This window comes from Moschus berezovskii, chromosome 18 (assembly GCF_049115385.1).
Source record: "Moschus berezovskii isolate FMDL1 chromosome 18, NW_MosBer_1.0, whole genome shotgun sequence".
NCBI classification, from domain to species: domain Eukaryota; kingdom Metazoa; phylum Chordata; class Mammalia; order Artiodactyla; family Moschidae; genus Moschus; species Moschus berezovskii.
In genome coordinates, this window is record NC_142477.1 from 1026225 (window position 1) to 1166855 (window position 140631).

A 140631-nucleotide genomic window follows, 5' to 3' on the forward strand; every position below is an offset into this window, starting at 1 on the left:
AGCTCTCCAGAGGAGCAAAGACATGTGGGGTGTGTTTGGCCTTTCCCTGTGAGGGTGGTGCCCTTGCGGCAGCCCCAGGCACAGGAGCAACGGCCCCAGAGGAAAGACCGTTCCCACTGAGATTCGCTCAGGCTGAGAAGCAGATTTCGCAGGAAGCGCGAGGAGAGAGCTTCCTTCGCCAATGCAGAGGCAGCCTAGCGGCCTGCGTCTGCAAAGCTGGATTTGGCAGAGAGGTGTTCGCTTTGCCCCTGGGAGACGCTGAGATTGGCTCCAAGCACCGAGATTTCCGGGTGCGCGGCCTGCATCTCTCTTGCACTCTCCGAGCTTGAGAAGGCTTTCCTAGCTCCCAGCGTTGCTTCCCTGAAAGGAGCAGGCTGAGGAAGTGTGTCCCACATGACTCAGCCCCTTCCTAGGCTTCCCCGTGCTATTGCCTTTCAGTGCAATGGAAGGCGCAGGACTCCTTGGAAAGGAGGCTGGGCTCGGTTGTCTCCCCACTTCAGAGGTCTAGAGCAGAGCACTGAGACGTCTGTCAGGCGGAAGGGAAGCGCTGTTGTGCCCATGGTGAAGATGTTGCTTGGCCGCACTGTGGAAGCAACGCCCAGAGAGAAACAGGCACCGTGGGCCTCCAGGCAGGGGCTGCGGGATCACAGCCAGAATGCCCCTGCATCTCCGCTGAGAAGCGACCTCCCAGTTGGAGGCTCCATGCCGCCCTCCAGAGGAGCAAAGACGTGTGGAGTGTGTCTGGCCTTTCCTTGGGAGTGTGGTGCCCTTCCCTCTTCCCCAGGCACAGGAGCAACTGCCCCTGAGCAAAGACCTCTCCAAGGGCTTTTCCCTCAGGCTGAAGCAGATTTCGCAGGAAGCGGGCCTAGAGAGCTTCCTTCGTGGATGCAGAGGCAGCAGAGCGGCCTGCGTGTGCAAAGCTGCATTTGGCAGAGAGGAGCTCGCTTTGGCACTGGGAGGCTGTGAGACCTGCTCCAAGCACCGGGATTGCTGGGTTGGGGCCTGCATCTCGCTGCCACTTGCTGAGCTTCCAAAGACTTTCCTAGCTCACAGCCTCGCTAGCCATGAAGGAGCAGGCTGAGGGAGTGTGTCAGACATGACTCAGCACTTTCCTGGGCTTGCCTGTGGTTTTGCCTTTCCACGCCAACTGGGCCCCGGGACTCCTTGCACAGGAGGAGGAGCCCGGTTGTCTCCAAACTTCCTAGGGCTAGAGTAGAGCAGGGAGAACTCTGTCAGCTGGAAGGGAAGAGCAGAAGGGTAGATGGGGCAGATGTTGCCTGGCCGCTCTGGTGAAGCAACGCCCAGGGAGAAACAGGCACTATGGGCCTCCAGGCAGGGGATGCGAGACCCCAGCCAGAGTGCTTCTGCGTCTCAGCCGAGAAGCTTCCTGAGAGTTTGAGGTTGCCTGCAGCTCTCCAGAGGAGCAAAGACATGTGGGGTGTGTTTGGCCTTTCCCTGTGAGGGTGGTGCCCTTGCATCAGCCCCAGGCACAGTAGCAACGGCCCCAGAGGAAAGACCGTTCCCACTGAGATTCACTCAGGCTGAGAAGCAGATTTCGCAGGAAGCGCGAGGAGAGAGCTTCCTTCGCCAATGCAGAGGCAGCCTAGAGGCCTGCGTCTGCAAAGCTGGATTTGGCAGAGAGGCGTTCGCTTTGCCCCTGGGAGACGCTGAGATTGGCTCCAAGCACCGAGATTTCCGGGTGCGCGGCCTGCATCTCTCTTGCACTCCTCGAGCTTGAGAAGGCTTTCCTAGCTCCCAGCGTTGCTTCCCTGAAAGGAGCAGGCTGAGGAAGTGTGTCCGACATGACTCAGCCCCTTCCTAGGCTTCCCTGTGCTATTGCCTTTCAGTGCAATGGAAGGCGCAGGACTCCTTGGAAAGGAGGCTGGGCTCGGTTGTCTCCCCACTTCAGAGGTCTAGAGCAGAGCACTGAGACGTCTGTCAGGCGGAAGGGAAGCGCTGTTGTGCCCATGGTGAAGATGTTGCTTGGCCGCACTGTGGAAGCAACGCCCAGAGAGAAACAGGCACCGTGGGCCTCCAGGCAGGGTCTGCGGGATCACAGCCAGAATGCCCCTGCGTCTCCGCTGAGACGGGACCTCCCAGTTGGAGGCTCCATGCCGCCCTCCAGAGGAGCAAAGACGTGTGGAGTGTGTCTGGCCTTTCCTTGGGAGTGTGGTGCCCTTCCCTCTTCCCCAGGCACAGGAGCAACTGCCCCTGAGCAAAGACCTCTCCAAGGGCTTTTCCCTCAGGCTGAAGCAGATTTCGCAGGAAGCGGGCCTAGAGAGCTTCCTTCGTGGATGCAGAGGCAGCAGAGCGGCCTGCGTGTGCAAAGCTGCATTTGGCAGAGAGGAGCTCGCTTTGGCACTGGGAGGCTGTGAGACCTGCTCCAAGCACCGGGATTGCTGGGTTGGGGCCTGCATCTCGCTGCCACTTGCTGAGCTTCCAAAGACTTTCCTAGCTCACAGCCTCGCTAGCCATGAAGGAGCAGGCTGAGGGAGTGTGTCAGACATGACTCAGCACTTTCCTGGGCTTGCCTGTGGTTTTGCCTTTCCACTCCAACTGGGCCCCGGGACTCCTTGCACAGGAGGAGGAGCCCGGTTGTCTCCAAACTTCCTAGGGCTAGAGTAGAGCAGGGAGAACTCTGTCAGCTGGAAGGGAAGAGCAGAAGGGTAGATGGGGCAGATGTTGCCTGGCCGCTCTGGTGAAGCAACGCCCAGGGAGAAACAGGCACCATGGGCCTCCTGGCAGGGGATGCGAGACCCCAGCCAGAGTGCTTCTGCGTCTCAGCCGAGAAGCTTCCTGAGATTTTGAGGTTGCCTGCAGCTCTCCAGAAGAGGAAAGTCATGTGGGGTGTGTTTGGCCTTTCCCTGTGAGGGTGGTGCCCTTGAGGCAGCCCCAGGCACAGGAGCAACGGCCCCAGAGGAAAGACCGTTCCCACTGAGATTCACTCAGGCTGAGAAGCAGATTTCGCAGGAAGCGGGAGGAGAGAGCTTCCTTCGCCAATGCAGAGGCAGCCTAGCGGCCTGCGTCTGCAAAGCTGGATTTGGCAGAGAGGCATACGCTTTGCCACTGGGAGACGCTGAGATTGGCTCCAAGCACCGAGATTTCCGGGTGCGCGGACTGCATCTCTCTTGCACTCTCCGAGCTTGAGAAGGCTTTCCTAGCTCCCAGCATTGCTTCCCTGAAAGGAGCAGGCTGAGGTAGTGTGTCCCACATGACTCAGCCCCTTCCTAGGCTTCCCCGTGCTATTGCCTTTCAGTGCAATGGAAGGCGCAGGACTCCTTGGAAAGGAGGCTGGGCTCGGTTGTCTCCCCACTTCAGAGGTCTAGAGCAGAGCACTGAGACGTCTGTCAGGCGGAAGGGAAGCGGTGTTGTTCCCATGGTGAAGATGTTGCTTGGCCGCACTGTGGAAGCAACGCCCAGAGAGAAACAGGCACCGTGGGCCTCCAGGCAGGGGCTGCGGGATCACAGCCAGAATGCCCCTGTGTCTCTGCTGAGAAGCGACCTCCCAGTTGGAGGCTCCATGCCGCCCTCCAGAGGAGCAAAGACGTGTGGAGTGTGTCTGGCCTTTCCTTGGGAGTGTGGTGCCCTTCCCTCTTCCCCAGGCACAGGAGCAACTGCCCCTGAGCCAAGACCTCTCCAAGGGCTTTTCCCTCAGGCTGAAGCAGATTTCGCAGGAAGCGGGCCTAGAGAGCTTCCTTCGTGGATGCAGAGGCAGCAGAGCGGCCTGCGTGTGCAAAGCTGCATTTGGCAGAGAGGAGCTCGCTTTGGCACTGGGAGGCTGTGAGACCTGCTCCAAGCACCGGGATTGATGGGTTGGGGCCTGCATCTCGCTGCCACTTGCTGAGCTTCCAAAGACTTTCCTAGCTCACAGCCTCGCTAGCCATGAAGGAGCAGGCTGAGGGAGTGTGTCAGACATGACTCAGCACTTTCCTGGGCTTGCCTGTGGTTTTGCCTTTCCACGCCAACTGGGCCCCGGGACTCCTTGCACAGGAGGAGGAGCCCGGTTGTCTCAAAACTTCCTAGGGCTAGAGTAGAGCAGGGAGAACTCTGTCAGCTGGAAGGGAAGAGCAGAAGGGTAGATGGGGCAGATGTTGCCTGGCCGCTCTGGTGAAGCAACGCCCAGGGAGAAACAGGCACCATGGGCCTCCAGGCAGGGGATGCGAGACCCCAGCCAGAGTGCTTCTGCGTCTCAGCCGAGAAGCTTCCTGAGAGTTTGAGGTTGCCTGCAGCTCTCCAGAGGATCAAAGACATGTGGGGTGTGTTTGGCCTTTCCCTGTGAGGGTGGTGCCCTTGCGGCAGCCCCAGGCACAGGAGCAACGGCCCCAGAGGAAAGACCGTTCCCACTGAGATTCACTCAGGCTGAGAAGCAGATTTCGCAGGAAGCGCGAGGAGAGAGCTTCCTTCGCCAATGCAAAGGCAGCCTAGAGGCCTGCGTCTGCAAAGCTGGATTTGGCAGAGAGGCGTTCGCTTTGCCCCTGGGAGACGCTGAGATTGGCTCCAAGCACCGAGATTTCCGGGTGCGCGGCCTGCATCTCTCTTGCACTCTCCGAGCTGGAGAAGACTTTCCTAGCTCCCAGCGTTGCTTCCCTGAAAGGAGCAGGCTGAGGATGTGTGTCCGACATGACTCAGCTCCTTCCTAGGCTTCCCCGTGCTATTGCCTTTCAGTGCAATGGAAGGCGCAGGACTCCTTGGAAAGAAGGCTGGGATAGGTTGTCTCCCCACTTCAGAGGTCTAGAGCAGAGCACTGAGACGTCTGTCAGGCGGAAGGGAAGCGCTGTTGTGCCCATGGTGAAGATGTTGCTTGGCCGCACTGTGGAAGCAACGCCCAGAGAGAAACAGGCACCGTGGGCCTCCAGGCAGGGGCTGCGGGATCACAGCCAGAATGCCCCTGCGTCTCTGCTGAGAAGCGACCTCCCAGTTGGAGGCTCCATGCCGCCCTCCAGAGGAGCAAAGACGTGTGGAGTGTGTCTGGCCTTTCCTTGGGAGTGTGGTGCCCTTCCCTCTTCCCCAGGCACAGGAGCAACTGCCCCTGAGCCAAGACCTCTCCAAGGGCTTTTCCCTCAGGCTGAAGCAGATTTCGCAGGAAGCGGGCCTAGAGAGCTTCCTTCGTGGATGCAGAGGCAGCAGAGCGGCCTGCGTGTGCAAAGCTGCATTTGGCAGAGAGGAGCTCGCTTTGGCACTGGGAGGCTGTGAGACCTGCTCCAAGCACCGGGATTGCTGGGTTGGGGCCTGCATCTCGCTGCCACTTGCTGAGCTTCCAAAGACTTTCCTAGCTCACAGCCTCGCTAGCCATGAAGGAGCAGGCTGAGGGAGTGTGTCAGACATGACTCAGCACTTTCCTGGGCTTGCCTGTGGTTTTGCCTTTCCACGCCAACTGGGCCCCGGGACTCCTTGCACAGGAGGAGGAGCCCGGTTGTCTCCAAACTTCCTAGGGCTAGAGTAGAGCAGGGAGAACTCTGTCAGCTGGAAGGGAAGAGCAGAAGGGTAGATGGGGCAGATGTTGCCTGGCCGCTCTGGTGAAGCAACGCCCAGGGAGAAACAGGCACCATGGGCCTCCAGGCAGGGGATGCGAGACCCCAGCCAGAGTGCTTCTGCGTCTCAGCCGAGAAGCTTCCTGAGAGTTTGAGGTTGCCTGCAGCTCTCCAGAGGAGCAAAGTCATGTGGGGTGTGTTTGGCATTTCCCTGGGAGGGTGGTGCCCTTGCGGCAGCCCCAGGCACAGGAGCAACGGCCCCAGAGGAAAGACCGTTCCCACTGAGATTCGCTCAGGCTGAGAAGCAGATTTCGCAGGAAGCGGGAGGAGAGAGCTTCCTTCGCCAATGCAGAGGCAGCCTAGCGGCCTGCGTCTGCAAAGCTGGATTTGGCAGAGAGGCGTTCGCTTTGCCCCTGGGAGACGCTGAGATTGGCTCCAAGCACCGAGATTTCCGGGTGCGCGGCCTGCATCTCTCTTGCACTCTCCGAGCTTGAGAAGGCTTTCCTAGCTCCCAGCGTTGCTTCCCTGAAAGGAGCAGGCTGAGGAAGTGTGTCCGACATGACTCAGCCCCTTCCTAGGCTTCCCCGTGCTATTGCCTTTCAGTGCAATGGAAGGCGCAGGACTCCTTGGAAAGGAGGCTGGGCTCGGTTGTCTCCCCACTTCAGAGGTCTAGAGCAGAGCACTGAGACGTCTGTCAGGCGGAAGGGAAACGCTGTTGTGCCCATGGTGAAGATGTTGCTTGGCCGCACTGTGGAAGCAACGCCCAGAGAGAAACAGGCACCGTGGGCCTCCAGGCAGGGGCTGCGGGATCACAGCCAGAATGCCCCTGAGTCTCCGCTGAGAAGCGACCTCCCAGTTGGAGGCTCCATACCGCCCTCCAGAGGAGCAAAGACGTGTGGAGTGTGTCTGGCCTTTCCTTGGGAGTGTGGTGCCCTTCCCTCTTCCCCAGGCACAGGAGCAACTGCCCCTGAGCCAAGACCTCTCCAAGGGCTTTTCCCTCAGGCTGAAGCAGATTTCGCAGGAAGCGGGCCTAGAGAGCTTCCTTCGTGGATGCAGAGGCAGCAGAGCGGCCTGCGTGTGCAAAGCTGCATTTGGCAGAGAGGAGCTCGCTTTGGCACTGGGAGGCTGTGAGACCTGCTCCAAGCACCGGGATTGCTGGGTTGGGGCCTGCATCTCGCTGCCACTTGCTGAGCTTCCAAAGACTTTCCTAGCTCACAGCCTCGCTAGCCATGAAGGAGCAGGCTGAGGGAGTGTGTCAGACATGACTCAGCACTTTCCTGGGCTTGCCTGTGGTTTTGCCTTTCCACGCCAACTGGGCCCCGGGACTCCTTGCACAGGAGGAGGAGCCCGGTTGTCTCCAAACTTCCTAGGGCTAGAGTAGAGCAGGGAGAACTCTGTCAGCTGGAAGGGAAGAGCAGAAGGGTAGATGGGGCAGATGTTGCCTGGCCGCTCTGGTGAAGCAACGCCCAGGGAGAAACAGGCACCATGGGCCTCCAGGCAGGGGATGCGAGACCCCAGCCAGAGTGCTTCTGCGTCTCAGCCGAGAAGCTTCCTGAGAGTTTGAGGTTGCCTGCAGCTCTCCAGAGGAGCAAAGACATGTGGGGTGTGTTTGGCCTTTCCCTGTGAGGGTGGTGCCCTTGCGGCAGCCCCAGGCACAGGAGCAACGGCCCCAGAGGAAAGACCGTTCCCACTGAGATTCGCTCAGGCTGAGAAGCAGATTTCGCAGGAAGCGCGAGGAGAGAGCTTCCTTCGCCAATGCAGAGGCAGCCTAGCGGCCTGCGTCTGCAAAGCTGGATTTGGCAGAGAGGTGTTCGCTTTGCCCCTGGGAGACGCTGAGATTGGCTCCAAGCACCGAGATTTCCGGGTGCGCGGCCTGCATCTCTCTTGCACTCTCCGAGCTTGAGAAGGCTTTCCTAGCTCCCAGCGTTGCTTCCCTGAAAGGAGCAGGCTGAGGAAGTGTGTCCCACATGACTCAGCCCCTTCCTAGGCTTCCCCGTGCTATTGCCTTTCAGTGCAATGGAAGGCGCAGGACTCCTTGGAAAGGAGGCTGGGCTCGGTTGTCTCCCCACTTCAGAGGTCTAGAGCAGAGCACTGAGACGTCTGTCAGGCGGAAGGGAAGCGCTGTTGTGCCCATGGTGAAGATGTTGCTTGGCCGCACTGTGGAAGCAACGCCCAGAGAGAAACAGGCACCGTGGGCCTCCAGGCAGGGGCTGCGGGATCACAGCCAGAATGCCCCTGCGTCTCCGCTGAGAAGCGACCTCCCAGTTGGAGGCTCCATGCCGCCCTCCAGAGGAGCAAAGACTTGTGGAGTGTGTCTGGCCTTTCCTTGGGAGTGTGGTGCCCTTCCCTCTTCCCCAGGCACAGGAGCAACTGCCCCTGAGCCAAGACCTCTCCAAGGGCTTTTCCCTCAGGCTGAAGCAGATTTCGAAGGAAGCGGGCCTAGAGAGCTTCCTTCGTGGATGCAGAGGCAGCAGAGCGGCCTGCGTGTGCAAAGCTGCATTTGGCAGAGAGGAGCTCGCTTTGGCACTGGGAGGCTGTGAGACCTGCTCCAAGCACCGGGATTGCTGGGTTGGGGCCTGCATCTTGCTGCCACTTGCTGAGCTTCCAAAGACTTTCCTAGCTCACAGCCTCACTAGCCATGAAGGAGCCGGCTGAGGGAGTGTGTCAGACATGACTCAGCACTTTCCTGGGCTTGCCTGTGGTTTTGCCTTTCCACTCCAACTGGGCCCCGGGACTCCTTGCACAGGAGGAGGAGCCCGGTTGTCTCCAAACTTCCTAGGGCTAGAGTAGAGCAGGGAGAACTCTGTCAGCTGGAAGGGAAGAGCAGAAGGGTAGATGGGGCAGATGTTGCCTGGCCGCTCTGGTGAAGCAACGCCCAGGGAGAAACAGGCACCATGGGCCTCCAGGCAGGGGATGCGAGACCCCAGCCAGAGTGCTTCTGCGTCTCAGCCGAGAAGCTTCCTGAGAGTTTGAGGTTGCCTGCAGCTCTCCAGAGGAGCAAAGTCATGTGGGGTGTGTTTGGCCTTTCCCTGTGAGGGTGGTGCCCTTGCAGCAGCCCCAGGCACAGGAGCAACGGCCCCAGAGGAAAGACCGTTCCCACTGAGATTCGCTCAGGCTGAGAAGCAGATTTCGCAGGAAGCGGGAGGAGAGAGCTTCCTTCGCCAATGCAGAGGCAGCCTAGCGGCCTGAGTCTGCAAAGCTGGATTTGGCAGAGAGGCGTTCGCTTTGCCCCTGGGAGACGCTGAGATTGGCTCCAAGCACCGAGATTTCCGGGTGCGCGGCCTGCATCTCTCTTGCACTCTCCGAGCTTGAGAAGGCTTTCCTAGCTCCCAGCGTTGCTTCCCTGAAAGGAGCAGGCTGAGGAAGTGTGTCCGACATGACTCAGCCCCTTCCTAGGCTTCCCCGTGCTATTGCCTTTCAGTGCAATGGAAGGCGCAGGACTCCTTGGAAAGGAGGCTGGGCTCGGTTGTCTCCCCACTTCAGAGGTCTAGAGCAGAGCACTGAGACGTCTGTCAGGCGGAAGGGAAGCGCTGTTGTGCCCATGGTGAAGATGTTGCTTGGCCGCACTGTGGAAGCAACGCCCAGAGAGAAACAGGCACCGTGGGCCTCCAGGCAGGGGCTGCGGGATCACAGCCAGAATGCCCCTGAGTCTCCGCTGAGAAGCGACCTCCCAGTTGGAGGCTCCATGCCGCCCTCCAGAGGAGCAAAGACGTGTGGAGTGTGTCTGGCCTTTCCTTGGGAGTGTGGTGCCCTTCCCTCTTCCCCAGGCACAGGAGCAACTGCCCCTGAGCCAAGACCTCTCCAAGGGCTTTTCCCTCAGGCTGAAGCAGATTTCGCAGGAAGCGGGCCTAGAGAGCTTCCTTCGTGGATGCAGAGGCAGCAGAGCGGCCTGCGTGTGCAAAGCTGCATTTGGCAGAGAGGAGCTCGCTTTGGCACTGGGAGGCTGTGAGACCTGCTCCAAGCACCGGGATTGCTGGGTTGGGGCCTGCATCTCGCTGCCACTTGCTGAGCTTCCAAAGACTTTCCTAGCTCACAGCCTCGCTAGCCATGAAGGAGCAGGCTGAGGGAGTGTGTCAGACATGACTCAGCACTTTCCTGGGCTTGCCTGTGGTTTTGCCTTTCCACGCCAACTGGGCCCCGGGACTCCTTGCACAGGAGGAGGAGCCCGGTTGTCTCCAAACTTCCTAGGGCTAGAGTAGAGCAGGGAGAACTCTGTCAGCTGGAAGGGAAGAGCAGAAGGGTAGATGGGGCAGATGTTGCCTGGCCGCTCTGGTGAAGCAACGCCCAGGGAGAAACAGGCACCATGGGCCTCCAGGCAGGGGATGCGAGACCCCAGCCAGAGTGCTTCTGCGTCTCAGCCGAGAAGCTTCCTGAGAGTTTGAGGTTGCCTGCAGCTCTCCAGAGGAGCAAAGACATGTGGGGTGTGTTTGGCCTTTCCCTGTGAGGGTGGTGCCCTTGCGGCAGCCCCAGGCACAGGAGCAACGGCCCCAGAGGAAAGACCGTTCCCACTGAGATTCGCTCAGGCTGAGAAGCAGATTTTGCAGGAAGCGCGAGGAGAGAGCTTCCTTCGCCAATGCAGAGGCAGCCTAGAGGCCTGCGTCTGCAAAGCTGGATTTGGCAGAGAGGCGTTCGCTTTGCCCCTGGGAGACGCTGAGATTGGCTCCAAGCACCGAGATTTCCGGGTGCGCGGCCTGCATCTCTCTTGCACTCTCCGAGCTGGAGAAGACTTTCCTAGCTCCCAGCGTTGCTTCCCTGAAAGGAGCAGGCTGAGGATGTGTGTCCGACGTGACTCAGCCCCTTCCTAGGCTTCCCCGTGCTATTGCCTTTCAGTGCAATGGAAGGCGCAGGACTCCTTGGAAAGGAGGCTGGGCTAGGTTATCTCCCCACTTCAGAGGTCTAGAGCAGAGCACTGAGACGTCTGTCAGGCGGAAGGGAAGCGCTGTTGTGCCCATGGTGAAGATGTTGCTTGGCCGCACTGTGGAAGCAACGCCCAGAGAGAAACAGGCACCGTGGGCCTCCAGGCAGGGGCTGCGGGATCACAGCCAGAATGCCCCTGCGTCTCCGCTGAGAAGCGACCTCCCAGTTGGAGGCTCCATGCCGCCCTCCAGAGGAGCAAAGACGTGTGGAGTGTGTCTGGCCTTTCCTTGGGAGTGTGGTGCCCTTCCCTCTTCCCCAGGCACAGGAGCAACTGCCCCTGAGCCAAGACCTCTCCAAGGGCTTTTCCCTCAGGCTGAAGCAGATTTCGCAGGAAGCGGGCCTAGAGAGCTTCTATCGTGGATGCAGAGGCAGCAGAGCGGCCTGCGTGTGCAAAGCTGCATTTGGCAGAGAGGAGCTCGCTTTGGCACTGGGAGGCTGTGAGACCTGCTCCAAGCACCGGGATTGCTGGGTTGGGGCCTGCATCTCGCTGCCACTTGCTGAGCTTCCAAAGACTTTCCTAGCTCACAGCCTCGCTAGCCATGAAGGAGCAGGCTGAGGGAGTGTGTCAGACATGACTCAGCACTTTCCTGGGCTTGCCTGTGGTTTTGCCTTTCCACTCCAACTGGGCCCCGGGACTCCTTGCACAGGAGGAGGAGCCCGGTTGTCTCCAAACTTCCTAGGGCTAGAATAGAGCAGGGAGAACTCTGTCAGCTGGAAGGGAAGAGCAGAAGGGTAGATGGGGCAGATGTTGCCTGGCCGCTCTGGTGAAGCAATGCCCAGGGAGAAACAGGCACCATGGGCCTCCAGGCAGGGGATGCGAGACCCCAGCCAGAGTGCTTCTGTGTCTCAGCCGAGAAGCTTCCTGAGAGTTTGAGGTTGCCTGCAGCTCTCCAGAGGAGCAAAGTCATGTGGGGTGTGTTTGGCCTTTCCCTGTGAGGGTGGTGCCCTTGCGGCAGCCCCAGGCACAGGAGCAACGGCCCCAGAGGAAAGACCGTTCCCACTGAGATTCGCTCAGGCTGAGAAGCAGATTTTGCAGGAAGCGCGAGGAGAGAGCTTCCTTCGCCAATGCAGAGGCAGCCTAGAGGCCTGCGTCTGCAAAGCTGGATTTGGCAGAGAGGCATTCGCTTTGCCCCTGGGAGACGCTGAGATTGGCTCCATGCACCGAGATTTCCGGGTGCGCGGCCTGCATCTCTCTTGCACTCTCCGAGCTGGAGAAGACTTTCCTAGCTCCCAGCGTTGCTTCCCTGAAAGGAGCAGGCTGAGGATGTGTGTCCGACGTGACTCAGCCCCTTCCTAGGCTTCCCCGTGCTATTGCCTTTCAGTGCAATGGAAGGCGCAGGACTCCTTGGAAAGGAGGCTGGGCTAGGTTATCTCCCCACTTCAGAGGTCTAGAGCAGAGCACTGAGACGTCTGTCAGGCGGAAGGGAAGCGCTGTTGTGCCCATGGTGAAGATGTTGCTTGGCCGCACTGTGGAAGCAACGCCCAGAGAGAAACAGGCACCGTGGGCCTCCAGGCAGGGGCTGCGGGATCACAGCCAGAATGCCCCTGCGTCTCCGCTGAGAAGTGACCTCCCAGTTGGAGGCTCCATGCCGCCCTCCAGAGGAGCAAAGACGTGTGGAGTGTGTCTGGCCTTTCCTTGGGAGTGTGGTGCCCTTCCCTCTTCCCCAGGCACAGGAGCAACTGCCCCTGAGCCAAGACCTCTCCAAGGGCTTTTCCCTCAGGCTGAAGCAGATTTCGCAGGAAGCGGGCCTAGAGAGCTTCTATCGTGGATGCAGAGGCAGCAGAGCGGCCTGCGTGTGTAAAGCTGCATTTGGCAGAGAGGAGCTCGCTTTGGCACTGGGAGGCTGTGAGACCTGCTCCAAGCACCGGGATTGCTGGGTTGGGGCCTGCATCTCGCTGCCACTTGCTGAGCTTCCAAAGACTTTCCTAGCTCACAGCCTCGCTAGCCATGAAGGAGCAGGCTGAGGGAGTGTGTCAGACATGACTCAGCACTTTCCTGGGCTTGCCTGTGGTTTTGCCTTTCCACGCCAACTGGGCCCCGGGACTCCTTGCACAGGAGGAGGAGCCCGGTTGTCTCCAAACTTCCTAGGGCTAGAGTAGAGCAGGGAGAACTCTGTCAGCTGGAAGGGAAGAGCAGAAGGGTAGATGGGGCAGATGTTGCCTGGCCGCTCTGGTGAAGCAACGCCCAGGGAGAAACAGGCACCATGGGCCTCCAGGCAGGGGATGCGAGACCCCAGCCAGAGTGCTTCTGCGTCTCAGCCGAGAAGCTTCCTGAGAGTTTGAGGTTGCCTGCAGCTCTCCAGAGGAGCAAAGTCATGTGGGGTGTGTTTGGCCTTTCCCTGTGAATGTGGTGCCCTTGCGGCAGCCCCAGGCACAGGAGCAACGGCCCCAGAGGAAAGACCGTTCCCACTGAGATTCGCTCAGGCTGAGAAGCAGATTTCGCAGGAAGCGGGAGGAGAGAGCTTCCTTCGCCAATGCAGAGGCAGCCTAGTGGCCTGCGTCTGCAAAGCTGGATTTGGCAGAGAGGCGTTCGCTTTGCCCCTGGGAGACGCTGAGATTTGCTCCAAGCACCGAGATTTCCGGGTGCGCGGCCTGCATCTCTCTTGCACTCTCCGAGCTTGAGAAGGCTTTCCTAGCTCCCAGCGTTGCTTCCCTGAAAGGAGCAGGCTGAGGAAGTGTGTCCGACATGACTCAGCCCCTTCCTAGGCTTCCCCGTGCTATTGCCTTTCAGTGCAATGGAAGGCGCAGGACTCCTTGGAAAGGAGGCTGGGCTCGGTTGTCTCCCCACTTCAGAGGTCTAGAGCAGAGCACTGAGACGTCTGTCAGGCGGAAGGGAAGCGCTGTTGTGCCCATGGTGAAGATGTTGCTTGGCCGCACTGTGGAAGCAACGCCCAGAGAGAAACAGGCACCGTGGGCCTCCAGGCAGGGGCTGCGGGATCACAGCCAGAATGCCCCTGCGTCTCCGCTGAGAAGCGACCTCCCAGTTGGAGGCTCCATGCCGCCCTCCAGAGGAGCAAAGACGTGTGGAGTGTGTCTGGCCTTTCCTTGGGAGTGTGGTGCCCTTCCCTCTTCCCCAGGCACAGGAGCAACTGCCCCTGAGCCAAGACCTCTCCAAGGGCTTTTCCCTCAGGCTGAAGCAGATTTCGCAGGAAGCGGGCCTAGAGAGCTTCCTTCGTGGATGCAGAGGCAGCAGAGCGGCCTGCGTGTGCAAAGCTGCATTTGGCAGAGAGGAGCTCGCTTTGGCACTGGGAGGCTGTGAGACCTGCTCCAAGCACCGGGATTGCTGGGTTGGGGCCTGCATCTCGCTGCCACTTGCTGAGCTTCCAAAGACTTTCCTAGCTCACAGCCTCGCTAGCCATGAAGGAGCAGGCTGAGGGAGTGTGTCAGACATGACTCAGCACTTTCCTGGGCTTGCCTGTGGTTTTGCCTTTCCACTCCAACTGGGCCCCGGGACTCCTTGCACAGGAGGAGGAGCCCGGTTGTCTCCAAACTTCCTAGGGCTAGAGTAGAGCAGGGAGAACTCTGTCAGCTGGAAGGGAAGAGCAGAAGGGTAGATGGGGCAGATGTTGGCTGGCCGCTCTGGTGAAGCAACGCCCAGGGAGAAACAGGAACCATGGGCCTCCAGGCAGGGGATGCGAGACCCCAGCCAGAGTGCTTCTGCGTCTCAGCCGAGAAGCTTCCTGAGAGTTTGAGGTTGCCTGCAGCTCTCCAGAGGAGCAAAGTCATGTGGGGTGTGTTTGGCCTTTCCCTGTGTATGTGGTGCCCTTGCGGCAGCCCCAGGCACAGGAGCAACAGCCCAAGAGGAAAGACCGTTCCCACTGAGATTCGCTCAGGCTGAGAAGCAGATTTCGCAGGAAGCGGGAGGAGAGAGCTTCCTTCGCCAATGCAGAGGCAGCCTAGCGGCCTGCGTCTGCAAAGCTGGATTTGGCAGAGAGGCGTTCGCTTTGCCCCTGGGAGACGCTGAGATTGGCTCCAAGCACCGAGATTTCCGGGTGCGCGGCCTGCATCTCTCTTGCACTCTCCGAGCTTGAGAAGGCTTTCCTAGCTCCCAGCGTTGCTTCCCTGAAAGGAGCAGGCTGAGGAAGTGTGTCCCACATGACTCAGCCCCTTCCTAGGCTTCCCCGTGCTATTGCCTTTCAGTGCAATCTAAGGCGCAGGACTCCTTGGAAAGGAGGCTGGGCTCGGTTGTCTCCCCACTTCAGAGGTCTAGAGCAGAGCACTGAGACGTCTGTCAGGCGGAAGGGAAGCGCTGTTGTGCCCATGGTGAAGATGTTGCTTGGCCGCACTGTGGAAGCAACGCCCAGAGAGAAACAGGCACCGTGGGCCTCCAGGCAGGGGCTGCGGGTTCACAGCCAGAATGCCCCTGCGTCTCCGCTGAGAAGCGACCTCCCAGTTGGAGGCTCCATGCCGCCCTCCAGAGGAGCAAAGACGTGTGGAGTGTGTCTGGCCTTTCCTTGGGAGTGTGGTGCCCTTCCCTCTTCCCCAGGCACAGGAGCAACTGCCCCTGAGCCAAGACCTCTCCAAGGGCTTTTCCCTCAGGCTGAAGCAGATTTCGCAGGAAGCGGGCCTAGAGAGCTTCCTTCGTGGATGCAGAGGCAGCAGAGCGGCCTGCGTGTGCAAAGCTGCATTTGGCAGAGAGGAGCTCGCTTTGGCACTGGGAGGCTGTGAGACCTGCTCCAAGCACCGGGATTGCTGGGTTGGGGCCTGCATCTCGCTGCCACTTGCTGAGCTTCCAAAGACTTTCCTAGCTCACAGCCTCATGAAGGAGCAGGCTGAGGGAGTGTGTCAGACATGACTCAGCACTTTCCTGGGCTTGCCTGTGGTTTTGCCTTTCCACTCCAACTGGGCCCCGGGACTCCTTGCACAGGAGGAGGAGCCCGGTTGTCTCCAAACTTCCTAGGGCTAGAGTAGAGCAGGGAGAACTCTCTCAGCTGGAAGGGAAGAGCAGAAGGGTAGATGGGGCAGATGTTGCCTGGCCGCTCTGGTGAAGCAACGCCCAGGGAGAAACAGGCACCATGGGCCTCCAGGCAGGGGATGCGAGACCCCAGCCAGTTTGCTTCTGCGTCTCAGCCGAGAAGCTTCCTGAGAGTTTGAGGTTGCCTGCAGCTCTCCAGAAGAGCAAAGTCATGAGGGGTGTGTTTGGCCTTTCCCTGTGAGGGTGGTGCCCTTGCGGCAGCCCCAGGCACAGGAGCAACGGCCCCAGAGGAAAGACCGTTCCCACTGAGATTCGCTCAGGCTGAGAAGCAGATTTCGCAGGAAGCGGGAGGAGAGAGCTTCCTTCGCCAATGCAGAGGCAGCCTAGCGGCCTGCGTCTGCAAAGCTGGATTTGGCAGAGAGGTGTTCGCTTTGCCCCTGGGAGACGCTGAGATTGGCTCCAAGCACCGAGATTTCCGGGTGCGCGGCCTGCATCTCTCTTGCACTCTCCGAGCTTGAGAAGGCTTTCCTAGCTCCCAGCGTTGCTTCCCTGAAAGGAGCAGGCTGAGGAAGTGTGTCCGACATGACTCAGCCCCTTCCTAGGCTTCCCCGTGCTATTGCCTTTCAGTGCAATGGAAGGCGCAGGACTCCTTGGAAAGGAGGCTGGGCTCGGTTGTCTCCCCACTTCAGAGGTCTAGAGCAGAGCACTGAGACGTCTGTCAGGCGGAAGGGAAGCGCTGTTGTGCCCATGGTGAAGATGTTGCTTGGCCGCACTGTGGAAGCAACGCCCAGAGAGAAACAGGCACCGTGGGCCTCCAGGCAGGGGCTGCGGGATCACAGCCAGAATGCCCCTGCGTCTCCGCTGAGAAGCGACCTCCCAGTTGGAGGCTCCATGCCGCCCTCCAGAGGAGCAAAGACGTGTGGAGTGTGTCTGGCCTTTCCTTGGGAGTGTGGTGCCCTTCCCTCTTCCCCAGGCACATTAGCAACTGCCCCTGAGCCAAGACCTCTCCAAGGGCTTTTCCCTCAGGCTGAAGCAGATTTCGCAGGAAGCGGGCCTAGAGAGCTTCCTTCGTGGATGCAGAGGCAGCAGAGCGGCCTGCGTGTGCAAAGCTGCATTTGGCAGAGAGGAGCTCGCTTTGGCACTGGGAGGCTGTGAGACCTGCTCCAAGCACCGGGATTGCTGGGTTGGGGCCTGCATCTCGCTGCCACTTGCTGAGCTTCCAAAGACTTTCCTAGCTCACAGCCTCGCTAGCCATGAAGGAGCAGGCTGAGGGAGTGTGTCAGACATGACTCAGCACTTTCCTGGGCTTGCCTGTGGTTTTGCCTTTCCACTCCAACTGGGCCCCGGGACTCCTTGCACAGGAGGAGGAGCCCGGTTGTCTCCAAACTTCCTAGGGCTAGAGTAGAGCAGGGAGAACTCTGTCAGCTGGAAGGGAAGAGCAGAAGGGTAGATGGGGCAGATGTTGCCTGGCCGCTCTGGTGAAGCAACGCCCAGGGAGAAACAGGCACCATGGGCCTCCAGGCAGGGGATGCGAGACCCCAGCCAGAGTGCTTCTGCGTCTCAGCCGAGAAGCTTCCTGAGAGTTTGAGGTTGCCTGCAGCTCTCCAGAGGAGCAAAGTCATGTGGGGTGTGTTTGGCCTTTCCCTGTGAGGGTGGTGCCCTTGCGGCAGCCCCAGGCACAGGAGCAACGGCCCCAGAGGAAAGACCGTTCCCACTGAGATTCGCTCAGGCTGAGAAGCAGATTTCGCAGGAAGCGGGAGGAGAGAGCTTCCTTCGCCAATGCAGAGGCAGCCTAGCGGCCTTCGTCTGCAAAGCTGGATTTGGCAGAGAGGCGTTCGCTTTGCCCCTGGGAGACGCTGAGATTGGCTCCAAGCACCGAGATTTCCGGGTGCGCGGCCTGCATTTCTCTTGCACTCTCCGAGCTGGAGAAGGCTTTCCTAGCTCCCAGCGTTGCTTCCCTGAAAGGAGCAGGCTGAGGAAGTGTGTCCCACATGACTCAGCCCCTTCCTAGGCTTCCCCGTGCTATTGCCTTTCAGTGCAATGGAAGGCGCAGGACTCCTTGGAAAGGAGGCTGGGCTCGGTTGTCTCCCCACTTCAGAGGTCTAGAGCAGAGCACTGAGACGTCTGTCAGGCGGAAGGGAAGCGCTGTTGTGCCCATGGTGAAGATGTTGCTTGGCCGCACTGTGGAAGCAACGCCCAGAGAGAAACAGGCACCGTGGGCCTCCAGGCAGGGGCTGCGGGTTCACAGCCAGAATGCCCCTGCATCTCCGCTGAGAAGCGACCTCCCAGTTGGAGGCTCCATGCCGCCCTCCAGAGGAGCAAAGACGTGTGGAGTGTGTCTGGCCTTTCCTTGGGAGTGTGGTGCCCTTCCCTCTTCCCCAGGCACAGGAGCAACTGCCCCTGAGCCAAGACCTCTCCAAGGGCTTTTCCCTCAGGCTGAAGCAGATTTCGCAGGAAGCGGGCCTAGAGAGCTTCCTTCGTGGATGCAGAGGCAGCAGAGCGGCCTGCGTGTGCAAAGCTGCATTTGGCAGAGAGGAGCTCGCTTTGGCACTGGGAGGCTGTGAGACCTGCTCCAAGCACCGGGATTGCTGGGTTGGGGCCTGCATCTCGCTGCCACTTGCTGAGCTTCCAAAGACTTTCCTAGCTCACAGCCTCGCTAGCCATGAAGGAGCAGGCTGAGGGAGTGTGTCAGACATGACTCAGCACTTTCCTGGGCTTGCCTGTGGTTTTGCCTTTCCACTCCAACTGGGCCCCGGGTCTCCTTGCACAGGAGGAGGAGCCCGGTTGTCTCCAAACTTCCTAGGGCTAGAGTAGAGCAGGGAGAACTCTGTCAGCTGGAAGGGAAGAGCAGAAGGGTAGATGGGGCAGATGTTGCCTGGCCGCTCTGGTGAAGCAACGCCCAGGGAGAAACAGGCACCATGGGCCTCCAGGCAGGGGATGCGAGACCCCAGCCAGAGTGCTTCTGCGTCTCAGCCGAGAAGCTTCCTGAGAGTTTGAGGTTGCCTGCAGCTCTCCAGAGGAGCAAAGTCATGAGGGGTGTGTTTGGCCTTTCCCTGGGAGGGTGGTGCCCTTGCGGCAGCCCCAGGCACAGGAGCAACGGCCCCAGAGGAAAGACCGTTCCCACTGAGATTCGCTCAGGCTGAGAAGCAGATTTCGCAGGAAGCGGGAGGAGAGAGCTTCCTTCGCCAATGCAGAGGCAGCCTAGCGGCCTGCGTCTGCAAAGCTGGATTTGGCAGAGAGGCGTTCGCTTTGCCCCTGGGAGACGCTGAGATTGGCTCCAAGCACCGAGATTTCCGGGTGCGCGGCCTGCATCTCTCTTGCACTCTCCGAGCTTGAGAAGTCTTTCCTAGCTCCCAGCGTTGCTTCCCTGAAAGGAGCAGGCTGAGGAAGTGTGTCCCACATGACTCAGCCCCTTCCTAGGCTTCCCCGTGCTATTGCCTTTCAGTGCAATGGAAGGCGCAGGACTCCTTGGAAAGGAGGCTGGGCTCGGTTGTGTCCCCACTTCAGAGGTCTAGAGCAGAGCACTGAGACGTCTGTCAGGCGGAAGGGAAGCGCTGTTGTGCCCATGGTGAAGATGTTGCTTGGCCGCACTGTGGAAGCAACGCCCAGAGAGAAACAGGCACCGTGGGCCTCCAGGCAGGGGCTGCGGGATCACAGCCAGAATGCCCCTGAGTCTCCGCTGAGAAGCGACCTCCCAGTTGGAGGCTCCATGCCGCCCTCCAGAGGAGCAAAGACGTGTGGAGTGTGTCTGGCCTTTCCTTGGGAGTGTGGTGCCCTTCCCTCTTCCCCAGGCACAGGAGCAACTGCCCCTGAGCCAAGACCTCTCCAAGGGCTTTTCCCTCAGGCTGAAGCAGATTTCGCAGGAAGCGGGCCTAGAGAGCTTCCTTCGTGGATGCAGAGGCAGCAGAGCGGCCTGCGTGTGCAAAGCTGCATTTGGCAGAGAGGAGCTCGCTTTGGCACTGGGAGGCTGTGAGACCTGCTCCAAGCACCGGGATTGCTGGGTTGGGGCCTGCATCTCGCTGCCACTTGCTGAGCTTCCAAAGACTTTCCTAGCTCACAGCCTCGCTAGCCATGAAGGAGCAGGCTGAGGGAGTGTGTCAGACATGACTCAGCACTTTCCTGGGCTTGCCTGTGGTTTTGCCTTTCCACGCCAACTGGGCCCCGCGACTCCTTGCACAGGAGGAGGAGCCCGGTTGTCTCCAAACTTCCTAGGGCTAGAGTAGAGCAGGGAGAACTCTGTCAGCTGGAAGGGAAGAGCAGAAGGGTAGATGGGGCAGATGTTGCCTGGCCGCTCTGGTGAAGCAACGCCCAGGGAGAAACAGGCACCATGGGCCTCCAGGCAGGGGATGCGAGACCCCAGCCAGAGTGCTTCTGCGTCTCAGCCGAGAAGCTTCCTGAGAGTTTGAGGTTGCCTGCAGCTCTCCAGAGGAGCAAAGACATGTGGGGTGTGTTTGGCCTTTCCCTGTGAGGGTGGTGCCCTTGCGGCAGCCCCAGGCACAGGAGCAACGGCCCCAGAGGAAAGACCGTTCCCACTGAGATTCGCTCAGGCTGAGAAGCAGATTTCGCAGGAAGCGGGAGGAGAGAGCTTCCTTCGCCAATGCAGAGGCAGCCTAGCGGCCTGCGTCTGCAAAGCTGGATTTGGCAGAGAGGCGTTCGCTTTGCCCCTGGGAGACGCTGAGATTGGCTCCAAGCACCGAGATTTCCGGGTGCGCGGCCTGCATCTCTCTTGCACTCTCCGAGCTTGAGAAGTCTTTCCTAGCTCCCAGCGTTGCTTCCCTGAAAGGAGCAGGCTGAGGAAGTGTGTCCCACATGACTCAGCCCCTTCCTAGGCTTCCCCGTGCTATTGCCTTTCAGTGCAATGGAAGGCGCAGGACTCCTTGGAAAGGAGGCTGGGCTCGGTTGTGTCCCCACTTCAGAGGTCTAGAGCAGAGCACTGAGACGTCTGTCAGGCGGAAGGGAAGCGCTGTTGTGCCCATGGTGAAGATGTTGCTTGGCCGCACTGTGGAAGCAACGCCCAGAGAGAAACAGGCACCGTGGGCCTCCAGGCAGGGGCTGCGGGATCACAGCCAGAATGCCCCTGAGTCTCCGCTGAGAAGCGACCTCCCAGTTGGAGGCTCCATGCCGCCCTCCAGAGGAGCAAAGACGTGTGGAGTGTGTCTGGCCTTTCCTTGGGAGTGTGGTGCCCTTCCCTCTTCCCCAGGCACAGGAGCAACTGCCCCTGAGCCAAGACCTCTCCAAGGGCTTTTCCCTCAGGCTGAAGCAGATTTCGCAGGAAGCGGGCCTAGAGAGCTTCCTTCGTGGATGCAGAGGCAGCAGAGCGGCCTGCGTGTGCAAAGCTGCATTTGGCAGAGAGGAGCTCGCTTTGGCACTGGGAGGCTGTGAGACCTGCTCCAAGCACCGGGATTGCTGGGTTGGGGCCTGCATCTCGCTGCCACTTGCTGAGCTTCCAAAGACTTTCCTAGCTCACAGCCTCGCTAGCCATGAAGGAGCAGGCTGAGGGAGTGTGTCAGACATGACTCAGCACTTTCCTGGGCTTGCCTGTGGTTTTGCCTTTCCACGCCAACTGGGCCCCGCGACTCCTTGCACAGGAGGAGGAGCCCGGTTGTCTCCAAACTTCCTAGGGCTAGAGTAGAGCAGGGAGAACTCTGTCAGCTGGAAGGGAAGAGCAGAAGGGTAGATGGGGCAGATGTTGCCTGGCCGCTCTGGTGAAGCAACGCCCAGGGAGAAACAGGCACCATGGGCCTCCAGGCAGGGGATGCGAGACCCCAGCCAGAGTGCTTCTGCGTCTCAGCCGAGAAGCTTCCTGAGAGTTTGAGGTTGCCTGCAGCTCTCCAGAGGAGCAAAGACATGTGGGGTGTGTTTGGCCTTTCCCTGTGAGGGTGGTGCCCTTGCGGCAGCCCCAGGCACAGGAGCAACGGCCCCAGAGGAAAGACCGTTCCCACTGAGATTCGCTCAGGCTGAGAAGCAGATTTCGCAGGAAGCGGGAGGAGAGAGCTTCCTTCGCCAATGCCGAGGCAGCCTAGCGGCCTGCATCTGCAAAGCTGGATTTGGCAGAGAGGCGTTCGCTTTGCCCCTGGGAGACGCTGAGATTGGCTCCAAGCACCGAGATTTCCGGGTGCGCGACCTGCATCTCTCTTGCACTCTCCGAGCTTGAGAAGGCTTTCCTAGCTCCCAGCGTTGCTTCCCTGAAAGGAGCAGGCTGAGGAAGTGTGTCCCACATGACTCAGCCCCTTCCTAGGCTTCCCCGTGCTATTGCCTTTCAGTGCAATCTAAGGCGCAGGACTCCTTGGAAAGGAGGCTGGGCTCGGTTGTCTCCCCACTTCAGAGGTCTAGAGCAGAGCACTGAGACGTCTGTCAGGCGGAAGGGAAGCGCTGTTGTGCCCATGGTGAAGATGTTGTTTGGCCGCACTGTGGAAGCAACGCCCAGAGAGAAACAGGCACCGTGGGCCTCCAGGCAGGGGCTGCGGGTTCACAGACAGAATGCCCCTGCGTCTCCGCTGAGAAGCGACCTCCCAGTTGGAGGCTCCATGCCGCCCTCCAGAGGAGCAAAGACGTGTGGAGTGTGTCTGGCCTTTCCTTGGGAGTGTGGTGCCCTTCCCTCTTCCCCAGGCACAGGAGCAACTGCCCCTGAGCCAAGACCTCTCCAAGGGCTTTTCCCTCAGGCTGAAGCAGATTTCGCAGGAAGCGGGCCTAGAGAGCTTCCTTCGTGGATGCAGAGGCAGCAGAGCGGCCTGCGTGTGCAAAGCTGCATTTGGCAGAGAGGAGCTCGCTTTGGCACTGGGAGGCTGTGAGACCTGCTCCAAGCACCGGGATTGCTGGGTTGGGGCCTGCATCTCGCTGCCACTTGCTGAGCTTCCAAAGACTTTCCTAGCTCACAGCCTCATGAAGGAGCAGGCTGAGGGAGTGTGTCAGACATGACTCAGCACTTTCCTGGGCTTGCCTGTGGTTTTGCCTTTCCACTCCAACTGGGCCCCGGGACTCCTTGCACAGGAGGAGGAGCCCGGTTGTCTCCAAACTTCCTAGGGCTAGAGTAGAGCAGGGAGAACTCTCTCAGCTGGAAGGGAAGAGCAGAAAGGTAGATGGGGCAGATGTTGCCTGGCCGCTCTGGTGAAGCAACGCCCAGGGAGAAACAGGCACCATGGGCCTCCAGGCAGGGGATGCGAGACCCCAGCCAGTTTGCTTCTGCGTCTCAGCCGAGAAGCTTCCTGAGAGTTTGAGGTTGCCTGCAGCTCTCCAGAAGAGCAAAGTCATGAGGGGTGTGTTTGGCCTTTCCCTGTGAGGGTGGTGCCCTTGCGGCAGCCCCAGGCACAGGAGCAAAGGCCCCAGAGGAAAGACCGTTCCCACTGAGATTCGCTCAGGCTGAGAAGCAGATTTCGCAGGAAGCGGGAGGAGAGAGCTTCCTTCGCCAATGCAGAGGCAGCCTAGCGGCCTGCGTCTGCAAAGCTGGATTTGGCAGAGAGGCGTTCGCTTTGCCCCTGGGAGACGCTGAGATTGGCTCCAAGCACCGAGATTTCCGGGTGCGCGGCCTGCATCTCTCTTGCACTCTCCGAGCTTGAGAAGGCTTTCCTAGCTCCCAGCGTTGCTTCCCTGAAAGGAGCAGGCTGAGGAAGTGTGTCCGACATGACTCAGCCCCTTCCTAGGCTTCCCCGTGCTATTGCCTTTCAGTGCAATGGAAGGCGCAGGACTCCTTGGAAAGGAGGCTGGGCTCGGTTGTCTACCCACTTCAGAGGTCTAGAGCAGAGCACTGAGACGTCTGTCAGGCGGAAGGGAAGCGCTGTTGTGCCCATGGTGAAGATGTTGCTTGGCCGCACTGTGGAAGCAACGCCCAGAGAGAAACAGGCACCGTGGGCCTCCAGGCAGGGGCTGCGGGATCACAGCCAGAATGCCCCTGCGTCTCCGCTGAGAAGCGACCTCCCAGTTGGAGGCTCCATGCCGCCCTCCAGAGGAGCAAAGACGTGTGGAGTGTGTCTGGCCTTTCCTTGGGAGTGTGGTGCCCTTCCCTCTTCCCCAGGCACAGGAGCAACTGCCCCTGAGCCAAGACCTCTCCAAGGGCTTTTCCCTCAGGCTGAAGCAGATTTCGCAGGAAGCGGGCCTAGAGAGCTTCCTTCGTGGATGCAGAGGCAGCAGAGCGGCCTGCGTGTGCAAAGCTGCATTTGGCAGAGAGGAGCTCGCTTTGGCACTGGGAGGCTGTGAGACCTGCTCCAAGCACCGGGATTGCTGGGTTGGGGCCTGCATCTCGCTGCCACTTGCTGAGCTTCCAAAGACTTTCCTAGCTCACAGCCTCGCTAGCCATGAAGGAGCAGGCTGAGGGAGTGTGTCAGACATGACTCAGCACTTTCCTGGGCTTGCCTGTGGTTTTGCCTTTCCACTCCAACTGGGCCACGGGACTCCTTGCACAGGAGGAGGAGCCCGGTTGTCTCCAAACTTCCTAGGGCTAGAGTAGAGCAGGGAGAACTCTGTCAGCTGGAAGGGAAGAGCAGAAGGGTAGATGGGGCAGATGTTGCCTGGCCGCTCTGGTGAAGCAACGCCCAGGGAGAAACAGGCACCATGGGCCTCCAGGCAGGGGATGCGAGACCCCAGCCAGAGTGCTTCTGCGTCTCAGCCGAGAAGCTTCCTGAGAGTTTGAGGTTGCCTCCAGCTCTCCAGAGGAGCAAAGTCATGTGGGGTGTGTTTGGCATTTCCCTGTGAGGGTGGTGCCCTTGCGGCAGCCCCAGGCACAGGAGCAACGGCCCCAGAGGAAAGACCGTTCCCACTGAGATTCGCTCAGGCTGAGAAGCAGATTTCGCAGGAAGCGGGAGGAGAGAGCTTCCTTCGCCAATGCAGAGGCAGCCTAGCGGCCTGCGTCTGCAAAGCTGGATTTGGCAGAGAGGCGTATGCTTTGCCACTGGGAGACGCTGAGATTGGCTCCAAGCACAGAGATTTCCGTGTGCGCGGACTGCATCTCTCTTGCACTCTCCGAGCTTGAGAAGGCTTTCCTAGCTCCCAGCATTGCTTCCCTGAAAGGAGCAGGCTGAGGAAGTGTGTCCCACATGACTCAGCCCCTTCCTAGGCTTCCCCGTGCTATTGCCTTTCAGTGCAATGGAAGGCGCAGGACTCCTTGGAAAGGAGGCTGGGCTCGGTTGTCTCCCCACTTCAGAGGTCTAGAGCAGAGCACTGAGACGTCTGTCAGGCGGAAGGGAAGCGCTGTTGTGCCCATGGTGAAGATGTTGCTTGGCCGCACTGTGGAAGCAACGCCCAGAGAGAAACAGGCACCGTGGGCCTCCAGGCAGGGGCTGCGGGATCACAGCCAGAATGCCCCTGCGTCTCCGCTGAGAAGCGACCTCCCAGTTAGAGGCTCCATGCCGCCCTCCAGAGGAGCAAAGACGTGTGGAGTGTGTCTGGCCTTTCCTTGGGAGTGTGGTGCCCTTCCCTCTTCCCCAGGCACAGGAGCAACTGCCCCTGAGCCAAGACCTCTCCAAGGGCTTTTCCCTCAGGCTGAAGCAGATTTCGCAGGAAGCGGGCCTAGAGAGCTTCCTTCGTGGATGCAGAGGCAGCACAGCGGCCTGCGTGTGCAAAGCTGCTTTTGGCAGAGAGGAGCTCGCTTTGGCACTGGGAGGCTGTGAGACCTGCTCCAAGCACCGGGATTGCTGGGTTGGGGCCTGCATCTCGCTGCCACTTGCTGAGCTTCCAAAGACTTTCCTAGCTCACAGCCTCGCTAGCCATGAAGGAGCAGGCTGAGGGAGTGTGTCAGACATGACTCAGCACTTTCCTGGGCTTGCCTGTGGTTTTGCCTTTCCACTCCAACTGGGCCCCGGGTCTCCTTGCACAGGAGGAGGAGCCCGGTTGTCTCCAAACTTCCTAGGGCTAGAGTAGAGCAGGGAGAACTCTGTCAGCTGGAAGGGAAGAGCAGAAGGGTAGATGGGGCAGATGTTGCCTGGCCGCTCTGGTGAAGCAACGCCCAGGGAGAAACAGGCACCATGGGCCTCCAGGCAGGGGATGCGAGACCCCAGCCAGAGTGCTTCTGCGTCTCAGCCGAGAAGCTTCCTGAGAGTTTGAGGTTGCCTGCAGCTCTCCAGAGGAGCAAAGTCATGAGGGGTGTGTTTGGCCTTTCCCTGGGAGGGTGGTGCCCTTGCGGCAGCCCCAGGCACAGGAGCAACGGCCCCAGAGGAAAGACCGTTCCCACTGAGATTCGCTCAGGCTGAGAAGCAGATTTCGCAGGAAGCGGGAGGAGAGAGCTTCCTTCGCCAATGCAGAGGCAGCCTAGAGGCCTGCGTCTGCAAAGCTGGATTTGGCAGAGAGGCGTTCGCTTTGCCCCTGGGAGACGCTGAGATTGGCTCCAAGCACCGAGATTTCCGGGTGCGCGGACTGCATCTCTCTTGCACTCTCCGAGCTTGAGAAGGCTTTCCTAGCTCCCAGCGTTGCTTCCCTGAAAGGAGCAGGCTGAGGAAGTGTGTCCCACATGACTCAGCCCCTTCCTAGGCTTCCCCGTGCTATTGCCTTTCAGTGCAATGGAAGGCGCAGGACTCCTTGGAAAGGAGGCTGGGCTCGGTTGTCTCCCCACTTCAGAGGTCTAGAGCAGAGCACTGAGACGTCTGTCAGGCGGAAGGGAAGCGCTGTTGTGCCCATGGTGAAGATGTTGCTTGGCCGCACTGTGGAAGCAACGCCCAGAGAGAAACAGGCACCGTGGGCCTCCAGGCAGGGGCTGCGGGATCACAGCCAGAATGCCCCTGCGTCTCCGCTGAGAAGCGACCTCCCAGTTGGAGGCTCCATGCCGCCCTCCAGAGGAGCAAAGACGTGTGGAGTGTGTCTGGCCTTTCCTTGGGAGTGTGGTGCCCTTCCCTCTTCCCCAGGCACAGGAGCAACTGCCCCTGAGCCAAGACCTCTCCAAGGGCTTTTCCCTCAGGCTGAAGCAGATTTCGCAGGAAGCGGGCCTAGAGAGCTTCCTTCGTGGATGCAGAGGCAGCAGAGCGGCCTGCGTGTGCAAAGCTGCATTTGGCAGAGAGGAGCTCGCTTTGGCACTGGGAGGCTGTGAGACCTGCTCCAAGCACCGGGATTGCTGGGTTGGGGCCTGCATCTCGCTGCCACTTGCTGAGCTTCCAAAGACTTTCCTAGCTCACAGCCTCGCTAGCCATGAAGGAGCAGGCTGAGGGAGTGTGTCAGACATGACTCAGCACTTTCCTGGGCTTGCCTGTGGTTTTGCCTTTCCACTCCAACTGGGCCCCGGGACTCCTTGCACAGGAGGAGGAGCCCGGTTGTCTCCAAACTTCCTAGGGCTAGAGTAGAGCAGGGAGAACTCTGTCAGCTGGAGGGGAAGAGCAGAAGGGTAGATGGGGCAGATGTTGCCTGGCCGCTCTGGTGAAGCAACGCTCAGGGAGAAACAGGCACCATGGGCCTCCAGGCAGGGGATGCGAGACCCCAGCCAGAGTGCTTCTGCGTCTCAGCCGAGAAGCTTCCTGAGAGTTTGAGGTTGCCTGCAGCTCTCCAGAGGAGCAAAGTCATGTGGGGTGTGTTTGGCATTTCCCTGTGAGGGTGGTGCCCTTGCGGCAGCCCCAGGCACAGGAGCAACGGCCCCAGAGGAAAGACCGTTCCCACTGAGATTCGCTCAGGCTGAGAAGCAGATTTCGCAGGAAGCGGGAGGAGAGAGCTTCCTTCGCCAATGCAGAGGCAGCCTAGCGGCCTGCGTCTGCAAAGCTGGATTTGGCAGAGAGGCGTATGCTTTGCCACTGGGAGACGCTGAGATTGGCTCCAAGCACAGAGATTTCCGGGTGCGCGGACTGCATCTCTCTTGCACTCTCCGAGCTTGAGAAGGCTTTCCTAGCTCCCAGCATTGCTTCCCTGAAAGGAGCAGGCTGAGGAAGTGTGTCCGACATGACTCAGCCCCTTCCTAGGCTTCCCCGTGCTATTGCCTTTCAGTGCAATGGAAGGCGCAGGACTCCTTGGAAAGGAGGCTGGGCTCGGTTGTCTCCCCACTTCAGAGGTCTAGAGCAGAGCACTGAGACGTCTGTCAGGCGGAAGGTAAGCGCTGTTGTGCCCATGGTGAAGATGTTGCTTGGCCGCACTGTGGAAGCAACGCCCAGAGAGAAACAGGCACCGTGGGCCTCCAGGCAGGGGCTGCGGGTTCACAGCCAGAATGCCCCTGCGTCTCCGCTGAGAAGCGTCCTCCCAGTTGGAGGCTCCATGCCGCCCTCCAGAGGAGCAAAGACGTGTGGAGTGTGTCTGGCCTTTCCTTGGGAGTGTGGTGCCCTTCCCTCTTCCCCAGGCACAGGAGCAACTGCCCCTGAGCCAAGACCTCTCCAAGGGCTTTTCCCTCAGGCTGAAGCAGATTTCGCAGGAAGCGGGCCTAGAGAGCTTCCTTCGTGGATGCAGAGGCAGCAGAGCGGCCTGCGTGTGCAAAGCTGCATTTGGCAGAGAGGAGCTCGCTTTGGCACTGGGAGGCTGTGAGACCTGCTCCAAGCACCGGGATTGCTGGGTTGGGGCCTGCATCTCGCTGCCACTTGCTGAGCTTCCAAAGACTTTCCTAGCTCACAGCCTCGCTAGCCATGAAGGAGCAGGCTGAGGGAGTGTGTCAGACATGACTCAGCACTTTCCTGGGCTTGCGTGTGGTTTTGCCTTTCCACTCCATCTGGGCCCCGGGTATCCTTGCACAGGAGGAGGAGCCCGGTTGTCTCCAAACTTCCTAGGGCTAGAGTAGAGCAGGGAGAACTCTGTCAGCTGGAAGGGAAGAGCAGAAGGGTAGATGGGGCAGATGTTGCCTGGCCGCTCTGGTGAAGCAACGCCCAGGGAGAAACAGGCACCATGGGCCTCCAGGCAGGGGATGCGAGACCCCAGCCAGAGTGCTTCTGCGTCTCAGCCGAGAAGCTTCCTGAGAGTTTGAGGTTGCCGGCAGCTCTCCAGAGGAGCAAAGTCATGAGGGGTGTGTTTGGCCTTTCCCTGTGAGGGTGGTGCCCTTGCGGCAGCCCCAGGCACAGGAGCAACGGCCCCAGAGGAAAGACCGTTCCCACTGAGATTCGCTCAGGCTGAGAAGCAGATTTCGCAGGAAGCGGGAGGAGAGAGCTTCCTTCGCCAATGCAGAGGCAGCCTAGCGGCCTGCGTCTGCAAAGCTGGATTTGGCAGAGAGGCGTTCGCTTTGCCCCTGGGAGACGCTGAGATTGGCTCCAAGCACCGAGATTTCCGGGTGCGCGGCCTGCATCTCTCTTGCACTCTCCGAGCTTGAGAAGGCTTTCCTAGCTCCCAGCGTTGCTTCCCTGAAAGGAGCAGGCTGAGGAAGTGTGTCCCACATGACTCAGCCCCTTCCTAGGCTTCCCCGTGCTATTGCCTTTCAGTGCAATGGAAGGCGCAGGACTCCTTGGAAAGGAGGCTGGGCTCGGTTGTCTCCCCACTTCAGAGGTCTAGAGCAGAGCACTGAGACGTCTGTCAGGCGGAAGGGAAGCGCTGTTGTGCCCATGGTGAAGATGTTGCTTGGCCGCACTGTGGAAGCAACGCCCAGAGAGAAACAGGCACCTTGGGCCTCCAGGCAGGGGCTGTGGGATCACAGCCAGAATGCCCCTGCGTCTCCGCTGAGACGCGACCTCCCAGTTGGAGGCTCCATGCCGCCCTCCAGAGGAGCAAAGACGTGTGGAGTGTGTCTGGCCTTTCCTTGGGAGTGTGGTGCCCTTCCCTCTTCCCCAGGCACAGGAGCAACTGCCCCTGAGCCAAGACCTCTCCAAGGGCTTTTCCCTCAGGCTGAAGCAGATTTCGCAGGAAGCGGGCCTAGAGAGCTTCCTTCGTGGATGCAGAGGCAGCAGAGCGGCCTGCATGTGCAAAGCTGCATTTGGCAGAGAGGAGCTCGCTTTGGCACTGGGAGGCTGTGAGACCTGCTCCAAGCACCGGGATTGCTGGGTTGGGGCCTGCATCTCGCTGCCACTTGCTGAGCTTCCAAAGACTTTCCTAGCTCACAGCCTCGCTAGCCATGAAGGAGCAGGCTGAGGGAGTGTGTCAGACATGACTCAGCACTTTCCTGGGCTTGCCTGTGGTTTTGCCTTTCCACTCCAACTGGGCCCCGGGTCTCCTTGCACAGGAGGAGGAGCCCGGTTGTCTCCAAACTTCCTAGGGCTAGAGTAGAGCAGGGAGAACTCTGTCAGCTGGAAGGGAAGAGCGGAAGGGTAGATGGGGCAGATGTTGCCTGGCCGCTCTGGTGAAGCAACGCCCAGGGAGAAACAGGCACCATGGGCCTCCAGGCAGGGGATGCGAGATCCCAGCCAGAGTGCTTCTGCGTCTCAGCCGAGAAGCTTCCTGAGAGTTTGAGGTTGCCTGCAGCTCTCCAGAGGAGCAAAGTCATGAGGGGTGTGTTTGGCCTTTCCCTGGGAGGGTGGTGCCCTTGCGGCAGCCCCAGGCACAGGAGCAACGGCCCCAGAGGAAAGACCGTTCCCACTGAGATTCGCTCAGGCTGAGAAGCAGATTTCGCAGGAAGCGGGAGGAGAGAGCTTCCTTCGCCAATGCAGAGGCAGCCTAGCGGCCTGCGTCTGCAAAGCTGGATTTGGCAGAGAGGCGTTCGCTTTGCCCCTGGGAGACGCTGAGATTGGCTCCAAGCACCGAGATTTCCGGGTGCGCGGCCTGCATCTCTCTTGCACTCTCCGAGCTTGAGAAGGCTTTCCTAGCTCCCAGCGTTGCTTCCCTGAAAGGAGCAGGCTGAGGAAGTGTGTCCGACATGACTCAGCCCCTTCCTAGGCTTCCCCGTGCTATTGCCTTTCAGTGCAATGGAAGGCGCAGGACTCCTTGGAAAGGAGGCTGGGCTCGGTTGTCTACCCACTTCAGAGGTCTAGAGCAGAGCACTGAGACGTCTGTCAGGCGGAAGGGAAGCGCTGTTGTGCCCATGGTGAAGATGTTGCTTGGCCGCACTGTGGAAGCAACGCCCAGAGAGAAACAGGCACCGTGGGCCTCCAGGCAGGGGCTGCGGGATCACAGCCAGAATGCCCCTGCGTCTCCGCTGAGAAGGGACCTCCCAGTTGGAGGCTCCATGCCGCCCTCCAGAGGAGCAAAGACGTGTGGAGTGTGTCTGGCCTTTCCTTGGGAGTGTGGTGCCCTTCCCTCTTCCCCAGGCACAGGAGCAACTGCCCCTGAGCCAAGACCTCTCCAAGGGCTTTTCCCTCAGGCTGAAGCAGATTTCGCAGGAAGCGGGCCTAGAGAGCTTCCTTCGTGGATGCAGAGGCAGCAGAGCGGCCTGCGTGTGCAAAGCTGCATTTGGCAGAGAGGAGCTCGCTTTGGCACTGGGAGGCTGTGAGACCTGCTCCAAGCACCGGGATTGCTGGGTTGGGGCCTGCATCTCGCTGCCACTTGCTGAGCTTCCAAAGACTTTCCTAGCTCACAGCCTCGCTAGCCATGAAGGAGCAGGCTGAGGGAGTGTGTCAGACATGACTCAGCACTTTCCTGGGCTTGCCTGTGGTTTTGCCTTTCCACTCCAACTGGGCCACGGGACTCCTTGCACAGGAGGAGGAGCCCGGTTGTCTCCAAACTTCCTAGGGCTAGAGTAGAGCAGGGAGAACTCTGTCAGCTGGAAGGGAAGAGCAGAAGGGTAGATGGGGCAGATGTTGCCTGGCCGCTCTGGTGAAGCAACGCCCAGGGAGAAACAGGCACCATGGGCCTCCAGGCAGGGGATGCGAGACCCCAGCCAGAGTGCTTCTGCGTCTCAGCCGAGAAGCTTCCTGAGAGTTTGAGGTTGCCTCCAGCTCTCCAGAGGAGCAAAGTCATGTGGGGTGTGTTTGGCATTTCCCTGTGAGGGTGGTGCCCTTGCGGCAGCCCCAGGCACAGGAGCAACGGCCCCAGAGGAAAGACCGTTCCCACTGAGATTCGCTCAGGCTGAGAAGCAGATTTCGCAGGAAGCGGGAGGAGAGAGCTTCCTTCGCCAATGCAGAGGCAGCCTAGCGGCCTGCGTCTGCAAAGCTGGATTGGGCAGAGAGGCGTATGCTTTGCCACTGGGAGACGCTGAGATTGGCTCCAAGCACAGAGATTTCCGTGTGCGCGGACTGCATCTCTCTTGCACTCTCCGAGCTTGAGAAGGCTTTCCTAGCTCCCAGCATTGCTTCCCTGAAAGGAGCAGGCTGAGGAAGTGTGTCCCACATGACTCAGCCCCTTCCTAGGCTTCCCCGTGCTATTGCCTTTCAGTGCAATGGAAGGCGCAGGACTCCTTGGAAAGGAGGCTGGGCTCGGTTGTCTCCCCACTTCAGAGGTCTAGAGCAGAGCACTGAGACGTCTGTCAGGCGGAAGGGAAGCGCTGTTGTGCCCATGGTGAAGATGTTGCTTGGCCGCACTGTGGAAGCAACGCCCAGAGAGAAACAGGCACCGTGGGCCTCCAGGCAGGGGCTGCGGGATCACAGCCAGAATGCCCCTGCGTCTCCGCTGAGAAGCGACCTCCCAGTTGGAGGCTCCATGCCGCCCTCCAGAGGAGCAAAGACGTGTGGAGTGTGTCTGGCCTTTCCTTGGGAGTGTGGTGCCCTTCCCTCTTCCCCAGGCACAGGAGCAACTGCCCCTGAGCCAAGACCTCTCCAAGGGCTTTTCCCTCAGGCTGAAGCAGATTTCGCAGGAAGCGGGCCTAGAGAGCTTCCTTCGTGGATGCAGAGGCAGCACAGCGGCCTGCGTGTGCAAAGCTGCTTTTGGCAGAGAGGAGCTCGCTTTGGCACTGGGAGGCTGTGAGACCTGCTCCAAGCACCGGGATTGCTGGGTTGGGGCCTGCATCTCGCTGCCACTTGCTGAGCTTCCAAAGACTTTCCTAGCTCACAGCCTCGCTAGCCATGAAGGAGCAGGCTGAGGGAGTGTGTCAGACATGACTCAGCACTTTCCTGGGCTTGCCTGTGGTTTTGCCTTTCCACTCCAACTGGGCCCCGGGTCTCCTTGCACAGGAGGAGGAGCCCGGTTGTCTCCAAACTTCCTAGGGCTAGAGTAGAGCAGGGAGAACTCTGTCAGCTGGAAGGGAAGAGCAGAAGGGTAGATGGGGCAGATGTTGCCTGGCCGCTCTGGTGAAGCAACGCCCAGGGAGAAACAGGCACCATGGGCCTCCAGGCAGGGGATGCGAGACCCCAGCCAGAGTGCTTCTGCGTCTCAGCCGAGAAGCTTCCTGAGAGTTTGAGGTTGCCTGCAGCTCTCCAGAGGAGCAAAGTCATGAGGGGTGTGTTTGGCCTTTCCCTGGGAGGGTGGTGCCCTTGCGGCAGCCCCAGGCACAGGAGCAACGGCCCCAGAGGAAAGACCGTTCCCACTGAGATTCGCTCAGGCTGAGAAGCAGATTTCGCAGGAAGCGGGAGGAGAGAGCTTCCTTCGCCAATGCAGAGGCAGCCTAGAGGCCTGCGTCTGCAAAGCTGGATTTGGCAGAGAGGCGTTCGCTTTGCCCCTGGGAGACGCTGAGATTGGCTCCAAGCACCGAGATTTCCGGGTGCGCGGACTGCATCTCTCTTGCACTCTCCGAGCTTGAGAAGGCTTTCCTAGCTCCCAGCGTTGCTTCCCTGAAAGGAGCAGGCTGAGGAAGTGTGTCCCACATGACTCAGCCCCTTCCTAGGCTTCCCCGTGCTATTGCCTTTCAGTGCAATGGAAGGCGCAGGACTCCTTGGAAAGGAGGCTGGGCTCGGTTGTCTCCCCACTTCAGAGGTCTAGAGCAGAGCACTGAGACGTCTGTCAGGCGGAAGGGAAGCGCTGTTGTGCCCATGGTGAAGATGTTGCTTGGCCGCACTGTGGAAGCAACGCCCAGAGAGAAACAGGCACCGTGGGCCTCCAGGCAGGGGCTGCGGGATCACAGCCAGAATGCCCCTGCGTCTCCGCTGAGAAGCGACCTCCCAGTTGGAGGCTCCATGCCGCCCTCCAGAGGAGCAAAGACGTGTGGAGTGTGTCTGGCCTTTCCTTGGGAGTGTGGTGCCCTTCCCTCTTCCCCAGGCACAGGAGCAACTGCCCCTGAGCCAAGACCTCTCCAAGGGCTTTTCCCTCAGGCTGAAGCAGATTTCGCAGGAAGCGGGCCTAGAGAGCTTCCTTCGTGGATGCAGAGGCAGCAGAGCGGCCTGCGTGTGCAAAGCTGCATTTGGCAGAGAGGAGCTCGCTTTGGCACTGGGAGGCTGTGAGACCTGCTCCAAGCACCGGGATTGCTGGGTTGGGGCCTGCATCTCGCTGCCACTTGCTGAGCTTCCAAAGACTTTCCTAGCTCACAGCCTCGCTAGCCATGAAGGAGCAGGCTGAGGGAGTGTGTCAGACATGACTCAGCACTTTCCTGGGCTTGCCTGTGGTTTTGCCTTTCCACTCCAACTGGGCCCCGGGACTCCTTGCACAGGAGGAGGAGCCCGGTTGTCTCCAAACTTCCTAGGGCTAGAGTAGAGCAGGGAGAACTCTGTCAGCTGGAGGGGAAGAGCAGAAGGGTAGATGGGGCAGATGTTGCCTGGCCGCTCTGGTGAAGCAACGCTCAGGGAGAAACAGGCACCATGGGCCTCCAGGCAGGGGATGCGAGACCCCAGCCAGAGTGCTTCTGCGTCTCAGCCGAGAAGCTTCCTGAGAGTTTGAGGTTGCCTGCAGCTCTCCAGAGGAGCAAAGTCATGTGGGGTGTGTTTGGCATTTCCCTGTGAGGGTGGTGCCCTTGCGGCAGCCCCAGGCACAGGAGCAACGGCCCCAGAGGAAAGACCGTTCCCACTGAGATTCGCTCAGGCTGAGAAGCAGATTTCGCAGGAAGCGGGAGGAGAGAGCTTCCTTCGCCAATGCAGAGGCAGCCTAGCGGCCTGCGTCTGCAAAGCTGGATTTGGCAGAGAGGCGTATGCTTTGCCACTGGGAGACGCTGAGATTGGCTCCAAGCACAGAGATTTCCGGGTGCGCGGACTGCATCTCTCTTGCACTCTCCGAGCTTGAGAAGGCTTTCCTAGCTCCCAGCATTGCTTCCCTGAAAGGAGCAGGCTGAGGAAGTGTGTCCGACATGACTCAGCCCCTTCCTAGGCTTCCCCGTGCTATTGCCTTTCAGTGCAATGGAAGGCGCAGGACTCCTTGGAAAGGAGGCTGGGCTCGGTTGTCTCCCCACTTCAGAGGTCTAGAGCAGAGCACTGAGACGTCTGTCAGGCGGAAGGTAAGCGCTGTTGTGCCCATGGTGAAGATGTTGCTTGGCCGCACTGTGGAAGCAACGCCCAGAGAGAAACAGGCACCGTGGGCCTCCAGGCAGGGGCTGCGGGTTCACAGCCAGAATGCCCCTGCGTCTCCGCTGAGAAGCGTCCTCCCAGTTGGAGGCTCCATGCCGCCCTCCAGAGGAGCAAAGACGTGTGGAGTGTGTCTGGCCTTTCCTTGGGAGTGTGGTGCCCTTCCCTCTTCCCCAGGCACAGGAGCAACTGCCCCTGAGCCAAGACCTCTCCAAGGGCTTTTCCCTCAGGCTGAAGCAGATTTCGCAGGAAGCGGGCCTAGAGAGCTTCCTTCGTGGATGCAGAGGCAGCAGAGCGGCCTGCGTGTGCAAAGCTGCATTTGGCAGAGAGGAGCTCGCTTTGGCACTGGGAGGCTGTGAGACCTGCTCCAAGCACCGGGATTGCTGGGTTGGGGCCTGCATCTCGCTGCCACTTGCTGAGCTTCCAAAGACTTTCCTAGCTCACAGCCTCGCTAGCCATGAAGGAGCAGGCTGAGGGAGTGTGTCAGACATGACTCAGCACTTTCCTGGGCTTGCGTGTGGTTTTGCCTTTCCACTCCATCTGGGCCCCGGGTATCCTTGCACAGGAGGAGGAGCCCGGTTGTCTCCAAACTTCCTAGGGCTAGAGTAGAGCAGGGAGAACTCTGTCAGCTGGAAGGGAAGAGCAGAAGGGTAGATGGGGCAGATGTTGCCTGGCCGCTCTGGTGAAGCAACGCCCAGGGAGAAACAGGCACCATGGGCCTCCAGGCAGGGGATGCGAGACCCCAGCCAGAGTGCTTCTGCGTCTCAGCCGAGAAGCTTCCTGAGAGTTTGAGGTTGCCGGCAGCTCTCCAGAGGAGCAAAGTCATGAGGGGTGTGTTTGGCCTTTCCCTGTGAGGGTGGTGCCCTTGCGGCAGCCCCAGGCACAGGAGCAACGGCCCCAGAGGAAAGACCGTTCCCACTGAGATTCGCTCAGGCTGAGAAGCAGATTTCGCAGGAAGCGGGAGGAGAGAGCTTCCTTCGCCAATGCAGAGGCAGCCTAGCGGCCTGCGTCTGCAAAGCTGGATTTGGCAGAGAGGCGTTCGCTTTGCCCCTGGGAGACGCTGAGATTGGCTCCAAGCACCGAGATTTCCGGGTGCGCGGCCTGCATCTCTCTTGCACTCTCCGAGCTTGAGAAGGCTTTCCTAGCTCCCAGCGTTGCTTCCCTGAAAGGAGCAGGCTGAGGAAGTGTGTCCCACATGACTCAGCCCCTTCCTAGGCTTCCCCGTGCTATTGCCTTTCAGTGCAATGGAAGGCGCAGGACTCCTTGGAAAGGAGGCTGGGCTCGGTTGTCTCCCCACTTCAGAGGTCTAGAGCAGAGCACTGAGACGTCTGTCAGGCGGAAGGGAAGCGCTGTTGTGCCCATGGTGAAGATGTTGCTTGGCCGCACTGTGGAAGCAACGCCCAGAGAGAAACAGGCACCTTGGGCCTCCAGGCAGGGGCTGTGGGATCACAGCCAGAATGCCCCTGCGTCTCCGCTGAGACGCGACCTCCCAGTTGGAGGCTCCATGCCGCCCTCCAGAGGAGCAAAGACGTGTGGAGTGTGTCTGGCCTTTCCTTGGGAGTGTGGTGCCCTTCCCTCTTCCCCAGGCACAGGAGCAACTGCCCCTGAGCCAAGACCTCTCCAAGGGCTTTTCCCTCAGGCTGAAGCAGATTTCGCAGGAAGCGGGCCTAGAGAGCTTCCTTCGTGGATGCAGAGGCAGCAGAGCGGCCTGCATGTGCAAAGCTGCATTTGGCAGAGAGGAGCTCGCTTTGGCACTGGGAGGCTGTGAGACCTGCTCCAAGCACCGGGATTGCTGGGTTGGGGCCTGCATCTCGCTGCCACTTGCTGAGCTTCCAAAGACTTTCCTAGCTCACAGCCTCGCTAGCCATGAAGGAGCAGGCTGAGGGAGTGTGTCAGACATGACTCAGCACTTTCCTGGGCTTGCCTGTGGTTTTGCCTTTCCACTCCAACTGGGCCCCGGGTCTCCTTGCACAGGAGGAGGAGCCCGGGTGTCTCCAAACTTCCTAGGGCTAGAGTAGAGCAGGGAGAACTCTGTCAGCTGGAAGGGAAGAGCGGAAGGGTAGATGGGGCAGATGTTGCCTGGCCGCTCTGGTGAAGCAACGCCCAGGGAGAAACAGGCACCATGGGCCTCCAGGCAGGGGATGCGAGATCCCAGCCAGAGTGCTTCTGCGTCTCAGCCGAGAAGCTTCCTGAGAGTTTGAGGTTGCCTGCAGCTCTCCAGAGGAGCAAAGTCATGAGGGGTGTGTTTGGCCTTTCCCTGGGAGGGTGGTGCCCTTGCGGCAGCCCCAGGCACAGGAGCAACGGCCCCAGAGGAAAGACCGTTCCCACTGAGATTCGCTCAGGCTGAGAAGCAGATTTCGCAGGAAGCGGGAGGAGAGAGCTTCCTTCGCCAATGCAGAGGCAGCCTAGCGGCCTGCGTCTGCAAAGCTGGATTTGGCAGAGAGGCGTTCGCTTTGCCCCTGGGAGACGCTGAGATTGGCTCCAAGCACCGAGATTTCCGGGTGCGCGGCCTGCATCTCTCTTGCACTCTCCGAGCTTGAGAAGGCTTTCCTAGCTCCCAGCGTTGCTTCCCTGAAAGGAGCAGGCTGAGGAAGTGTGTCCGACATGACTCAGCCCCTTCCTAGGCTTCCCCGTGCTATTGCCTTTCAGTGCAATGGAAGGCGCAGGACTCCTTGGAAAGGAGGCTGGGCTCGGTTGTCTCCCCACTTCAGAGGTCTAGAGCAGAGCACTGAGACGTCTGTCAGGCGGAAGGGAAGCGCTGTTGTGCCCATGGTGAAGATGTTGCTTGGCCGCACTGTGGAAGCAACGCCCAGAGAGAAACAGGCACCGTGGGCCTCCAGGCAGGGGCTGCGGGATCACAGCCAGAATGCCCCTGCGTCTCCGCTGAGAAGCGACCTCCCAGTTGGAGGCTCCATGCCGCCCTCCAGAGGAGCAAAGACGTGTGGAGTGTGTCTGGCCTTTCCTTGGGAGTGTGGTGCCCTTCCCTCTTCCCCAGGCACAGGAGCAACTGCCCCTGAGCCAAGACCTCTCCAAGGGCTTTTCCCTCAGGCCGAAGCAGATTTCGCAGGAAGCGGGCCTAGAGAGCTTCCTTCGTGGATGCAGAGGCAGCAGAGCGGCCTGCGTGTGCAAAGCTGCATTTGGCAGAGAGGAGTTCGCTTTGGCACTGGGAGGCTGTGAGACCTGCTCCAAGCACCGGGATTGCTGGGTTGGGGCCTGCATCTCGCTGCCACTTGCTGAGCTTCCAAAGACTTTCCTAGCTCACAGCCTCGCTAGCCATGAAGGAGCAGGCTGAGGGAGTGTGTCAGACATGACTCAGCACTTTCCTGGGCTTGCCTGTGGTTTTGCCTTTCCACTCCAACTGGGCCCCGGGACTCCTTGCACAGGAGGAGGAGCCCGGTTGTCTCCAAACTTCCTAGGGCTAGAGTAGAGCAGGGAGAACTCTGTCAGCTGGAAGGGAAGAGCAGAAGGGTAGATGGGGCAGATGTTGCCTGGCCGCTCTGGTGAAGCAACGCCCAGGGAGAAACAGGCACCATGGGCCTCCAGGCAGGGGATGCGAGACCCCAGCCAGAGTGCTTCTGCGTCTCAGCCGAGAAGCTTCCTGAGAGTTTGAGGTTGCCTGCAGCTCTCCAGAGGAGCAAAGTCATGTGGGGTGTGTTTGGCATTTCCCTGTGAGGGTGGTGCCCTTGCGGCAGCCCCAGGCACAGGAGCAACGGCCCCAGAGGAAAGACCGTTCCCACTGAGATTCGCTCAGGCTGAGAAGCAGATTTCGCAGGAAGCGGGAGGAGAGAGCTTCCTTCGCCAATGCAGAGGCAGCCTAGCGGCCTGCGTCTGCAAAGCTGGATTGGGCAGAGAGGCGTATGCTTTGCCACTGGGAGACGCTGAGATTGGCTGCAAGCACCGAGATTTCCGGGTGCGCGGACTGCATCTCTCTTGCACTCTCCGAGCTTGAGAAGGCTTTCCTAGCTCCCAGCGTTGCTTCCCTGAAAGGAGCAGGCTGAGGAAGTGTGTCCCACATGACTCAGCCCCTTCCTAGGCTTCCCCGTGCTATTGCCTTTCAGTGCAATGGAAGGCGCAGGACTCCTTGGAAAGGAGGCTGGGCTCGGTTGTCTCCCCACTTCAGAGGTCTAGAGCAGAGCACTGAGACGTCTGTCAGGCGGAAGGGAAGCGCTGTTGTGCCCATGGTGAAGATGTTGCTTGGCCGCACTGTGGAAGCAACGCCCAGAGAGAAACAGGCACCGTGGGCCTCCAGGCAGGGGCTGCGGGATCACAGCCAGAATGCCCCTGCGTCTCCGCTGAGAAGCGACCTCCCAGTTGGAGGCTCCATGCCGCCCTCCAGAGGAGCAAAGACGTGTGGAGTGTGTCTGGCCTTTCCTTGGGAGTGTGGTGCCCTTCCCTCTTCCCCAGGCACAGGAGCAACTGCCCCTGAGCCAAGACCTCTCCAAGGGCTTTTCCCTCAGGCTGAAGCAGATTTCGCAGGAAGCGGGCCTAGAGAGCTTCCTTCGTGGATGCAGAGGCAGCAGAGCGGCCTGCGTGTGCAAAGCTGCATTTGGCAGAGAGGAGCTCGCTTTGGCACTGGGAGGCTGTGAGACCTGCTCCAAGCACCGGGATTGCTGGGTTGGGGCCTGCATCTCGCTGCCACTTGCTGAGCTTCCAAAGACTTTCCTAGCTCACAGCCTCGCTAGCCATGAAGGAGCAGGCTGAGGGAGTGTGTCAGACATGACTCAGCACTTTCCTGGGCTTGCCTGTGGTTTTGCCTTTCCACTCCAACTGGGCCCCGGGACTCCTTGCACAGGAGGAGGAGCCCGGTTGTCTCCAAACTTCCTAGGGCTAGAGTAGAGCAGGGAGAACTCTGTCAGCTGGAGGGGAAGAGCAGAAGGGTAGATGGGGCAGATGTTGCCTGGCCGCTCTGGTGAAGCAACGCTCAGGGAGAAACAGGCACCATGGGCCTCCAGGCAGGGGATGCGAGACCCCAGCCAGAGTGCTTCTGCGTCTCAGCCGAGAAGCTTCCTGAGAGTTTGAGGTTGCCTGCAGCTCTCCAGAGGAGCAAAGTCATGTGGGGTGTGTTTGGCATTTCCCTGTGAGGGTGGTGCCCTTGCGGCAGCCCCAGGCACAGGAGCAACGGCCCCAGAGGAAAGACCGTTCCCACTGAGATTCGCTCAGGCTGAGAAGCAGATTTCGCAGGAAGCGGGAGGAGAGAGCTTCCTTCGCCAATGCAGAGGCAGCCTAGCGGCCTGCGTCTGCAAAGCTGGATTTGGCAGAGAGGCGTATGCTTTGCCACTGGGAGACGCTGAGATTGGCTCCAAGCACAGAGATTTCCGGGTGCGCGGACTGCATCTCTCTTGCACTCTCCGAGCTTGAGAAGGCTTTCCTAGCTCCCAGCATTGCTTCCCTGAAAGGAGCAGGCTGAGGAAGTGTGTCCGACATGACTCAGCCCCTTCCTAGGCTTCCCCGTGCTATTGCCTTTCAGTGCAATGGAAGGCGCAGGACTCCTTGGAAAGGAGGCTGGGCTCGGTTGTCTCCCCACTTCAGAGGTCTAGAGCAGAGCACTGAGACGTCTGTCAGGCGGAAGGTAAGCGCTGTTGTGCCCATGGTGAAGATGTTGCTTGGCCGCACTGTGGAAGCAACGCCCAGAGAGAAACAGGCACCGTGGGCCTCCAGGCAGGGGCTGCGGGTTCACAGCCAGAATGCCCCTGCGTCTCCGCTGAGAAGCGTCCTCCCAGTTGGAGGCTCCATGCCGCCCTCCAGAGGAGCAAAGACGTGTGGAGTGTGTCTGGCCTTTCCTTGGGAGTGTGGTGCCCTTCCCTCTTCCCCAGGCACAGGAGCAACTGCCCCTGAGCCAAGACCTCTCCAAGGGCTTTTCCCTCAGGCTGAAGCAGATTTCGCAGGAAGCGGGCCTAGAGAGCTTCCTTCGTGGATGCAGAGGCAGCAGAGCGGCCTGCGTGTGCAAAGCTGCATTTGGCAGAGAGGAGCTCGCTTTGGCACTGGGAGGCTGTGAGACCTGCTCCAAGCACCGGGATTGCTGGGTTGGGGCCTGCATCTCGCTGCCACTTGCTGAGCTTCCAAAGACTTTCCTAGCTCACAGCCTCGCTAGCCATGAAGGAGCAGGCTGAGGGAGTGTGTCAGACATGACTCAGCACTTTCCTGGGCTTGCGTGTGGTTTTGCCTTTCCACTCCATCTGGGCCCCGGGTATCCTTGCACAGGAGGAGGAGCCCGGTTGTCTCCAAACTTCCTAGGGCTAGAGTAGAGCAGGGAGAACTCTGTCAGCTGGAAGGGAAGAGCAGAAGGGTAGATGGGGCAGATGTTGCCTGGCCGCTCTGGTGAAGCAACGCCCAGGGAGAAACAGGCACCATGGGCCTCCAGGCAGGGGATGCGAGACCCCAGCCAGAGTGCTTCTGCGTCTCAGCCGAGAAGCTTCCTGAGAGTTTGAGGTTGCCGGCAGCTCTCCAGAGGAGCAAAGTCATGAGGGGTGTGTTTGGCCTTTCCCTGTGAGGGTGGTGCCCTTGCGGCAGCCCCAGGCACAGGAGCAACGGCCCCAGAGGAAAGACCGTTCCCACTGAGATTCGCTCAGGCTGAGAAGCAGATTTCGCAGGAAGCGGGAGGAGAGAGCTTCCTTCGCCAATGCAGAGGCAGCCTAGCGGCCTGCGTCTGCAAAGCTGGATTTGGCAGAGAGGCGTTCGCTTTGCCCCTGGGAGACGCTGAGATTGGCTCCAAGCACCGAGATTTCCGGGTGCGCGGCCTGCATCTCTCTTGCACTCTCCGAGCTTGAGAAGGCTTTCCTAGCTCCCAGCGTTGCTTCCCTGAAAGGAGCAGGCTGAGGAAGTGTGTCCCACATGACTCAGCCCCTTCCTAGGCTTCCCCGTGCTATTGCCTTTCAGTGCAATGGAAGGCGCAGGACTCCTTGGAAAGGAGGCTGGGCTCGGTTGTCTCCCCACTTCAGAGGTCTAGAGCAGAGCACTGAGACGTCTGTCAGGCGGAAGGGAAGCGCTGTTGTGCCCATGGTGAAGATGTTGCTTGGCCGCACTGTGGAAGCAACGCCCAGAGAGAAACAGGCACCTTGGGCCTCCAGGCAGGGGCTGTGGGATCACAGCCAGAATGCCCCTGCGTCTCCGCTGAGACGCGACCTCCCAGTTGGAGGCTCCATGCCGCCCTCCAGAGGAGCAAAGACGTGTGGAGTGTGTCTGGCCTTTCCTTGGGAGTGTGGTGCCCTTCCCTCTTCCCCAGGCACAGGAGCAACTGCCCCTGAGCCAAGACCTCTCCAAGGGCTTTTCCCTCAGGCTGAAGCAGATTTCGCAGGAAGCGGGCCTAGAGAGCTTCCTTCGTGGATGCAGAGGCAGCAGAGCGGCCTGCATGTGCAAAGCTGCATTTGGCAGAGAGGAGCTCGCTTTGGCACTGGGAGGCTGTGAGACCTGCTCCAAGCACTGGGATTGCTGGGTTGGGGCCTGCATCTCGCTGCCACTTGCTGAGCTTCCAAAGACTTTCCTAGCTCACAGCCTCGCTAGCCATGAAGGAGCAGGCTGAGGGAGTGTGTCAGACATGACTCAGCACTTTCCTGGGCTTGCCTGTGGTTTTGCCTTTCCACTCCAACTGGGCCCCGGGTCTCCTTGCACAGGAGGAGGAGCCCGGGTGTCTCCAAACTTCCTAGGGCTAGAGTAGAGCAGGGAGAACTCTGTCAGCTGGAAGGGAAGAGCGGAAGGGTAGATGGGGCAGATGTTGCCTGGCCGCTCTGGTGAAGCAACGCCCAGGGAGAAACAGGCACCATGGGCCTCCAGGCAGGGGATGCGAGATCCCAGCCAGAGTGCTTCTGCGTCTCAGCCGAGAAGCTTCCTGAGAGTTTGAGGTTGCCTGCAGCTCTCCAGAGGAGCAAAGTCATGAGGGGTGTGTTTGGCCTTTCCCTGGGAGGGTGGTGCCCTTGCGGCAGCCCCAGGCACAGGAGCAACGGCCCCAGAGGAAAGACCGTTCCCACTGAGATTCGCTCAGGCTGAGAAGCAGATTTCGCAGGAAGCGGGAGGAGAGAGCTTCCTTCGCCAATGCAGAGGCAGCCTAGCGGCCTGCGTCTGCAAAGCTGGATTTGGCAGAGAGGCGTTCGCTTTGCCCCTGGGAGACGCTGAGATTGGCTCCAAGCACCGAGATTTCCGGGTGCGCGGCCTGCATCTCTCTTGCACTCTCCGAGCTTGAGAAGGCTTTCCTAGCTCCCAGCGTTGCTTCCCTGAAAGGAGCAGGCTGAGGAAGTGTGTCCGACATGACTCAGCCCCTTCCTAGGCTTCCCCGTGCTATTGCCTTTCAGTGCAATGGAAGGCGCAGGACTCCTTGGAAAGGAGGCTGGGCTCGGTTGTCTCCCCACTTCAGAGGTCTAGAGCAGAGCACTGAGACGTCTGTCAGGCGGAAGGGAAGCGCTGTTGTGCCCATGGTGAAGATGTTGCTTGGCCGCACTGTGGAAGCAACGCCCAGAGAGAAACAGGCACCGTGGGCCTCCAGGCAGGGGCTGCGGGATCACAGCCAGAATGCCCCTGCGTCTCCGCTGAGAAGCGACCTCCCAGTTGGAGGCTCCATGCCGCCCTCCAGAGGAGCAAAGACGTGTGGAGTGTGTCTGGCCTTTCCTTGGGAGTGTGGTGCCCTTCCCTCTTCCCCAGGCACAGGAGCAACTGCCCCTGAGCCAAGACCTCTCCAAGGGCTTTTCCCTCAGGCCGAAGCAGATTTCGCAGGAAGCGGGCCTAGAGAGCTTCCTTCGTGGATGCAGAGGCAGCAGAGCGGCCTGCGTGTGCAAAGCTGCATTTGGCAGAGAGGAGTTCGCTTTGGCACTGGGAGGCTGTGAGACCTGCTCCAAGCACCGGGATTGCTGGGTTGGGGCCTGCATCTCGCTGCCACTTGCTGAGCTTCCAAAGACTTTCCTAGCTCACAGCCTCGCTAGCCATGAAGGAGCAGGCTGAGGGAGTGTGTCAGACATGACTCAGCACTTTCCTGGGCTTGCCTGTGGTTTTGCCTTTCCACTCCAACTGGGCCCCGGGACTCCTTGCACAGGAGGAGGAGCCCGGTTGTCTCCAAACTTCCTAGGGCTAGAGTAGAGCAGGGAGAACTCTGTCAGCTGGAAGGGAAGAGCAGAAGGGTAGATGGGGCAGATGTTGCCTGGCCGCTCTGGTGAAGCAACGCCCAGGGAGAAACAGGCACCATGGGCCTCCAGGCAGGGGATGCGAGACCCCAGCCAGAGTGCTTCTGCGTCTCAGCCGAGAAGCTTCCTGAGAGTTTGAGGTTGCCTGCAGCTCTCCAGAGGAGCAAAGTCATGTGGGGTGTGTTTGGCATTTCCCTGTGAGGGTGGTGCCCTTGCGGCAGCCCCAGGCACAGGAGCAACGGCCCCAGAGGAAAGACCGTTCCCACTGAGATTCGCTCAGGCTGAGAAGCAGATTTCGCAGGAAGCGGGAGGAGAGAGCTTCCTTCGCCAATGCAGAGGCAGCCTAGCGGCCTGCGTCTGCAAAGCTGGATTGGGCAGAGAGGCGTATGCTTTGCCACTGGGAGACGCTGAGATTGGCTGCAAGCACCGAGATTTCCGGGTGCGCGGACTGCATCTCTCTTGCACTCTCCGAGCTTGAGAAGGCTTTCCTAGCTCCCAGCATTGCTTCCCTGAAAGGAGCAGGCTGAGGAAGTGTGTCCGACATGACTCAGCCCCTTCCTAGGCTTCCCCGTGCTATTGCCTTTCAGTGCAATGGAAGGCGCAGGACTCCTTGGAAAGGAGGCTGGGCTCGGTTGTCTCCCCACTTCAGAGGTCTAGAGCAGAGCACTGAGACGTCTGTCAGGCGGAAGGTAAGCGCTGTTGTGCCCATGGTGAAGATGTTGCTTGGCCGCACTGTGGAAGCAACGCCCAGAGAGAAACAGGCACCGTGGGCCTCCAGGCAGGGGCTGCGGGTTCACAGCCAGAATGCCCCTGCTTCTCCGCTGAGAAGCGTCCTCCCAGTTGGAGGCTCCATGCCGCCCTCCAGAGGAGCAAAGACGTGTGGAGTGTGTCTGGCCTTTCCTTGGGAGTGTGCTGCCCTTCCCTCTTCCCCAGGCACAGGAGCAACTGCCCCTGAGCCAAGACCTCTCCAAGGGCTTTTCCCTCAGGCTGAAGCAGATTTCGCAGGAAGCGGGCCTAGAGAGCTTCCTTCGTGGATGCAGAGGCAGCAGAGCGGCCTGCGTGTGCAAAGCTGCATTTGGCAGAGAGGAGCTCGCTTTGGCACTGGGAGGCTGTGAGACCTGCTCCAAGCACCGGGATTGCTGGGTTGGGGCCTGCATCTCGCTGCCACTTGCTGAGCTTCCAAAGACTTTCCTAGCTCACAGCCTCGCTAGCCATGAAGGAGCAGGCTGAGGGAGTGTGTCAGACATGACTCAGCACTTTCCTGGGCTTGCCTGTGGTTTTGCCTTTCCACTCCAACTGGGCCCCGGGACTCCTTGCACAGGAGGAGGAGCCCGGTTGTCTCCAAACTTCCTAGGGCTAGAGTAGAGCAGGGAGAACTCTGTCAGCTGGAAGGGAAGAGCAGAAGGGTAGATGGGGCAGATGTTGCCTGGCCGCTCTGGTGAAGCAACGCCCAGGGAGAAACAGGCACCATGGGCCTCCAGGCAGGGGATGCGAGACCCCAGCCAGAGTGCTTCTGCGTCTCAGCCGAGAAGCTTCCTGAGAGTTTGAGGTTGCCTGCAGCTCTCCAGAGGAGCAAAGTCATGAGGGGTGTGTTTGGCCTTTCCCTGGGAGGGTGGTGCCCTTGCGGCAGCCCCAGGCACAGGAGCAACGGCCCCAGAGGAAAGACCGTTCCCACTGAGATTCGCTCAGGCTGAGAAGCAGATTTCGCAGGAAGCGGGAGGAGAGAGCTTCCTTCGCCAATGCAGAGGCAGCCTAGCGGCCTGAGTCTGCAAAGCTGGATTTGGCAGAGAGGCGTTCGCTTTGCCCCTGGGAGACGCTGAGATTGGCTCCAAGCACCGAGATTTCCGGGTGCGCGGCCTGCATCTCTCTTGCACTCTCCGAGCTGGAGAAGGCTTTCCTAGCTCCCAGCGTTGCTTCCCTGAAAGGAGCAGGCTGAGGAAGTGTGTCCCACATGACTCAGCCCCTTCCTAGGCTTCCCCGTGCTATTGCCTTTCAGTGCAATGGAAGGCGCAGGACTCCTTGGAAAGGAGGCTGGGCTCGGTTGTCTCCCCACTTCAGAGGTCTAGAGCAGAGCACTGAGACGTCTGTCAGGCGGAAGGGAAGCGCTGTTGTGCCCATGGTGAAGATGTTGCTTGGCCGCACTGTGGAAGCAACGCCCAGAGAGAAACAGGCACCGTGGGCCTCCAGGCAGGGGCTGCGGGATCACAGCCAGAATGCCCCTGCGTCTCCGCTGAGAAGCGACCTCCCAGTTGGAGGCTCCATGCCGCCCTCCAGAGGAGCAAAGACGTGTGGAGTGTGTCTGGCCTTTCCTTGGGAGTGTGGTGCCCTTCCCTCTTCCCCAGGCACAGGAGCAACTGCCCCTGAGCCAAGACCTCTCCAAGGGCTTTTCCCTCAGGCTGAAGCAGATTTCGCAGGAAGCGGGCCTAGAGAGCTTCCTTCGTGGATGCAGAGGCAGCAGAGCGGCCTGCGTGTGCAAAGCTGCATTTGGCAGAGAGGAGCTCGCTTTGGCACTGGGAGGCTGTGAGACCTGCTCCAAGAACCGGGATTGCTGGGTTGGTGCCTGCATCTCGCTGCCACTTGCTGAGCTTCCAAAGACTTTCCTAGCTCACAGCCTCGCTAGCCATGAAGGAGCAGGCTGAGGGAGTGTGTCAGACATGACTCAGCACTTTCCTGGGCTTGCCTGTGGTTTTGCCTTTCCACTCCAACTGGGCCCCGGGTCTCCTTGCACAGGAGGAGGAGCCCGGTTGTCTCCAAACTTCCTGGGCTAGAGTAGAGCAGGGAGAACTCTGTCAGCTGGAAGGGAAGAGCAGAAGGGTAGATGGGGCAGATGTTGCCTGGCCGCTCTGGTGAAGAAACGCCCAGGGAGAAACAGGCACCATGGGCCTCCAGGCAGGGGATGCGAGACCCCAGCCAGAGTGCTTCTGCGTCTCAGCCGAGAAGCTTCCTGAGAGTTTGAGGTTGCCTGCAGCTCTCCAGAGGAGCAAAGTCATGAGGGGTGTGTTTGGCCTTTCCCTGGGAGGGTGGTGCCCTTGCGGCAGCCCCAGGCACAGGAGCAACGGCCCCAGAGGAAAGACCGTTCCCACTGAGATTCGCTCAGGCTGAGAAGCAGATTTCGCAGGAAGCGGGAGGAGAGAGCTTCCTTCGCCAATGCAGAGGCAGCCTAGCGGCCTGCGTCTGCAAAGCTGGATTTGGCAGAGAGGCGTTCGCTTTGCCCCTGGGAGACGCTGAGATTGGCTCCAAGCACCGAGATTTCCGGGTGCGCGGCCTGCATCTCTCTTGCACTCTCCGAGCTTGAGAAGGCTTTCCTAGCTCCCAGCGTTGCTTCCCTGAAAGGAGCAGGCTGAGGAAGTGTGTCCCACATGACTCAGCCCCTTCCTAGGCTTCCCCGTGCTATTGCCTTTCAGTGCAATGGAAGGCGCAGGACTCCTTGGAAAGGAGGCTGGGCTCGGTTGTCTCCCCACTTCAGAGGTCTAGAGCAGAGCACTGAGACGTCTGTCAGGCGGAAGGGAAGCGCTGTTGTGCCCATGGTGAAGATGTTGCTTGGCCGCACTGTGGAAGCAACGCCCAGAGAGAAACAGGCACCGTGGGCCTCCAGGCAGGGGCTGCGGGATCACAGCCAGAATGCCCCTGTGTCTCCGCTGAGAAGCGACCTCCCAGTTGGAGGCTCCATGCCGCCCTCCAGAGGAGCAAAGACGTGTGGAGTGTGTCTGGCCTTTCCTTGGGAGTGTGGTGCCCTTCCCTCTTCCCCAGGCACAGGAGCAACTGCCCCTGAGCCAAGACCTCTCCAAGGGCTTTTCCCTCAGGCTGAAGCAGATTTCGCAGGAAGCGGGCCTAGAGAGCTTCCTTCGTGGATGCAGAGGCAGCAGAGCGGCCTGCGTGTGCAAAGCTGCATTTGGCAGAGAGGAGCTCGCTTTGGCACTGGGAGGCTGTGAGACCTGCTCCAAGCACCGGGATTGCTGGGTTGGGGCCTGCATCTCGCTGCCACTTGCTGAGCTTCCAAAGACTTTCCTAGCTCACAGCCTCGCTAGCCATGAAGGAGCAGGCTGAGGGAGTGTGTCAGACATGACTCAGCACTTTCCTGGGCTTGCCTGTGGTTTTGCCTTTCCACTCCAACTGGGCCCCGGGACTCCTTGCACAGGAGGAGGAGCCCGGTTGTCTCCAAACTTCCTAGGGCTAGAGTAGAGCAGGGAGAACTCTGTCAGCTGGAAGGGAAGAGCAGAAGGGTAGATGGGGCAGATGTTGCCTGGCCGCTCTGGTGAAGCAACGCCCAGGGAGAAACAGGCACCATGGGCTTCCAGGCAGGGGATGCGAGACCCCAGCCAGAGTGCTTCTGCGTCTCAGCCGAGAAGCTTCCTGAGAGTTTGAGGTTGCCTGCAGCTCTCCAGAGGAGCAAAGTCATGTGGGGTGTGTTTGGCATTTCCCTGTGAGGGTGGTGCCCTTGCGGCAGCCCCAGGCACAGGAGCAACGGCCCCAGAGGAAAGACCGTTCCCACTGAGATTCGCTCAGGCTGAGAAGCAGATTTCGCAGGAAGCGGGAGGAGAGAGCTTCCTTCGCCAATGCAGAGGCAGCCTAGCGGCCTGCGTCTGCAAAGCTGGATTTGGCAGAGAGGCGTTCGCTTTGCCCCTGGGAGACGCTGAGATTGGCTCCAAGCACCGAGATTTCCGGGTGCGCGGCCTGCATCTCTCTTGCCCTCTCCGAGCTTGAGAAGGCTTTCCTAACTCCCAGCGTTGCTTCCCTGAAAGGAGCAGGCTGAGGAAGTGTGTCCGACATGACTCAGCCCCTTCCTAGGCTTCCCCGTGCTATTGCCTTTCAGTGCAATGGAAGGCGCAGGACTCCTTGGAAAGGAGGCTGGGCTCGGTTGTCTCCCCACTTCAGAGGTCTAGAGCAGAGCACTGAGACGTCTGTCAGGCGGAAGGGAAGCGCTGTTGTGCCCATGGTGAAGATGTTGCTTGGCCGCACTGTGGAAGCAACGCCCAGAGAGAAACAGGCACCGTGGGCCTCCAGGCAGGGGCTGCGGGATCACAGCCAGAATGCCCCTGCGTCTCCGCTGAGAAGCGACCTCCCAGTTGGAGGCTCCATGCCGCCCTCCAGAGGAGCAAAGACGTGTGGAGTGTGTCTGGCCTTTCCTTGGGAGTGTGCTGCCCTTCCCTCTTCCCCAGGCACAGGAGCAACTGCCCCTGAGCCAAGACCTCTCCAAGGGCTTTTCCCTCAGGCTGAAGCAGATTTCGCAGGAAGCGGGCCTAGAGAGCTTCCTTCGTGGATGCAGAGGCAGCAGAGCGGCCTGCGTGTGCAAAGCTGCATTTGGCAGAGAGGAGCTCGCTTTGGCACTGGGAGGCTGTGAGACCTGCTCCAAGCACCGGGATTGCTGGGTTGGGGCCTGCATCTCGCTGCCACTTGCTGAGCTTCCAAAGACTTTCCTAGCTCACAGCCTCGCTAGCCATGAAGGAGCAGGCTGAGGGAGTGTGTCAGACATGACTCAGCACTTTCCTGGGCTTGCCTGTGGTTTTGCCTTTCCACGCCAACTGGGCCCCGGGACTCCTTGCACAGGAGGAGGAGCCCGGTTGTCTCCAAACTTCCTAGGGCTAGAGTAGAGCAGGGAGAACTCAGTCAGCTGGAAGGGAAGAGCAGAAGGGTAGATGGGGCAGATGTTGCCTGGCCGCTCTGGTGAAGCAACGCCCAGGGAGAAACAGGCACCATGGGCCTCCAGGCAGGGGATGCGAGACCCCAGCCAGAGTGCTTCTGCGTCTCAGCCGGGAAGCTTCCTGAGAGTTTGAGGTTGCCTGCAGCTCTCCAGAGGAGCAAAGACATGTGGGGTGTGTTTGGCCTTTCCCTGTGAGGGTGGTGCCCTTGCGGCAGCCCCAGGCACAGGAGCAACGGCCCCAGAGGAAAGACCGTTCCCACTGAGATTCGCTCAGGCTGAGAAGCAGATTTCGCAGGAAGCGGGAGGAGAGAGCTTCCTTCGCCAATGCAGAGGCAGCCTAGCGGCCTGCGTCTGCACACCTGGATTTGGCAGAGAGGCGTACGCTTTGCCACTGGGAGACGCTGAGATTGGCTCCAAGCACCGAGATTTCCGGGTGCGCGGACTGCATCTCTCTTGCACTCTCCGAGCTTGAGAAGGCTTTCCTAGCTCCCAGCATTGCTTCCCTGAAAGGAGCAGGCTGAGGAAGTGTGTCCGACATGACTCAGCCCCTTCCTAGGCTTCCCCGTGCTATTGCCTTTCAGTGCAATGGAAGGCGCAGGACTCCTTGGAAAGGAGGCTGGGCTCGGTTGTCTCCCCACTTCAGAGGTCTAGAGCAGAGCACTGAGACGTCTGTCAGGCGGAAGGGAAGCGCTGTTGTGCCCATGGTGAAGATGTTGCTTGACCGCACTGTGGAAGCAACGCCCAGAGAGAAACAGGCACCGTGGGCCTCCAGGCAGGGGCTGCGGGATCACAGCCAGAATGCCCCTGCGTCTCCGCTGAGAAGCGACCTCCCAGTTGGAGGCTCCATGCCGCCCTCCAGAGGAGCAAAGACGTGTGGAGTGTGTCTGGCCTTTCCTTGGGAGTGTGGTGCCCTTCCCTCTTCCCCAGGCACAGGAGCAACTGCCCCTGAGCCAAGACCTCTCCAAGGGCTTTTCCCTCAGGCTGAAGCAGATTTCGCAGGAAGCGGGCCTAGAGAGCTTCCTTCGTGGATGCAGAGGCAGCAGAGCGGCCTGCGTGTGCAAAGCTGCATTTGGCAGAGAGGAGCTCGCTTTGGCACTGGGAGGCTGTGAGACCTGCTCCAAGCACCGGGATTGCTGGGTTGGGGCCTGCATCTCGCTGCCACTTGCTGAGCTTCCAAAGACTTTCCTAGCTCACAGCCTCGCTAGCCATGAAGGAGCAGGCTGAGGGAGTGTGTCAGACATGACTCAGCACTTTCCTGGGCTTGCCTGTGGTTTTGCCTTTCCACTCCAACTGGGCCCCGGGACTCCTTGCACAGGAGGAGGAGCCCGGTTGTCTCCAAACTTCCTAGGGCTAGAGTAGAGCAGGGAGAACTCAGTCAGCTGGAAGGGAAGAGCAGAAGGGTAGATGGGGCAGATGTTGCCTGGCCGCTCTGGTGAAGCAACGCCCAGGGAGAAACAGGCACCATGGGCCTCCAGGCAGGGGATGCGAGACCCCAGCCAGAGTGCTTCTGCGTCTCAGCCGAGAAGCTTCCTGAGAGTTTGAGGTTGCCTGCAGCTCTCCAGAGGAGCAAAGTCATGAGGGGTGTGTTTGGCCTTTCCCTGGGAGGGTGGTGCCCTTGCGGCAGCCCCAGGCACAGGAGCAACGGCCCCAGAGGAAAGACCGTTCCCACTGAGATTCGCTCAGGCTGAGAAGCAGATTTCGCAGGAAGCGGGAGGAGAGAGCTTCCTTCGCCAATGCAGAGGCAGCCTAGCGGCCTGCGTCTGCAAAGCTGGATTTGGCAGAGAGGCGTTCGCTTTGCCCCTGGGAGACGCTGAGATTGGCTCCAAGCACCGAGATTTCCGGGTGCGCGGCCTGCATCTCTCTTGCACTCTCCGAGCTTGAGAAGGCTTTCCTAGCTCCCAGCGTTGCTTCCCTGAAAGGAGCAGGCTGAGGAAGTGTGTCCGACATGACTCAGCCCCTTCCTAGGCTTCCCCGTGCTATTGCCTTTCAGTGCAATGGAAGGCGCAGGACTCCTTGGAAAGGAGGCTGGGCTCGGTTGTCTCCCCACTTCAGAGGTCTAGAGCAGAGCACTGAGACGTCTGTCAGGCGGAAGGGAAGCGCTGTTGTGCCCATGGTGAAGATGTTGCTTGGCCGCACTGTGGAAGCAACGCCCAGAGAGAAACAGGCACCGTGGGCCTCCAGGCAGGGGCTGCGGGATCACAGCCAGAATGCCCCTGCGTCTCCGCTGAGAAGCGACCTCCCAGTTGGAGGCTCCATGCCGCCCTCCAGAGGAGCAAAGACGTGTGGAGTGTGTCTGGCCTTTCCTTGGGAGTGTGGTGCCCTTCCCTCTTCCCCAGGCACAGGAGCAACTGCCCCTGAGCCAAGACTTCTCCAAGGGCTTTTCCCTCAGGCTGAAGCAGATTTCGCAGGAAGCGGGCCTAGAGAGCTTCCTTCGTGGATGCAGAGGCAGCAGAGCGGCCTGCGTGTGCAAAGCTGCATTTGGCAGAGAGGAGCTCGCTTTGGCACTGGGAGGCTGTGAGACCTGCTCCAAGCACCGGGATTGCTGGGTTGGGGCCTGCATCTCGCTGCCACTTGCTGAGCTTCCAAAGACTTTCCTAGCTCACAGCCTCGCTAGCCATGAAGGAGCAGGCTGAGGGAGTGTGTCAGACATGACTCAGCACTTTCCTGGGCTTGCCTGTGGTTTTGCCTTTCCACTCCAACTGGGCCCCGGGACTCCTTGCACAGGAGGACGAGCCCGGTTGTCTCCAAACTTCCTAGGGCTAGAGTAGAGCAGGGAGAACTCTGTCAGCTGGAAGGGAAGAGCAGAAGGGTAGATGGGGCAGATGTTGCCTGGCCGCTCTGGTGAAGCAACGCCCAGGGAGAAACAGGCACCATGGGCCTCCAGGCAGGGGATGCGAGACCCCAGCCAGAGTGCTTCTGCGTCTCAGCCGAGAAGCTTCCTGAGAGTTTGAGGTTGCCTGCAGCTCTCCAGAGGAGCAAAATCATGTGGGGTGTGTTTGGCCTTTCCCTGTGAGGGTGGTGCCCTTGCGGCAGCCCCAGGCACAGGAGCAACGGCCCCAGAGGAAAGACCGTTCCCACTGAGATTCGCTCAGGCTGAGAAGCAGATTTCGCAGGAAGCGGGAGGAGAGAGCTTCCTTCGCCAATGCAGAGGCAGCCTAGCGGCCTGCGTCTGCAAAGCTGGATTTGGCAGAGAGGCGTTCGCTTTGCCCCTGGGAGACGCTGAGATTGGCTCCAAGCACCGAGATTTCCGGGTGCGCGGCCTGCATCTCTCTTGCACTCTCCGAGCTTGAGAAGGCTTTCCTAGCTCCCAGCGTTGCTTCCCTGAAAGGAGCAGGCTGAGGAAGTGTGTCCCACATGACTCAGCCCCTTCCTAGGCTTCCCCGAGCTATTGCCTTTCAGTGCAATGGAAGGCGCAGGACTCCTTGGAAAGGAGGCTGGGCTCGGTTGTCTCCCCACTTCAGAGGTCTAGAGCAGAGCACTGAGACGTCTGTCAGGCGGAAGGGAAGCGCTGTTGTGCCCATGGTGAAGATGTTGCTTGGCCGCACTGTGGAAGCAACGCCCAGAGAGAAACAGGCACCGTGGGCCTCCAGGCAGGGGCTGCGGGATCACAGCCAGAATGCCCCTGCGTCTCCGCTGAGAAGCGACCTCCCAGTTGGAGGCTCCATGCCGCCCTCCAGAGGAGCAAAGACGTGTGGAGTGTGTCTGGCCTTTCCTTGGGAGTGTGGTGCCCTTCCCTCTTCCCCAGGCACAGGAGCAACTGCCCCTGAGCCAAGACCTCTCCAAGGGCTTTTCCCTCAGGCTGAAGCAGATTTCGCAGGAAGCGGGCCTAGAGAGCTTCCTTCGTGGATGCAGAGGCAGCAGAGCGGCCTGCGTGTGCAAAGCTGCATTTGGCAGAGAGGAGCTCGCTTTGGCACTGGGAGGCTGTGAGACCTGCTCCAAGCACCGGGATTGCTGGGTTGGGGCCTGCATCTCGCTGCCACTTGCTGAGCTTCCAAAGACTTTCCTAGCTCACAGCCTCGCTAGCCATGAAGGAGCAGGCTGAGGGAGTGTGTCAGACATGACTCAGCACTTTCCTGGGCTTGCCTGTGGTTTTGCCTTTCCACTCCAACTGGGCCCCGGGACTCCTTGCACAGGAGGAGGAGCCCGGTTGTCTCCAAACTTCCTAGGGCTAGAGTAGAGCAGGGAGAACTCTGTCAGCTGGAAGGGAAGAGCAGAAGGGTAGATGGGGCAGATGTTGCCTGGCCGCTCTGGTGAAGCAACGCCCAGGGAGAAACAGGCACCATGGGCCTCCAGGCAGGGGATGCGAGACCCCAGCCAGAGTGCTTCTGCGTCTCAGCCGAGAAGCTTCCTGAGAGTTTGAGGTTGCCTGCAGCTCTCCAGAGGAGCAAAGTCATGAGGGGTGTGTTTGGCCTTTCCCTGTGAGGGTGGTGCCCTTGCGGCAGCCCCAGGCACAGGAGCAACGGCCCCAGAGGAAAGACCGTTCCCACTGAGATTCGCTCAGGCTGAGAAGCAGATTTTGGAGGAAGCGGGAGGAGAGAGCTTCCTTCGCCAATGCAGAGGCAGCCTAGCGGCCTGCGTCTGCAAAGCTGGATTTGGCAGAGAGGCGTTCGCTTTGCCCCTGGGAGACGCTGAGATTGGCTCCAAGCACCGAGATTTCTGGGTGCGCGGCCTGCATCTCTCTTGCACTCTCCGAGCTTGAGAAGGCTTTCCTAGCTCCCAGCGTTGCTTCCCTGAAAGGAGCAGGCTGAGGAAGTGTGTCCCACATGACTCAGCCCCTTCCTAGGCTTCCCCGTGCTATTGCCTTTCAGTGCAATGGAAGGCGCAGGACTCCTTGGAAAGGAGGCTGGGCTCGGTTGTCTCCCCACTTCAGAGGTCTAGAGCAGAGCACTGAGACGTCTGTCTGGCGGAAGGGAAGCGCTGTTGTGCCCATGGTGAAGATGTTGCTTGGCCGCACTGTGGAAGCAACGCCCAGAGAGAAACAGGCACCGTGGGCCTCCAGGCAGGGGCTGCGGGATCACAGCCAGAATGCCCCTGCGTCTCCGCTGAGAAGCGACCTCCCAGTTGGAGGCTCCATGCCGCCCTCCAGAGGAGCAAAGACGTGTGGAGTGTGTCTGGCCTTTCCTTGGGAGTGTGGTGCCCTTCCCTCTTCCCCAGGCACAGGAGCAACTGCCCCTGAGCCAAGACCTCTCCAAGGGCTTTTCCCTCAGGCTGAAGCAGATTTCGCAGGAAGCGGGCCTAGAGAGTTTCCTTCGTGGATGCAGAGGCAGCAGAGCGGCCTGCGTGTGCAAAGCTGCATTTGGCAGAGAGGAGCTCGCTTTGGCACTGGGAGGCTGTGAGACCTGCTCCAAGCACCGGGATTGCTGGGTTGGGGCCTGCATCTCGCTGCCACTTGCTGAGCTTCCAAAGACTTTCCTAGCTCACAGCCTCGCTAGCCATGAAGGAGCAGGCTGAGGGAGTGTGTCAGACATGACTCAGCACTTTCCTGGGCTTGCCTGTGGTTTTGCCTTTCCACTCCAACTGGGCCCCGGGACTCCTTGCACAGGAGGAGGAGCCCGGTTGTCTCCAAACTTCCTAGGGCTAGAGTAGAGCAGGGAGAACTCTGTCAGCTGGAAGGGAAGAGCAGAAGGGTAGATGGGGCAGATGTTGCCTGGCCGCTCTGGTGAAGCAACGCCCAGGGAGAAACAGGCACCATGGGCCTCCAGGCAGGGGATGCGAGACCCCAGCCAGAGTGCTTCTGTGTCTCAGCCGAGAAGCTTCCTGAGAGTTTGAGGTTGCCTGCAGCTCTCCAGAGGAGCAAAGTCATGAGGGGTGTGTTTGGCCTTTCCCTGGGAGGGTGGTGCCCTTGCGGCAGCCCCAGACACAGGAGCAACGGCCCCAGAGGAAAGACCGTTCCCACTGAGATTCGCTCAGGCTGAGAAGCAGATTTCGCAGGAAGCGGGAGGAGAGAGCTTCCTTCGCCAATGCAGAGGCAGCCTAGCGGCCTGCGTCTGCAAAGCTGGATTTGGCAGAGAGGCGTTCGCTTTGCCCCTGGGAGACGCTGAGATTGGCTCCAAGCACCGAGATTTCCGGGTGCGCGGCCTGCATCTCTCTTGCACTCTCCGAGCTTAAGAAGGCTTTCCTAGCTCCCAGCGTTGCTTCCCTGAAAGGAGCAGGCTGAGGAAGTGTGTCCCACATGACTCAGCCCCTTCCTAGGCTTCCCCGTGCTATTGCCTTTCAGTGCAATGGAAGGCGCAGGACTCCTTGGAAAGGAGGCTGGGCTCGGTTGTCTCCCCACTTCAGAGGTCTAGAGCAGAGCACTGAGACGTCTGTCAGGCGGAAGGGAAGCGCTGTTGTGCCCATGGTGAAGATGTTGCTTGGCCGCACTGTGGAAGCAACGCCCAGAGAGAAACAGGCACCGTGGGCCTCCAGGCAGGGGCTGCGGGATCACAGCCAGAATGCCCCTGCGTCTCCGCTGAGAAGCGACCTCCCAGTTGGAGGCTCCATGCCGCCCTCCAGAGGAGCAAAGACGTGTGGAGTGTGTCTGGCCTTTCCTTGGGAGTGTGGTGCCCTTCCCTCTTCCCCAGGCACAGGAGCAACTGCCCCTGAGCCAAGAACTCTCCAAGGGCTTTTCCCTCAGGCTGAAGCAGATTTCGCAGGAAGCGGGCCTAGAGAGCTTCCTTCGTGGATGTAGAGGCAGCAGAGCGGCCTGCGTGTGCAAAGCTGCATTTGGCAGAGAGGAGCTCGCTTTGGCACTGGGAGGCTGTGAGACCTGCTCCAAGCACCGGGATTGCTGGGTTGGGGCCTGCATCTCGCTGCCACTTGCTGAGCTTCCAAAGACTTTCTTAGCTCACAGCCTCGCTAGCCATGAAGGAGCAGGCTGAGGGAGTGTGTCAGACATGACTCAGCACTTTCCTGGGCTTGCCTGTGGTTTTGCCTTTCCACGCCAACTGGGCCCCGGGACTCCTTGCACAGGAGGAGGAGCCCGGTTGTCTCCAAACTTCCTAGGGCTAGAGTAGAGCAGGGAGAACTCTGTCAGCCGGAAGGGAAGAGCAGAAGGGTAGATGGGGCAGATGTTGCCTGGCCGCTCTGGTGAAGCAACGCCCAGGGAGAAACAGGCACCATGGGCCTCCAGGCAGGGGATGCGAGACCCCAGCCAGAGTGCTTCTGCGTCTCAGCCGAGAAGCTTCCTGAGAGTTTGAGGTTGCCTGCAGCTCTCCAGAGGAGCAAAATCATGTGGGGTGTGTTTGGCCTTTCCCTGTGAGTGTGGTGCCCTTGCGGCAGCCCCAGGCACAGGAGCAACGGCCCCAGAGGAAAGACCGTTCCCACTGAGATTCGCTGAGGCTGAGAAGCAGATTTCGCAGGAAGCGGGAGGAGAGAGCTTCCTTCGCCAATGCAGAGGCAGCCTAGCGGCCTGCGTCTGCAAAGCTGGATTTGGCAGAGAGGCGTTCGCTTTGCCCCTGGGAGATGCTGAGATTGGCTCCAAGCACCGAGATTTCCGGGTGCGCGGCCTGCATCTCTCTTGCACTCTCCGAGCTTGAGAAGGCTTTCCTAGCTCCCAGCGTTGCTTCACTGAAAGGAGCAGGCTGAGGAAGTGTGTCCGACATGACTCAGCCCCTTCCTAGGCTTCCCCGTGCTATTGCCTTTCAGTGCAATGGAAGGCGCAGGACTCCTTGGAAAGGAGGCTGGGCTCGGTTGTCTCCCCACTTCAGAGGTCTAGAGCAGAGCACTGAGACGTCTGTCAGGCGGAAGGGAAGCGCTGTTGTGCCCATGGTGAAGATGTTGCTTGGCCGCACTGTGGAAGCAACGCCCAGAGAGAAACAGGCACCGTGGGCCTCCAGGCAGGGGCTGCGGGATCACAGCCAGAATGCCCCTGCTTCTCCGCTGAGACGCGACCTCCCAGTTGGAGGCTCCATGCCGCCCTCCAGAGGAGCAAAGACGTGTGGAGTGTGTCTGGCCTTTCCTTGGGAGTGTGGTGCCCTTCCCTCTTCCCCAGGCACAGGAGCAACTGCCCCTGAGCCAAGACCTCTCCAAGGGCTTTTCCCTCAGGCTGAAGCAGATTTCGCAGGAAGCGGGCCTAGAGAGCTTCCTTCGTGGATGCAGAGGCAGCAGAGCGGCCTGCGTGTGCAAAGCTGCATTTGGCAGAGAGGAGCTCGCTTTGGCACTGGGAGGCTGTGAGACCTGCTCCAAGCACCGGGATTGCTGGGTTGGGGCCTGCATCTCGCTGCCACTTGCTGAGCTTCCAAAGACTTTCCTAGCTCACAGCCTCGCTAGCCATGAAGGAGCAGGCTGAGGGAGTGTGTCAGACATGACTCAGCACTTTCCTGGGCTTGCCTGTGGTTTTGCCTTTCCACTCCAACTGGGCCCCGGGACTCCTTGCACAGGAGGAGGAGCCCGGTTGTCTCCAAACTTCCTAGGGCTAGAGTAGAGCAGGGAGAACTCTGTCAGCTGGAAGGGAAGAGCAGAAGGGTAGATGGGGCAGATGTTGCCTGGCCGCTCTGGTGAAGCAACGCCCAGGGAGAAACAGGCACCATGGGCCTCCAGGCAGGGGATGCGAGACCCCAGCCAGAGTGCTTCTGCGTCTCAGCCGAGAAGCTTCCTGAGAGTTTGAGGTTGCCTGCAGCTCTCCAGAGGAGCAAAGACATGTGGGGTGTGTTTGGCCTTTCCCTGTGAGGGTGGTGCCCTTGCGGCAGCCCCAGGCACAGGAGCAACGGCCCCAGAGGAAAGACCGTTCCCACTGAGATTCGCTCAGGCTGAGAAGCAGATTTCGCAGAAGCGCGAGGAGTGAGCTTCCTTCGCCAATGCAGAGGCAGCCTAGCGGCCTGCGTCTGCAAAGCTGGATTTGGCAGAGAGGCGTTCGCTTTGCCCCTGGGAGGCGCTGAGATTGGCTCCAAGCACCGAGATTTCCGGGTGCGCGGCCTGCATCTCTCTTGCACTCTCCGAGCTGGAGAAGGCTTTCCTAGCTCCCAGCGTTGCTTCCCTGAAAGGAGCAGGCTGAGGAAGTGTGTCCGACATGACTCAGCCCCTTCCTAGGCTTCCCCGTGCTATTGCCTTTCAGTGCAATCGAAGGCGCAGGACTCCTTGGAAAGGAGGCTGGGCTCGGTTGTCTCCCCACTTCAGAGGTCTAGAGCAGAGCACTGAGACTTCTGTCAGGCGGAAGGGAAGCGCTGTTGTGCCCATGGTGAAGATGTTGCTTGGCCGCACTGTGGAAGCAACGCCCAGAGAGAAACAGGCACCGTGGTCCTCCAGGCAGGGGCTGCGGGATCACAGCCAGAATGCCCCTGCGTCTCCGCTGAGACGCGACCTCCCAGTTGGAGGCTCCATGCCGCCCTCCAGAGGAGCAAAGACGTATGGAGTGTGTCTGGCCTTTCCTTGGGAGTGTGGTGCCCTTCCCTCTTCCCCAGGCACAGGAGCAACTGCCCCTGAGCCAAGACCTCTCCAAGGGCTTTTCCCTCAGGCTGAAGCAGATTTCGCAGGAAGCGGGCCTAGAGAGCTTCCTTCGTGGATGCAGAGGCAGCAGAGCGGCCTGCGTGTGCAAAGCTGCATTTGGCAGAGAGGAGCTCGCTTTGGCACTGGGAGGCTGTGAGACCTGCTCCAAGCACCGGGATTGCTGGGTTGGGGCCTGCATCTCGCTGCCACTTGCTGAGCTTCCAAAGACTTTCCTAGCTCACAGCCTCGCTAGCCATGAAGGAGCAGGCTGAGGGAGTGTGTCAGACATGACTCAGCACTTTCCTGGGCTTGCCTGTGGTTTTGCCTTTCCACGCCAACTGGGCCCCGGGACTCCTTGCACAGGAGGAGGAGCCCGGTTGTCTCCAAACTTCCTAGGGCTAGAGTAGAGCAGGGAGAACTCTGTCAGCTGGAAGGGAAGAGCAGAAGGGTAGATGGGGCAGATGTTGCCTGGCCGCTCTGGGGAAGCAACGCCCAGGGAGAAACAGGCACCATGGGCCTCCAGGCAGGGGATGCGAGACCCCAGCCAGAGTGCTTCTGCGTCTCAGCCGAGAAGCTTCCTGAGAGTTTGAGGTTGCCTGCAGCTCTCCAGAGGAGCAAAGTCATGTGGGGTGTGTTTGGCCTTTCCCTGGGAGGGTGGTGCCCTTGCGGCAGCCCCAGGCACAGGAGCAACGGCCCCAGAGGAAAGACCTTTCCCACTGAGATTCGCTCAGGCTGAGAAGCAGATTTCGCAGGAAGCGGGAGGAGAGAGCTTCCTTCGCCAATGCAGAGGCAGCCTAGCAGCCTGCGTCTGCAAAGCTGGATTTGGCAGAGAGGCGTTCGCTTTGCCCCTGGGAGACGCTGAGATTTGCTCCAAGCACCGAGATTTCCGGGTGCGCGGCCTACATCTCTCTTGCACTCTCCGAGCTTGAGAAGGCTTTCCTAGCTCCCAGCGTTGCTTCCCTGAAAGGAGCAGGCTGAGGAAGTGTGTCCGACATGACTCAGCCCCTTCCTAGGCTTCCCCGTGCTATTGCCTTTCAGTGCAATGGAAGGCGCAGGACTCCTTGGAAAGGAGGCTGGGCTCGGTTGTCTCCCCACTTCAGAGGTCTAGAGCAGAGCACTGAGATGTCTGTCAGGCGGAAGGGAAGCGCTGTTGTGCCCATGGTGAAGATGTTGCTTGGCCGCACTGTGGAAGCAACGCCCAGAGAGAAACAGGCACCGTGGGCTTCCAGGCAGGGGCTGCGGGATCACAGCCAGAATGCCCCTGCGTCTCCGCTGAGAAGCGACCTCCCAGTTGGAGGCTCCATGCCGCCCTCCAGAGGAGCAAAGACGTGTGGAGTGTGTCTGGCCTTTCCTTGGGAGTGTGGTGCCCTTCCCTCTTCCCCAGGCACAGGAGCAACTGCCCCTGAGCCAAGACCTCTCCAAGGGCTTTTCCCTCAGGCTGAAGCAGATTTCGCAGGAATAGGGCCTAGAGAGCTTCCTTCGTGGATGCAGAGGCAGCAGAGCGGCCTGCGTGTGCAAAGCTGCATTTGGCAGAGAGGAGCTCGCTTTGGCACTGGGAGGCTGTGAGACCTGCTCCAAGCACCGGGATTGCTGGGTTGGGGCCTGCATCTCGCTGCCACTTGCTGAGCTTCCAAAGACTTTCCTGGCTCACAGCCTCGCTAGCCATGAAGGAGCAGGCTGAGGGAGTGTGTCAGACATGACTCAGCACTTTCCTGGGCTTGCCTGTGGTTTTGCCTTTCCACTCCAACTGGGCCCCGGGACTCCTTGCACAGGAGGAGGAGCCCGGTTGTCTCCAAACTTCCTAGGGCTAGAGTAGAGCAGGGAGAACTCTGTCAGCTGGAAGGGAAGAGCAGAAGGGTAGATGGGGCAGATGTTGCCTGGCCGCTCTGGTGAAGCAACGCCCAGGGAGAAACAGGCACCATGGGCCTCCAGGCAGGGGATGCGAGACCCCAGCCAGAGTGCTTCTGCGTCTCAGCCGAGAAGCTTCCTGAGAGTTTGAGGTTGCCTGCAGCTCTCCAGAGGAGCAAAGACATGTGGGGTGTGTTTGGCCTTTCCCTGTGAGGGTGGTGCCCTTGCGGCAGCCCCAGGCACAGGAGCAACGGCCCCAGAGGAAAGACCGTTCCCACTGAGATTCGCTCAGGCTGAGAAGCAGATTTCGCAGGAAGCGGGAGGAGAGAGCTTCCTTCGCCAATGCAGAGGCAGCCTAGCGGCCTGCATCTGCAAAGCTGGATTTGGCAGAGAGGCGTTCGCTTTGCCCCTGGGAGACGCTGAGATTGGCTCCAAGCACCGAGATTTCCGGGTGCGCGGCCTGCATCTCTCTTGCACTCTCAGAGCTTGAGAAGGCTTTCCTAGCTCCCAGCGTTGCTTCCCTGAAAGGAGCAGGCTGAGGAAGTGTGTCCGACATGACTCAGCCCCTTCCTAGGCTTCCCCGTGCTATTGCCTTTCAGTGCAATGGAAGGCGCAGGACTCCTTGGAAAGGAGGCTGGGCTCGGTTGTCTCCCCACTTCAGAGGTCTAGAGCAGAGCACTGAGACGTCTGTCAGGCGGAAGGGAAGCGCTGTTGTGCCCATGGTGAAGATGTTGCTTGGCCGCACTGTGGAAGCAACGCCCAGAGAGAAACAGGCACCGTGGGCCTCCAGGCAGGGGCTGCGGGATCACAGCCAGAATGCCCCTGCGTCTCCGCTGAGACGCGACCTCCCAGTTGGAGGCTCCATGCCGCCCTCCAGAGGAGCAAAGACGTGTGGAGTGTGTCTGGCCTTTCCTTGGGAGTGTGGTGCGCTTCCCTCTTCCCCAGGCACAGGAGCAACTGCCCCTGAGCCAAGACCTCTCCAAGGGCTTTTCCCTCAGGCTGAAGCAGATTTCGCAGGAAGCGGGCCTAGAGAGCTTCCTTCGTGGATGCAGAGGCAGCAGAGCGGCCTGCGTGTACAAAGCTGCATTTGGCAGAGAGGAGCTCGCTTTGGCACTGGGAGGCTGTGAGACCTGCTCCAAGCACCGGGATTGCTGGGTTGGGGCCTGCATCTCGCTGCCACTTGCTGAGCTTCCAAAGACTTTCCTAGCTCACAGCCTCGCTAGCCATGAAGGAGCCGGCTGAGGGAGTGTGTCAGACATGACTCAGCACTTTCCTGGGCTTGCCTGTGGTTTTGCCTTTCCACTCCAACTGGGCCCCGGGACTCCTTGCACAGGAGGAGGAGCCCGGTTGTCTCCAAACTTCCTAGGGCTAGAGTAGAGCAGGGAGAACTCTGTCAGCTGGAAGGGAAGAGCAGAAGGGTAGATGGGGCAGATGTTGCCTGGCCGCTCTGGTGAAGCAACGCCCAGGGAGAAACAGGGACCATGGGCCTCCACGCAGGGGATGCGAGACCCCAGCCAGAGTGCTTCTGCCTCTCAGCCGAGAAGATTCCTGAGAGTTTGAGGTTGCCTGTAGCTCTCCAGAGGAGCAAAGTCATGAGGGGTGTGTTTGGCCTTTCCCTGTGAGGGTGGTGCCCTTGCGGCAGCCCCAGGCACAGGAGCAACGGCCCCAGAGGAAAGACCGTTCCCACTGAGATTCGCTGAGGCTGTGAAGCAGATTTCGCAGGAAGCGGGAGGAGAGAGCTTCCTTCGCCAATGCAGAGGCAGCCTAGCGGCCTGCGTCTGCAAAGCTGGATTTGGCAGAGAGGCGTTCGCTTTGCCCCTGGGAGACGCTGAGATTTGCTCCAAGCACCGAGATTTCCGGGTGCGCGGCCTGCATCTCTCTTGCACTCTCCGAGCTTGAGAAGGCTTTCCTAGCTCCCAGCGTTGCTTCCCTGAAAGGAGCAGGCTGAGGAAGTGTGTCCCACATGACTCAGCCCCTTCCTAGGCTTCCCCGTGCTATTGCCTTTCAGTGCAATGGAAGGCGCTGGACTCCTTGGAAAGGAGGCTGGGCTCGGTTGTCTCCCCACTTCAGAGGTCTAGAGCAGAGCACTGAGACGTCTGTCAGGCGGAAGGGAAGCGCTGTTGTGCCCATGGTGAAGATGTTGCTTGGCCGCACTGTGGAAGCAACGCCCAGAGAGAAACAGGAACCGTGGGCCTCCAGGCAGGGGCTGCGGGATCACAGCCAGAATGCCCCTGCGTCTCCGCTGAGAAGCGACCCCCCAGTTGGAGGCTCCATGCCGCCCTCCAGAGGAGCAAAGACGTATGGAGTGTGTCTGGACTTTCCTTGGGAGTGTGGTGCCCTTCCCTCTTCCCCAGGCACAGGAGCAACTGCCCCTTAGCAAAGACCTCTCCAAGGGCTTTTCCCTCAGGCTGAAGCAGATTTCGCAGGAAGCGGGCCTAGAGAGCTTCCTTCGTGGATGCAGAGGCAGCAGAGCGGCCTGCGTGTGCAAAGCTGCTTTTGGCAGAGAGGAGCTCGCTTTGGCATTGGGAGGCTGTGAGACCTGCTCCAGGCACCGGGATTGCTGGGTTGGGGCCTGCATCTCGCTGCCACTTGCTGAGCTTCCAAAGACTTTCCTAGCTCACAGCCTCGCTAGCCATGAAGGAACAGGCTCAGGGAGTGTGTCAGACATGACTCAGCACTTTCCTGGGCTTGCCTGTGGCTTTGCCTTTCCACTCCAACTGGGCCCCGGGACTCCTTGCACAGGAGGAGGAGCCCGGTTGTCTCCAAACTTCCTAGGGCTAGAGTAGAGCAGGGAGAACTCTGTCAGCTGGAAGGGAAGAGCAGAAGGGTAGATGGGGCAGATGTTGCCTGGCCGCTCTGGTGAAGCAACGCCCAGGGAGAAACAGGCACCATGGGCCTCCAGGCAGGGGATGCGAGACCCCAGCCAGAGTGCTTCTGCGTCTCAGCCGAGAAGCTTCCTGAGAATTTGAGGTTGCCTGCAGCTCTCAAGAGGAGCAAAGTCATGTGGGGTGTGTTTGGCCTTTCCCTGGGAGGGTGGTGCCCTTGCGGCAGCCCCAGGCACAGGAGCAACGGCCCCAGAGGAAAGACCGTTCCCACTGAGATTCGCTCAGGCTGAGAAGCAGATTTCGCAGGAAGCGGGAGGAGAGAGCTTCCTTCGCCAATGCAGAGGCAGCCTAGCGGCCTGCGTCTGCAAAGCTGGATTTGGCAGAGAGGCGTTCGCTTTGCCCCTGGGAGACGCTGAGATTGGCTCCAAGCACCGAGATTTCCGGGTGCGCGGCCTCCATCTCTCTTGCACTCTCCGAGCTTGAGAAGGCTTTCCTAGCTCCCAGCGTTGCTTCCCTGAAAGGAGCAGGCTGAGGAAGTGTGTCCGACATGACTCAGCCCCTTCCTAGGCTTCCCCGTGCTATTGCCTTTCAGTGCAATGGAAGGCGCAGGACTCCTTGGAAAGGAGGCTGGGCTCGGTTGTCTCCCCACTTCAGAGGTCTAGAGCAGAGCACTGAGACGTCTGTCAGGCGGAAGGGAAGCGCTGTTGTGCCCATGGTGAAGATGTTGCTTGGCCGCACTGTGGAAGCAACGCCCAGAGAGAAACAGGCACCGTGGGCCTCCAGGCAGGGGCTGCGGGATCACAGCCAGAATGCCCCTGCGTCTCCGCTGAGAAGCGACCTCCCAGTTGGAGGCTCCATGCCGCCCTCCAGAGGAGCAAAGACGTGTGGAGTGTGTCTGGCCTTTCCTTGGGAGTGTGGTGCCCTTCCCTCTTCCCCAGGCACAGGAGCAACTGCCCCTGAGCCAAGACCTCTCCAAGGGCTTTTCCCTCAGGCTGAAGCAGATTTCGCAGGAAGCGGGCCTAGAGAGCTTCCTTCGTGGATGCAGAGGCAGCAGAGCGGCCTGCGTGTGCAAAGCTGCATTTGGCAGAGAGGAGCTCGCTTTGGCACTGGGAGGCTGTGAGACCTGCTCCAAGCACCGGGATTGCTGGGTTGGGGCCTGCATCTCGCTTCCACTTGCTGAGCTTCCAAAGACTTTCCTAGCTCACAGCCTCGCTAGCCATGAAGGAGCAGGCTGAGGGAGTGTGTCAGACATGACTCAGCACTTTCCTGGGCTTGCCTGTGGTTTTGCCTTTCCACTCCAACTGGGCCCCGGGACTCCTTGCACAGGAGGAGGAGCCCGGTTGTCTCCAAACTTCCTAGGGCTAGAGTAGAGCAGGGAGAACTCTGTCAGCTGGAAGGGAAGAGCAGAAGGGTAGATGGGGCAGATGTTGCCTGGCCGCTCTGGTGAAGCAACGCCCAGGGAGAAACAGGCACCATGGGCCTCCAGGCAGGGGATGCGAGACCCCAGCCAGAGTGCTTCTGCGTCTCAGCCGAGAAGCTTCCTGAGAGTTTGAGGTTGCCTGCAGCTCTCCAGAGGAGCAAAGTCATGAGGGGTGTGTTTGGCCTTTCCCTGTGAGGGTGGTGCCCTTGCGGCAGCCCCAGGCACAGGAGCAACGGCCCCAGACGAAAGACCGTTCCCACTGAGACTCGCTCAGGCTGAGAAGCAGATTTCGCAGGAAGCGGGAGGAGAGAGCTTCCTTCGCCAATGCAGAGGCAGCCTAGGGGCCTGCGTCTGCACAGCTGGATTTGGCAGAGAGGCGTTCGCTTTGCCCCTGGGAGACGCTGAGATTGGCTCCAAGCACCGAGATTTCCGGGTGCGCGGCCTGCATCTCTGTTGCACTTTCCGAGCTGGAGAAGGCTTTCCTAGCTCCCAGCGTTGCTTCCCTGAAAGGAGCAGGCTGAGGAAGTGTGTCCGACATGCCTCAGCCCCTTCCTAGGCTTCCCCGTGCTATTGCCTTTCAGTGCAATCGAAGGCGCAGGACTCCTTGGAAAGGAGGCTGGGCTCGGTTGTCTCCCCACTTCAGAGGTCTAGGGCAGAGCACTGAGAAGTCTGTCAGATGGAAGGGAAGCGCTGTTGTGCCCATGGTGAAGATGTTGCTTGGCCGCACTGTGGAAGCAACGCCCAGAGAGACACAGGCAGCGTGGGCCTCCAGGCAGGGGATGCGGGATCACAGCCAGAATGCCCCTGCGTCTCAGCTGAGAAGCTACCTCCCAGGTGGAGGCTCCATGCCGCCCTCCAGAAGAGCAAAGACGTGTGGAGTGTGTCTAGCCTTTCCTTGGGAGTGTGGTGCCCTGCCCTCTTCCCCAGGCACAGGAGAAACTGCCCCTGAGCCAAGACCTCTCCAAGGGCCTTTCCCTCAGGCGGAAGCAGATTTCGCAGGAAGGGGGCCTAGAGAGCTTCCTTCGTGGATGCAGAGGCAGCAGAGCGGCCTGCGTGTGCAAAGCTGCATTGGGCAGAGAGGAGCTCGCTTTGGCACTGGGAGGCTGGGAGGCCTGCTCCAAGCACCGGGATTGCTGGGTTGGGGCCTGCATCTCGCTTCCACTTGCTGAGCTTCCAAAGACTTTCCTAGCTCACAGCCTCGCTAGCCATGAAGGAGCAGGCTGAGGGAGTGTGTCAGACATGACTCAGCACTTTCCTGGGCTTGCCTGTGGTTTTGCCTTTCCACTCCAACTGGGCCCCGGGACTCCTTGCACAGGAGGAGGAGCCCGGTTGTCTCCAAACTTCCTAGGGCTAGAGTAGAGCAGGGAGAACTCTGTCAGCTGGAAGGGAAGAGCAGAAGGGTAGATGGGGCAGATGTTGCCTGGCCGCTCTGGTGAAGCAACGCCCAGGGAGAAACAGGCACCATGGGCCTCCAGGCAGGAGATGCGAGACCCCAGCCAGAGTGCTTCTGCGTCTCAGCCGAGAAGCTTCCTGAGAGTTTGAGGTTGCCTGCAGCTCTCCAGAGGAGCAAAGTCATGAGGGGTGTGTTTGGCCTTTCCCTGGGAGGGTGGTGCCCTTGCGGCAGCCCCAGGCACAGGAGCAACGGCCCCAGAGGAAAGACCGTTCCCACTGAGATTCGCTCAGGCTGAGAAGCAGATTTCGCAGGAAGCGGGAGGAGAGAGCTTCCTTCGCCAATGCAGAGGCAGCCTAGCGGCCTGCGTCTGCAAAGCTGGATTTGGCAGAGAGGCGTTCGCTTTGCCCCTGGGAGACGCTGAGATTGGCTCCAAGCACCGAGATTTCCGGGTGCGCGGCCTGCATCTCTCTTGCACTCTCCGAGCTTGAGAAGGCTTTCCTAGCTCCCAGCGTTGCTTCCCTGAAAGGAGCAGGCTGAGGAAGTGTGTCCCACATGACTCAGCCCCTTTCTAGGCTTCCCCGTGCTATTGCCTTTCAGTGCAATGGAAGGCGCAGGACTCCTTGGAAAGGAGGCTGGGCTCGGTTGTCTCCCCACTTCAGAGGTCTAGAGCAGAGCACTGAGACGTCTGTCAGGCGGAAGGGAAGCGCTGTTTTGCCCATGGTGAAGATGTTGCTTGGCCGCACTGTGGAAGCAACGCCCAGAGAGAAACAGGCACCGTGGGCCTCCAGGCAGGGGCTGCGGGATCACAGCCAGAATGCCCCTGCGTCTCCGCTGAGAAGCGACCTCCCAGTTGGAGGCTCCATGCCACCCTCCAGAGGAGCAAAGACGTGTGGAGTGTGTCTGGCCTTTCCTTGGGAGTGTGGTGCCCTTCCCTCTTCCCCAGGCACAGGAGCAACTGCCCCTGAGCCAAGACCTCTCCAAGGGCTTTTCCCTCAGGCTGAAGCAGATTTCGCAGGAAGCGGGCCTAGAGAGCTTCCTTCGTGGATGCAGAGGCAGCAGAGCGGCCTGCGTGTGCAAAGCTGCATTTGGCAGAGAGGAGCTCGCTTTGGCACTGGGAGGCTGTGAGACCTGCTCCAAGCACCGGGATTGCTGGGTTGGGGCCTGCATCTCGCTGCCACTTGCTGAGCTTCCAAAGACTTTCCTAGCTCACAGCCTCGCTAGCCATGAAGGAGCAGGCTGAGCGAGTGTGTCAGACATGACTCAGCACTTTCCTGGGCTTGCCTGTGGTTTTGCCTTTCCACTCCAACTGGGCCCCGGGACTCCTTGCACAGGAGGAGGAGCCCGGTTGTCTCCAAACTTCCTAGGGCTAGAGTAGAGCAGGGAGAACTCTGTCAGCCGGAAGGGAAGAGCAGAAGGGTAGATGGGGCAGATGTTGCCTGGCCGCTCTGGTGAAGCAACGCCCAGGGAGAAACAGGCACCATGGGCCTCCAGGCAGGGGATGCGAGACCCCAGCCAGAGTGCTTCTGCGTCTCAGCCGAGAAGCTTCCTGAGAGTTTGAGGTTGCCTGCAGCTCTCCAGAGGAGCAAAATCATGTGGGGTGTGTTTGGCCTTTCCCTGTGAGTGTGGTGCCCTTGCGGCAGCCCCAGGCACAGGAGCAACGGCCCCAGAGGAAAGACCGTTCCCACTGAGATTCGCTGAGGCTGAGAAGCAGATTTCGCAGGAAGCGGGAGGAGAGAGCTTCCTTCGCCAATGCAGAGGCAGCCTAGCGGCCTGCGTCTGCAAAGCTGGATTTGGCAGAGAGGCGTTCGCTTTGCCCCTGGGAGATGCTGAGATTGGCTCCAAGCACCGAGATTTCCGGGTGCGCGGCCTGCATCTCTCTTGCACTCTCCGAGCTTGAGAAGGCTTTCCTAGCTCCCAGCGTTGCTTCCCTGAAAGGAGCAGGCTGAGGAAGTGTGTCCGACATGACTCAGCCCCTTCCTAGGCTTCCCCGTGCTATTGCCTTTCAGTGCAATGGAAGGCGCAGGACTCCTTGGAAAGGAGGCTGGGCTCGGTTGTCTCCCCACTTCAGAGGTCTAGAGCAGAGCACTGAGACGTCTGTCAGGCGGAAGGGAAGCGCTGTTGTGCCCATGGTGAAGATGTTGCTTGGCCGCACTGTGGAAGCAACGCCCAGAGAGAAACAGGCACCGTGGGCCTCCAGGCAGGGGCTGCGGGATCACAGCCAGAATGCCCCTGCGTCTCCGCTGAGACGCGACCTCCCAGTTGGAGGCTCCATGCCGCCCTCCAGAGGAGCAAAGACGTGTGGAGTGTGTCTGGCCTTTCCTTGGGAGTGTGGTGCCCTTCCCTCTTCCCCAGGCACAGGAGCAACTGCCCCTGAGCCAAGACCTCTCCAAGGGCTTTTCCCTCAGGCTGAAGCAGATTTCGCAGGAAGCGGGCCTAGAGAGCTTCCTTCGTGGATGCAGAGGCAGCAGAGCGGCCTGCGTGTGCAAAGCTGCATTTGGCAGAGAGGAGCTCGCTTTGGCACTGGGAGGCTGTGAGACCTGCTCCAAGCACCGGGATTGCTGGGTTGGGGCCTGCATCTCGCTGCCACTTGCTGAGCTTCCAAAGACTTTCCTAGCTCACAGCCTCGCTAGCCATGAAGGAGCAGGCTGAGGGAGTGTGTCAGACATGACTCAGCACTTTCCTGGGCTTGCCTGTGGTTTTGCCTTTCCACTCCAACTGGGCCCCGGGACTCCTTGCACAGGAGGAGGAGCCCGGTTGTCTCCAAACTTCCTAGGGCTAGAGTAGAGCAGGGAGAACTCTGTCAGCTGGAAGGGAAGAGCAGAAGGGTAGATGGGGCAGATGTTGCCTGGCCGCTCTGGTGAAGCAACGCACAGGGAGAAACAGGCACCATGGGCCTCCAGGCAGGGGATGCGAGACCCCAGCCAGAGTGCTTCTGCGTCTCAGCCGAGAAGCTTCCTGAGAGTTTGAGGTTGCCTGCAGCTCTCCAGAGGAGCAAAGACATGTGGGGTGTGTTTGGCCTTTCCCTGGGAGGGTGGTGCCCTTGCGGCAGCCCCAGGCACAGGAGCAACGGCCCCAGAGGAAAGACCGTTCCCACTGAGATTCGCTCAGGCTGAGAAGCAGATTTCGCAGGAAGCGCGAGGAGTGAGCTTCCTTCGCCAATGCAGAGGCAGCCTAGCGGCCTGAGTCTGCAAAGCTGGATTTGGCAGAGAGGCGTTCGCTTTGCCCCTGGGAGACGCTGAGATTGGCTCCAAGCACCGAGATTTCCGGGTGCGCGGCCTGCATCTCTCTTGCACTCTCCGAGCTGGAGAAGGCTTTCCTAGCTCCCAGCGTTGCTTCCCTGAAAGGAGCAGGCTGAGGAAGTGTGTCCGACATGACTCAGCCCCTTCCTAGGCTTCCCGGTGCTATTGCCTTTCAGTGCAATCGAAGGCGCAGGACTCCTTGGAAAGGAGGCTGGGCTCGGTTGTCTCCCCACTTCAGAGGTCTAGAGCAGAGCACTGAGACGTCTGTCAGGCGGAAGGGAAGCGCTGTTGTGCCCATGGTGAAGATGTTGCTTGGCCGCACTGTGGAAGCAACGCCCAGAGAGAAACAGGCACCGTGGTCCTCCAGGCAGGGGCTGCGGGATCACAGCCAGAATGCCCCTGCGTCTCCGCTGAGACGCGACCTCCCAGTTGGAGGCTCCATGCCGCCCTCCAGAGGAGCAAAGACGTATGGAGTGTGTCTGGCCTTTCCTTGGGAGTGTGGTGCCCTTCCCTCTTCCCCAGGCACAGGAGCAACTGCCCCTGAGCCAAGACCTCTCCAAGGGCTTTTCCCTCAGGCTGAAGCAGATTTCGCAGGAAGCGGGCCTAGAGAGCTTCCTTCGTGGATGCAGAGGCAGCAGAGCGGCCTGCGTGTGCAAAGCTGCATTTGGCAGAGAGGAGCTCGCTTTGGCACTGGGAGGCTGTGAGACCTGCTCCAAGCACCGGGATTGCTGGGTTGTGGCCTGCATCTCGCTGCCACTTGCTGAGCTTCCAAAGACTTTCCTAGCTCACAGCCTCGCTAGCCATGAAGGAGCAGGCTGAGGGAGTGTGTCAGACATGACTCAGCACTTTCCTGGGCTTGCCTGTGGTTTTGCCTTTCCACTCCAACTGGGCCCCGGGACTCCTTGCACAGGAGGAGGAGCCCGGTTGTCTCCAAACTTCCTAGGGCTAGAGTAGAGCAGGGAGAACTCTGTCAGCTGGAAGGGAAGAGCAGAAGGGTAGATGGGGCAGATGTTGCCTGGCCGCTCTGGGGAAGCAACGCCCAGGGAGAAACAGGCACCATGGGCCTCCAGGCAGGGGATGCGAGATCCCAGCCAGAGTGCTTCTGCGTCTCAGCCGAGAAGCTTCCTGAGAGTTTGAGGTTGCCTGCAGCTCTCCAGAGGAGCAAAGACATGTGGGGTGTGTTTGGCCTTTCCCTGGGAGGGTGGTGCCCTTGCGGCAGCCCCAGGCACAGGAGCAACGGCCCCAGAGGAAAGACCTTTCCCACTGAGATTCGCTCAGGCTGAGAAGCAGATTTCGCAGGAAGCGGGAGGAGAGAGCTTCCTTCGCCAATGCAGAGGCAGCCTAGCAGCCTGCGTCTGCAAAGCTGGATTTGGCAGAGAGGCGTTCGCTTTGCCCCTGGGAGACGCTGAGATTTGCTCCAAGCACCGAGATTTCCGGGTGCGCGGCCTGCATCTCTCTTGCACTCTCCGAGCTTGAGAAGGCTTTCCTAGCTCCCAGCGTTGCTTCCCTGAAAGGAGCAGGCTGAGGAAGTGTGTCCGACATGACTCAGCCCCTTCCTAGGCTTCCCCGTGCTATTGCCTTTCAGTGCAATGGAAGGCGCAGGACTCCTTGGAAAGGAGGCTGGGCTCGGTTGTCTCCCCACTTCAGAGGTCTAGAGCAGAGCACTGAGATGTCTGTCAGGCGGAAGGGAAGCGCTGTTGTGCCCATGGTGAAGATGTTGCTTGGCCGCACTGTGGAAGCAACGCCCAGAGAGAAACAGGCACCGTGGGCTTCCAGGCAGGGGCTGCGGGATCACAGCCAGAATGCCCCTGCGTCTCCGCTGAGAAGCGACCTCCCAGTTGGAGGCTCCATGCCGCCCTCCAGAGGAGCAAAGACGTGTGGAGTGTGTCTGGCCTTTCCTTGGGAGTGTGGTGCCCTTCCCTCTTCCCCAGGCACAGGAGCAACTGCCCCTGAGCCAAGACCTCTCCAAGGGCTTTTCCCTCAGGCTGAAGCAGATTTCGCAGGAATAGGGCCTAGAGAGCTTCCTTCGTGGATGCAGAGGCAGCAGAGCGGCCTGCGTGTGCAAAGCTGCATTTGGCAGAGAGGAGCTCGCTTTGGCACTGGGAGGCTGTGAGACCTGCTCCAAGCACCGGGATTGCTGGGTTGGGGCCTGCATCTCGCTGCCACTTGCTGAGCTTCCAAAGACTTTCCTGGCTCACAGCCTCGCTAGCCATGAAGGAGCAGGCTGAGGGAGTGTGTCAGACATGACTCAGCACTTTCCTGGGCTTGCCTGTGGTTTTGCCTTTCCACTCCAACTGGGCCCCGGGACTCCTTGCACAGGAGGAGGAGCCCGGTTGTCTCCAAACTTCCTAGGGCTAGAGTAGAGCAGGGAGAACTCTGTCAGCTGGAAGGGAAGAGCAGAAGGGTAGATGGGGCAGATGTTGCCTGGCCGCTCTGGTGAAGCAACGCCCAGGGAGAAACAGGCACCATGGGCCTCCAGGCAGGGGATGCGAGACCCCAGCCAGAGTGCTTCTGCGTCTCAGCCGAGAAGCTTCCTGAGAGTTTGAGGTTGCCTGCAGCTCTCCAGAGGAGCAAAGACATGTGGGGTGTGTTTGGCCTTTCCCTGTGAGGGTGGTGCCCTTGCGGCAGCCCCAGGCACAGGAGCAACGGCCCCAGAGGAAAGACCGTTCCCACTGAGATTCGCTCAGGCTGAGAAGCAGATTTCGCAGGAAGCGGGAGGAGAGAGCTTCCTTCGCCAATGCAGAGGCAGCCTAGCGGCCTGCATCTGCAAAGCTGGATTTGGCAGAGAGGCGTTCGCTTTGCCCCTGGGAGACGCTGAGATTGGCTCCAAGCACCGAGATTTCCGGGTGCGCGGCCTGCATCTCTCTTGCACTCTCAGAGCTTGAGAAGGCTTTCCTAGCTCCCAGCGTTGCTTCCCTGAAAGGAGCAGGCTGAGGAAGTGTGTCCGACATGACTCAGCCCCTTCCTAGGCTTCCCCGTGCTATTGCCTTTCAGTGCAATGGAAGGCGCAGGACTCCTTGGAAAGGAGGCTGGGCTCGGTTGTCTCCCCACTTCAGAGGTCTAGAGCAGAGCACTGAGACGTCTGTCAGGCGGAAGGGAAGCGCTGTTGTGCCCATGGTGAAGATGTTGCTTGGCCGCACTGTGGAAGCAACGCCCAGAGAGAAACAGGCACCGTGGGCCTCCAGGCAGGGGCTGCGGGATCACAGCCAGAATGCCCCTGCGTCTCCGCTGAGACGCGACCTCCCAGTTGGAGGCTCCATGCCGCCCTCCAGAGGAGCAAAGACGTGTGGAGTGTGTCTGGCCTTTCCTTGGGAGTGTGGTGCCCTTCCCTCTTCCCCAGGCACAGGAGCAACTGCCCCTGAGCCAAGACCTCTCCAAGGGCTTTTCCCTCAGGCTGAAGCAGATTTCGCAGGAAGCGGGCCTAGAGAGCTTCCTTCGTGGATGCAGAGGCAGCAGAGCGGCCTGCGTGTACAAAGCTGCATTTGGCAGAGAGGAGCTCGCTTTGGCACTGGGAGGCTGTGAGACCTGCTCCAAGCACCGGGATTGCTGGGTTGGGGCCTGCATCTCGCTGCCACTTGCTGAGCTTCCAAAGACTTTCCTAGCTCACAGCCTCGCTAGCCATGAAGGAGCCGGCTGAGGGAGTGTGTCAGACATGACTCAGCACTTTCCTGGGCTTGCCTGTGGTTTTGCCTTTCCACTCCAACTGGGCCCCGGGACTCCTTGCACAGGAGGAGGAGCCCGGTTGTCTCCAAACTTCCTAGGGCTAGAGTAGAGCAGGGAGAACTCTGTCAGCTGGAAGGGAAGAGCAGAAGGGTAGATGGGGCAGATGTTGCCTGGCCGCTCTGGTGAAGCAACGCCCAGGGAGAAACAGGGACCATGGGCCTCCACGCAGGGGATGCGAGACCCCAGCCAGAGTGCTTCTGCCTCTCAGCCGAGAAGATTCCTGAGAGTTTGAGGTTGCCTGTAGCTCTCCAGAGGAGCAAAGTCATGAGGGGTGTGTTTGGCCTTTCCCTGTGAGGGTGGTGCCCTTGCGGCAGCCCCAGGCACAGGAGCAACGGCCCCAGAGGAAAGACTGTTCCCACTGAGATTCGCTGAGGCTGAGAAGCAGATTTCGCAGGAAGCGGGAGGAGAGAGCTTCCTTCGCCAATGCAGAGGCAGCCTAGCGGCCTGCGTCTGCAAACCTGGATTTGGCAGAGAGGCGTTCGCTTTGCCCCTGGGAGACGCTGAGATTTGCTCCAAGCACCGAGATTTCCGGGTGCGCGGCCTGCATCTCTCTTGCACTCTCCGAGCTTGAGAAGGCTTTCCTAGCTCCCAGCGTTGCTTCCCTGAAAGGAGCAGGCTGAGGAAGTGTGTCCCACATGACTCAGCCCCTTCCTAGGCTTCCCCGTGCTATTGCCTTTCAGTGCAATGGAAGGCGCTGGACTCCTTGGAAAGGAGGCTGGGCTCGGTTGTCTCCCCACTTCAGAGGTCTAGAGCAGAGCACTGAGACGTCTGTCAGGCGGAAGGGAAGCGCTGTTGTGCCCATGGTGAAGATGTTGCTTGGCCGCACTGTGGAAGCAACGCCCAGAGAGAAACAGGAACCGTGGGCCTCCAGGCAGGGGCTGCGGGATCACAGCCAGAATGCCCCTGCGTCTCCGCTGAGAAGCGACCCCCCAGTTGGAGGCTCCATGCCGCCCTCCAGAGGAGCAAAGACGTGTGGAGTGTGTCTGGCCTTTCCTTGGGAGTGTGGTGCCCTTCCCTCTTCCCCAGGCACAGGAGCAACTGCCCCTTAGCAAAGACCTCTCCAAGGGCTTTTCCCTCAGGCTGAAGCAGATTTCGCAGGAAGCGGGCCTAGAGAGCTTCCTTCGTGGATGCAGAGGCAGTAGAGTGGCCTGCGTGTGCAAAGCTGCATTTGGCAGAGAGGAGCTCGCTTTGGCATTGGGAGGCTGTGAGACCTGCTCCAAGCACCGGGATTGCTGGGTTGGGGCCTGCATCTCGCTGCCACTTGCTGAGCTTCCAAAGACTTTCCTAGCTCACAGCCTCGCTAGCCATGAAGGAGCAGGCTGAGGGAGTGTGTCAGACATGACTCAGCACTTTCCTGGGCTTGCCTGTGGCTTTGCCTTTCCACTCCAACTGGGCCCCGGGACTCCTTGCACAGGAGGAGGAGCCCGGTTGTCTCCAAACTTCCTAGGGCTAGAGTAGAGCAGGGAGAACTCTGTCAGCTGGAAGGGAAGAGCAGAAGGGTAGATGGGGCAGATGTAGCCTGGCCGCTCTGGTGAAGCAACGCCCAGGGAGAAACAGGCACCATGGGCCTCCAGGCAGGGGATGCGAGACCCCAGCCAGAGTGCTTCTGCGTCTCAGCCGAGAAGCTTCCTGAGAATTTGAGGTTGCCTGCAGCTCTCCAGAGGAGCAAAGTCATGTGGGGTGTGTTTGGCCTTTCCCTGGGAGGGTGGTGCCCTTGCGGCAGCCCCAGGCACAGGAGCAACGGCCCCAGAGGAAAGACCGTTCCCACTGAGATTCGCTCAGGCTGAGAAGCAGATTTCGCAGGAAGCGGGAGGAGAGAGCTTCCTTCGCCAATGCAGAGGCAGCCTAGCGGCCTGCGTCTGCAAAGCTGGATTTGGCAGAGAGGCGTTCGCTTTGCCCCTGGGAGACGCTGAGATTGGCTCCAAGCACCGAGATTTCCGGGTGCGCGGCCTCCATCTCTCTTGCACGCTCCGAGCTTGAGAAGGCTTTCCTATCTCCCAGCGTTGCTTCCCTGAAAGGAGCAGGCTGAGGAAGTGTGTCCGACATGACTCAGCCCCTTCCTAGGCTTCCCCGTGCTATTGCCTTTCAGTGCAATGGAAGGCGCAGGACTCCTTGGAAAGGAGGCTCGGCTCGGTTGTCTCCCCACTTCAGAGGTCTAGAGCAGAGCACTGAGACGTCTGTCAGGCGGAAGGGAAGCGCTGTTGTGCCCATGGTGAAGATGTTGCTTGGCCGCACTGTGGAAGCAACGCCCAGAGAGAAACAGGCACCGTGGGCCTCCAGGCAGGGGCTGCGGGATCACAGCCAGAATGCCCCTGCGTCTCCGCTGAAAAGCGACCTCCCAGTTGGAGGCTCCATGCCGCCCTCCAGAGGAGCAAAGACGTGTGGAGTGTGTCTGGCCTTTCCTTGGGAGTGTGGTGCCCTTCCCTCTTCCCCAGGCACAGGAGCAACTGCCCCTGAGCCAAGACCTCTCCAAGGGCTTTTCCCTCAGGCTGAAGCAGATTTCGCAGGAAGCGGGCCTAGAGAGCTTCCTTCGTGGATGCAGAGGCAGCAGAGCGGCCTGCGTGTGCAAAGCTGCATTTGGCAGAGAGGAGCTCGCTTTGGCACTGGGAGGCTGTGAGACCTGCTCCAAGCACCGGGATTGCTGGGTTGGGGCCTGCATCTCGCTTCCACTTGCTGAGCTTCCAAAGACTTTCCTAGCTCACAGCCTCGCTAGCCATGAAGGAGCAGGCTGAGGGAGTGTGTCAGACATGACTCAGCACTTTCCTGGGCTTGCCTGTGGTTTTGCCTTTCCACTCCAACTGGGCCCCGGGACTCCTTGCACAGGAGGAGGAGCCCGGTTGTCTCCAAACTTCCTAGGGCTAGAGTAGAGCAGGGAGAACTCTGTCAGCTGGAAGGGAAGAGCAGAAGGGTAGATGGGGCAGATGTTGCCTGGCCGCTCTGGTGAAGCAACGCCCAGGGAGAAACAGGCACCATGGGCCTCCAGGCAGGGGATGCGAGACCCCAGCCAGAGTGCTTCTGCGTCTCAGCCGAGAAGCTTCCTGAGAGTTTGAGGTTGCCTGCAGCTCTCCAGAGGAGCAAAGTCATGAGGGGTGTGTTTGGCCTTTCCCTGTGAGGGTGGTGCCCTTGCGGCAGCCCCAGGCACAGGAGCAACGGCCCCAGACGAAAGACCGTTCCCACTGAGACTCGCTCAGGCTGAGAAGCAGATTTCGCAGGAAGCGGGAGGAGAGAGCTTCCTTCGCCAATGCAGAGGCAGCCTAGGGGCCTGCGTCTGCACAGCTGGATTTGGCAGAGAGGCGTTCGCTTTGCCCCTGGGAGACGCTGAGATTGGCTCCAAGCACCGAGATTTCCGGGTGCGCGGCCTGCATCTCTGTTGCACTTTCCGAGCTGGAGAAGGCTTTCCTAGCTCCCAGCGTTGCTTCCCTGAAAGGAGCAGGCTGAGGAAGTGTGTCCGACATGCCTCACCCCCTTCCTAGGCTTCCCCGTGCTATTGCCTTTCAGTGCAATCGAAGGCGCAGGACTCCTTGGAAAGGAGGCTGGGCTCGGTTGTCTCCCCACTTCAGAGGTCTAGGGCAGAGCACTGAGAAGTCTGTCAGATGGAAGGGAAGCGCTGTTGTGCCCATGGTGAAGATGTTGCTTGGCCGCACTGTGGAAGCAACGCCCAGAGAGACACAGGCAGCGTGGGCCTCCAGGCAGGGGCTGCGGGATCACAGCCAGAATGCCCCTGCGTCTCAGCTGAGAAGCTACCTCCCAGGTGGAGGCTCCATGCCGCCCTCCAGAAGAGCAAAGACGTGTGGAGTGTGTCTAGCCTTTCCTTGGGAGTGTGGTGCCCTGCCCTCTTCCCCAGGCACAGGAGAAACTGCCCCTGAGCCAAGACCTCTCCAAGGGCCTTTCCCTCAGGCGGAAGCAGATTTCGCAGGAAGGGGGCCTAGAGAGCTTCCTTCGTGGATGCAGAGGCAGCAGAGCGGCCTGCGTGTGCAAAGCTGCATTGGGCAGAGAGGAGCTCGCTTTGGCACTGGGAGGCTGGGAGGCCTGCTCCAAGCACCGGGATTGCTGGGTTGGGGCCTGCATCTCGCTTCCACTTGCTGAGCTTCCAAAGACTTTCCTAGCTCACAGCCTCGCTAGCCATGAAGGAGCAGGCTGAGGGAGTGTGTCAGACATGACTCAGCACTCTCCTGGGCTTGCCTGTGGTTTTGCCTTTCCACTCCAACTGGGCCCCAGGACTCCTTGCACAGGAGGAGGAGCCCGGTTGTCTCCAAACTTCCTAGGGCTAGAGTAGAGCAGGGAGAACTCTGTCAGCTGGAAGGGAAGAGCAGAAGGGTAGATGGGGCAGATGTTGCCTGGCCGCTCTGGCGAAGCAACGCACAGGGAGAAACAGGCACCATGGGCCGCCAGGCAGGGGATGCGAGATCCCAGCCAGAGTGCTTCTGCGTCTCAGCCGAGAAGCTTCCTGAGAGTTTGAGGCTGCCTGCAGCTCTCCAGAGGAGCGAAGACATGTGGGGTGTGTTTGGCCTTTCCCTGTGAGGGTGGTGCCCTTGCGGCAGCCCCAGGCACAGGAGCAACGGCCCAAGAGGAAAGACCGTTCCCACTGAGACTCGCTCAGGCTGAGAAGCAGATTTCGCAGGAAGCGGGAGGAGAGAGCTTCCTTCGCCAATGCAGAGGCAGCCTAGCGGCCTGCGTCTGCAAAGCTGGATTTGGCAGAGAGGCGTTCGCTTTGCCCCTGGGAGACGCTGAGATTGGCTCCAAGCACCGAGATTTCCGGGTGCGCGGCCTGCATCTCTCTTGCACTTTCCGAGCTGGAGAAGGCTTTCCTAGCTCCCAGCTTGCTTCCCTGAAAGGAGCAGGCTGAGGAAGTGTGTCCGACATGCCTCAGCCCCTTCCTAGGCTTCCCCGAGCTATTGCCTTTCAGTGCAATCGAAGGCGCAGGACTCCTAGGAAAGGAGGCTGGGCTCGGTTGTCTCCCCACTTCAGAGGTCTAGGGCAGAGCACTGAGAAGTCTGTCAGATGGAAGGGAAGCGCTGTTGTTCCCATGGTGAAGATGTTGCTTGGCTGCACTGTGGAAGCAACGCCCAGAGAGACACAGGCACAGTGGGCCTCCAGGCAGGGGCTGCGGGATCACAGCCAGAATGCCCCTGCGTCTCAGCTGAGAAGCTACCTCCCAGGTGGAGGCTCCATGCCGCCCTCCAGAAGAGCAAAGACGTGTGGAGTGTGTCTGGCCTTTCCTTGGGAGTGTGGTGCCCTGCCCTCTTCCCCAGGCACAGGAGAAACTGCCCCTGAGCCAAGACCTCTCCAAGGGCCTTTCCCTCAGGCGGAAGCAGATTTCGTAGGAAGCGGGCCTAGAGAGCTTCCTTCGTGGATGCAGAGGCAGCAGAGCGGCCTGCGTGTGCAAAGCTGCATTGGGCAGAGAGGAGCTCGCTTTGGCACTGGGAGGCTGGGAGGCCGGCTCCAAGCACCGGGATTGCTGGCTTGGGGCCTGTATCTCGCTTCCACTTGCTGAGCTTCCAAAGACTTTCCTAGCTCACAGCCTCGCTAGCCATGAAGGAGCAGGCTGAGGGAGTGTGTCAGACATGACTCAGCACTCTCCTGGGCTTGCCTGTGGTTTTGCCTTTCCACTCCAACTGGGCCCCAGGACTCCTTGCACAGGAGGAGGAGCCCGGTTGTCTCCAAACTTCCTAGGGCTAGAGTAGAGCAGGGAGAACGCTGTCAGCTGGAAGGGAAGAGCAGAAGGGTAGATGGGGCAGATGTTGCCTGGCCGCTCTGGCGAAGCAACGCACAGGGAGAAACAGGCACCATGGGCCTCCAGGCAGGGGATGCGAGATCCCAGCCAGAGAGCTTCTGCGTCTCAGCCGAGAAGCTTCCTGAGAGTTTGAGGCTGCCTGCAGCTCTCCAGAGGAGCGAAGACATGTGGGGTGTGTTTGGCCTTTCCCTGTGAGGGTGGTGCCCTTGCGGCAGCCCCAGGCACAGGAGCAACGGCCCCAGAGGAAAGACCGTTCCCACTGAGACTCGCTCAGGCTGAGAAGCAGATTTCGCAGGAAGAGGGAGGAGAGAGCTTCCTTCGCCAATGCAGAGGCAGCCTAGCGGCCTGCGTCTGCACAGCTGGATTTGGCAGAGAGGCGTTTGCTTTGCCCCTGGGAGACGCTGAGATTGGCTCCAAGCACCGAGATTTCCGGGTGCGCGGCCTGCATCTCTCTTGCACTTTCCGAGCTGGAGAAGGCTTTCCTAGCTCCCAGCGTTGCTTCCCTGAAAGGAGCAGGCTGAGGAAGTGTGTCCGACATGCCTCAGCCCCTTCCTAGGCTTCCCCGTGCTATTGCCTTTCAGTGCAATCGAAGGCGCAGGACTCCTTGGAAAGGAGGCTGGGCTCGGTTGTCTCCCCACTTCAGAGGTCTAGGGCAGAGCACTGAGAAGTCTGTCAGATGGAAGGGAAGCGCTGTTGTGCCCATGGTGAAGATGTTGCTTGGCCGCACTGTGGAAGCAACGCCCAGAGAGACACAGGCACAGTGGGCCTCCAGGCAGGGGCTGCGGGATCACAGCCAGAATGCCCCTGCGTCTCAGCTGAGAAGCTACCTCCCAGGTGGAGGCTCCATGCCGCCCTCCAGAAGAGCAAAGACGTGTGGAGTGTGTCTGGCCTTTCCTTGGGAGTGTGGTGCCCTGCCCTCTTCCCCAGGCACAGGAGAAACTGCCCCTGAGCCAAGACCTCTCCAAGGGCCTTTCCCTCAGGCGGAAGCAGATTTCGCAGGAAGCGGGCCTAGAGAGCTTCCTTCGTGGATGCAGAGGCAGCAGAGCGGCCTGCGTGTGCAAAGCTGCATTGGGCAGAGAGGAGCTCGCTTTGGCACTGGGAGGCTGGGAGGCCTGCTCCAAGCACCGGGATTGCTGGGTTGGGGCCTGCATCTCGCTTCCACTTGCTGAGCTTCCAAAGACTTTCCTAGCTCACAGCCTCGCTAGCCATGAAGGAGCAGGCTGAGGGAGTGTGTCAGACATGACTCAGCACTCTCCTGGGCTTGCCTGTGGTTTTGCCTTTCCACTCCAACTGGGCCCCAGGACTCCTTGCACAGGAGGAGGAGCCCGGTTGTCTCCAAACTTCCTAGGGCTAGAGTAGAGCAGGGAGAACGCTGTCAGCTGGAAGGGAAGAGCAGAAGGGTAGATGGGGCAGATGTTGCCTGGCCGCTCTGGCGAAGCAACGCACAGGGAGAAACAGGCACCATGGGCCTCCAGGCAGGGGATGCGAAATCCCAGCCAGAGTGCTTCTGCGTCTCAGCCGAGAAGCTTCCTGAGAGTTTGAGGCTGCCTGCAGCTCTCCAGAGGAGCGAAGACATGTGGGGTGTGTTTGGCCTTTCCCTGTGAGGGTGGTGCCCTTGCGGCAGCCCCAGGCACAGGAGCAACGGCCCCAGAGGAAAGACCGTTCCCACTGAGACTCGCTCAGGCTGAGAAGAAGATTTCGCAGGAAGCGGGAGGAGAGAGCTTCCTTCGCCAATGCAGAGGCAGCCTAGCGGCCTGCGTCTGCACAGCTGAATTTGGCAGAGAGGCGTTCGCTTTGCCCCTGGGAGACGCTGAGATTGGCTCCAAGCACCGAGATTTCCGGGTGCGCGGCCTGCATCTCTCTTGCACTTTCCGAGCTGGAGAAGGCTTTCCTAGCTCCCAGCGTTGCTTCCCTGAAAGGAGCAGGCTGAGGAAGTGTGTCCGACATGCCTCAGCCCCTTCCTAGGCTTCCCCGTGCTATTGCCTTTCAGTGCAATCGAAGGCGCAGGACTCCTTGGAAAGGAGGCTGGGCTCGGTTGTCTCCCCACTTCAGAGGTCTAGGGCAGAGCACTGAGAAGTCTGTCAGATGGAAGGGAAGCGCTGTTGTGCCCATGGTGAAGATGTTGCTTGGCCGCACTGTGGAAGCAACGCCCAGAGAGACACAGGCAGCGTGGGCCTCCAGGCAGGGGCTGCGGGATCACAGCCAGAATGCCCCTGCGTCTCAGCTGAGAAGCTACCTCCCAGGTGGAGGCTCCATGCCGCCCTCCGGAAGAGCAAAGACGTGTGGAGTGTGTCTGGACTTTCCTTGGGAGTGTGGTGCCCTGCCCTCTTCCCCAGGCACAGGAGAAACTGCCCCTGAGCCAAGACCTCTCCAAGGGCCTTTCCCGCAGGCGGAAGCAGATTTCGCAGGAAGCGGGCCTAGAGACCTTCCTTCGTGGATGCAGAGGCAGCAGAGCGGCCTGCGTGTGCAAAGCTGCATTGGGCAGAGGGGAGCTCGCTTTGGCACTGGGAGGCTGGGAGGCCTGCTCCAAGCACCGGGATTGCTGGGTTGGGGCCTGCATCTCGCTTCCACTTGCTGAGCTTCCAAAGACTTTCCTAGCTCACAGCCTCGCTAGCCATGAAGGAGCAGGCTGAGGGAGTGTGTCAGACATGACTCAGCACTCTCCTGGGCTTGCCTGTGGTTTTGCCTTTCCACTCCAACTGGGCCCCAGGACTCCTTGCACAGGAGGAGGAGCCCGGTTGTCTCCAAACTTCCTAGGGCTAGAGTAGAGCAGGGAGAACGCTGTCAGCTGGAAGGGAAGAGCAGAAGGGTAGATGGGGCAGATGTTGCCTGGCCGCTCTGGCGAAGCAACGCACAGGGAGAAACAGGCACCATGGGCCTCCAGGCAGGGGATGCGAGATCCCAGCCAGAGAGCTTCTGCGTCTCAGCCGAGAAGCTTCCTGAGAGTTTGAGGCTGCCTGCAGCTCTCCAGAGGAGCAAAGACATGTGGGGTGTGTTTGGCCTTTCCCTGTGAGGGTGGTGCCCTTGCGGCAGCCCCAGGCACAGGAGCAACGGCCCCAGAGGAAAGACCGTTCCCACTGAGACTCGCTCAGGCTGAGAAGCAGATTTCGCAGGAAGCGGGAGGAGAGAGCTTCCTTCGCCAATGCAGAGGCAGCCTAGCGGCCTGCGTCTGCACAGCTGGATTTGGCAGAGAGGCGTTCGCTTTGCCCCTGGGAGACGCTGAGATTGGCTCCAAGCACCGAGATTTCCGGGTGCGCGGCCTGCATCTCTCTTGCACTTTCCGAGCTGGAGAAGGCTTTCCTAGCTCCCAGCGTTGCTTCCCTGAAAGGAGCAGGCTGAGGAAGTGTGTCCGACATGCCTCAGCCCCTTCCTAGGCTTCCCCGTGCTATTGCCTTTCAGTGCAATGGAAGGCGCAGGACTCCTTGGAAAGGAGGCTGGGCTCGGTTGTCTCCCCACTTCAGAGGTCTAGGGCAGAGCACTGAGAAGTCTGTCAGATGGAAGGGAAGCGCTGTTGTGCCCATGGTGAAGATGTTGCTTGGCCGCACTGTGGAATCAACGCCCAGAGAGACACAGGCAGCGTGGGCCTCCAGGCAGGGGCTGCGGGATCACAGCCAGAATGCCCCTGCGTCTCAGCTGAGAAGCTACCTCCCAGGTGGAGGCTCCATGCCGCCCTCCAGAAGAGCAAAGACGTGTGGAGTGTGTCTGGCCTTTCCTTGGGAGTGTGGTGCCCTTCCCTCTTCCCCAGGCACAGGAGAAACTGCCCCTGAGCCAAGACCTCTCCAAGGGCCTTTCCCGCAGGCGGAAGCAGATTTCGCAGGAAGCGGGCCTAGAGAGCTTCCTTCGTGGATGCAGAGGCAGTGAGCGGCCTGCGTGTGCAAAGCTGCATTGGGCAGAGAGGAGCTCGCTTTGGCACTGGGAGGCTGGGAGGCCTGCTCCAAGCACCGGGATTGCTGGGTTGGGGCCTGCATCTCGCTTCCACTTGCTGAGCTTCCAAAGACTTTCCTAGCTCACAGCCTCGCTAGCCATGAAGGAGCAGGCTGAGGGAGTGTGTCAGACATGACTCAGCACTCTCCTGGGCTTGCCTGTGGTTTTGCCTTTCCACTCCAACTGGGCCCCAGGACTCCTTGCACAGGAGGAGGAGCCCGGTTGTCTCCAAACTTCCTAGGGCTAGAGTAGAGCAGGGAGAACGCTGTCAGCTGGAAGGGAAGAGCAGAAGGGTAGATGGGGCAGATGTTGCCTGGCCGCTCTGGCGAAGCAACGCACAGGGAGAAACAGGCACCATGGGCCTCCAGGCAGGGGATGCGAGATCCCAGCCAGAGAGCTTCTGCGTCTCAGCCGAGAAGCGTCCTGAGAGTTTGAGGCTGCCTGCAGCTCTCCAGAGGAGCGAAGACATGTGGGGTGTGTTTGGCCTTTCCCTGTGAGGGTGGTGCACTTGCGGCAGCCCCAGGCACAGGAGCAACGGCCCCAGAGGAAAGACCGTTCCCACGAGACTCGCTCAGGCTGAGAAGCAGATTTCGCAGGAAGCGGGAGGAGAGAGCTTCCTTCGCCAATGCAGAGGCAGCCTAGCGGCCTGCGTCTGCACAGCTGGATTTGGCAGAGAGGCGTTCGCTTTGCCCCTGGGAGACGCTGAGATTGGCTCCAAGCACCGAGATTTCCGGGTGCGCGGCCTGCATCTCTCTTGCACTTTCCGAGCTTGAGAAGGCTTTCCTAGCTCCCAGCGTTGCTTCCCTGAAAGGAGCAGGCTGAGGAAGTGTGTCCGACATGCCTCACCCCCTTCCTAGGCTTCCCCGTGCTATTGCCTTTCAGTGCAATCGAAGGCGCAGGACTCCTTGGAAAGGAGGCTGGGCTCGGTTGTCTCCCCACTTCAGAGGTCTAGGGCAGAGCACTGAGAAGTCTGTCAGATGGAAGGGAAGCGCTGTTGTGCCCATGGTGAAGATGTTGCTTGGCCGCACTCTGGAAGCAACGCCCAGAGAGACACAGGCAGCGTGGGCCTCCAGGCAGGGGCTGCGGGATCACAGTCAGAATGCCCCTGCGTCTCTGCTGAGAAGCTACCTCCCAGGTGGAGGCTCCATGCCGCCCTCCAGAAGAGCAAAGACGTGTGGAGTGTGTCTGGCCTTTCCTTGGGAGTGTGGTGCCCTGCCCTCTTCCCCAGGCACAGGAGAAACTGCCCCTGAGCCAAGACCTCTCCAAGGGCCTTTCCCTCAGGCGGAAGCAGATTTCGCAGGAAGCGGGCCTAGAGACCTTCCTTCGTGGATGCAGAGGCAGCAGAGCGGCCTGCGTGTGCAAAGCTGCATTGGGCAGAGAGGAGCTCGCTTTGGTACTGGGAGGCTGGGAGGCCTGCTCCAAGCACCGGGATTGCTGGGTTGGGGCCTGCATCTCGCTTCCACTTGCTGAGCTTCCAAAGACTTTCCTAGCTCACAGCCTCGCTAGCCATGAAGGAGCAGGCTGAGGGAGTGTGTCAGACATGACTCAGCACTCTCCTGGGCTTGCCTGTGGTTTTGCCTTTCCACTCCAACTGGGCCCCAGGACTCCTTGCACAGGAGGAGGAGCCCGGTTGTCTCCAAACTTCCTAGGGCTAGAGTAGACCAGGGAGAACGCTGTCAGCTGGAAGGGAAGAGCAGAAGGGTAGATGGGGCAGATGTTTCCTGGCCGCTCTGGCGAAGCAACGCACAGGGAGAAACAGGCACCATGGGCCTCCAGGCAGGGGATGCGAGATCCCAGCCAGAGAGCTTCTGCGTCTCAGCCGAGAAGCTTCCTGAGAGTTTGAGGCTGCCTGCAGCTCTCCAGAGGAGCAAAGACATGTGGGGTGTGTTTGGCCTTTCCCTGTGAGGGTGGTGCCCTTGCGGCAGCCCCAGGCACAGGAGCAACGGCCCCAGAGGAAAGACCCTTCCCACTGAGACTCGCTCAGGCTGAGAAGCAGATTTCTCAGGAAGCGGGAGGAGAGAGCTTCCTTCGCCAATGCAGAGGCAGCCTAGCGGCCTGCGTCTGCACAGCTGGATTTGGCAGAGAGGCGTTCGCTTTGCCCCTGGGAGACGCTGAGATTGCCTCCAAGCACCGAGATTTCCGGGTGCGCGGCCTGCATCTCTCTTGCACTTTCCGAGCTGGAGAAGGCTTTCCAGCTCCCAGCGTTGCTTCCCTGAAAGGAGCAGGCTGAGGAAGTGTGTCCGACATGCCTCAGCCCCTTCCTAGGCTTCCCGGTGGTATTGCCTTTCAGTGCAATCGAAGGCGCAGGACTCCTTGGAAAGGAGGCTGGGCTCGGTTGTCTCCCCACTTCAGAGGTCTAGGGCAGAGCCCTGAGAAGTCTGTCAGATGGAAGGGAAGCGCTGTTGTGCCCATGGTGAAGATGTTGCTTGGCCGCACTGTGGAAGCAACGCCCAGAGAGACACAGGCAGCGTGGGCCTCCAGGCAGGGGCTGCGGGATCACAGCCAGAATGCCCCTGCGTCTCAGCTGAGAAGCTACCTCCCAGGTGGAGGCTCCATGCCGCCCTCCAGAAGAGCAAAGACGTGTGGAGTGTGTCTGGCCTTTCCTTGGGAGTGTGGTGCCCTGCCCTCTTCCCCAGGCACAGGAGAAACTGCCCCTGAGCCAAGACCTCTCCAAGGGCCTTTCCCGCAGGCGGAAGCAGAATTCGCAGGAAGCGGGCCTAGAGAGCTTCCTTCGTGGATGCAGAGGCAGCAGAGCGGCCTGTGTGTGCAAAGCTGCATTGGGCAGAGAGGAGCTCGCTTTGGCCCTGGGAGGCTGGGAGGCCTGCTCCAAGCACTGGGATTGCTGGGTTGGGGCCTGCATCTCGCTTCCACTTGCTGAGCTTCCAAAGACTTTCCTAGCTCACAGCCTCGCTAGCCATGAAGGAGCAGGCTGAGGGAGTGTGTCAGACATGACTCAGCACTCTCCTGGGCTTGCCTGTGGTTTTGCCTTTCCACTCCAACTGGGCCCCAGGACTCCTTGCACAGGAGGAGGAGCCCGGTTGTCTCCAAACTTCCTAGGGCTAGAGTAGAGCAGGGAGAACGCTGTCAGCTGGAAGGGAAGAGCAGAAGGGTAGATGGGGCAGATGTTGCCTGGCCGCTCTGGTGAAGCAACGCACAGGGTGAAACAGGCACCAAGGGCCTCCAGGCAGGGGATGCGAGATCCCAGCAAGAGTGCTTCTGCCTCTCAGCCGAGAAGCTTCCTGAGAGTTTGAGGCTGCGTGCAGCTCTCCAGAGGAGCAAAGACATGTGGGGTGTGTTTGGCCTTTCCCTGTGAGGGTGGTGCCCTTGCGGCAGCCCCAGGCACAGGAGCAACGGCCCCAGAGGAAAGACCGTTCCCACTGAGATTCGCTCAGGCTGAGAAGCAGATTTCGCAGGAAGCGGGAGGAGAGAGCTTCCTTCGCCAGTGCAGAGGCAGCCTAGCGGCCTGCGTCTGCACAGCTGGATTTGGCAGAGAGGCGTTCGCTTTGCCCCTGGGAGACGCTGAGATTGGCTCCAAGCACCGAGATTTCCGGGTGCGCGGCCTGCATCTCTCTTGCACTTTCCGAGCTTGAGAAGGCTGTCCTAGCTCCCAGCGTTGCTTCCCTGAAAGGAGCAGGCTGAGGAAGTGTGTCCGACATGCCTCAGCCCCTTCCTAGGCTTCCCCGTGCTATTGCCTTTCAGTGCAATCGAAGGCGCAGGACTCCTTGGAAAGGAGGCTGGGCTCGGTTGTCTCCCCACTTCGGAGGTCTAGGGCAGAGCCCTGAGAAGTCTGTCAGATGGAAGGGAAGCGCTGTTGTGCCCGTGGTGAAGATGGTGCTTGGCCGCACGGTGGAAGCAACGCCCAGAGAGAAACAGGCACCGTGGGCCTCCAGGCAGGGTCTGCGGGATCACAGCCAGAATGCCCCTGCGTCTCAGCTGAGAAGCTACCTCCCAGGTGGAGGCTCCATGCCGCCCTCCAGAAGAGCAAAGACGTGTGGAGTGTGTCTGGCCTTTCCTTGGGAGTGTGGTGGCCTTCCCTCTTCCCCAGGCACAGGAGAAACTGCCCCTGAGCAAAGACCTCTCCAAGGGCTTTTCCCTCAGGCTGAAGCAGATTTCGCAGGAAGCGGGCCTGGAGAGCTTCCTTCGTGGATGCAGAGGCAGCAGAGCGGCCTGCGTTTGCAAAGCTGCATTGGGCAGAGAGGAGCTCGCTTTGGCCCTGGGAGGCTGGGAGGCCTGCTCCAAGCACTGGGATTGCTGGGTTGGGGCCTGCATCTCGCTTCCACTTGCTGAGCTTCCAAAGACTTTCCTAGCTCACAGCCTCGCTAGCCATGAAGGAGCAGGCTGAGGGAGTGTGTCAGACATGACTCAGCACTCTCCTGGGCTTGCCTGTGGTTTTGCCTTTCCACTCCAACTGGGCCCCAGGACTCCTTGCACAGGAGGAGGAGCCCGGTTGTCTCCAAACTTCCTAGGGCTAGAGTAGAGCAGGGAGAACGCTGTCAGCTGGAAGGGAAGAGCAGAAGGGTAGATGGGGCAGATGTTGCCTGGCCGCTCTGGTGAAGCAACGCACAGGGAGAAACAGGCACCATGGGCATCCAGGCAGGGGATGCGAGATCCCAGCCAGAGTGCTTCTGCGTCTCAGCCGAGAAGCTTCCTGAGAGTTTGAGGCTGCCTGCAGCTCTCCAGAGGAGCAAAGACATGTGGGGTGTGTTTGGCCTTTCCCTGTGAGGGTGGTCCCCTTGCGGCAGCCCCAGGCACAGGAGCAACGGCCCCAGAGGAAAGACCGTTCCCACTGAGATTCGCTCAGGCTGAGAAGCAGATTTCGCAGGAAGCGGGAGGAGAGAGCTTCCTTCGCCAGTGCAGAGGCAGCCTAGCGGCCTGCGTCTGCAAAGCTGGATTTGGCAGAGAGGCGTTCGCTTTGCCCCTGGGAGACGCTGAGATTGGTTCCAAGCACCGAGATTTCCAGGTGCGCGGCCTGCATCTCTCTTGCACACTTTCCGAGCTTGAGAAGGCATTCCTAGCTCCCAGCGTTGCTTCCCTGAAAGGAGCAGGCTGAGGAAGTGTGTCCGACATGACTCAGCCCCTTCCTAGGCTTCCCCGTGCTATTGCCTTTCAGTGCAATCGAAGGCGCAGGACTCCTTGGAAAGGAGGCTGGGCTCGGTTGTCTCCCCACTTCAGAGGTCTAGGGCAGAGCCCTGAGAAGTCTGTCAGATGGAAGGGAAGCACTGTTGTGCACGTGGTGAAGATGGTGCTTGGCCGCACGGTGGAAGCAACGCCCAGAGAGAAACAGGCACCGTGGGCCTCCAGGCAGGGTCTGCGGGATCACAGCCAGAATGCCCCTGCGTCTCAGCTGAGAAGCTACCTCCCAGGTGGAGGCTCCATGCCGCCCTCCAGAAGAGCAAAGACGTGTGGAGTGTGTCTTGCCTATCCTTGGGAGTGTGGTGCCCTTCCATCTTCCCCAGGCACAGGAGAAACTGCCCCTGAGCAAAGACCTCTCCAAGGGCTTTTCCCTCAGGCGGAAGCAGATTTCGCAGGAAGCGGGCCTAGAGAGCTTCCTTCGTGGATGCAGAGGCAGCAGAGCGGCCTGCGTGTGCAAAGCTGCAATTGGCAGAGAGGAGCTCGCTTTGGCCCTGGGAGGCTGGGAGGCCTGGTCCAAGCACCGGGATTGCTGGGTTGGGGCCTGCATCTCGCTTCCACTTGCTGAGCTTCCAAAGACTTTCCTAGCTCACAGCCTCGCTAGCCATGAAGGAGCAGGCTGAGGGTTTGTGTCAGACATGACTCAGCACTCTCCTGGGCTAGCCTGTGGTTTTGCCTTTCCACTCCAACTGGGCCCCAGGACTCCTTGCACAGGAGGAGGAGCCCGGTTGTCTCCAAACTTCCTAGGGCTAGAGTAGAGCAGGGAGAACGCTGTCAGCTGGAAGGGAAGAGCAGAAGGGTAGATGGGGCAGATGTTGCCTGCCTCTCTGGTGAAGCAACGCACAGGGAGAAACAGGCACCATGGGCCTCCAGGCAGGGGATGCGAGATCCCAGCCAGAGTGCTTCTGCGTCTCAGCCGAGAAGCTTCCTGAGAGTTTGAGGCTGCCTGCAGCTCTCCAGAGGAGCAAAGACATGTGGGGTGTGTTTGGCCTTTCCCTGTGAGGGTGGTGCCCTTGCGGCAGCCCCAGGCACAGGAGCAACGGCCCCAGAGGAAAGATCGTTCCCACTGAGATTCGCTCAGGCTGAGAAGCAGATTTCGCAGGAAGCGGGAGGAGAGAGCTTCCTTCGCCAGTGCATAGGCAGCCTAGCGGCCTGCGTCTGCACAGCTGGATTTGGCAGAGAGGCGTTCGCTTTGCCCCTGGGAGACGCTGAGATTGGCTCCAAGCACCGAGATTTCCGGGTGCGCGGCCTGCATCACTCTTGCACACTTTCCGAGCTTGAGAAGGCTTTCCTAGCTCCCAGCGTTGCTTCCCTGAAAGGAGCAGGCTGAGGAAGTGTGTCCGACATGACTCAGCCCCTTCCTAGGCTTCCCCGTGCTATTGCCTTTCAGTGCAATCGAAGGCGCAGGACTCCTTGGAAAGGAGGCTGGGCTCGGTTGTCTCCCCACTTCAGAGGTCTAGGGCAGAGCCCTGAGAAGTGTCAGATGGAAGGGAAGCGCTGTTGTGCCCGTGGTGAAGATGGTGCTTGGCCGCACGGTGGAAGCAACGCCCAGAGAGAAACAGGCACCGTGGGCCTCCAGGCAGGGGCTGCGGGATCATAGCCAGAATGCCCCTGCGTCTCAGCTGAGAAGCTACCTCCCAGGTGGAGGCTCCATTCCCCCCTCCAGAAGAGCAAAGACGTGTGAAGTGTGTCTGGCCTTTCCTTGGGAGTGTGGTGCCCTTCCCTCTTCCCCAGGCACAGGAGAAACTGCCCCTGAGCAAAGACCTCTCCAAGGGCTTTTCCCTCAGGCGGAAGCAGATTTCGCAGGAAGCGTTCCTGGAGAGCTTCCTTCGTGGATGCAGAGGCAGCAGAGCGGCCTGCGTGTGCAAAGCTGCATTTGGCAGAGAGGAGCTCGCTTTGGCACTGGGAGGCTGGGAGGCCTGCTCCAAGCACCGGGATTGCTGGGTTGGGGCCTGCATCTCGCTTCCACTTGCTGAGCTTCCAAAGACTTTCCTAGCTCACAGCCTCGCTAGCCATGAAGGAGCAGGCTGAAGGAGTGTGTCAGACATGACTCAGCACTCTCCTGGGCTTGCCTGTGGTTTTGCCTTTTCACTCCAACTGGGCCCCAGGCCTCCTTGCACAGGAGGAGGAGCCCGGTTGTCTCCAAACTTCCTAGGGCTAGAGTAGAGCAGGGAGAGCGCTGTCAGCTGGAAGGGAAGAGCAGAAGGGTAGATGGGGCAGATGTTGCCTGCCGCTCTGGTGAAGCAACGCACAGGGAGAAACAGGCACCATGGGCCTCCAGGCAGGGGATGCGAGATCCCAGCCAGAGTGCTTCTGCGTCTCAGCCGAGAAGCTTCCTGAGAGTTTGAGGTTGCCTGCAGCTCTCCAGAGGAGCAAAGACATGTGGGGTGTGTTTGGCCTTTCCCTGTGACGGTGGTGCCCTTGCGAGAGCCCCAGGCCCAGGAGCAACGGCCCCAGAGGAAAGACCGTTCCCACTGAGATTCACTCAGGCTGAGAAGCAGATTTCGCAGGAAGCGGGAGGAGAGAGCTTCCTTCGCCAGTGCAGAGGCAGCCTAGCGGCCTGCGTCTGCAAAGCTCTATTTGGCAGAGAGGCGTTCGCTTTGCCACTGGGAGACGCTGAGATTGGCTCCAAGCACCGAGATTTTCGGGTGCGACGCCTGCATCTCTCTTGCACTTTCCGAGCTTGGGAATGGTTTCCTAGCTCCCAGCGTTGCTTCCCTGAAAGGAGCAGGCTGAGGAAGTGTGTCCGACATGACTCAGCCCCTTCCTAGGCTTCCCTGTGCTATTGCCTTTCAGTGCAATCGAAGGCGCAGGACTCCTTGGAAAGGAGGCTGGTCTCGGTTGTCTCCCCACTTCAGAGGTCTAGAGCAGAGCACTGAGAAGTTTGTCAGATGGAAGGGAAGCGCTGTTGTGCCCATGGTGAAGACGTTGCTTGGCCGCACTGTTGAAGCAACGCCCAGAGAGAAACAGGCACCATCGGCCTCCAGGCAGTGGCTGCGGGATCACAGCCAGAATGCCCCTGCGTCTCAGCTGAGAAGCTACCTCCCAGTTGGAGGCTCCATGCCGCCCTCCAGAAGAGCAAAGACGTGTGGAGTGTGTCTGGCCTTTCCTTGGAAGTGTGGTGCCCTTCCCTCTTCCCCAGGCACAGGAGAAACTGCCCCTGAGCAAAGACCTCTCCAAGGGCCTTTCCCTCAGGCGGAAGCAGATTTCGCAGGAAGCGGGCCTAGAGAGCTTCCTTCGTGGATGCAGAGGCAGCAGAGCGGCCTGCGTTTGCAAAGCTGCATTTGGCAGAGAGGAGCTGGCTTTGGCACTGGGAGGCTGTGAGATCTGTTCCAAGCACCGGGATTGTTGGGTTGGGGCCTGCATCTCGCTTCCACTTCCTGAGCTTCCAAAGACTTTCCTAGCTCACAGCCTCGCTAGCCATGAAGGAGCAGGCTGAGGGAGTGTGTCAGACATGACTCAGCACTTTCCTGGGCTTGCCTGTGGTTTTTCCTTTCCACTCCAACTTGGCCCCAGGACTCCTTGCACAGGAGGAGGAGCCCGGTTGTCTCCAAACTTCCTAGGGCTAGAGTCGAGCAGGGAGAACTCTGTCAGATGGAAGGGAAGAGCAGAAGGGTAGACAGGGAAGATTTTGCCTGGCCACTCTGGTGAAGCAACGCACAGGGAGAAACAGGCACCATGGGCCTCCAGGCAGGGGATGCGAGATACCAGCCAGAGTGCTTCTGCGTCTCAGCCGAGAAGGTTCCTGAGAGTTTGAGGTTGCCTGCAGCTCTCAAGAGGACCTAAGACATGTGGGGTGTGTTTGGCCTTTCCCTGTGAGTGTGGTGCCCTTGCGGCAGCCCCAGGCACAGGAGCAACTGCCTCAGAGGAAAGACCGTTCCCACTGAGATTCACTCAGGCTGAGAAGCGGATTTCGCAGGAAGCGGGAGGAGAGAGCTTCCTTCGCCAATGCAGAGGCAGCCTAGCGGCCTGCGTCTGCAAAGCTCTATTTGGCAGAGAGGCGTTCGCTTTGCCACTGGGAGACGCTGAGATTGACTCCAAGCACCGAGATTTCCGGGTGCGCGGCCTGCATCTCTCTTACACTTTCCGAGCTTGGGAAGGCTTTCCTAGCTCCCAGCGTTGCTTCCCTGAAAGGAGCAGGCTGAGGAACTGTGTCCGACATGACTCAACCCCTTCCTATGCTTCCCTGTGTTATTGCTATTCAATGCAATCTAAGCCTCAAGACTCCTTAGAAAGGAGGGTCGGCTCGGTTATCTCCAAACTTAAGAGGTCTAGAGTAGAACATTGAGGACTCTGTCAGATGGAAGGGAAGCGGTTTTTTGTGTATGGTGAAGACGTTGCTTGGCCGCACTGTTTAAGCAACGTACAGAGAGAAACAGGCACCATGGGCTTCCAGGCAGGGGATGCGTTATCACAGCCAGAATGCTCCTGCGTATCAGCTGAGAATCTACATCGCAGTTTTAGGCTCCCTTCCGCTCTCAAGAATAGCAAAGACATGTGGAGGGTGTCTGACCTTTTCTTGTGAGTGTGGTGCCTTTCCCTCTTCCCCAGGCACAGGAGAAACTGTCCCTGAGGAAAGACCTATCCAAGGTCTTTTCACTCATGCTGTAGCAGATTTTGCAGGAAGCGGGAGTAGAGAGTTTCCTTCATGGATTCATAGGTAGCAGACCGGTCTGCATTTGGAAAGCTGTATTTGGCAGAGAGGAGCTCGTTTTGGCACTGGGAGGCTGTGAGATCTGCTAAAGTACCGAAATTTCTGGGTGGGGCCTGCCTCTCTCTTACACTTTCTGAGCTTCCCAAGACTTTCCTAGCTCACAGCCTTGCTACCCATGAAGGAGCAGGCTGAGGGAGTGTGTCAGACATGACTCAGCACTTTCCTGGGCTTGCCTGTGGTTTTGCCTTTCCAGTCAATCTAGGCCCCAGGACTACTTGCACAGGAGGAGGAGCCTGGTTGTCTCCAAAGCTCCTACGTGCAGAGGAGAGCCGTGCGTACTCTGTCAGAATGAAGGGACGTGCAGAAAGGTGTATGGGGCAGATGTTGCCTGGCAGCGCTGTTGAAGCAACGCATAGGGAGAAACAGGCACCTTGGGCCTCCAGGCAGGAGATGCGAGATCCCAGCCAGAGTGTTTCTGCGTCTCAGCCGAGAAGCTTCCTGAGAGTTTGAGGTTGCCTGCAGCTCTCAACAGGAGCAAAGTCATGTGAGGAGTGTTTGGCCTTTCCCTGTGAGTGTGGTGCCCTTGCGGCAGCCCCACGCACAGGAGCAACTGCCCCAGAGGAAAGACCGTTCCCACTGAGATTCACTCAGGCTGAGAAGCAGATTTCGCTGGAAGCGGGATGAGAGAGCTTCCTTCGCCAATGCAGAGGCAGCCTAGCGGCCTGCGTCTGCAAAGCTGTATTTGGCAGAGAGGCGTTCGCTTTGCCACTGGGAGACGCTGAGATTGGCTGCAAGCACCGAGATTTCCGGGTGCGCGGCCTGCATCTCTCTTGCACTCCTCGAGCTTGAGAAGGCTTTCCTAGCTCCCAGCGTTGCTTCCCTGAAAGGAGCAGGCTGAGGAAGTGTGTCCGACATTACTCAGCCCCTTCCTAGTCTTCCCTGTGCTATTGCCTTTCAGTGCAATCTAAGGCGCAGGACTCCTTGGAAAGGAGGCTGGGCTCGGTTGTCTCCCAACTTCAGAGGTCTAGAGTAGAGCACTGAGAAGTCTGCCAGATGTAAGGAAAGCGCTGTTGTGTCCATGTTGAAGATGTTGCTTGGCCGCACTGTGGAAGCAACGCCCAGAGAAAGGCAACGTGGGCCTCCTTGCAGGGGATGCGGGATCACAGCCAGAATGCCCCTGCGTCTCAGCTGAGAGGCTACCTCACAGTTTGAGGCTCCCTGCCGCCCTCCAGAAGAGCAAAGACCTGTGGAATGTGTCTGGCCTTTCCTTGGGACTGTGGTGCCCTACCCTCTTCCCCAGGCACAGGAGAAACTGCGCCTGAACAAAGACCTCTCCAAGGGCTTTTCACTCAAGCTGAAGCAGATTTCTCAGGAAGCGGGCCTAGAGAGCTTCCTTCGTGAATGCATAGGCAGCAGAGCGGCCTGCATTTGCAAAGCTGTATTTGGAAGAGAAGAGCTTGCTTCGGCACTGGGAGGCTGGGAGATCTGCTTAAAGCACCAATATTGCTGGGTTGGGGCCTATATCTCGCTTTAACTTTCAGAGCTTCCAAAGAATTTCCTAGCTCACAGGGTTGCTAGCCACGAAGGAGCAGGCTGCGGGAGTGTGTCAAACATGAGTCAGCACTTTCCTGTGCTTGCCTGTGGTTTTGCCTTTCCACTCAAACTAGGCCCCAGGACTACTTGCACAGGAGGAGGAGCCCGGTTATCTCCAAACGTCCTTGATGTAGAGTAGAGCAGTGAGAACTCTGTCAGATGGAAGGGAAGAGCAGAAGGGTAGATGGGGCAGATGTTTCCTGGCCGCTCTGGTGAAGCAACGCACAGGGAGAAAGAGGCACCATGGGCCTCCAGGCAGGGGATGCGAGATCCCAGCCAGAGTGCTTCTGCGTCTCAGCCGAGAAGCTTCCTGAGAGTTTGAGGTTGCCTGCAGCTCTCCAGAGGAGCAAAGACATGTGGGGTGTGTTTGGCCTTTCCCTGTGAGTGTGGTGCCTTTCCGTCAGCCCCAGACACAGGAGAAACTGCACCAGAAGAAAGACCGTTCCCACTGATAGTCACTCAGGATGAGAAGCAGATTTCGCAGGAAGCGGGATGAGAGAGCTTCCTTTGCAAATGCAGAGGCAGCCTACCGACCTGCATTGGAAATCTCTATTCGGCATAAAGGAGTTCGCTTTGACACTTTGAGATGCTGAGATTTGCTCAAAGCACCGATATTTCCGGGTCCGAGGCCTGCATCTCTCGTACACTTTCCGAGCTTGAAAAGATTTTCCTATCTCACAGCGTTGCTTCCCTTAAAGGAGCAGGCTGAGGAAGTGTGTCCGACATGACTCAACCCTTTCCTAGGCTTCCCTGTGGTATTGCCATTCAATGCAATCTAAGCCTCAGGACTCCTTGGAAAGCAGGGTCGGCTCGGTTGTCTCCAAACTTATGAGGTCTAGAGTAGAACATTGAGGACTCTGTCAGATGGAAGGGAAGCGCTTTTGTGTATATGGTGAAGACTTTGCTTGGTCGCACTGTTTAAGCAACGTACAGAGAGAAACAGGCACCATGGGCCTCCAGGCAGGGGATGCTGTATCACAGCCAGAATGCTCCTGCGTATCAGCTGAGAATCTACATCACAGTTTTAGGCTCCCTGCCGCTCTCAAGAAGAGCAAAGACATGTGGAGAGTGTCTGGCCTTTTCTTGTGAGTGTGGTGCCTTTCCCTCTTCCCCAGGCACAGGAGAAACTGTCCCTGAGGAAAGACCTATCCAAGGTCTTTTCACTCAAGCTGTAGCAGATTTCGCAGGAAGCGGGAGTAGAGAGTTTCCTTCATGGATTCATAAGTAGCAGACCGGTCTGCATTTGGAAAGCTGTATTTGGCAGAGAGGAGCTCGCTTTGGCACTGGGAGGCTGTGAGATCTGCTAAAGTACCGAAATTTCTGGGTTGGGGCCTGCCTCTCTCTTACACTTTCTGAGCTTCCCAAGACTTTCCTAGCTCACAGCCTTGCTACCCATGAAGGAGCAGTCTGAGGGAGTGTGTCAGACATGACTCAGCACTTTCCTGGGCTTTCCTGTGTTTTTTCCCTTATACTCAAACTATGCCCCATAACTACTTGCACAGGAGGAGGAGCCCGGTTGTCTCCAGAATTCCTAGGTCTAGAGTAGAGCAATGAGAACTCTGTCATTTGGAAGGTAAGAGCAGAAGGGTAGATGGTGAAGTGGTGGCCTGGCCAAAATGTTGAAGCAATGCACAGAGAGAAATAGGCACCATGGGCCTCCTAGCACAGAATGCAAGATCACATCCAGAATGCTCCTGCGTATCAGCTGAGAAGCTAGCTCACAATTTTTGGCTCCCTGCCACCCTCAGGAAAAGCAAAGACATGTGGAGTGTGTCTGGCCTTTCCTTGGGAGTGTGGTGCCCTTCCCTCTTCCCCAGGCACAGGAGAAACTGCCCCTGAGCAAAGACCTCTCCAAGGGCGTTTCTCTCACGTTGAAGCAGCTTTCGCAGGAAGCGGGAATAGAGAACTTCCTTCATGGATGCATAGGCAGCAGAGTGGCCTGCATTTTCAAAGCTGTATTTGACAGAGAGGAGCTCGCTTTGGCACTGGGAGGCTGTGAGATCTGCTCAAAGCACCGATATTGCTGGGTGGGGGCTTGCATTTCTCTTACACTTTCTGAGCTTCCAAAGACTTTCCTAGCTCACAGCCTTGCTAGCCATGAAGGAGCAGGCTGAGGGAGTGTGTCAGACATGACTCAGCACTTTCCTGGGCTTGCCTGTGGTTTTGCCTTTCCACTCAATCTAGGCCCCAGGACTACTTGCACAGGAGGAGGAGCCCGGTTGACTCCAAACTTCCTAGGTCTAGAGTAGAGCAGTGAGAACTCTGTCAGATGGAAGGGAAGAGCAGAACGGTAGATGGGGAAGGTGTTGCCTGGCCGCTCTCTTGTAGCAGTGTACAGAGAGAAACAGGCACCATGGGCCTCCAGGCAGAGAATGCAAGATCCCAGCCAGAGTGCTTCTTCCTCTAAGCCGAGTAGCTTCCTGAGAGTTTGAGGTTGCCTGCAGCTCTCAAGAGGAGCAAAGACATGTGGGGTGTGTTTGGCCTATTCCTGTGAGTGTGGTGCCCTTCCGGCAGCCCCAGGCACAGGAGAAACTGCCCCAGAGGAAAGACTGTACCCACTGATAGTCACTCAGCCTGAGAAGCAGATTTCGCAGGAACCGGGATTAGAGAGCTTCCTTCGCAAATGCAGAGGCAGCCGACCGACCTGCATTGGAAATCTCTATTCGGCAGAAGGGAGTTCGCTTTGACACTGTGAGATGCTGAGATTTGCTCAAAGCACCGATATTTCCGGGTCCGAGGCCTGCATCTCTCGTACACTTTCCGAGCTTGAAAAGGTTTTCCTAGCTCACAGCATTGCTTCCCTTAAAGGAGCAAGCTGAGGAAGTGTGTTCGACATGACTCAGCCCTTTCCTAGGCTTCCCTGTGGTATTGCCATTCAATGCAATCTAAGCCTCAGGACTCCTTGGAAAGGAGGTTCGGCTCGGTTGTCTCCAAACTTATGATTTCTAGAGCAGATATATTGAGGACTGTGTCAGATGGAAGGGAAGCGCTTTTGTGTATATGGTGAAGACGTTGCTTGGCCGCACTGTTTATGTGACGCACAGATAGAAACAGGCACCATGGGGCTCGAGGCACGGGATGCGGGATCACATCCAGAATGCGCCTGCGTATCAGCTGAGAAGCTAGCTCATAATTTTTGGCTCCCTGCCACCCTCAGGAAAAGCAAAGACATGTGGAGTGTGTCTGGCCTTTCCTTGGGAGTGTGGTGCCCTTCCCTCTTCCCCAGGCACAGGAGAATCTGCCCCTGAGGAAAGATTTCTCCAAGGACTTTTCACTCAGGTTGAAGCAGATTTCGGAGGAAGCGGGATTAGAGAGCTTCCTTCGCAGATGCAGAGGCAGCCTATGGGCCTGCATTGGAAAGCTCTGTTTGGCAAAGAGGAGTTTGCTTTAACACTGGGAGACGCTGAGATTTGCTCAAAGCACCCATATTTCCGGGTCCGAGGCCTGCATGTCCCTTTCACTTTCCGAGACTTAAAACGCTTTCCTAGCTCACAGCGTAGGTTCCCTTGAAGGATCAGGCTGAGGAAGTGTGTCAGACATAACTCTGCCCCTTCCTAGGCTTACCTGTGGTATTGCCTTTTAATGCAATCTAAGCCGCAGGGCTACTTGGAAAGATGTGAGCTCTGTTGTCTCCAAACTTAACAGGTCTTGAGTAGAGCACTGAGAACTCTGTCAGATATATGTGAAGAGCTTTTGTGTACATGGTGCATATGTTGTTTGACAGCACTGTTTAAGCAATGCACAACGAGAAACAGGCACAATGTGGCCTACAATCAGGGGATGCGGGATCACACCCAGAATGCTACTGCTTGTGAGCTGAGATGATACCTCACAGTTTTAGTATGCCTACCGCCCTCAAGAAGATCAAAGAAATGTGATGACATATGTTAAAATATGATAGGTGATAATATACGATAACACAATTTATACAATAACATACAATATATGATAACATACAATAACATGACATCATATGATAACAGTCAATAACACATATTAACATGTGCTAACTTTCGATAAAATGCGATAACAAACAATAACATGTAATAACATACAGTGACATATGGTAACAAATGATAATACACGATAAAACACGATGACATACAATAACACACCATAACATACAAGAACACACGATAACATGTAATAAAATGGAGAAACTTGTGATAAGATACAATAGCATGTGATGATTCATGATAACACATGACAACATGCAACAACATAGGATAACATACGATAATATGTGACAACATGCAATAGTATGCGATAACATACGTTAAATCCAATAACATACATGTAATAACATAGAGAATATATAAAAATATGATAACATAAGATAACATACAATAAAACAGGATAACATGTGACAACATGCAATAACATGTGATAACACACAATAACATACGATAACACTCAATAACATATGATAGCATGTGATAAAACATGATAACACGCCATAACATATGATAGCATGTGATAACACACGATAACATGCCATAACATATGAGAGCATGTGCTAACATATGATAACATATGATAGCATGTGATAACATACAATATGGGAGAACAATAACATATTTCAACATACAATAATCTGCAATAGCATATGAAAATATACGATAACATATGACAACATGCGGTAACATATGATAACATACGTAACATACGATAACATGTGAAACATACTATATCATGCGAAACTCACAATAACGTGATAACATATGATAACATACGATAACAAGTGATAAAATATGAAACCATGTGAAACATACGATAACACGTGATAACACCTGATAATATGTGGTAACAGACGATAACATATGATAACAGACGATTACATGTGATAACAGATGATAACATGTAATAACATGTTATAACGTGATAACACACGATAACATGTGATAATTTAGGATAACACCAGCTGTCTTGATGCCCAGCATGGCAGGGGATCCCCATAGATCCCCAGGAACTTCGAGGCGTGTCCAGCAGTTTCTGGCTATGTGTGATAGGGGTTAAACTACCGAAGGGGTCAAGTACACAGGAAGGACTTTGAACTACCAGAGTCTCCCCCATCATTCCAGAACAGATGCATCCCGGGGACCATGGTCAGAGGCCAACCAGCATACTGGGGCCAGATTCCTGACTACTTCAGGGTGCAAGCCTCAGCTAACCCACACTGCCACACTACCAGAAAGACACCAGGGCCTTCAGGTTCCTCATGCTCAGTCCTGGGGTGATCTTTTCCATTCACCCTCCCACCCTCTTGTTGTTCATCCTGTGTCTGTGCCACCACCATCAAGCAGTCTTTGTGTACACTTGAGGTCAGCTTGGAATTCAGGTCCTGTTCCAGGGTTTTGAGCCCCTGGTCCTCGAAGAGTAGATATGCCCCCAGATGATGACTGGAGGCAAAGCAGTTATGCCCTGCCGTCTAGGCACAGGAGGACAGGGAGAGAGGAGTTTCTGTTTGTCCTATCAGATGCCCCTGGCAGAGAACAGGTCAGGGCTAGAGCCCTGCAGCACAGCAGGTGGTAAGGGTCACCCCTTTCCTCTCCTGGAGCCACAGCTTTCTCTGTTAAACTGTACTGCAGCAGAGTTGGTACCCTGCATCCTTGCCAAGGTTGTGCAAGTCTTATGTCAACACAGAGCTGGCAATTTCTCCCAGGGGTTCCAGGAAGCCCTAAGGAGACCTGGCTCTTTGAGGGAATATTTGGAAACTCCAATTTCCATTCACCTAGCAAAAGGAAGCAGCTGCTGTTTAGGGTTTTATTTGATCCACTTTAAAGATGAATCCATGTTACTCTGGACACTAGCCATTCCTTAGGATCTTAGGGTCACCATTTTATTCTTGAATACTCTAAGCCCGCATATTCTGTTCCCTGTTATATTACCAACTTCTGTGCTTTGTTTTATCCACCTATCCCTATTATCCGACCTTCTGTCTTCTCCATCCCTCATCCTTGGAGGTCTGGACATGTAGCCCACAGGTCTTGGTCCTGACAACATCATTCAGGTTAACCCACCTGCCCAGACTGTCGGCCTTCCCTCAGCCCCCAAATCAGCGGCTAGAATGTGAGGCTGCCAACATAACATTTACTCTTCAGAACAGATGGGAGTCAGGCAAACTAATATACCTTCCTGTCCTCAGCAGCACAGCCATTACTGCCACTTGCTAAGTCGCCGCTGTAAACCCTCAGAGTCAGCTGAACTATTTTAGGGCCAAACATATTGTTTTTGTAAAGTATTTTTCATTAATAAATCTATAAGATAGTTCTCTTAAAAAACATGCGAAACACATGATGACATGTGATAACATACGATGACATGTGATAACATACGACAACATTTGATAACATGTGATCACATGCGACTACATGTGGTAACATACGAAACACACGATAACATGTCATTACATACGATTACATGTGATAACATATCATAACATACGGAAACATGTGAGTACTTGTGAAACAGACCATAACATGTGATTACATGCGATAACATAAGATAACATAAGATAGCATATGGTAAAATGTGATTGAATCCTGATAACATATGATAACACGTGATCACATGCGATTACATGTGATTACATACGATAACATATGATTGCATGCGATAACACAGGATAACACACGGAAACACGTGATAACACACGAAAACACGTGATAACACACGATAACATGTGATTATATACGATAACATGCGACTACATATGAAAGCATGTGATTACATACGATAACAGGTGACTACACGCGATAACACAGGATAACACGAGATAACACAGGATAACACGAGATAACACAGGATAACACGCGATAACATACGATAATATGCGATAATATACAATGAGATGCAATCACATTCGATTACACAGTATAATATGTGATAACATAGAATACAGCACGATAACATGCGACTACATGTGATAACATGAGATTACAGGTGATAACATACGATAAAACGTGATTACATATGATAACATATGATTGCATGCGATAACATACGATAACATACAAAAACACGTGATAATACACGACAAATGTGATAACAAAAGATAACATGCAATAACACACGATAGCACGTGATAACACGTGGTTACATGTGATTACATAAGGTAACATGGAATTACAGACGATAACATGCGATCACAAATGATAACACGTGATAAAAAAGTATAACACGTTATTACGCATGATAACATGTGATAACATATGATAACATGTGATTACACAGGATAACACGTGATAACATGCGATAACATACTATTAGATGCGATATATGAGACGACATACGATAACATGCGATTACACACGATTACATGTGATAGCATAGGATAACACGGGATCATACACGATAACATGGGATCATACACGATAGCATGGGATCACACAAGATAAAATGTGATCACATAAGATAACATGTGATTACATGTGGTAACATAGGATAACATGTGATTACATATGATAACATACGATAACATAACATATAATTACATGCGATAACATGATAAAACGTGATAAAACACGATAATATGTGATTACATGATAACAAACGATAACGTGATTACACACGATAACATATGATAACATGCGATAACATGTAATGACAAATGGCAACATGCGATTACATATGGTTTCATGTGATTACATAGGATAACATGTGATAACAGGCGATAAAATACGATAACATGTGATTACATACAATAGCAAGCGACTACACATGATAAAATGTGATTATATATGATAACATGTGATTACACACGATAACACGTGATTGCACACTATAACAAGTGATAACATACGAAAACATGTGATCACACACGATAAACATGTAATCACATGTGATTCCTGTGATAACATACGATAACATAAGAATATGATAACATGTAATGACATACGGTAACATGTGATTACATATGGTAACATGAGCCTGCATACGATATCATGTGATTACATACGATAACATGTGATTACATGTGATATCATACGGTAACATGTGATATCAAACGAAAATATGTGATCATATAACAGTTGATCATACACGATAACATGCGAACACTGGCGATAACATACTGTAACAGGTGAAAACATATGTTAACATGCGATAACATGCTATAACATATGACAAAATTTGTTAATAGGTGATTACATGTGATAACACGAGATAGCATATGATAACATGTGATTATATACGATAACACGTCATTAAGTGTGATAATATACGATAACACGTGATTACAGGTGGAAACATGCGATAACATGTGACCATATGTGATAACATACGATAAAATGTAACTACATATGACAAAAGACGATAACATGTGATAACATGCGACTACATACGATAACGTGATAACACATGATTACACACGACAACATACGATAAAACAGAATCACATGTGATAACATAGGATAACATGTGATTACATAGGATAACATGCGATAATATACAGTTACGTGATTACACACGAAAACATTTGATTACACACGATAACACGTGATCACATGCGATAACATGCGATAACATGTGATTACATGAGATTACATGTTATTATATAGGATAACAGACGATAACACACGATTACATATGATAGCATAGAATAACACGTGATTACATACGATAACATGTGATTACACGTGATAACATGCGACTACATACTATAACATATTCTTACATGCGATAACATAGGACAACATGTGATAACATACGATAACTGATAACATGATATTACACATGATAACATGTGATAACCTGTGATAACATATGATTACATGTGATAACAAATGATAACATGCCACTACAGAAGATAACATGTGATTACAGGTGATAACATAACACTTGATTACATACGATAACATAATTGCATGCGATAACATAAGATAACATACGATAACACGTGATAACACAAGATAACATGTGGTTACATGTGATTACATACGGTAACCTGAGCTTACGCACGATAACATGCGATCACAAACGATAACAGGTGATCAAAAAGGAGAACACGTGATTACATATGATAACGTAATTACACATGATAACCCGTTATTACACGCAATAATATATGATAACATGTGATTACATGTGATGACATACGATAACATGTGATCACAGGCGATAAAATACGATAACCTGTGATTATATACGATAGCATGTGATTACAGACGATAATATGTGATTACATATGATAACATTTGATTACACACGATAACATGTGGTAACATATGATGACATGTGAAAACACATGATAACATACGATAATATGTTTTAAATGCGATAACATGTGAGCACATACGATAACATAGGATCACATGCGATCACACATGATTCCAGTTGATAACATACGATAACACGCGATTAAATATGATAACATGAGATAACATATGATAAGGTATGATTGCATGGGAAAACACGTCATAAAACACGATAACATGTGATTACATAGGATAATATGTGATAACATGCGATAATATAAGATGACAAACGTTAACATACATGTTAATATGTGATAACATGTGATTTCATGCGATAACATACGATAACACTTGATGACATATAAAAACAAGTGCTTAAACACGATAACATGTGATAACATATGATAACATGTGATTACAGGTGGTAACATAAAATAACACGTGATGAAATATGATAACGTATGATAACGTATGATTACATGTGATAACAAATGATAACACGTGATTACACACGGTAACATGTGATAACATACGATAACATGCGATAATATAAGATGGCAAATGAGAACATACATGTTAATATGTGATAACATGGGATAACATAGAATAACACACGATAACATGTGACCTCATGCGATAACATACGATAACAAGTGATTACATAGGATATCATATGGTAACATGTGATTACATATGGTAACATGTGATTACACACGAAAACATGTTATCACAAATAAGACGTGATAACAAACGATAATACTCGATTAGACACAATAAAATGTGAAAACATACGATAACATATGAATACATGTGATCATAGACGATAATATAGGATCACATGCGATCACACAAGATAACATGCAATAGATAACATGGGATTACATGTGGTAACATACGATAACAGGTGACTACGAACGACAACATTTGATTGCACGTGATAACATCCGATGACACTCGATTACATACGATAACATATGATTTCATTGGATAACCACGATAACATATGAAACCTCGTTGTAACACATGATAACATGTGATTACACGTGATAACATAAGATAACATGAGACTATATATGATAACATGTGATTACAGGTGATAACATACGATAACACGTGATAACACGCGATAATATGCCATAACATGCGATCATATAAGATGACAAACGATAGCATACATATTAACATGTGATAACATACAATAAGACACGACAACATGTGATTTCTTGCGATAACATGCGATAACACTTGATGATATATGAAAACACGTGCAAAAACACGAAAACATGTGGTAACATACGATAACATGTGATTAGAGGTGATAATATACAATAGAACGTGTTGACATACGATAACATATGATTACATGCGATTACATGTCATAACAAATGATAACACCCGATTACACATGGTAACATGTGATAACATGCGATAATAAAAGATGACATGTGAGTACATTTGATATTATAAGGTAACATGTGATTACATACGGTAACATGTGATTACACACGAAAAGATGTGATTACAAATGACAACACGTGATAACCAACGATAATACGTGATTAAACACAATAACATATGATAACATACGATAACATGTGAATACATGTGATCATATACGATAATATAGGATCAAATGAGATTACACACAATAACATGCGATAGATAAAATGTGATTACATGTGGTAACATACGATAACATGTGATTACGAACGATAACATGTGATTGCACGTGATAACATATGATGACACGCGATTACATACGATAACATATGATTGCATGGGATAACACACGTTAACCTGAGAACTCGTTGTAACACACGATAACATGTGATTACACGTGATAACATACGATAACATGCGACTACATATGATAACATGTGATTACAGGTTAGAACATACGATGACACGTGATAACATACGATAACACACGATAATATATAATAACAAATGATAACATCTGATTCCACACGATAACATGTGATAACATTCGATAATATGCGATAACATGCGATAATGTACGATTTAATATGATCTCACATTCGATTACACACGATATGTGATAACATGCAATATATCACGATAACATGTGATAACATATACCAAATGATAGCATGTGATTACATAAGATAACATGTTATAACATATGATAACATGCGACTACATATGATAACATATGATTACAGGTGATAACACACGATAACATAAGATAACACATGATTACATATGATAAATTATGATTGCATGCGATAACATACGATAACACGTGCTAACACACAATAACATGTGATAACCTATGATAACATGTGATTACAGGTGATAACATACAATAACACGTGATGACATATGATAAAGTACCATAACATATGATTATATGAGATAACATGTGATAACATACGAAAACACGTGATAACACACGATAACATGTGATTACATGTGATGAAAATGATAACACGTGATTTCACACCGTAACATGTGATAACATACGTAATATGTGATGACATGCGATAACATGGGAAAATATAAGATGACAAACGATAACATACAATGACACATATTAATATGTGATAACATGTGATAACATACAATAACACACGATAACATGTGATTTCATGCTATAACATACGATAACATGTGCTTACATGTGATATCATAAGGTAACATGTGATTACATACTGTAACGTGATTACACACAAAAATATGTTGTCACAAATGATAACAGGTGATAACAAACGATAATACGAGATTAAACACAATAACCTGTGATAACATACGATAACATATGAATACCTGTGATCATATACGATATCATAGGATCACATGCCATCACACACAATAACATGCGATATAAAACATGTGATAACATGTGATTATAAATGATAACATATGATTGCATGCGATTACACACGATAAATGTGATAACAAATGATAACACGTGATTACCCATTTTAACATGCGATAACATACTATAACACGTGATAACACACGATAACATGTGGTTACATGTGATTACTTACGGTAACATGGGATTACACACGATAACATGCGATCACCAACGATAACACGTGATAACATAGGATAATACGTCATTACGTACAATAACATGTGATAACATACGATAACATATGATTACATGTGATCGCATATGATAACACGTGATTGCACAGTAACACGTGATTACATGCGGTTACATATGATAACATGTGATCACATACGATAACATGTGATTACATGCGATAGTTTACTGTAACATGTGAAAACACACGATAGCATGTGATAACATACGATAACATGTGATTACATAGCATAAATTGTGATTTCATGCGATAATATACGGAAACATGTGACAACATACGATAACATGTGACAACATACGATAACATGCGACTACATACGATAACACGTGATAACACACGATTACATGTGATTACATGTGATAACAGATGATAACATGTGATTACACGACTGCGCTGACACCCTTCCCGCGCGCTGTACCGGTTGACCCTACGGGCTTGACATATGGCCTAGGGTTTCATGTCGAGAGATCCCGACGGGGCTGACACATGGCTTTGTGGTGGTGCCAGGCCATTCTGTCGATGCTGACATGCGCCCCGGGGGTGATGCTGGGTGACCCCAAAGGTGGTGACTCACAGACCGGGGGCAGTGCTGGGCGACCCCAAAGGGGCTGGAACATGGCCCAGCAGTGGTGCCGAGCATCTCTGATGTGGCTGACACGGCCCCGGGTGTGGCGCTGGGTGATTCCAACAACGCTGACATGCGGCCCTGGGGTGTTGCCAAGCGACTCCCATGGCACTAACCGGCGGCCCGGGGTTTGTGCCGGGCGACTCTGATGGTGGTGACACACGTCCTGGGCAACCCAGACAATGCTGACATGCCAGCTGGGAGCAGTGCTGGGCGACCCCGATGGGGCTGACACGTGGCCTGTGGGTGGTTTCGGGTGACCCCGATGGGGCTGACATGAAGGCCAGGGGCTCTGCTGGTCGATTCTGACGACGCTGACACATGGCATGGGGACGGTTCCAAGTGACTCTGACGGATCTGACACGCGGCCCGGGGGTGGTGCTGGGTGAGTCCAATGGCGATAAGTCGTGGCCTGGTCGTGGTGCTGGGTGACCCCGACAGGGATTACTTGCAGATGGAGCGGTGCCGTGTGACCCAGACTGGGCTGGCACGCAGCCCGGCCATGATGCTGGGCGACTCCGACGGGGCTGACACGGCCCCGGGGGTGGTGCCGGGCTACCGCGACAGGGTTGATATGTGAACTGGGGGTGTTGCCAGGGGACTCCGACAACGCTGAAATGCGGCCTGGGGGTGGTGCTGGGCGACCCAGACGGGGCTGACATGAGGGCCAAGGGCGCTGCTGGGAGACTGATGAAACTGATATGCTGCCCGGGGGTGGTGGCCGGGCGACCTCTAAGGCGCAGACATGCGGCCCGGTTGTGGTGCTGGGTGAACCCAATGGGGCTGACTCGCGGACTGGGGGTGGTGCCGGCCAACCCCAACGGAGTTGACACGGGACCTGGGGGTGTTGCCGGGCGACTCCAACCACACTGAAACGCGGCCTGGGGGTGGTGCCGGGAGACCCCGACAGGGCTGACACGTTGCCCAGTGTTGGTGTTGGGCAACCCCTACGGGGCTGACACATAGCCCTGGGGTGGTGCTGGGCGACCCCAACGGGGTGGCCATACTACCTGGGGGGATGCCAGGCGACCCCGACAGTGCTGAACTGCAGGATAGGGTCGGTGCCAGGCTTCCACAAAGAGTTGACCCGCTGCCCGGGGGTGGTCCTGGGCATCCCAGCCAGTGCCGACATGTCGGCCGGGGGCATTGACGGGAGACCCCGACGGGACTGAAACGTGGCCCAGGGGTGGTGTTGGATGACCCCAATGGGGCTGACATGCGGCTTGGGGGTGGTGCCGGGCGATCCCGACGTGGTTGACACCCGTCCTGGGGGTGGTGTCTCCTGACTTGGATGGTGCTGACATGTGGCCTGGGGGTGGTGCCGGGCAACTCAGACCGTGGTGATACGCACGCTGGGGGCAGTGCCGAGTGACCCTTATGGCACTGACACGTGGCCTGGGGGCAGCACCGGGTGACTCTGAGGATGCTGACACGTGGCCCAGGGATGGTGCTGGGTGGCCATGAAGGGGTTGACTTGCAGCCCGGTGGTGGTGCCGGGCGACCCTGAAGGTGCTGACATGTGGCCCAGGGGTGGCACCGGGCGACCCCAACGTGGTTAAGACACGGCTCGGTTATGACACCAGGAGACTCCGACAATGCTGACATGAGGCCCAGGAGCAGTGCCAGGAGACCCTGACGTCACTGACACACAGCTCGAGAGCGGTGCCGGGAGACACCGAAGGGGTTCACATGCGACCCATTGTTGGTGCCGGGAGACCCCGACAGGGTTTACACACGACCTGCAGGTGATGCCAGGTGACCCCGACGGGGTTGACACGCGACCTGGGGTTGGTGCCGGGTGACCCCGACGGGGTTGACACGCAGCCCGGGGATGGTTCCGGAAGACACTGACAATGCTGACACGTGGCCCAGGGGAAGTGCCGGTTGACTCTAACAGCGCTGACACGTTTCCCGTGGTGCGGTGCCGGGCGACTCTGATGGCACTGACTTGCGGACAAGGGGCAGTGCCGGGCCACCCAGACAGGCCTGGCACGTGGATAGGTGGTGGTGCTGGGCGACTCCGATGGGGCTGACATGCAGCCCAGGGGTCGTACCGGGAGACTCCAATGCCGATGACACTCGGCCCAGGGGTGGTGCCGGGTGACTCCAAGGACACTGACACGTGGCCCAGGGATGGTGTTGGGTGGCCCCGAAGGTGTTGACATGCAGCCTGGGGGCGGCGCCGGTTGACACTAACGGGGTTTAGACGTGGCTTGGGGGTGGCGCCGGGATACTCCCACGATGCTGACATGCAGCCTGGGAGTGGTCCTGGGATACCCTGACGGTGCTGACACGTGGCCTGGGGTTGATGCCGGATGACTCCGATGGGGTTCACACTAGAACTGGTTTTGGTGCCGGGTGACCCTGACAGGGTTGACACATGACCTGCGGGTGGTGCCGGGTGACTCTGATGCGGCTGGCATGCAGCCTGCCAGTGGTGCCGGGCGACTCCGATGGGGCTGACATGAGACTCGGGGGTGGTGCCGGGTGGTTCTGATGATGCTGACACGTGGCCGGGGCAGTGCCTGGAGACCCCAACAGGGCTGACACGCAGGCTGGGGGCAGTGCCGGGCGACCCTGATGGGGCTGGCACACGGCCCGTGTGCGGTGCCGCGTGACCCCGATGGGACTGACATGAGGCTAGGGGGTGATGCCGGGTGGTTTTCACGATGCTGACACGCAACAGGGTGGTGACTGGTGACCCCGATGGGGCTTACATGTGGCCCATTTGCCTTGCCAGGTGACTCTGATAAGGTTGACATGTGTCACGGGATGGTGCCGGGTGACTCCGACAATGCCAACATGCGGCCCAGAGGTGGTGCCAGGCAACCGCGACAGGGTTTACACACTACCCGGAGGTGGAGCTGGGCGACTCTGAAGATGCTGACTTGAGGCCCGGGGGTGATGCGGGGTGAATCCATGGCGCTGATTCGTGGCCTGCAGTGTGGTGCCGGGGAACCCTGTTGGCTCTGACAGGCAGCAGGAGGTGGCACCGGGTGACTCCAAAGGTGCAGACACTTGGCCCATGGGTGGTGCCTGGTGACCCCGATGGGGTTGACACGTGGCCTGGGGTGGTACCGGGTGGCTCCGACGATGCTGACAACGTGGCCTGGGGGCAGTGCTGGGCAACCCCGACGGGGGTGACGTGTGGCCCGGGGGTGGTGCCGGGTGACCCTGACGGGGCTAACATGCAGCCTGAGTGTGGTGCCTGGCGACCTGGACGGGGCTGGATCGCGGCCTGGGGGCAGTGCCAGGAGACCCCAACAGGGTGGCCACGCGACCCGGGGGTGGTGCCAGATGACCCTAACGGTGCTGCTGACATGCAGGCCAGGGTCAGTGCTGGGTGACCATGAAGGGCTTACACAAGGCCCTGGGGTGGTCCCGGGTGACCTAGACAGTGCTGACATGTGGGCTGGGGGTGGTGCTGGGCGACTCCGATGGGGTTGACACATGGCCCGGGGGTGGTGCTGGGCAAACCCAATGGGGCAGACATGTGGGCCGGGTGCCCTGCCTGGCGATTCTGACCACACTGAAATGCGGCCTGGGCGTGGTGCCAAGTGACACTGATGAGGCTGACACGCGGTCAGGGGGTGGTTCCGGGCGACATCGACAATGCTGACACGCGGCCGGGGGGTGGTGCCAGGCGACTCTGATGGGGCTGACACACGGCCCAGGGGTGGTTCCGGGCAACCTCAACGGGGTTGACACACGACCTAGGGGTGGTGCTAGGCGACCACAATGGGGTTGACATGCGGCCCAGGGGTGGAGCCGGGCGACTCCAATGGCGCTGAAACTCGGCCCAGGGGTGGTGTCAGGTGACCCCGAAGGGGTTGACACGTGGCAAGGGGCTGGTGCCGGGCAACCCTGACATCACTGACACGCAGCCCCGAAGTGGCGCTGGGCAACACTGACGGGGTTGAGACATGGCTCGGGGGTGGTGCCAAGAGACTCCTACGACCCTGACATGCGGCCCAGGTGTGGTGCCCAGAAACCCTGATGGCGCTGATACGTGGCCCGGGGGTGGAGCCGGACGACCCCAACGGGGTTCACACTTGAACTGGAGTTGGTGCCGGGTGACCCTGACAGGGTTGACACGTGACCTGCGGGTGGTGCTGGGCGACTCTGATGAGGGTGCCATGTAGCCCGCCGGTGGTGCCGGGCGACTCAGATGGGGCTGACACCCGGTCCGGTGGCGGTGCCAAGAGACCCAGATGACACTGAAATGTGGCCCGGGGGCAGAGCCAGGTGACACTGACAATGCTGACACGCGGCCTGTGGGTGGTGCTGGGAGACCCCAATGGGCTAGACACGTGGACGGGGCAGTGCCTGGGGACCCCAATGGGGCTGACACGTGGCCAGGGCGGTGCCTGGTGACCCCGAAGGGGTGGACATGCGGGCTGGGGATGGTGCTGGGCAGCTCCGATGGGGCTGACATACGGCCCAGAGGCAGTGTTGGGCGTCCCCGACAGGGCTGACATGCGGCCCAAGGGCGGTGCCGGGTGACCCCGATGGCACTGACATGTGGCCCGTGGGCGGTGCCGGGTGACCACGATGGGGTTGACATGCGTCACGGGGTGGTGCCGGGTGAATCCGATGGGGTTGACAGGCGACCTGGGATTGGTGCTGGGAGACTCCCACAACACTAACACGTGGCCCGGGGGTGGTGCCAGGCGACCCCAACGGTGCTGACATGTGGGCCGGGGGCACTGCTGGGCCTTTCTGACGACACTGAAATGCAGCCTGGGGTCATGGCCGGGCGATTTCGACAGCGCTCAAACGTGGCCCAGGAGCGGTGCCGGGTGAACCCGATGCGGTTGACTTGTGGACAGGGGCCAGTGCCAGGAGACCCAGTCGGGGCTGGCACGTGGCTCGGCGGTGTTGCCGGGCGACTCCAACTGGACTGACATGCGGCCCGGGGGTGGTGCTGGGAGATCCTGAGGGGTTGACATGTGACCTGAGGGTGGTGCCGGGCGACTCCAATGGGGCTGACACACGACCTGGGGGTGGTGCAGGGTGACTCTGATGGGGTTGACACGCGGCCTGGCGGTGGTGCTGGGTGATCCTTATGGTGCTGACATGTGGGCCGGGGTCAATGCCAGGCGACCATGAAGGGCTGACACGTCCTCTGGGGGTGGTCCCAGGCGACAAAGAGAGTGCTGACATGTGGTCCGGGGGCAGTGTCAAGAGACCCGGATGGCACTGACACGTGACCCGAGTGTGGTCCCTGGCGACCCTGATGGGGCTGACATGTGGCCCTGGGGTGGTGCCGGGTGACTCCAATGGCATGGCCACACGACGCGGGGGTGGTGCCAGGCAATCCTGATGGTGCTGACCTGCGGGCTGGGGTCAGTGCCAGGCGACCACGAAGGGTTGACACGCGCCCCAAAGTGATCCCGGGTGACCCAGACAGTGCTGACATGCGGGCCAGGGACACTACAGGCAATTCTGACGATGCTGAAATGCAGCCCTGTGGTGTGCCTGGGCGATCCTGACGGTGCTCATATGTGGCACGGGTGCGGCGCTGGGTGACCCTGATAGGGTTCACATGCGACCCGGGGTTGGTGCCAGGTGACCTCGATGGGGTTGACACACGACCTGGGGGTGGTGCATGGTGACTCTGACAGGGTTGACATGTGGCCAGGGGTGGTGCCAGGCGACTCTGACAATGCTGACAAGTGCCCTGAGGGTGGTTCTGGGCGACTCCGACGTAGCTGACATGCAGCCCGGGGGCACTGCCGGGAGACTCCAATGTCAATGACTCACGGCCCAGTTGTGCTGCCGGGTGACCCCGATGTGGCTGACTCACGGACAGGGTCAGTGCCAGGCGACCCAGATAGAGCTGGCACGTGGCTCGGCAGTGGTGCTGGGCGACTCCGACTGGGCTGGCACGCTGCCCGGGGGTAGTGATTGGAGACCCTGAGGGGTTGACACGCAAACTGGGGATGGTGCCGGATGACCCTGACAAGGTTGACATGCGCCCTGGGGGTGGTGCCGGGTGACTTTGACGGTGCTGATATGCGGCCCGCGGGTGGTGCTGGGCTACTCTGACGGTGGTGACACGTGTGCTGGGAGCATTGCCATGCAACCCCTACAGCGCTGAATCATGGCCCCGGGGGCATCGCAGGGCGACTCAGGATGCTGATATGCGGCCAGGGGATGTTGCCTGGTGGCCCTGAAAAGGTTGACACTCGGCCCGGAGGTGGTGCCGGGTGACCCTGATGGCACTGATACGGGGCCCAGGGGCGGTGCTTGGTGACCCCGATGGGGTTGAGACATGCCTCTTGGTTGGCACTGGGTGACTACAATGATGCTGAAATGCGGCCCAGGATGGGTGCTGGGAAACCCTGGCAGCACTGACACTCGGCCCGGGGGTGGTGCCGTGTGATTCCAACTGCGATGTCTCATGGCCCAGTTTTGGTGCCAGGTGACCCCCAACGTGGCTGAATCGCTGACAGGGGGCAGTGCCGGACGACCCAGGTGGGGCTGGCATGCGGTTCGGTGGTGGTGCCAGGTGACTCCAACAGGGCTGACATGAGGCCCAGGGGTGGTGCCAGGAGACCCTGAGGGGTTAACATGTGACCTGGGGATGGTACCGGGCGACACCGACAGGGTTGAGACGTCACCTGGGTGTGGTACCGGCAACCCAGAAGGGGCTGATGGTGGCCCGAGTGTCATGCCTAGTGACACCAACTAGGCTGACACACGGCCTGGACATGGTGCCGGGCGACCCCGATGGTGCTGATATGCAGGCTGGTGTTGGTGACAGGCGATCACGAAAGGCTGACACTTGGCCAGACGGTGGTCCCAGGCGACCCTGACAGTGCTGACACGTGAGCCGGGTGCGAGTCAGGTGCGGTGCCGGGTGACCCCGACACGGGAGATACCCGTCATCCATTTAAGGGCTAGAGAGTAAACCGGAAGTAACCCTTCCAACACGAAAGGGGAACTGACTTTCCTGAAGCAAACCGAGCGAGTTCCTTAGGTCCCCGTCATAACGCGAGAAGTACCCCCAGCTTATCGCCGTAACCCGAGAAACATCAAAATATTATTCCATCAATGCGAGATGAGGAAAATTTGCAATGCAGAATCTAAAGAGAAATACCACATTCGCTCTTGAAAGGCAAAAAGGTACTTGACACCCTTTATTCGACTCAGAAAGTTCCCTCATACAGCCGTCCCCTTTGGAGAGGAGAACACACTTTATGGACTCAATTCGAGATGAGCCCCTGATCATATTTAAGGGCTCGAGGGTAAACCGGAAGTTCCACTTCCAACACCAAAGGGGACCTGACTTCCCTGAAGCAACCTGAGCGTGTTCCTGAGGTCCCCGTCGCAACTCGAGAAGTACCGCCAGCTTCCCGCCGAAACTCGAGTTACACCACAAAATTATGCCCTCAATGCAAGAGGAGGAAATTTTGCGATTCAGAATCTCAAGAGAAATACCACATTCCATCTTGCAAGGCAAAAAGGTCCTTGACACCCTTTTTCGACTGAGAAAGTACCTTCACACAGCTGTCCCCATTGGAGAGGAGAACACACTTTATGGACTCAATTCGAGATGAGTCCCTGTTCACATTGAAGGGCTCGAGAGCAAAGCGGAAGTTCCCCTTCCAACAGCAAAGGGGAGCTGACTTCGATGAAGCAACCTGAGAGAGTTACTAAGGTAGACGTCGCAACTAGAGAAGTATCCCCAGCTTCCGCCGCACCTCGAGAAAACCACAAAAATAACCCCTCAATGCGAGAGGAGGAAATTTTGCGATCAAGAATCTCAAGAGAAATACCACATTCCGACTTGAATGTTACAAATGTCCTTGACACCCTTTATTCGACTCAGAAAGTTCCCTCACACAGCCGTCCCGATTGGAGAGGAGAACACACTTTATGGACTCAATTTAAGATGAGCCCCTGTTCACATTTAAGGGCTCCAGAGTAAAGTGGAAGTCCCACGTCCAACACATAACGGGACCTGACTTCCCTGAGGCAACCCAAGCAAGTTCCTGAGGTCCCCGTCGCAACTCGAGGAGTACCCCCAGCTTCCCGCCGCAACTCGAGAAACAAAACAAAATTATCCGCTCAATGCGAGAGGAGGAAATTTTGCAATGCAGAATCTCAAGAGAAATACCACATTCCCTCTTGAAAGGCAAAAAGGTTCTTGACACCCTTTATTCGACTCAGAAAGTTCCCTCACACAGTCGTCCCCATTGGAGAGGAAAACACATTTTATGGACTCAATTCGAGATGAGCCCCTGTTCACATTTAAGGGCTTGAGAGTAAACCGGAAGTTCCCCTTCCAACACTGAAGGGGACCTGACTTCCCTGTTTCAACACCAGGGTGTTCCTGAGGTCCCCGTCTCAACTCGAGAAGTACCCCCAGCTTCCCGCCGCAACTCGAGAAACACAACAAAATTATCCCATCAATGCGAAAGGAGGAAATTTTGCGATGCAGAATCTCAAGAGAAATACCACATTCCCTCTTGAAAGGCAAAAAGTTCCTTGACACCCTTTATTCGACTCAGAACGTTCCCTCACACAGCCGTCCCCTTTGGAGAGGAGAACACACTTTATGGACTCAATTCCAGATGAGCCCCTGTGCACATTTAACGGCTCGAGAGGAAACCGGAAGTTCCCCTTCCAACACCAAAGGGGACCTGACTTCCCTGAAACAACCCCAGCGAGTTCCTGAGGTCCCCGTTGCAACTCGAGAAGCACCCCCAGCTTCCTGCCACCACTCGAGAAACACCACAAAATTATCCCATCAATGCGAAATGAGGAAATTTTGCGATGCAGAATTTCAAGAGAAATACCACATTCCCTCTTGAAAGGCAAGAAGTTAATTGACACCATTTATTCGACTCAGAAAGTTCCCTCACACAGCCGTCCCCTTTGGAGAATATAACACACTTTATGGACTCAATTCGAGATGAGCCCCTGTTCACATTTAAGGGCTCAAAAGGAAACCGGAAGTTCCCCGTCCAACACCAAACGGGACCTGACTTTCTTGAAGCAACAACAGCGAGTTCTTGAGGTCCGTGGCGCAACTCGAAAAGCACCCCAAGCTTCCCACCGCAACTCGAGATACACCCCAAAATTATCCCCTCCATGCGAGATGAGGAAATTTTGAGATGCAGCATCCCAAGAGAAATACCACATTCCCTCTTGAAAGGCAAAAAGGTACTTGACACCCTTTACTCGACTCAGAAAGTTCCCTCACACAGCCGTCCCCTTTGAAGAGGAGAACACACTTTACGGACTCAATTCGAGATGAGCCCCTGTGCACATTTATGGGCTCGAGAGGAAACCGGAAGTTCCCCTTCCAACAACAAAGGGGACCTGACTTCCCTGAAGCAACCCCAGCGAGTTCCTGAGGTCCCCATCGCAACTCGAGAAGCACCCTGCCGCAACACTAGTAAACCGAAAAATTATCCCCTCAGTGAGAGATGAGGATATTTTGCGATGCAAAATCTCAAGAGAAATACCACATTTCCTCTTGAAAGGCAAAGAGGTACTTGACACCTTTTATTCGACTCATAAAGTTCCCTCACACAGCCATTCCTTTGGGAGAGGAGAACACACTTTATGGACTCAACACGAGATGAGCCCCTGTTCACATTTAGGGGCTCGAGAGGAAACCGGATGTTCCCCATCCAAAACCAAAGGGGACCTGACATCCCTGAAGCAACCCCAGCGAGTTCCTGAGGTCCCCATCGCAACTCGAGAAGCACCCCCAGCTTCCTGCCGCAACTCGAGAAACACCACAAAATTAACCCCTCAATGCGAGATGAGGAAATTTTGCGATGCAGCATCTCAAGAGAACTACCACATTCCCTCTTGAAAGGCAAAAAGATACTTGACACCCTTTATTCGACTCAGAAAGTTCCCTCACACAGCCGTCCCCTTTGGAGAGGAGAACACACTTTATGGACTCAATTCGAGATGAGCCCCTGTTCACATTTAAGGGCTCGAGAGGAACCCGGAAGTTCCCCTTCCAACACCAAAGGGGACCTGACTTCCCTGAAGCAACCCCAGTGAGTTCCTGAGGTCCCCATCGCAACTCGAGAAGCACCCCCAGTTTCCCGCCGCAACTCGTGAAACTCCCAAGATTATCCCCTTAATGCGAGATGAGAAAATTTTGCGATGCAGCATCTCAAGAGAAATACCACATTCCCTCTTGAAAGGCAAAAAGGTACTTGATACCCTTTATTCGCCTCAGAAAGTTCCCTCACACAGACGTCCCCTTTGGAGAGGAGGACACACTTTATGGACTCAATTCGAGATGAGCCCCTGTGCACATTTAAGGGCTCGAGAGGAAACTGAAAGTTCCCCTTCCAACACCAAAGGGGACCTGACTTCCCTGAAGCAACCAGAGCGAGTTCCTGAGGTCCCCGTCGCAACTCGAGAAGCACCCCCAGCTTCCCGCCGCAACTCGAGAAACACCACAAAATTATCCCCTCCATGCGAGATGAGAAAATTTTGCGATACAGCATCTCAAGAGAAATACCACATTCCCTCTTGAGAGGCAAAAAGGTACTTGACACCCTTTATTCGACTCAGAAAGTTCCCTCACACAGCCTTCCCCTTTGAAGAGGAGAACACACTTTATGGACTTAATTCGAGATGAGACCCTGTGCACAGTTAAGGGCTCGAGAGGAAACCGGAAGTTCCCCTTCCAACACCAAAGGGGACCTGACTTCCCTGAAGCAACCCCAGCAAGTTCCTGAGGTCCCCATCGCACCTCGAGAAGCACACCCAGTTCCCTGCCGCAACTCGAGAAACACCCCTAAACTATCCCCTCAATGCGAGATGAGGAAATTTTGCGATGCAGAATCTCTAGAGAGATACCACATTCCCTCTTGAAAGGCCAAAAGGTTCAGTTCAGTTCAGTCGCTCAGTCGTGTCCGACTCTCCGCGACCCCATGAATCACAGCACGCCAGGCCTCCCTGTCCATCACCAACTCCCGGAGTACACTCAAACTCATGTCCACAGAGTCGGTGATGCCATCCAGCCATCTCATTCTCCGTTGTCCCCTTCTCCTCCCGCCCCCAACCTTCCCAGCATCAGAGTCTTTTCCAGTGAGTCAACTCGTTGCATGAGGTGGCCAAAGTATTGCAGTTTCAGCTTTAGCATCAGTCCCTCCAATGAACATCCAGGATTGATCTCCTTCAGAATGGACTGGTTGGATCTCCTTGCAGTATAAGGGACTCTCAAGAGTCTTCTCCAACACCACAGTTCAAAAGCATCGATTCTTCGGCGATCAGCCTTCTTCACAGTCCAACTCTCACATCCATACGTGACCACGGGAAAAACCATTGCCTTGACTAGACGGACCTTGGTTGGCAAAGTAATGTCTCTGCTTTTTAATATACTATCAAGGTTGGTCATAACTTTCCTTCCAAGCAGCAAGCGTCTTTTAATTTCCTGGCTGCAATCAGCATCTGCAGTGATTTTGGAGCCCAAAAAAACAAAGTCTGACACTGTTTCCACTGTTTTTCCATCTATTTCCCATGAAGTGATGGGACCAGATGCCATGATCTTTGTTTTCTGAATGTTGAGCTTCAAGCCAACCTTTTCACTCTCCTCTTTCACTTTCATCAAGAGGCTTTTGAGTTCCTCTTCACTTTCTGCCATAAGGGTAGTGTCATCTGCATATCTGAGGTTATTGATATTTCTCCCAGCAATCTTGATTCCAGCTTGTGCTTCTTCCAGCCCAGCGTTCCTCATGATGTACTCTGCATATAAGTTAAATAAGCAAGGTGACTATATACAACCTTGACGTACACCTTTTCCTATTTGGAACCAGTCTGTTGTTCCATGTCCAGTTCTAACAGTTGCTTCCTGACCTGCATACAGGTTTCTCAAGAGGCAGATCAGGTGGTCTGGGATTCCCATCTCTTTCAGAATGTTCCACAGTTTATTGTGATCGACACAGTCAAAGGCTTTGGCATAGTCAATGAAGCAGAAATAGATGTTTTTCTGAAACTCTCTTGCTTTCTCCATGATCCAGCGAATGTTGTAATTTGATCTCTAGTGCCTCTGCCTTTTCTAAAACCTGCTTGAACATCTGGGATTTCACGGTTTACATACTGCTGAAGCCTGGCTTGGAGAATTTTGAGCATGACTTTACTAGCGTGTGAGATGAGTGCAATTGTCCGGTAGTTTGAACATTCTTTGGCATTCCCTTTCTTTGGGATTGGAATGAAGACTGACCTCTTCCAGTCCTGTGTCCATTGCTGAGTTTTCCAAATCTGCTGGCATATTGTGTGCAGCACTTTCACAGCATCATCTTTCAAGACTTGAAATAGCTCAACTGGAATTCCATCACCTCCACTAGCTTTGTTAGTAGTGATGTTTTCTAAGGCCCCCTTGACTTCACATTCCAAGATGTCTGGCTCCAGGTCAGTGATCACATTATCGTGACTATCTTGGTCGTGAAGATCTTTTCTGTACAGTTCTTCTGTGTATTCCTGCCACCTCTTCTTAATATCTTCTGCTTCTGTTAGGTCCATACCATTTCTGTCCTTCATCGAGCCCATCTTTGCATGAAATGTTCCCTTGGAATCTCTAATTTTCTTGAAGAGGTCTCTTGTTTTTCCTATTCTGTTGTTTTCCTCTATTTCTTTGCATTGATCACTGAGGAAGTCTTTCTTATCTCTCCTTGCTATTCTTTGGAACTCTGCATTCAGATGCTTAAATTTTTCCTTTTCTCCTTCGCTTTTCGCCTCTCTTCTTTTCACAGCTATTTGTAAGGCCTCCTCAGACAGCTATTTCGCTCTTTTGCATTTCTTTTCCATGGGGATGGTCTTGGTCCCTGTCTCCTGTACAATGTCAAGAACCTCCGTCCAGAGTTCATCAGGCACTCTATCAATCAGATCTAGTCCCTTAAATCTATTTCTCACTTCCACTGTATAATCATAAGGGAGTTGATTAAGATCATATCTGCATGGTCTAGTGGTTTCCCCTACTTTCTTAAATTTAAGTCTGAACTTCGCAATAAGGAGTTCATGATCTGAGCCACAGTCAGCTCCTGGTCTTGTTTTCGCTAACTATATACAGCTTCTCCATCATTGGTTGCAAAGAATATAATCAATCTGATTTAGGTGTTGACCATCTGGTGATGTCCATGTGTAGAGTCTTCTCTTGTGTTGTTGGAAGAGGGTGTTTGCTATGACCAGTGCATTCTCTTGACAAAACTCTATTAGGCTTTGCCCTGCTTCATTCCGTGCACCAAGGCCAAATTTGCCTCTTACTCCAGGTGTTTCTTGACTTCCTACTTTTGCATTCTAGTCGCTATAATGAAAAGGGAATCTTTTTTGGGTGTAAGTTCTAAAATGTCTTGTAGGTCTTCATAGAACCGATTAACTTCGGCTTTTTCACCATTACTGGTTGGGGCATAGGCCTGGATTACTGTAATATTGAATGGTTTGCCTTGGAAACGAACAGAAATCATCCTGTCATTTTTAAGATTACATCCAACTACTGCATTTCGGACTCTTTTGTTGACCATGATGGCTACTCCATTTCTTCTAAGGGATTCCTGTCCACAGTAGTAGAAATAATGGTCATCCGAGTTAAAAGGTACTTGACACCATTTATTCGACTCAGAAAGTTCCCTCACACAGCCGTCCCCTTTGGAGAGGAGAACACACTTTATGGACTCAATTCGAGATGAACCATTGTGCACATAAGGCCTCGAGAGAAAACCGGAGTTCCGCTTCGAACACCAAACGGGACCTGACTTCCCTGAAGCAACCCCAGCGAGTTCCTGAAGTCCCCGTCGCAACTCTAGACCCACCCCAAAATTATCCCCTCAATGCGAGATGAGGAAATTTTGCGATGCAGCATCTCAAGAGAAATACCACATTCCCTCTTGAAAGGCAAAAGGTACTTGACACCCTTTATTCGACTCAGAAAGTTCCCTCACACAGCCGTTCCCTTTGGAGAGGAGAACACACATTATGGACTCAATTCGAGATGAGCCCCTGTGCCCATTAAAGGGCTCGAGAGGAAACCGGAATTTCCAAGTCCAGCACCAAAGGGGACCTGACTTCCCTGAAGCAACCGCAGTGAGTTAATGAGGTCCCCGTCGCAATTCGAGAAGCAACTCCATCTTCCCGCCGAAACTCGACAAACACACCAAAATTATCCCCTCAATGCAGCATGAGGCAATTTTGCGATGCAGCATCTCAAGAGAAATACCACATTCCCTCTTGAAAGGCAAAAGGTACTTGACACCCTTTATTCGACTCAGAAAGTTCCCTCACACAGCCGTTCCCTTTGGAGAGCAGAACACACATTATGGACTCAATTCGAGATGAGCCCCTGTGCACATTTAAGGGCTCGAGAGAAAACCGGAAGTTCCCCTTCAAACACAAAAGAGTCCTGACTTCCCTGAAGCAATCCCAGCGAGTTCCTGAGGTCCCCGTCGCAACTCGAGAAGCACCTCCAGCTTCCGCCGCAACTCGAGAAACACTTCAAAATTAACCCCTCAGTGCGATGAGGAAATTTTGCCATGCAGCATCTCAAGAGAAATACCACATTCGGTTTTGAAAGGCAAAAAGCTAATTGACACCATTTATTCGACTCAGAAATTTCCCTCACACAGTCGTTTCTTTTGGAGAGGAGAACACACATTATGGACTCAATTCGAGATGAACCCCTGTGCACATAAGGGCTCGAGAGGAAACCGGAAGTTCCCCTTCCAACACCAAAGGTTACCTGAATTCCCTGAAGCAACCCCAGCGAGTTCCTGAGGTCCCCGTCGCCACTCGAGAAGCACCCCAGCTTCCCTCCGCAACTTGAGAAACACCCCAAAATTATCCCCTCAATGCGAGATGAGGAAATTTTGCGATGAAGCATCTCAAGAGAAATACCACATTCCCTCTTGAAAGGCAAAAAGCTACTTGACACCCTTTATTCGACTCAGAAAGTTCCCTCACACAGCAGTCGACTTTGGAGAGGAGAACACACTTTATGGACTCAATTCAAGTTGAGCCATTGTGCACATACGAGCTCGAGAGGAAACCGTATTTCCCCTTCCAACACCAATGCGGACCTGACTTCACTGATGCAACACAAGCGAGTCCCTGAGGTCCCCATCGCAACTCGAGAAGCACCCCCAGCTTCCTGTGGCAACTCGAGAAACACCCCAAAATATCCCCTCCATGCCAGAAGAGGAAATGTTGCGATGCAGCATCTGCAGAGAAATAACACATTCCCTCTTGAAAGGCAAAAAGGTACTTGACACCCTTTATTCGACTCAGAAAATTCCCTCACACAGCCGTCCCCTTTGGAGAGGAGAACAAACTTTATGGACTCAATTCGAGATGAGCCCCTTTGCACATTCAAGGGCTAGAGCGGAACCCGGACGTTCCCCTTCCAACACCAAAGGGGACCTGACTTCCCTGAAGCAACCCCAGCGAGTTCCTGAGGTCCCCGTCGCAACTCGAGAAGCACCCCCAGCTTCCCGCCGCAACTCGAGAAACACCCCAAAATTACCCCTCCATGCAAGATGAGGAAATTTAGCAATGCAGCATCTCAAGAGAAATACCACATTCCCTCTTGAAAGGCAAACAGCTAATTGACACACTTTATTCGACTCAAAAAATTCCATCACACAGCCGTCCACTTTAGAGAGGAGAACACACTTTATGGACTCAATTCGAGATGAACCATTGTGCACATAAGGGCTCGAGAGTAAACCGGAGTTCCCCTCGAACACCAATGCGGACCTGACTTCCCTGAAGCAACCCCAGTGAGTTCCTGAAGTGCCCGTGGCAACTCTAGAACCACACCAAAATTTTCCCCTCAATGCGAGATGAGGAAATTTTGCGATGCAGCATCTCAAGAGAAATACCACATTCCCTCTAAAAAGTCAAAAAGGTACTTGACACCCTTTATTCGACTCAGAATGTTCCCTCACACAGCCGTCCCCTTTGGAGAGGAGAACACACTTAATGGACTCAATTCGAGATGACTCCCTGTGCACATTTAAGGCCTCGAGAGGAAACCGGAAGTTCCCCTTCCAACACCAAAGGGGACCTGACTTCGCTGAAGCAACCCCATCGAGTTCCTGAGGTCCCCGTCGCAACACGAGAAGCACCGCCAGCTTCCCGCTGCAACTCGAGAAACTCTCCAAAATTATCCCCTCCATACGAGATGAGGAAATTTGGCGATGCAGCATCTCAAGAGAAATGCCACATTCCCTCTTGAAAGGCAAAAAGGTACTTGACACCCTTTATTCCACTCAGAAAGTTCTCTCACACAGCCTTCCACTTTGGAGAGGAGAACACACTTTATGGACTCAATTCGAGTTGACCCCTGTGCACTTTTAAGGGCTTGAGAGGAAACCGCAAGTTCCCCTTCCAACACCAAAGGGGACCTGACTTCCCTGAAGCAACCCCAGCGAGTTCCTGAGTTCCCTGTCGCAACTTGAGAAGCACCCCCAGCTGACCGCTGCAACTCGAGAAACACCCCAAAATTATCCCCTCCGTGCGAGATGAGGAAATTTTGCGATGCAGCATCTCAACAGAAATACCACATTCCCTCTTGATAGAAAAAAAGTTACTTGACAACCTTTATTCGTCTCAGAAAGTTACCTCACACAGCCATCACCTTTGAGAGGAGAGCACATTTCATTGACTCTATTCGAGATGAGCCGCTGTGCACATTTAAGAGCTCGAGAGGAAACCGGAAGTTCCCCTTCCAACACCAAAGGGGACCTGACTTCCCTGAAGCAACACCAGTGAGTTCCTGAGGTCCCCGTCGCAACTCGAGAAGCACACCCAGGGTCCGGCAGCAAATCGAGAAAAACCTCAAAATTATCCCCTCCGTGCCGAATGAGGAAATTTTGCGATGCAGCATCTCAAGAGAAATACCACATTCCCTCTTGAAAGGCAAAAAGGTACTTGACACCCTTTATTCGACTCAGAAAGTTCCCTCACACATCCGTCCCCTTTGGAGAGGAGAACATACTTAACGGACTCAACTCGAGTTGAGCCCCTGTGCACATTTAAGGACGCGAGAGGAAACGGGAAGTTCCCCTTCCAACATCAAAGGGACCTGACTTCCCTGAAGCAACCCCAGCGAGTTCCTGAGGTCCCCGTCGCAACTCGAGAAGCACCCCCAGCTTCCCGCCGCAACTCGAGAAACACCCCTAAATTATCCCCTACATGCGAGATGAGGAAATTTGGAGATGCAGCATCTCACGAGAAATACCACATTCCCTCTGGAAAGGAAAAAATGTACTTGACACCCTTTATTCGACTCAGAAAGTTCCCTCACAGAGCCGTCCCCTTTGGAGAGGAGAACACACTTTAGGGACTCAATTCGAGAGGAGCGCCTGTGCACATCGAAGGGCTCGAGAGGAAACCGGAAGTTCCCCTTCCAACACCAAAGGGGACCTGACTTCCCTGAAGCAACCCCAGCGAGTTCCTGAGGTCCCCGTCGCAACTCGAGAAGCACCGCCAGCTTCCCGTCGCAACTCGAGAAACACCCAAAAATTATCCCCTCCATGCGAGATGAGGAAATTTGGCGATGCAGCATCTCACGAGAAATACCACATTCCCTCTGGAAAGGCAAAAAGGTACTTGACACCCTTTATTCGACTCAGAAAGTTCCCTCACACAGCCATCCCCTTTGGAGAGGAGAACACACTTTACGGACTCAATTCGAGAGAAGCCCCTGTGCACATTGAAGGGCTCAGGAGGAAATCGGATGTTCCCCTTCCAACACCAAAGGGGACCTGACTTCCCTGAAGCAACCCCAGCGAGTTCCTGAGGTCCCCGTCGCAACTCCAGAAGCACCCCCAGCTTCCCGCAGCAACTCGAGAAACACCCCAAAATTATCCCCTCCATGCGAGATGAGGAAATTTGGCGATGCAGCATCTCACGAGAAATACCACATTCCCTCTGGAAAGGAAATAACGTACTTGACACCCTTTATTCGACTCAGAAAGTTCCCTCACAGAGCCGTCCCTTTGGAGAGGAGAACACACTTTATGGACTCAATTCGAGAGGAGCCCCTGTGCACATTGAAGGGCTGGAGAGGAAACCGGAAGTTCCCCTTCCAACAACAAAGGGGACCTGACTTCCCTGAAGCACCCCCAGCGAGTTCCTGAGGTACCCGTCGCAACTCCAGAAGCACCCCCAGCTTCCCGCCGCAACTCGAGAAACACCGCTAAATTATCCCCTCCATGCGAGATGAGGAAATTTGGCGATGCAGCATCTCACGAGAAATACCACATTCCCTCTGGAAAGGCAAAAAGGTACTTGACACCCTTTATTCGACTCAGAAAGTTCCCTCACACAGCCATCCCCTTTGGAGAGGAGAACACACTTTACGGACTCAATTCGAGGGGAGCCCCTGTGCAAAATGGAGGGTTCGAGAGAAAACCGGAAGTTCCCCTTAAAACACCAAAGAGACCTAACTTCCCTGAAGCAACCCCAGCGAGTTCCTGAGGTACCCTTCGCAACTCGAGAAGCACCCCCAGCTTCCGGCCGCAACTCGTGAAACACCACAAAATTATCCCCTCCATGCGAGAAGAGGAAATGTGGCGATGCAGCATCTCTCGAGAAATACCACATTCCCTCTGGAAAGGAAAAAAGTTACTTGACACCCTTTGTTCGACTCAGAAAGTTCCCTCACACAGCCGTCCCCTTTGGAGAGGAGAACACACTTTACGGACTCAATTCGAGAGGAGCCCCTGTGCACATCGAAGGGCTCGAGAGGAGACCGGAAGTTCCCCTTCCAACACCAAAGGGGACCTGACTTCCCTGAAGCAACCCCAGCGAGTTCCTGAGGTCCCCGTCGCAACTCGAGAAGCACCCCCAGCTTCCCGCCGCAACTTTAGAAACACCCCAAAATTATCCCCTCCATGCGAGATGAAGAAATTTGGCGATGCAACATCTCACGAGAAATACCACATTCCCTCTGGAAAGGCAAAAATGTACTTGACACCCTTTATTCGACTCAGAAAGTTCCCTGACACAGCCGTCCCTTTGGAGAGGAGAACACACTTTACGGACTCAATTCGAGGGGAGCCCCTGTGCAAAATGGAGGGTTCGAGAGAAAACCGGAGGTTCCCCTTAAAACACCAAAGCGACCTAACTTCCCTGAAGCAACCCCAGCGAGTTCCTGACGTCCCCGTCGCAACTCGAGAAGCACCCCCAGCTTCCCGCCGCAACTTGAGAAACACCCCAAAATTATCTCCTCCATGCGAGATGAGGAAATTTGGCGATGCAGCATCTCACGAGAAATACCACATTCATTCTGGAAAGGCAAAAATGCACTTGACACCCTTATTTTGACTCAGAAAGTTCCCTGACACAGCCGTAACCTTTGGAGAGGAGAACACACTTTACGGACTCATTTCGAGGGGAGCCCCTTTGCAAAATGTAGGGTTCGAGAGAAACCCGGAAGTTCCCCTTAAAACACCAAAGGGACTTAACTTCCCTGAAGCTACCCCAGCGAGTTCCTGAAGTCCCCGTCGCAACTTGAGAAGCACCCCCAGCTTCCCGCCGCAACTCGAGAAACACCCCAAAATTATCCACTTCATGCGAGATGAGGAAATTTTGCCATGCAGCATCTCAAGAGAAATACCATATTCCCTCTGGAAAGGCAAAAATGTACTTGACACCCTTTATTGGACGCAGAAAGTTCCCTCACACAGCCGTTCCCTTTGGAGAGGAGAACTCACTTTACGGACTCAATTCGAGAGGAGCCCCTGTGCACATTGAAGGGCTCGAGAGGAAACCGGAAGTTCCCCTTCCAAAACCAAAGGGGAACTGACTTCCCTGAACCAACCCCAGCGAGTTCCTGGGGTCCCCGACGTAACTCGAGAAGCACCCCCAGCTTCCAGCCGCAACACGAGAAACACCTCAAAATTCTCCCCTCCATGCGAGATGAGGAAATTTGGTGATGCAGCATCTCACGAGAAATACCACATTCCCTCTGGAAGGCAAAAAGGTACTTGACACCCTTTATTCGATTCGGAAAGTTCCTTCACAGCCGTCCCCTTTCGAGAGGAGAACACACTTTACGGAATCAATTGGAGAGGAGCCCCTGTGCACATTGAAGGGCTCGAGAGGAAACCGGAAGTTCCCCTTCCAACACCAAAGGGGACCAGAATTCCCTGAAGAAACCCCAGCGAGTGCCTGAGGTCCCCGTCGCAACTCGAGAAGCACCCCCAGCTTCCCCCCGCAACTCGAGAAACACTCCAAAATTCTCCCCTCCATGCGAGATGCGGAAATTTGGCGATGCAGCATCTCACGAGAAATACCACATTCCCTCTGGAAAGGCAAAAAGGTACTTGACCCCTTTACTCGACTCAGAAAGTTCCCTCACACAGCCGTCCCCTTTGGAAAGGAGAACACACTTTACGGACTCAATTCGAGAGGAGACCCTGTGCACATTGAAGGGCTCGAGAGGAAACAGGAAGTTCCCCTTCCAACACCAAAGGGGACCTGAATTCCCTGAAGAAACCCGAACGAGTTCCTGAGGTCCACGTCGCAACTCGAGAAGCAACCCAAGCTGCCCGCCGCAAGTCGAGAAACAGCCCAAAATTCTCCCCTCCATGCGAGATGAGGAAATTTGGCGATGCAGCATCTCACGAGAAATACCACATTCCCTCTGGAAAGGCAAAAAGTTACTTGACACCCTTTATTCGACTCAGAAAGTTCCCTCACACAGCCGTCCGCTTTGGAGAGGAAAACACACTTTACGGAGTCAATTCGAGGGGAGCCCCTGTGCGCATTGAAGGGCTCGAGAGGAAACCGTAAGTTCCCCTTAAAACACCAAAGGGGACCTGACTTCCCTGAAGCAACCCCAGGGAGTTCCTGAGGTCCCCGTCGCATCTCGAGAAGCACCCCCAGCTTCCCGCCGCAACTCGTGAAACACACCAAAATTCTCCACTCCATGCGAGATGAGGAAATTTGGCGATGCACCATCTCAAGAGAAATACCACATTTCCTCTGGAAAGGCAAAAAGGTACTTGACACCCTTATTCGACTCAGAAAGTTCCCTCACACAGCCGTCCGTTTTGGAGAGGAGAACACACTTTACGGACTCAATTCGAGAGGAGCCTCTGTGCACATTGAAGGGCTCGAGAGGAAACCGGAAGTTCCCCTTCCAACACCAAAGGGGACCTGACTTCCCTGAAGCAACCCCAGCGAGTTCCTGAGGTCCCCGTCGCAACTCGAGAAGCACCCCCAGCTTCCCGCCGCAACTCGAGAAACACCCCAAAATTATCCCCTCCATGCGAGATGAGGAAATTTGGCGATGCAGCATCTCACGAGAAATACCACATTCCCTCTGGAAAGGCAAAAAGGTACTTGACACCCTTTATTCGACTCAGAAATTTCCCTCACACAGCCATCCCCTTTGGAGAGGAGATCACACTTTATGGACTCAATTCGAGAGGAGCCCCTGTGCACATTGAAGGGCTCGAGAGGAAACCGGAAGTTCCCCTTCCAACACGAAAGGGGACCTGACTTCCCTGAAGCAACCCCAGCGAGTTCCTGGGGTCCCCGTCGCAACTGGAGAAGCACCCCCAGCTTCCAGCCGCAACTCGAGAAACAGCCCCAAATTCTCCCCTCCATGCGAGATGAGGAATTTGGCGATGCAGCCTCTCACGAGAAATACCACATGCCCTCTGGAAAGGCAAAAAGGTACTTGACACGCTTTATTCGACTCAGAAATTTCCCTCACACAGCCGTCCCCGTTGGAGAGGAGAACACACTTTATGGACTCAATTCGAGAGGAGCCCCTGTGCACATTGAAGGGCTCGAGAGGAAACCGGAAGTTCCCTTTCCAACACAATGGGGACCTGACTTCGCTGAAGCAACCCCAGCGAGTTCCTGAGGTCACCGTCGCAACTCGAGAAGCACCCCCAGCTTCCCCCCGCAACTCGAGAAACACTCCAAAATTCTCCCCTCCATGCGAGATGAGGAAATTTGGCGATGCAGCATCTCACGAGAAATACCACATTCCCTCTTGACCCCTTTACTCGACTCAGAAAGTTCCCTCACACAGCCGTCCCCTTTGGAAAGGAGAACACACTTTACGGACTCAATTCGAGAGGAGACCATGTGCACATTGAAGGGCTCGAGAGGAAACAGGAAGTTCCCCTTCCAACACCAAAGGGGACCTGAATTCCCTGAAGAAACCCCAGCGAGTTCCTGAGGTCCCCGTCGCAACTCGAGAAGCACTCCCTGCTTCTCGCCGCAACTCGAGAAACAGCCCAACAGTCTCCCCTCCATGCGAGATGAGAAAATTTGGCGATGAAGCATCTCACGAGAAATACCACATTCCCTCTTGAAAGGCAAAAAGGTACTTCACACCTTTTATTCGACTCAGAAAGTTCCCTCACACAGCCGTCCCCTTTAGAGGGGAGAACACACTTTACGGACTTAATTCGAGAGGAGCCCCTGTGCACATTCAAGGGCTCGAGAGGAAACCGGATATTCCCCTTCCAACTCCAAAGGGGACCTGACGTCCCTGAAGCAACCCCAGCGAGTTCCTGAGGTCCCCGTCGCAACTCGAGAAGCACCCCTAGCTTCCCGCCCCAACTCGAGAAACACCCCAACATTCTCCCCTCCATGCGAGATGAGGAAATTTGGCGATGCAGCATCTCACGAGAAATACCACATTCCCTCTGGAAAGGCAAAAAGGTACTTGACACCCTTTATTCGACTCAGAAAGTTCCCTCACACAGCCGTCCCCTTTGGAGGGGAGAACACACTTTACGGACTCAATTCGAGAGGAGAACCTGTGCACATTGAAGGGCTCGAGAGGAAACCGGAAGTTCCCCTTCCAACACCAAAGGGGACCTGACTTCCCTGAAGCAACCCCAGCGAGTTCCTGAGCTCCCCGTCGCAACTCGGGAAGCACCCCCAGGTTCCCGCCGCAACTCGTGAAACACCCCAAAATTATCCACTCCATGCGAGATGAGGACTTTTGGCGATGCAGCATCTCACGAGAAATACCACATTCCCTCTGGAAAGGCAAAAAGGTACTTGACACCCTTTATTCGATTCGGAAAGTTCCTTCACAGCCGTCCCCTTTCGAGAGGAGAACACACTTTACGGATTCAATTGGAGAGGAGCCCCTGTGCACATTGAATGGCTCGAGAGGAAACCGGAAGTTCCCCTTCCAACACGAAAGGGGACCTGAATTCCCTGAAGAAACCCCAGCGAGTTCCAGAGGTCCCCATCGCAACTCGAGAAGCACCCCCCGCTTCCCCCCGCAACTCGAGAAACACACCAAAATTCTCCCCTCCATGCGAGATGAGGAAATTTGGCGATGCAGCATCTCACGAGAAATACCACATTCCCTCTTTAAAGGAAAATAGGTACTTGACCCCTTTATTCGACTCAGAAAGTTCGCTCACACAGCCGTCCCCTTTGGAGAGGACAACACACTTTACGGACTCAATTCGAGAGGAGCCCCTGTGAACATTGAAGGGCTCGAGAGGAAACCGGAAGTTCCCCTTCCAACACCAAAGGGAACTGACTTCCCTGAAGCAACCCCAGCGAGTTCCTGAAGTCCCCGTAGCAACTCGAGAAGCACCCCCAGCTTCCCGCCGCAACTCGAGAAACACCCCAAAATTCTCCCCTCCATGCGAGATGAGGAAATTTGGCGATGCAGCATCTCACGAGAAATACCACATTCCCTCTGGAAAGGCAAAAAGGTACTTGACACCCTTTATTCGACTCAGAAAGTTCCCTCACACATCCATCCCCTTTGGAGAGGAGATCACACTTTACGGACTCAATTCGAGAGGAGCCCCTGTGCACATTGAAGGTCTCGAGAGGAAACCGGAAGTTCCCCTTCCAACACCAAAGGAGACCTGACTTCCCTGAAGCAACCCCAGCGAGTTCCTGAGGTCCCCGTCGCAACTCCAGAAGCACCCCCAGCTTCCCGCCTCAACTCGAGAAACACACCAAAATTCTCACCTCCATGCGAGATGAGGAAATTTGGCAATGCAGCCTCTCACGAGAAATACCACATTCCCTCTGGAAAGGCAAAAAGGAACTTGACACCCTTTATTCGACTCAGAAAGTTCCCTCACACAACCGTCCCCGTTGGAGAGGAGAACACACTTTACGGACTCAATTCGAGAGGAGCCCCTGTGCACATTGAAGGGCTCGAGAGGAAACCGGAAGTTCCCCTTCCAACACAAAGGGGACCTGACTTCGCTGAAGCAACCCCAGCGAGTTCCTGAGGTCCCCGTCGCAACTCGAGAAGCACCCCCAGCTTCCCGCCGCAACATGAGAAACAGGCCAAAATTCTCCCCTCCACGCGAGATGAGGAAATTTGGCGATGCAGCATCCCACGAGAAAAACCACATTCCCTCGGATAGGCAAAAAGGTACTTGACACCCTTTATTCGAATCAAAAGTTCCCTCCACAGCCGTCCCCTTTGGAGAGGAGAACACACTTTACGGACTCAATTCGAGAGGAGCCCCTGTGCATATTTAAAGACTCGAGAGGAAACCGGAAGTTACCCTTCCAACACAAAGGGGACCTGACTTCGCTGAAGCAACCACAGCGAGTTCCTGAGGTCCCCGTCGCAACTCGAGAAGCACCCCCAGCTTCCCGCCGCAACTCGAGAAACAGGTCAAAATTCTCCCCTCCATGCGAGATGAGGAAATATGGCGATGCAGCATCCCACGAGAAAAACCACATTCCCTCGAATAGGCAAAAAGGTACTTGACACCGTTTATTCGAATCAGAAAGTTCCCTCACACAGCCGTCCCCTTTGGAGAGGAGAACACACTTTACGGACTCAATTCGAGAGGAGCCCCTGTGCATATTTAAAGGCTCGAGAGGAAACCGGAAGTTACCCTTCCAACACCAAAGGGGACCTGACTTCCCTGAAGAAACCCCAGCGAGTTCCTGAGGTCTCCGTCGCAACTCGAGAAGCACCCCCAGCTTCCCGCCGCAACTCGAGAAACACACTAAATTATCCCCTCCATGCGAGATGAGGAAATTTGGCGATGCAGCATCTCACGAGAATTACCACATTCCCTCTGGAAAGGCAAAAATGAACTTGACACCCTTTATTCGACTCAGAATGTTCCCTCACACAGCCGTCCCCTTTGGAGAGGAGATCACACTTTACGGACTCAATTCGAGAGGAGCCCCTGTGCACATTGAAGGGCTCGAGAGGAAACCGGTAGTTCACCTTCCAACACCAAAGGGGAACTGACTTCCCTGAAGCAACCCCAGCGAGTTCCTGGGGTCCCCGTCGCAACTCGAGAAGCACCCCCAGCTTCCAGCCTCAACTCGAGAAACAGCCCAAAATTTTCCCCTCCATGCGAGATGAGGAAATTTGGCGATGCAGCATCTCACGAGAAATCCCACATTCCCTCTGGAAAGGCAAAAAGGTACTTGACACCCTTTATTCGACTCAGAAAGTTCCCTTACACAGCTGACCCATTTGGAGAGGAGAACACACTTTACGGACTCAATTCGAGAGGAGCCCCTGTGCCCATTGAAGGGCTCGAGAGGAAACCGGAAGTTCCCCTTCCAACACCAAAGGGGACCTGACTTCCCTGAAACAACCCCAACGAGTTCCTGAGGTCCCCGTCGCAACTCGAGAAGCACCCGCAGCTTTCCGCCGCAACTCGAGAAACACCTCAAAATTCTCCCCTCCATGCGAGATGAGGAAATTTGGCGATGCAGCATCTCACGAGAAATACCACATTCCCTCTGGAAGGCAAAAAGGTACTTGACACACTTTATTCAATTCGGAAAGTTCCTTCACAGCCGTCCCCTTTCGAGAGGAGAACACACTTTACGGACTCAATTGGAGAGGAGCCCCTGTGCACATAGAAGGGCTCGAGAGGAAACCGGAAGTTCCCCTTCCAACACCAAAGGGGACCTGACTTCCCTGAAGCAACCCCAGCGAGTTCCTGAGGTCCCCGTCGCAACTCGAGAAGCACCCCCAGCTTCCCCCCGCAACTCGAGAAACACACCAAAATTCTCCCCTCCATGCGAGATGAGGAAATTTGGCGATGCAGCATCTCACGAGAAAAACCACATTCCCTCTGGAAAGGCAAAAAGGTACTTGACCCGTTTACTCGATCAGAAAGTTCCCTCACACAGCCGTCCCCTTTGGAGGGGAGAACACACTTTACGGACTCAATTCGAGAGGAGCCCCTGTGCACATTGAAGGGCTCGAGAGGAAACCGGAAGTTCCCCTTCCAACACCAAAGGGGACCTGACTTCCCTGAAGCAACCCCAGCGAGTTCCTGAGGTCCCCGTCGCAACTCGGGAAGCACCCCCAGGTTCCCGCCGCAACTCGAGAAACACCCCAAAATTATCCACTCCATGCGAGATGAGGAAATTTGGCGATGCAGCATCACACGAGAAATACCACATTCCCTCTGTAAAGGCAAAAAGGTACTTCACACCCTTTATTCGACTCAGAAAGTTCCCTCACACAGCCGTCCCCTTTGGAGGGGAGAACACACTTTACGGACTCAATTCGAGAGGAGCCCCTGTGCACATTGAAGGGCTCGAGGGAGACCGGAAGTTCCCCTTCCAAATCCAAAGGGGAGCTGACTTCCCTGAAGCAACCCCAGGGAGTTCCTGAGGTCCCCTTCGCAACTCGAGAAGCACCCGCAGCTTCCCGCCGCAACTTGAGAAACAGCCCAAAATTCTCCCCTCCATGCGAGATGAGGAAATGTGGCGATGCAGCATCTAAAGAGAAATACCACATTCCCTATGGAAAGGCAAAAAGGTACTTGACACCATTTATTCGACTCAGAAAGTTCCCTCACACAGCCTTCCCTTTTGGAGAGGAGAAAACACTTTACGGACTCAATTCGAGAGGAGCCCCTGTGCCCATTGAAGGGCTCGAGAGGAAACCGGAAGTTCCCCTTCCAACACCAAAGGGGACCTGAATTCCCTGAAGCAACTCCAGCGAGTTCCTGAGGTCCTGGTCGAAACTCGAGAAGCACCCCCAGCTTCCCGCCGCAACTCGAGAAACACACCAAAATTATCCCCTCCATGCGAGATGAGGAAATTTGGCGATGCAGCATCTCACGAGAAATACCACATTCCCTCTGGAAAGGCAAAAAGTTACTTCACACCTTTTATTCGACTCAGAAAGTTCCCTCACAGAGCCGTCCCCTTTGGAGAGGAAAACACACTTTACGGACTTAATTCGAGAGGAGCCCCTGTGCACTTTCAAGGGCTCGAGAGGAAACCGGATGTTCCCCTTCCAACTCCAAAGGGGACCTGACTTCCCTGAAGCAACCCCAGCGAGTTCCTGAGGTCCCCGTCGCAACTCAAGAAGCGCCCACAGCTTCCCGTCCCAATTCGAGAAACACCCGAACATTCTCCCCTCCATGCCAGATGAGGAAATTTGGCGATGCAGCATCTCACGAGAAATACCACATTCCCTCTTGGAAAGTCAAAAAGGTACTTGACACCCTTTATTCTACTCTTAAAGTTCCCTCACACAGCCGTCCACTTTGGAGAGGAGAACACACTTTACGGACTCAATTCGAGAGGAGCCTCTGTGCACAATGAAGGGCTCGAGAGGAAACCGAAAGTTCCCCTTCCAAGAACAAAGGGGACCTGACTTCCCTGAAGCAACCCCAGCGAGTTCCTGAGGTCCCCGTCGCAACTCGAGTAGCACACCCAGCTTCCCGCCGCAACTCGAGATTCACCCCAAAATTATGCCCTCCATGCGAGATGAGGAAATTTGGCGATGCAGCCTCTCAAGAGAAATACCACATTCCCTCTGGAAAGGCCAAAAGGTACTTGACTCCCTTTATTCGACTCAGAAAGTTCCCTCACACAGCCGTCCCCTTTGGAGAGGAGAACACACTTTACGGACTCAATTCGAGAGGAGCCCCTTTGTACATTGAAGGGATCGAGAGGAAACCGGAAGTTCCCCTTGCAACTCCAAAGGGGACCTGACTTCCCTGAAGCAACCCCAGCGAGTTCCTGAGGTCCCCGTTGCAACTCGAGAAGCACCCCCAGCTTCCCGCCGCACTCGAGAAACACCCCAAAATTATCCCCTCCAAGCGAGATGAGGAAATTTGGCGATGAAGCATCTCACGAGAAATACCACATTCCCTCTGGAAAGGCAAAAAAGTAATTGAAACCCTTTATTCGACTCACAACGTTCCCTCACACAGCAGTTCCCTTTGGAGAGGAGAACACACTTTACGGACTCAATTCGAGAGGAGCCCCTGTGCACACTGAAGGGCTCGAGAGGAAACCGGAAGTTCCCCTTCCAACACCAAAGGGGACCTGACTTCCCTGAAGCAACCCCAGCGAGTTCCTGAGGTCCCCGTCGCAACTCGAGAAGCACACCCAACTTCCCGCCGCAACTCGAGAAACACCCCAAAATTTTCCCCTCCATGTGAGATGAGGAAATTTGTCGATGCAGCATCTCACGAGAAACACCACATTCCCTCTGGAAAGGAAAAAGGTACTTGACACGCTTTATTCGACTCAGAAAGTTCCCTGACACAGCCGTCCACTTTGGAGAGGAGAAGACACTTTACGGACGCAATTCGAAGGGAGCCCCTGTGCACCTTGAAGGGCTCGAGAGGAAACCGGAAGTTCCCCTTAAAATACCAAAGGGGACCTGACTTCCCTGAAGCAACAAGAGCGAGTTCCTGAGGTCCCCGTCGCAACTCGAGAAGCACCCCCAGCTTCCCGCAGCAACTCGAGAAACACCCCAAAATTATCCCCTCCATGCGAGATGAGGAAATTTGGCGATGCAGCATCTCAAGAGAAATACCACATTCCCTCTGGAAAGGCAAAAAGGTACTTGACACCCTTTATTCGACTCAGAAAGTTCCCTCACACAGCCGTCCCCTTTGGAGAGGAGAACACAATTTACGGACTCAATTCGAGGGGAGACCCTGTGCACATTGAAGGGCTCGAGAGGAAACCGGAAGTTCCCCTTCCAACAACAAAGGGGACCTGACTTCCCTGAAGCAACCCCAGGGAGTTCCTGAGGTCCCCGTCGCAACACGAGAAGCACCCCCAGCTTCCCGCCGCAGCACGAGAAACACCCCAAAATTTTCCCCTCCATGCGAGATGAGGAAATTTGTCGATGCAGCATCTCTCGAGAAATACCACATTCTCTCTGGAAAGGCAAAAAGGTACTTGACACCCTTTATTGGACTCAGAAATTTCCCTCACAAAGCCGTCCCCTTTGGAAGGGAGAACACACTTTATGGACTCAATTCGAGAGGAGCCCCTGTGCACATTGAAGGGCTGGAGAGGAAACCGGAAGTTCCCCTTCCAACACAAAAGGGGAACTGACTTCCCTGAAGCAACCACAGCGAGTTCCTGAGGTCCCCGTCGCAACGAGAAGCACACCCAGCTTCCCGCCGCAACTTGAGAATCACCCTAAAATTATCCCCTACATGCGAAATGAGGAAATTTGGCGATGCAGCATCTCACGAGAAATACCACATTCCCTCTGGAAAGGCAAAAAGGTACTTGACACCCTTTATTCGACTCAGAAAGTTCCCTCACACAGCCGTCTCCTTAGGAGAGCAGAACACACTTTTCGGACTCAATTTGAGTGGAAACGCTGTGCACATAGAAGGGCTCGAGAGGAAACCGGAAGTTCCCCTTCCGACACCAAGGGGGACCTGACTTCGCTGAAGCAACCCCAGCGAGTTCCTGAGGTCCCCGTCGCAACTCGAGAAGCACCCCCAGCTTCCCGCCGAAACTCGAGAAACACCCCAAAATTATCCCCTCCATGCGAGATGAGGAAATTTGGCGATGCAGCATCTCACGAGAAATACCACATTCCCTCTGGAAAGGCAAAAAGGTACTTGACACCCTTTATTCGACTCAGAAAGTTCCCTCACACAGCCGTCCCCTTTGGAGAGGAGAAAACCCTTACAGACTCAATTCGAGAGGAGCCCCTGTGCACATTGAAGGGCTCGAGAGGAAACCGGAAGTTCCCCTTCCAACACCAAAGGGGACCTGACTTCCCTGAAGCAACCCCAGCGAGTTCCTGAGGTGCCCGTTGCAACTCGAGAAGCACCCCCAGCTACCCGCCCCAACTCGTGAAAACCCCATAATTCTCCCCTCCATGCGAGATGAGGAAATTTGGCGATGCAGCATCTCAAGAGAAATACCACATTCCCTCTGGAAAGGCAAAAAGGTACTTGACACCCTTTATTCAACTCACAAAGTTCCCTCACATAGCCGTCCCCTTTGGAGAGGAGAGCACAATTTCCGGACGTAATTCGAGAGGAGCCCCTGTGCACATGACGGGCTCGAGAGGAAACCGGAAGTTCCCCTTCCAACACCAAAGGGGACCTGACTTCCCTGAAGCAACCCCAGCGAGTTCCTGAGGTCCCCGTCGCAACTTGAGAAGCACCCCCAATTCCCGCCGCAACTCGAGAAATCCCCATACTTCTCCCCTCCATGCGAGATGAGGAAATTTGGCGATGCAGCATCTCACGAGAAATACCACATTCCCTCTGGAAAGGAAAAAAGGTACTTGACACTCTTTATTCAACTCAGAAAGTTCCCTCACACAGCCGTCCCCTTTGGAGAGGAGAAGACACTTTACGGACTCAAGTCGAGAGGAGCCCCTGTGCACATTGAAGGGCTCGAGAAGAAACCGGAAGTTCCCCTTCCAACACCAAATTGGACCTGACTTCCCTTAAGCACCCGAAGCGTGTCCCTGAGGTCCCCGTCGCAACTCGAGAAGCACCCCCAGCTTACCGCCGCAACTCGAGAAACACCCCAAAATTCTGCCCTCCATGCGAGATGACGAAATTTGGCGAAGCAGTATCGCACGAGAAATACCACATTCCCTCTGGAAAGGCAAAAAGGTACTTGACACCGTTTATTCGACTCAGAAAGTTCCCTCACACAGCCGTCCCCTTTGGAGAGGAGAGCACACTTTACGGACTCAATTCGAGAGGAGCCCCTGTGCACAGTGAAGGGCTCGAGAGGAAACCGGAAGTTCCCTTTCCAACACCAAAAAGGACATAACTTCCCTGAAGCAACCCCAGCGAGATCCTGAGGTCACCGTCGCAACTCGAGAAGCACACCCAGCTTCCCGCCGCAACTCGAGAAACACCCCACAATTCTCCCCTCCATGCGAGATGAGGAAATTTGGCGATGCAGCAACTCAAGAGAAATACCACATTCCCTCTGGAAAGGCAAAAAGGTACTTGACACCCTTTATTCGACTCAGAAAGTTCCCTCACACAGCCGTCCCCTTTGGAGAGGAGAAAACCCTTACAGACTCAATTCGAGAGGAGCCCCTGAGCTCATTGAAGGGCTCGAGAGGAAACCGGAAGTTCCCCTTCCAACACCAAAGGGGACCTGACTTCCCTGAAGCAACCCCAGCGAGTTCCTGAGGTGCCCGTTGCAACTCGAGAAGCACCCCCAGCTACCCGCCCCAACTCGTGAAAACCCCATAATTCTCCCCTCCACGCGAGATGAGGAAATTTGGCGATGCAGCATCTCAAGAGAAATACCACATTCCCTCTGGAAAGGCAAAAAGGTACTTGACACCCTTTATTCAACTCACAAAGTTCCCTCACATAGCCGTCCCCTTTGGAGAGGAGAAGACACTTTACGGACTCAATTCGAGAGGAGCCCCTGTGCACATTGAAGGGCTCGAGAGGAAACCGGAAGTTCCCCTTCCAATACCAAAGGGGACCTGACTTCCCTGAAGCAACCCCAGCGAGTTCCTGAGGTCCCCGTCGCAACTCGAGAAGGACCCCCAGCTTCCCACCGCAACTCGAGAAACACCCCAAAATTCTCCCCTCCATGCGAGAAGAGGATATTTGGCGATGCAGCATCTCAAGAGAAATACCACATTCCCTCTGGAAAGGCAAAAAGGTACTAGCCACCCTTTATTCGACTCAGAAAGTTCCCTCACACAGCCGTCCCCTTTGGAGAGGAGAACACACTTTACGGACTCAATTCGAGAGGAGCCCCTGTGCACATTGAAGGGCTCGAGAGGAAACCAGAAGTTCCCCTTCCAACACCAAAGGGGACCTGAGTTTCCTGAATCAACCCCAGCGAGTTCCTGAGGTCCCCGTCGCAACTCGAGAAGCACCCCCAGCTTCCCGCCGCAACTCGAGACACACCCCAAAATTCTCCCCTCCATGCGAGATGAGGAAATTTGGCGATGCAGCTTCTCAGGAGAAATACCACATTCCCTCTGGAAAGGCAAAAAGGTACTTGACACCCTTTATTCGACTCAGAAAGTTCCCTCACACAGCCGTCCCCTTTGGAGAGGAGAACACACTTTACGGACTCTGTTCGAGAGGAGCCCCTGTGCACATTGTAGGGCTTGAGAGGAAACCGGAAGTTCCCCTTCCAACACCAAAGGGGACCTGACTTCCCTGAAGCAACCCCAGCGAGTTCCTGAGGTCCCCGTCGCAACTCGAGAAGCACCCCAAGCTTCCCGCCGCAACTCGTGAAACACCCCAAAATTATCCCCTCCATGCGAGATGAGGAAATTTCGCGATGCAGCATCTCAAGAGAAAAACCACATCTCCTCTGGAAAGGCAAAAAGGTACTTGACACCCTTTATTCGACTCAGAAAGTTCCCTCACAAAGCCGTCCCCTTTGGAGAGGAGAACACACTTTACGGACTCAATTCGAGAGGAGCCCCTGTGCACTTTGAAGGGCTCGAGAGGAAACCGGAAGTTCCCCTTCCAACACCAAAGGGGACCTGACTTCCCTGAAGCAACCCCAGCGAGTTCCTGAGGTCCCCGTCGCAACTCGAGTAGCACCCCCAGATTCCCATCGCACCTCGAGATTCACTCCAAAATTATCCCCTCCATGCGAGATGAAGAAATTTGGCGATGCAGTATCTCAAGAGAAATACCACATTCCCTCTGGAAAGGCAAAAGGGAACTTGACACCCTGTATTCGACTCAGAAATTTCCCTCACACAGCCATCCCCTTTGAGAGGAGAACACACTTTACGGACTCAATTCGAGAGGAGCCCCTGTGAACATTGAAGGGCACGAGAGGAAACCGGAAGTTCCCCTTGCAACACCAAATTGGAACTGACTTCCCTGAAGCAACCCCAGCGAGTTCCTGAGGTCCCCGACGCACCTCTAAAAGCACCCCCAGCTTCCCGAGGCAACTCGAGAAACACCCCAAAATTATCCCCTCCATGCGAGATGAGGAAATTTCGCGATGCAGCATCTCAAGAGAAAAACCACATCTCCTCTGGAAAGGCAAAAAGGTACTTGACACCCTTTATTCGACTCAGAAAGTTCCCTCACACAGCCGTCCCTTTTGGAGGGGAGAACACACTTTACGGACTCAATTCGAGAGGAGTCCCTGTGCACATTGAAGGGCTCGAGAGGAAACCGGAAGTTCCCCTTCCAACACCAAAGGGGACCTGACTTCCCTGAAGCAACCTCAGCGAGTTCCTGAGGTCCGCGTCGCAACTCGAGAAGCACCCCCAGCTTCCCACCGCAACTCGAGAAACATCCCTAAATTATCCCCTCCATGCGAGATGAGGAAATTTCGCGATGCAGCATCTCAAGAGAAAAACCACATCTCCTCTGGAAAGGCAAAAAGTTACTTGACACCCTTTATTCGACTCAGAAAGTTCCCTCACACAGCCGTCCCCTTTGAGAGGAGAACACACTTTACGGACTCAATTCGAGAGGAGTCACTGTGCACATTGAAGGGCTCGAGAGGAAACCGGAAGTTCCCCTTCCAACA